This window comes from Hibiscus syriacus, unplaced genomic scaffold, assembly GCF_006381635.1.
Source record: "Hibiscus syriacus cultivar Baekdansim isolate YM2019G1 unplaced genomic scaffold, ASM638163v2 tig00013960_pilon, whole genome shotgun sequence".
NCBI lineage: Eukaryota > Viridiplantae > Streptophyta > Magnoliopsida > Malvales > Malvaceae > Hibiscus > Hibiscus syriacus.
In genome coordinates, this window is record NW_024062312.1 from 1848290 (window position 1) to 1972967 (window position 124678).

General features: G+C 34.1%; 9 protein-coding genes and 3 pseudogenes across 15 annotated transcripts; 5 read left to right on the top strand and 7 right to left on the bottom strand.

Moving 5' to 3' along the window:
* Positions 1-14578: 14578 nt before the first annotated feature.
* LOC120206746 (MACPF domain-containing protein At1g14780-like) lies at positions 14579-19798 on the top strand. 2 transcript variants are annotated; one of them, XM_039206331.1, is made up of 8 exons: positions 14579-14696; positions 14798-15144; positions 16252-16490; positions 16785-16986; positions 17070-17147; positions 17247-17430; positions 18076-18242; positions 19045-19798. In XM_039206331.1, the coding sequence occupies exons 2-8, from the start codon at positions 14896-14898 to the stop codon at positions 19735-19737; spliced, it is 1812 nt and encodes a 603-aa protein (XP_039062262.1). In that variant the 5' UTR covers positions 14579-14696; positions 14798-14895; the 3' UTR covers positions 19738-19798. The 2 variants fall into 2 exon arrangements, with proteins under 2 accessions (XP_039062262.1, XP_039062261.1); XM_039206330.1 differs by lacking the exon at positions 14579-14696 and having other exon boundaries at positions 14784-15144.
* A 2229-nt stretch (positions 19799-22027) lies between these two features.
* On the top strand, positions 22028-23877 carry LOC120206747 (protein TRIGALACTOSYLDIACYLGLYCEROL 1, chloroplastic-like). Of its 3 annotated transcripts, none has more exons than XM_039206333.1 (3): positions 22028-22059; positions 22666-22733; positions 22821-23877. In XM_039206333.1, exons 2-3 carry the CDS (start codon positions 22687-22689, stop codon positions 23824-23826), a joined length of 1053 nt encoding a protein of 350 aa, XP_039062264.1. In that variant the 5' UTR covers positions 22028-22059; positions 22666-22686; the 3' UTR covers positions 23827-23877. The 3 variants fall into 3 exon arrangements, with proteins under 3 accessions (XP_039062264.1, XP_039062265.1, XP_039062263.1); XM_039206334.1 differs by having other exon boundaries at positions 22037-22059; positions 22671-22733; XM_039206332.1 differs by having other exon boundaries at positions 22044-22059; positions 22543-22733.
* A 2987-nt stretch (positions 23878-26864) lies between these two features.
* LOC120206610 (probable xyloglucan galactosyltransferase GT14) lies at positions 26865-28541 on the top strand. The gene has a single exon (XM_039206209.1). The coding sequence runs from the start codon at positions 26865-26867 to the stop codon at positions 28536-28538; it is 1674 nt and encodes a 557-aa protein (XP_039062140.1). The 3' UTR covers positions 28539-28541.
* A 297-nt stretch (positions 28542-28838) lies between these two features.
* LOC120206611 lies at positions 28839-29848 on the bottom strand (annotated as a pseudogene).
* Positions 29849-30010: 162 nt separating this feature from the next.
* Positions 30011-37057, bottom strand: LOC120206748 (probable aldo-keto reductase 2). The gene is made up of 5 exons (XM_039206335.1): positions 36580-37057; positions 36316-36488; positions 36124-36226; positions 35503-35836; positions 30011-30105 (listed from the first exon to the last, which is right to left on the bottom strand). Coding segments are annotated over exons 1-5 (1032 nt in total). The 5' UTR covers positions 37000-37057; the 3' UTR covers positions 30011-30103.
* A 10689-nt stretch (positions 37058-47746) lies between these two features.
* LOC120206612 lies at positions 47747-49653 on the bottom strand. The gene is made up of 4 exons (XM_039206210.1): positions 49624-49653; positions 48809-48963; positions 48289-48418; positions 47747-47925 (listed from the first exon to the last, which is right to left on the bottom strand). The coding sequence occupies exons 1-4, from the start codon at positions 49651-49653 to the stop codon at positions 47881-47883; spliced, it is 360 nt and encodes a 119-aa protein (XP_039062141.1). The 3' UTR covers positions 47747-47880.
* Positions 49654-51363: 1710 nt separating this feature from the next.
* On the top strand, positions 51364-54698 carry LOC120206749 (probably inactive leucine-rich repeat receptor-like protein kinase At3g28040). Its single transcript, XM_039206336.1, has 2 exons — positions 51364-53084; positions 53175-54698. The coding sequence occupies exons 1-2, from the start codon at positions 51607-51609 to the stop codon at positions 54640-54642; spliced, it is 2946 nt and encodes a 981-aa protein (XP_039062267.1). The 5' UTR covers positions 51364-51606; the 3' UTR covers positions 54643-54698.
* Positions 54699-56912: 2214 nt separating this feature from the next.
* LOC120206542 lies at positions 56913-59973 on the bottom strand (annotated as a pseudogene).
* A 10043-nt stretch (positions 59974-70016) lies between these two features.
* On the bottom strand, positions 70017-91960 carry LOC120206750 (probable E3 ubiquitin-protein ligase ARI7). 2 transcript variants are annotated; one of them, XM_039206338.1, is made up of 17 exons: positions 91927-91960; positions 81233-81247; positions 78314-78539; positions 76503-76627; positions 76175-76280; positions 75973-76063; positions 75516-75688; positions 75133-75237; positions 74934-75022; positions 73634-73741; positions 72856-72943; positions 72668-72757; positions 71825-71872; positions 70959-71030; positions 70756-70855; positions 70564-70690; positions 70017-70435 (listed from the first exon to the last, which is right to left on the bottom strand). In XM_039206338.1, exons 3-17 carry the CDS (start codon positions 78482-78484, stop codon positions 70255-70257), a joined length of 1674 nt encoding a protein of 557 aa, XP_039062269.1. In that variant the 5' UTR covers positions 78485-78539; positions 81233-81247; positions 91927-91960; the 3' UTR covers positions 70017-70254. The 2 variants fall into 2 exon arrangements, with proteins under 2 accessions (XP_039062269.1, XP_039062268.1); XM_039206337.1 differs by lacking the exons at positions 81233-81247; positions 91927-91960 and having other exon boundaries at positions 78314-78688.
* Positions 83479-86996, bottom strand: LOC120206752 (PTI1-like tyrosine-protein kinase 3). Of its 2 annotated transcripts, none has more exons than XM_039206340.1 (8): positions 86899-86996; positions 86073-86241; positions 85334-85587; positions 85070-85196; positions 84683-84956; positions 84233-84365; positions 83995-84081; positions 83479-83888 (listed from the first exon to the last, which is right to left on the bottom strand). In XM_039206340.1, the coding sequence occupies exons 2-8, from the start codon at positions 86164-86166 to the stop codon at positions 83763-83765; spliced, it is 1095 nt and encodes a 364-aa protein (XP_039062271.1). In that variant the 5' UTR covers positions 86167-86241; positions 86899-86996; the 3' UTR covers positions 83479-83762. The 2 variants fall into 2 exon arrangements, with proteins under 2 accessions (XP_039062271.1, XP_039062270.1); XM_039206339.1 differs by lacking the exon at positions 86899-86996 and adding an exon at positions 86548-86715.
* Positions 91961-105428: 13468 nt separating the features above from the next.
* On the top strand, positions 105429-109490 carry LOC120206753 (2,3-dimethylmalate lyase-like). Of its 2 annotated transcripts, none has more exons than XM_039206343.1 (9): positions 105429-105981; positions 106558-106769; positions 106970-107251; positions 107452-107574; positions 107737-107887; positions 108152-108369; positions 108623-108659; positions 108747-108907; positions 109241-109490. In XM_039206343.1, the coding sequence occupies exons 1-8, from the start codon at positions 105633-105635 to the stop codon at positions 108863-108865; spliced, it is 1491 nt and encodes a 496-aa protein (XP_039062274.1). In that variant the 5' UTR covers positions 105429-105632; the 3' UTR covers positions 108866-108907; positions 109241-109490. The 2 variants fall into 2 exon arrangements, with proteins under 2 accessions (XP_039062274.1, XP_039062273.1); XM_039206342.1 differs by having other exon boundaries at positions 109245-109489.
* A 152-nt stretch (positions 109491-109642) lies between these two features.
* On the bottom strand, positions 109643-112212 carry LOC120206754 (annotated as a pseudogene).
* Positions 112213-124678: the final 12466 nt, after the last annotated feature.

Sequence of the window (124678 nt, forward strand, 5' to 3'; positions counted from 1 at the left end):
CAGATGACCCGAAGGATTTGAAAACATCAAAAAGCTCCCGAAGGCTTTTTGGAAACATCATGCACTGAAGGACTTACAGATGACCCGAAGGCTTTGAAAACATCAAAAAGCTCCCGAAGGCTTTTTGGAAACATCATGCACTGAAGGACTTACAGATGACCCGAAGGCTTTGAAAACATCAAAAAGCTCCCGAAGGCTTTTTGGAAACATCATGCACTGAAGGACTTACAGATGACCCGAAGGATTTGAAAACATCAAAAAGCTCCCGAAGGCTTTTTGGAAACATCATGCACTGAAGGACTTACAGATGACCCGAAGGATTTGAAAACATCAAAAAGCTCCCGAAGGCTTTTTGGAAACATCATGCACTGAAGGACTTACAGATGTGAGAAATAGTTTACTAAGTAAGAAACTATGGAAATTGTTTTCTTACTATTCAACAATTTCATTTTCAGAAAAGATTGAATGAGAAACTATGGAAATCGTTTTCTCATTATTTTTCAAAATAACATGTTGATTGGGTAACATGCCCCAATCTCAAGATAATACTCATTCTTGTGGATTGCGTCCATCTCTTCTTCAGATGTTTGCGTGATTCCTGTATTTTTGGTTTTGAATACCTTCTTCTTGTAAGGTATTTTTTTCTTTCTTCGTTCTTCCGAAGATCTGTAAAACTTCATGTTTGAATGCACTCAGATGTATCAATGTAATGCATTGTCTATTGTGTAAATGATATTTTTATGAATGCATGAATGTTGATGCAATCTTCATTTGACTTCAAAGTGGTGAACTTGGTCTTCCTCTAGTTCATCATTTATTGCCAGGGTTACCTCTGGATATCAATGTAGCAACTTATGCTATCAAGCTTGCATTTCTGCAGAATCATCTGATCAACTTGTATCTTTACTGTCTTCTTTGCTTCATGAAGGTCTCAGAAGAAATGTTTCATTTGTGGAACTCTTGCTGTAGTCAGAACTATGAACTTGATGTCCCATTTTGTCTTGGATAAAACCAATTTTCTTTGCTTGGACTTGTGTAGAAATTCCATAAAGCTTTCATTTTTGAAAAGAGAATCTATCATCTTTAAAAAGAAAATTTGTCATCTCTGAAGTGAGAATCTATTATCTTTAAAAAGTGCAGATGTAGATATGCCTGACTCAGCAGGGATTAATCAGGAGAATAGAGTCTGTTCTGATTTGACTCTTGAAACATATCACAAGGAGGATTTATTCCAATTCCTTTCATGTCTCCACATCTAATTGGATCTCGAACAAAACAACTCAAACCATATCATGTAAAGATGTTTAACAACAACCTACTATTTGATCTTAGTTGGCTCAACTAGTTTCTTGTTGTCAAAATTTTCAGCTTTCCTTGGAAAGGAATCTTCATTATATCTCACTTTTAATCTTGGGGTTGAAGAAGACAAACTTCATCTTGGATCAATAAATGGAAACCATATGATCGTAACATTGGTTCAGCATCAGAATAGCAGGTTCGTAAAACATTTGATAGTGCATTCATCCTTTCCTGTGGCTTCTGTTCAGATGTTCGTAAAACATTTGACAACACATTCATCCTTTCCTGTGGTTTCTGTTTAGATGTTCGTAAAACATTTGACAACACATTCATCCTTTCCTGTGGTTTCTGTTTAGATGTTCGTAATTATTGAAGTTCTTTGCCTAGTGTTCAAAGCTTTTGAATGATGTCACAAGACCATTTGAGAACAAAAACTCAGTGGGGATTCAAGTGTAATGTTGGTATGACCAAAAAGTTGGTCAAATTCACAAGATATGCTGGTGTCGAATTGAATAGGAGACACTAAATGATCTTGATATCATCTCGGGCAAAGACAAATGTGATACTGATCACATTTTCTTCTATAATGATCTTTGTAGGAAGTAGCAACACATCAACTGTAGGATCAATGTACAGAAAGATATCCGTGGAATTTTTGCAGCTGGGGATGAAATATAAATGATAAAACCAAAATAGATGAAAACTCAGTTCATCTTGGCTAGCAATGATGATCCCAAATAACAACGGGAATAACAGTAATATAAGTGAGAGTCGAGTCTCCCTTTTCAATGTCATCAAGGACGCAAAAACTGATGTGAAAAATAGCTTCATAATCTCAATAGTATGGTTGAAACTATTTGCTAGGAATCTCAAAGAAATATTTTCAGTTATTACCGACACACAGAAGGCCAAATTCAATGCTGAGATCTTAAGGAACTGAACCCTGGATCAAGTAGTATACCTGGGGATCATCTTTATTCATGCAACCGTAATGTAGTTTATCAAAGAACACACTGTCATGTGACATACGGTTAAGAAGATTAGGTATTTGAAAACATACTTGCTGAGTAGATTTTGTTCAACAACATGATCATAATATAACTGCCTGATGAACGAAGCAATTATGTATAGTCAGTTCGACTGTCACTGTTTCACCATTTTCATTCTTCATATCTTTCTGTCTCATTGGAAATATTTTTTCAAGTCAATGATCTTGACACAGGATGATATGGGCCTTCAGCATGCCCCAACATGGGCTAATACAAGCGTGCATAATGCATCGACATTCTTGATTCTGATTGAAATGGGCTTTCAGCATGCCCCAACATTTGCTTCTTGTTAATCTGAGCCTTCAAAATGCCCCACATGGATCTGTCTGAAGGAACCTTTAAAATGCCCCAACATTTGCTGATACAGATGCCAAAAGTATGTTCAACATTACTTCTTGTTGAGATGAGCCTCCAAGAATGCCCAAATATTCATATTGTTGTGAGCCTTCAAAATGCTCCAATATTCTATTTCTGGTGGAAATGAGCCCTCAAGATGTCCCACATGAAACATTTCTATCTGAAATGGGCTTTCGAGATGCCCCAATATTCTGCTTCTGATTTACTCTTAATGTTTGTTTGACTGGAATATCATGATCCTCATGAGGTCTAATTTTGACAATGCACTGTTGTAGGTACTTGTGGATTTATTCGTGCCCCAAATCTGTTTATCTTGAATGCTCTCATTATGGTGTCAATAAACAGTAGTGTTGTCAAGTAACTGGAGGAATTCTCTTCATGTTGTCACAAACTTAAGAAGTACTCAATCATTCTGACGGAAATGTCTGAGATATGTGTCTTCTGAATGAGGTGACTATTTTCTGAATCTAGAGGGATTTAATCAGACAGAGTAGTAAAAATAGCTTGGTAATCCGTTCCAGGCTGACACAGTGGCTTATCATCTTTCAGTGAAGGCCATCTCTGAAATATACTTTTCTGTGGGAGAAAAACCAATTTATGCAAACAGTAGTCTGATGCAATACAAGACTACATATACAGTGATACAGGCTCTTCAAAAATCCACACCCATGCAACATGTTGATTCTGATAATAACTCATCTGATTATGAAGCGATCTTTTAGGATGATTTCACAGATATTGATAGTTCTTCTGATATCGAGGAAATCCTGAATTCTGATTCTGATGAGGAGAATAAACTGTTATACTTGACAAAAATGGGATTCTCAGAGGCTGAGGCTTCAATAGCCATGGAGATATGTGCTCCAGATTCATCAATTGCAAAGTTGACAGATTTTATATGTGCTGATCAAATGGCTAAGGTTACTGACACACTTCTTATGGTAGAAGATAGGAAGTCATTATGCAATGATCCCAATTACAAGCAAAGGCGAAACTTGGGCTATGATTTGTGGAAAAGGAAGAAGCAGAGGAAGCTTGAAAAGAAGCTTCTTAATGAAGATGATCATGCAGTTCATCTTTCAATTCCAATGATCGGTTCTGAGGTTCCTACCGAATCAGATCAGATAACTCAAAGAACACTTCCAGAAGATGCTATTGGGTCTCCTTATTTCTACTATGAGCAAAATTCATCTTTCAAATCCAATGATTGATTTTAGAGTTCATACCAAATCATATCAGATAATTCAAAGAACACTTCCAGAAGATGCTATGAGCACATTGTCTTCCAAATTCAATGATTGGTTCTGTGGTTCATACCAAAACAGATCAGATAACTCAAAGAACACTTCCAGAAGATGCTATGAGCACATTCCTCTTCCAAATTCAATAACTAGTTCTATGGTTCATACCAAACCAGATCAGATAACTCAAAGAACACTTCCAGAAGATGCTATGAGCACATTCCTCTTCCAAATTCAATAACTGGTTCTGTGGTTCATACCAAACCAGATCAGATAACTCAAAGAACACTTCCAGAAGATGCTATGGGCACATTATTTCTACTATGAGAATGTGGCACTTGCTCCAGTTAATGTTTGGACTGGAATATCACAGTATTTATTCGATGTATAGCCAAAATTTGTAGATTCGAAGCATTTTCATGCTGTTACACTGAAAATAGGCTATATTCATAATCTGCCAATTGAGAACAGATTTTCTCTTATTCTGCTTCCTCCATGTGCTGATGCTTTTCCATTGACAAAGAAATGATGGCCTTCCTGGGATCCAAGAACAAAGTTGAACTGTTTATAAACATGTACAGGAAGTGCCAAATTGACAGAAAGGATCTGTAAGGCTCTTGAAGCTTATGACAATGAGCCACCTTCGAGTGTCCAGAATTATGTTCTTGATGAGTGTTGAAAATGGAATCTGGTATGGGTTGAAAAGAATAAAATTGTTCCACTTGAATCTGATGAGGTGGAAATGCTTCTAGGTTTCCCTAAAAACCATACACAAGGATCTGTATAGAGACATGTTCCATGGTGGTATCAATGTCCTGTCACTTTTCTCTGGGATCAATGATGCAGAAGTTGCCTTTTACTGTCTTGGCATACTTTTGAAAACAGATGTGCAAGAACTGAATGATGATCGGTTGGAGCAATTGATGAGTAGTTTTATCGAATTCGACCTTGTTGTAAGTGGCATCCAGCGTAACAACCTTACTGGAAGAAATAAACATCATTGTGATGGGCTTGAAGATTTTTGTTGGTGCATTTACTTGCAATGATTGCTACAACAAACTGTCTCTTCTGCTGCTTCAATATGTCCTACTCTTTTCGAATTATGGAACGGTTTAGTTGACAGTAAAATTTATCATCTTCAACTTTTGGAATCCTGTAACCAATGTTACCCTATATAAAAGGCCTATAAGGGTAGATTCTGTTCCAATGTCTTATTCTGTGCCATAAGTCCTCAAATTCAACAATCTTCTGAAGGACATAATGAATATCATCTTGACAAAGAAAATGATCAGCATAGAAGAAGTAGCAATAATGTATCAAGACTTGAGCCAGCATCACGGTATAACCAGAGTGCAGGTAGTGACTTGTTCATGGCTTTATGATGTAATCTTCTAGAGAACATGAATTGATGGTTGGGGAAAATAATCTTTCTGGTGATGCTTATCGCCCTCAGCATGAGATAATCTTTCTTGATGAGTTGCTAATGTCATAGGAGAGTGTCACAAGTTCAATTCTCCATACTTTCTAGCTTCTTGGACCACTTGCCTTCAAAAATGTTAAGCGCTTCATTCTTCTGGCTTCGTTCATTCTTTTTCTACAACAGAGGTAGAATAAGCAACAATTGCTTTAAGGACTTTCCTCATTTGAGACTGTCCTGTTTGAAAATGTTTTTCCTCCTTTGTTTATTGAAGAATGAAAGACTTTTACAAAGTATTGCCCTTCTTAGGTTCACAATAGAATCAGATCATAAACAATGAGTTTAGTGACTATCAAATAAATCAACTACACTTTTAAATCATTCAAAAATCATAATCCTATGGCAAGTGTCAAAATTATTGACTGATTTGAGGTGTAGGTTGATTTTGGTAAAGTAGGTTCTTTCAAGTTGGTTCAGTATGTCGTTTCGGGCTTCCACTAACTTGAAGAAATGGTTGTTATGCTCATCTTGTAGAGATGCTTCTCGTTTCCAGAATCTTAGGAACGTTTTTGAGATGTGTGGTGCTTCATTAAGAGCTTAAGATCGTCTCTTATGTCGTTGTTGCACCATTCAATATTCGAGCCACCTTTTCAGGTTTTCAACTCGAATCCTCCTTTGGTTTCAAGATGTTATTTAAAAATTTATATCTTGAACCCACCTTTATTATTTTTCATATCATGCATTAAAGATTTTAAAAACTAATTTTTGTAAATAAAAATCAATCTTGGAAGGCGGAATGAATTCTAAAGATATCATCTTTTACTTAGAAATCCATGTATGATTAAAATGGACTTTTCAGGTATGTAACGTAGGCCATGGCTTATGGTTATGAAAGAAATGGATAAAAAGGCCCAAATAAGTGTTTAAGGGTAATCAAACCAAGGATCAATTCATTCTGATGCCATCAATCTTGTTTTGTTTGACTTGGATCTGTCTTGCTGGGGAATTTTCCATCAACTGGATCCCTCTAGACTGCCAAATTTTGGATTCATTTCCATTTTATCATATCTCCAGCATTTCTTGCTCTTCTTGTTTGTACTTGATCAACCTTGTAACTTGAGGCTCAATAAATCACTCATCTTGATTCAATTTTCTTTTTTCTTCTTCTCTTTTTTTTCTTCTTTCTTTGTTGGATAAGTATAATACTTCAATTGCTTTGAGCACCTCCTTTTCCTTTTGCATTTTGGAGGTTTTCCATTATTCTTGATTGGATTGATCTTTAAGCACTCTGTATTTGACATACTTTGTAGTTAAAAACTTTCATGACTTCATGGAAACTTGTCTTCGTAATAAAACTGTATTGACAATCTTTATTCTTGTGAGCCAATATCCTTTACCCTGCCCTCCAATGTAGAGGGTGATCCTTGGTTAGGGTTGAATTAGAAGAAAAATTATTCAGGCTCAAATGGGGACAACAAAGGATATATATATATATATATATATATATATATATATATATATATATATATATATATATATATATATATATATATATATATATATATAAAGGATAAATGAAACAATGCCATTCATCATCTCATACACAGAAACCTTTGTAAAAAGAGGTATCTCCAGGGGGATGAATATTCAAGATTAATTTTACTTACATGAAAAAAATGTAATTAATGCATGATATATTTATTTCAATCAATCACTTTCCCCTTCTTCTTTGAGTATGCCCTAATCACTCGAAATTATCATCAATGAGTTGGTCCATGATGCCTTATCTCATCTCTTCTTGCAGTAAGATTCACGGATAATTGAAAGTTGGGTTCTTTTGAGGTCTTTTGGTTTATGATGGTTTTGTGTTTGGAAGGATAAATGTGTGACTTTTGAAGTCGTATATATGGTGGAATGTAGTATCATCAATCAACTATACCCAAAAAGGTAAACATCTGGAGTAGGTGTAAAAACAGGTAGAGACATTACTTCAGATACTCAGATAAATGTAGTGTCAGGATTTGGTTTTGGTAAAGGTCGAGTAATCGATGTTGGATGGGATATGGAAGATATAATTTTATCACTTGCCAATAGATCTATAACTCTTGAAAAATTAAAAGAACATTTAATCTACTTGATACTCAATAATCTCAAGATTAAAATTTGATTCTTTGCTCTTAGCCTTAATAAGCAACACACATTTATTTATTGCACAAAAAACGGAGAAAGGAACAAAAACAAGTTCAAACAAGATGCTGAAAATAGAAAGTACTACAGTGGCAGATAACACTTCCACTTGTTTATACATCATGCCTCCTCTAATGTTGGGTGTATACTTGGACCAGGGTCATTGTCTTTATTTGCCCCCCATTTTTTTGATCATTTCCTGTGTCAGGACTCTTTTGTCAACAAGCATCTCTATTTCTTTCAACAGTGGCCTACAATTGCCTGTAGAATGCCCTTTTACCCCCAAGTGGAAATTACAAACACTATCTTGATCATAGCTATGAGCAGAAGGGTTTGATGTCACTTTAGTTGGTCTTGGTGTGATGTATTGACCTTTAACCAAATGAGGATACAAGTCTGAAATGGAAGTTTGGAATACTTCCAAAGTTTGTCTTGATCGCATGACTTTCTTTGGTCGATCCGAACAGTTACTTGCTCTTTTTCTTTTGCAATTGCGAGGACTCTGGATGCAACATTCATTCACATGATCAGCTTTTGCTTTTTGATCCGTCGGGCTCCTGGATGTGACTTTTGAATTTTCTTCATTGATTACATTCTCAATTAAATCTCCACTTGTCACAAGATTCTCGAATTCAGTTGTCGGATTTGCCTGCATTAACTCGAAGAAAGGCGCTGGAAGGGAATCACGAAATATACGTGATATCTCTTCTTCTAACATGGGAGGTTGAACTTGTGCTACCACTCCTCTCCATCTTAAGGCATATTCTTGAAATCTTTCATTGGTTTTCCTTTTTACTCTTCGAAGATCCATACGTGTTGGAGCTAAGCCTTTAACATACCGATATTGTCCCAAAAATGCATCAGCTAAATCTACCCATTTCTTGATCTGTTCTTGGGTCAACTGATTGTACCATACTATTGTTGGGCCAACAAGACTATCATGGAAAGAGTGTATTAATAAATCATTAGAACTCAAATATCCTTCCATTTTTCTGCAAAACATTCTCAAATGGATTAAGGGACAACTGGTGCCATCATATTTCTCAAAATCAGGCATTTTGAATTCATGGGGAATAATCAAATCTGGAATCAAGCTGAGCTCTCTTGCTTCTAATTCTTTGTGGTAGGCACTAACATCTTTCATGTTTCTGATTGCTTTCTCTGTTCTCATGACTTTCTCCTCATATTGTGAATAATTAATGAGGCTATTCTTTGGGTTTGAGTGGGATACCCCAGGGTATGTTATCTTTCTCGACTCTTCAGCACGATTTTTCTATAGCAGTTGTATCTTCTTTATCAAATTCCATTCCCTGGATAATTTGATCTGATCCATCTGGTACTGAATCTGAAACTTCTTTCCTTGTATCCCGAGGTAACCCTGTCAATGGTTCTGGCCAATGGTCTTGTAGTCCCTCATAAGATTGTTCCATTGTTTTCATGAAGATGGTACAATAAAATAAATGAATGATCTTGGTTTTTACTGTTACATAAACCTTTCATGAATTATTTATATGTTTTTATAATTAAAGTACATGACAATACTTAAATAAAAATGTGAAAAATGCATAAATGGAAAAATAAGAATGCAAAAAGATATAAAAAGTAAAAATACAAAATGAAAATGCACAGATACAAAATGTAAATGCATGTATGAAAAGGTGTTACTTAAGAGTGATCATCTTAGAACAGATTTCATTGAACACAAAAGCTTCAGTATATCAAACAAAATTTTTACATGTAGGGGACAACTTTCAGTCCTAATTTCAACAAAACTTTACATATAGGGAATAACTTTCCCATTTTCTTCTCTAAAACCAAGTTAGATTATCAGCTTATGGGCCATATTGCTTGTCTGGACTGCAGCTTCTTCCATGACATTCTGGGGTTCTTTCATCTCCTATGTTTAATTCTTGGAGTTGATCATTTTCCTTTTCGAGAGAACATTTGTGTTCAAAAAGTTTTTGGACAAAATCTTCATGTATGTTGCAACTCTTTTTCAGTTTGGTGACCCCTGCTATCCACTCTTCTGGGATGTTTCTTATACCAGCATTTTGAAAAGCTTGACTGACCTTCTGGAAGTCTTCATGTATGGCTTCCATTTTGGTGCTCAATTTATTGTTTTCAATCTTCAAATGACGTATTTGAGCTTCAAATCTTAGCAAATCTTCTTCTCTCTGGGCGCCCCTACTGATATTCTTACCTTTGAAAACTTTTGGTATTAATCTATCAAGACCCTTGGTTACCAAACTAGGTCGATCATTTATCATAAATTGTAAGATTCCATGATCCAAAAGACTTTGGACTCGGCATTTGAATGCAAGACAATTCTCGATGGTATGTCCTTGAGCTCCGGTATAATATTCACAATGAACGTTGATGTCATACCAATTCGGATACGGAGGTTGGAACGGTTTTATATAATATGGATCCACTTCTCGTGCTTCAAGTAGCTTCTCATACAACTCTTTATATGATATGGGGATAGTATCAAGATGAGAACCACCTTTTGTCTTGGATTGAACCTGAGTTTTAGTCATTGGGAGCAGACCAAATTTTGATGATTTCTGATCACATGATTTCTTCTCATCTCTGAGAGCTTTTACAGTGGTCACCATTTCTTTGGTATTTCCAGACGATTTGTGAATACGAATGATGACTGTCTGTAATTTCTCAAGTTGGTTAGGATCAGAATTCCCTTGCATATATGAAATTGCAGGATTATCTTTATTAAGCTTTCTCTCTTTCTGTGCAGGAATCTCTTCTCTTTTGGCCAAAACAGATATTCTTTCCATCATCTTGGACATCTGCTCTCTTATCTCACGTATCTCCTTTTGATCTTTAATGGGCATATAATCTTTGGGTGCATAGCTCTCATCTATCCTTGGAGTTCCTTGAGGATGTCTTTTCTTGGCCGCATCATATTTTGTTTGATCATAGAACTTTTTGTCCATTTATGATTTCTTTCTAATTTGATGAACAGTCTTTTCAGTTAACACCTTTTGTTCATGATCATGCAATGCAAACAAAAGAAAACAATATAAACAAATTAGAGCAAAAATAACATACATGGGAAAATAAGAAAAAATAAAATGGTTAATACCAACTAATTGAAAGAAAAATTTATTTATCATGGTATATAATAAATCCTAACCTCATGCTTTTTAGTTCCATGCTTTGTTTGGAAAAATTAACCTAACCGCATGATTTCTAGTTCGCATGCATTTATTCAGGGAGAAAAAATAATAATAAATTAAATAAATTAAAAGCTAGAGCTTATTTCTCCTTGGTGTACACCTATGAATAGAGGTTCAGTACTGTCTTAGATTAGGTGAATTTCTAGGGTTTATTATATGCAGAGTTTCAGTTCTAAGAGTAAAGGTACTCGAATTGTCCTTGTTGATGCCCCCTTGGGCTGTCAACCCTCAATCCTAGTCCATTACAGACTTAAACGGATCGAGTTCAATTCGAGGGGACACATTTCTCTATACCTGACACGGAGAATAAATTCTCACGAAGACATAGAGCATATGAACCCCAAAAGTTACTTGCTAGGTCTGACACGGAGAATAAATTCTCACGAAAACGTCGCTTTCACTCCCACTTAAAAGGGACAAACTCAATTATAGAGCTTTATGTTATGCAATGCAAGTGTTGTGTGTGAGGAGAAATATTCAAACCTCTAACAGATAAATAAAATAATTAATACCTGAATAAAAAAACAATATTAATATAAAAATAATAAAAATTTGAAAGAAAAGAATTAAAAATTAAATAAATGAATTTTTAATTTCTAATTAATAGAGACAATTTATAATTGATTTTAAAGTTTGATCATCCCCAGCGGAGTCGCCAAGCTGTCGTAACCGGTTTTCGTCCGGGCACGAAATATTAAATTTGACGGGGAAAATGATGTGAATAAATATTTTTTTTAAAAATAATTTGGAGTCGCCATCGGCCTTTTGGGTCAGGTAGGTCGAATACCTAAAAATCATCTTTTAAAAGAGTTTTTAAGAAAACATCAGTTAAAAGATAAACTGATCTGCGTTTAACCAAAAATTCATTCTTTTTTATTAATAAAAAGGGATTCGTGGTCGGTTACGTTTAGGGAAGGATTAGCACCCCTACAACGCCCAAAATTGGTACTTTTTAATTATAAATTGTCTCTATTATTGGAAATTTAAAAATTCAAAGATATATTTAATTCATAATTCTATTGTTTCAAATAATTTTAAGAAAATATATTAATATACATAAATAATATATTTACTTATTTAGAAATATCAGAAAAGGGCTTCTAGGTGCTTTAAGACAGCTCTTTTCTTTAATATTTAAAAATAAATATCAAAAACCTTTTATTTTAATATAGTAAGATATTTATTTATTCAAAAATATCAGAAAAGAGCTTCTAGGTACCTTAAGACAACTTTTTTCTTTGATATTAAAAATAAATAAATATCAAAATATGATTATTTTTCTTAAAAGTAATTTATAAAATTAAATTTATAAATAGGAAAATAGAATAAATAAATAAATATTATATATATTTATAAGACTATATATATTGACATAATTAATAAAGAACAATAATAATAATAGTAATGATAATTAAATATATATGAACATAAATATATAAAGGTAACATATGATTAAATAATGTTTAAAATACAATTAAAACATGGTATAAAAAAATAAAAAATAATAAAGCTTGTAAATGAAAATATTAAACTTAGGGACTAAATTATAATCTAATAAAATTAAATACCTAATTCATAATTAATTATTTAAAATTATAGGGATTAAACATGCTATTTTCCTTATTTATTAATTTAGTGACTAAAATAAACTTATCTAAAATTCGAATATAAGATTAAAATAAATTAAAAATATAAACTAGGGATTAAAATATTATTTATTAGAGTTAAGGGACTAAATATATTATTTATCCTAAATATTTAAACATACAGGCTAGGACTAAAATGAAATAAAATAAAATTACGAGACGAAATTAAAACGTATAAGAATTGATTTTAGTGACAAAAATAGAAATTTACAAATCTAGGATGACTACGCGAGAGGTTTGACCCGTGCGCGAAATTACAGATATACCCCTGCCCAAAAACGGCGTCGTTTGGGAGGGGTATATAAGACCAAATGGCTGGCCCGTAGGGCCAGCATCCCTCATTTCCTCTCCGCTTCGTCTCTCTCTAACCGAGAGAGTTTATAAAACTCTCTCGCCTCTCTCTAACCGAGAGAGTTTCCGGCAGTCGCCGGACACCGTACTCCGGTGTCGGTCTCCACCGCCGGCCACCACACGCGGTGGCCGGGTTTTTCCTAAATACCCCAAATAACCTCCTAAACCCTATTAGGCCGAATCCGGCATTAGTTTCCCCTAAAAAAACTCCCGATCGGAGTAGATCTGAAGAAATACCTTCGGGTATTTCAAATAGTTTAGTCGGCCTGTAGCGTCTTCGATCACCGGTGGCTTCCTTGGTAAGCTTTCCTTTCTTTCTTGGTTTCTGTTTTTGTCTGGTTGTTGGTTGCTGTTCGTATCTCTCTCTTTTTTGTTCTCTCTTCGTCTGTTTTTCTGTTGTTCTTCGTTGCTCTATGTGGCTGTCTTTTTTTTCTTGCAGGTGGGGTGGCTTTTATAGCCACCACCGAGGCTCTCGTTGGACCGGTTCCAGAGATGAAAGGCCCGGTGAGTCACCATAGCTATGGTGGTGACTCACCATAGGGCTCAACGTGGGTAGCTTCGTGACGTTCTGGAGTGTCGGCAGCAGCTGTTGGACCACCTGGACTCATCGGAGGCGGCTGGAAACATCTAGAAACGGCTGGCTGCTAGGGTTAAAAACCCTAGGGTTTTCCATCTGGAACCCTTTTGGGCCGTTGGATCTTGCCAGATCCAACGGCTGATGATGTTGACGGCGGCTGGGGGCTAGGGTTTGAAAACCCTAGCTGAAACCCTAAATCAATTTAGGGTTTCCATTTGGGTATGGGTCGGTTCTGGTTGGGCCTGGTATTTGGGCTTGTAAATGGGCTTCCAGTTTTGTAATTATTTATTAAATAATAATAATATATAATATTAATAATAATAATAATAAATAATAATAATAATAATAATAATTATTATAATAATAATACTAATACTAATAATAATACTAATAATAATAATTTTAATAATAATAATTTTAAATGAAAAAAATTGATGTCTACAAGAACTTTGTTGCTTACTGCTGAATGATTTAGAAGTGCTAACTTAGGCAATGGGGAAGGTTTGTACTTGGTTGTTCTGTTCTATTTTCTGAACTGATCAGTTTGGTTCGAAACCAGGGCCTACATGTGGGGAGGCAAAAGCTGTGTAGAGGGGATCTCGTATACTTGCTATTTAACCTTAAAAAATACAGTGTGGTTTGCAGTAAATGGCTTTCATCATTGTTGGTGCTTTCTTAGCTGGTCATCGTATTTGTGAAGTATATAATTGTGTTTTAGTTGTTCGTTCAAATAATGGAGCATTCTTTCTATGAGTTGATGCTACAAGCTCTAGTATGGTCTGAAACAACATTGTTTCTTTTTGTTTTACTCAATGAGACAATGACTGCTTTTTGTCTACTTGTGTTCTTTATTTGCAAGGTGTTTATGCAAGTTTGATCTGTATGCTGGTTCTTTTGATCATCTTTAACAGATTGGAGTGTCCAAGCAACTCCCCTAAAAGAGGAAACCAAGCTTCTTCTCTTTCATGGGTTGTATCAGTAAGGAAGAAGAAGAAGAGTTAACATGAAGAAGAAGATGGGGTTAACGGGAAGTTAACTGCCATGTCAGCGAAAAACTAACTGAGGCAACGGTGGGACCTTACCCGAAAAGAACTATGATAACTGTATTGCAAGTTTTAAAAGTTGGATTACCAAAATATAATATACCTAAGAGTTAAGGGACTATTTTTATATTTTATCCTTTAATAAATGTACCCAAAATAATATCTTTCCTTTCTTCCTCCCTGTAAATGGCCACTCTTTTCACGCATTAATTTTCAAATTCCTAGTCCAATTCCATTCAAACTCAATACCCCATGAAAAAGGGTAAAAATAAAACCTGCTTTTCAACTCTCCCAAAACGTGTCTTCTTCATTTTTATTCAACCCTATCTGCCCAGGTAATATATTTTCTCCTCTCTTTATATATACACACACTACAGTCCTGAAAGCTGGCGTCTCTAATCTTGTAATACTATTTCTTTCTAAAAAAAATTAATAGATCAACCCAAAGCTCCATTTCTGTAGCTTTTGCTGTTGCTGGTGTGGATTTGAGGCTCTGAGCTAGAGATTTAGAGAATTAGGGGAGAAAAGAGAAGTATGGGTACGGAGGAAAGTGAGAAACCAATTGAGGTACGAGCAATTCAAGCTCTGGGGAAAGGGCTTGATATAAGTGGAGATTTCAGGCTGAAATATGCTAAAGGACCGAGGTTGGTTGAGCTCGATGAAACCAACAAAAGAGACATTGTGTTTCCAGGTGCTTTTACTGTTAGAGATGTTCCTCAGGGTATTCGTCTCGATAAAGGCGATCGCATTCGTTTCAAATCCGATGTTCTTGAATTCAATCAGGTCTGGAATTTTTCTCTCTTTTGTTTAATTGAAGAACTCTATTGGGGGTTTCTTGTGTTTATAAAGTATAATTCAAAAAAATTATGGAATTTTGATTTGTATTTGTTCCCTGATTGATCCATGGATTAAGTTTTTTTTCCAATATGTTCTGTTGTGTTAGGGGCGAACCTGGGTAGTAAAATGGTTAAATTGTACATAAGCCCCTATGAAAAGCATTCAATTGTAAGGTAATATATGGTAAAATTGCAACCCCCCCAATGATAAAAATCATGATTTAATCCTAAAATTTGTATGTTAACACTGGTAAAATTCTATTTTGAGCCCCCCAAAAAAGATGAGATAAATGTAGCCAGAAATGGCTAACTTGTACTACAAACTATTTTAAGGTTGCTGAACTTGTGGGATTGAAGAAAGTTAAAAAAGAAAATTTGACCAAGGATGCTAATAATTAATTCTAGTTAGCAGAGGTGCTATCCATGGAAATTTTTTTCCATTGCATTTAAATTACATTTATTTTTAGCCATTTGGGCTCAGCATGAAGTTGACAGCAATTAATTGAATACAATGTCTTTTTCTATGTGAATAGAGGTTGAAACTTGGAAGTTGAATATGAAAAGGAAATATATTAAAAATAGCGTCATGCTTTCTGTTTCATTTCATAGGCATTGCTTTGTGGTGGGTGAGCCTTCAAAATTGAGGGATGAAAGGTTAGACTTATGTCACATCTGGATAAAACTTGATTTTTCAACTCTTTTAACTAAGGACATCTCTACTTCTGCAACTTCATAGTTTAGAGTTGGAAAAGAAAGTAAAGCTAGAATACTTGCATAATCGGATTTGTATTTAACGATATTTGTTTTAAGTTGGAAGGGGAACTTGGTTTGTATTTGCATAAATTGGATGTCTCTTTAAATATATTGAAGGGTTTCTACAGGACCCTTATGATGAAGGAAGCAAAAAGAACAAAAGGGCAAGGTTTATTGTGAAAACGATCTAGGATTATGCACTCTGTTAAACGCTGTACTGATTAAGATGGATATATTGGTTTGGATAAATTTATTTGATGTTGTACCTTATATCTGCTTCCAAAGCTTACTTCTCATGCAGATGTCGGAGTTACTTAATCAGAAGTCTTCGATACAAGGAAAAGTTCCTTCTGGCTATCTTAACTCTATCTTTGGTTTGAGAGGAGATTGGCTTCATGATGCTGAAGATACCAAAAACCTTGCTTTCGATGGTTACTTTATTTCGTTATATCATTTACACCTTACAGCGTCGCCACTTGTGCTACATGACAGAGTTAAGAAGTCTGTTCCACCCCACTGGGATCCAGCAGCATTGGCTAGGTAGGTTTTCGATATAATGTTTTCTGCAATTTTGTGGAAATAAGATCATTATATCAATGAAAGGTAATATGGATTATTTTGGTTAGAATATCCTTTTCCAATGAATAAAAAGGGGGTTGGCCGAGTGGGGAATTCTAATACATACACAGACATGCAGAATTGCCTACTAACTTGTATCGGTGATGTATCTAAATTTGCAAATTTGGATGCTGGGGAAAATAAGATCATTATATCAATGAAAGGTAATATTGTATTCTTGTCAAAAAAAAATATCTAATATATTGTATTGGTCAGGTTCATACAGACATATGGGACACACATAATAGTCGGCATGGCTATCGGTGGTCAAGATTTAATATGTGTCAGACAGAACTATTCCTCTTCAATTCCTGCTTCTGAGCTCAGAGGGTATTTGGAGGATCTCGGAGATGTTATGTTTTCTGATGGGAATAGCCCTTCATTATTACAGAGAAAAACAGGGGACTACAAACAAAAAGTACTAGCAATTCATCAAGATTTAAAGGCTCTTGATTTCGGTAAACAACAATATTGTTTCTCAATTCCATTTTGTTTATGTAGGTGCCTGAGGTCTTTAACCGCATCTTACAGTCAAACACCTTGCAGTTGGCCAGCATTGCAGAAACATCGAGCAAAGATGTAAGCCTAGACCTTGAGTGTTTTGTGATCCTTCTTTTTTTCTTAATAATCATTTGAATCTATGAATTAACCTTTTTCCTTTGTTTTCAACTTGAGTAGGGACTCACTATCATTTGTTCGAAAAGAGGAGGAAATGTATTCTTGCAGGGTCATTCCAACTGGCTCCAGACAGTACCTGCTAAACCGGAGGGAATTTCCTTCAAGTTTGTACCAATTACTTCTCTTCTGACTGGGATTCCGGGAAGTGGGTATCTCAGTCATGCAATCAACTTGTATCTTCGTTGTAAGTATTATACTGCCGAACTAATGAAATAACTTATGTGATTACTTTAAATATGATTTTGAAGATGATTGGAGTCCTTCTCTGTTAAAAAATATAGCCAAATATCTTCACTAGTGTAACAGTTTTGGTGGGAAGACTAGGAGATCTTTATAGGCTTTTTGGTCAGAAAGAATAAAAAACGAGAAAAAAAAGGAACAGATTTATAATTATGTGTTCAAATATGAAGAACTTGCTTGACTCCTTTCTCTTGCTCTGGTGTATATTTTCTGATTTTGAGGTTCGGGGTATGTTTGGTCTGTGAGAAAGTGCATCAAGATCCCGTAATCTATTTGATTACCGAGGCAAATTCTCTTTCCAACTCGATTTTAATCTGTTTCCTTTTATCAAGTCTATCAAAACCACATGAAAACTAGAGGGATCGATTTACCCTCTCCTTTGTTCCTACATTTTACTTGATTTAAAAAAGTTAAAAACATAGGGGATTTTTTCTTTAAAGAATCCAAGTAGAGAGAGCTCAAGAACATTTGTACTGGTTATTAGAGGACTTTAGCCTTACAAATCATTTAGATCTTGTTTCTATATATATATATATATATATATATATATTGTGATAGCAAAGTACTTTAACTTGCTGAATATGTGTAGACAAGCCTGCTTCGGAGGATTTACGATATTTCTTGGAGTTTCAAGTTCCGCGACAGTGGGCACCTATGTTCTGTGAGCTGCCTCTGAGGCATCATAGGAAAAAAGCTTCTTGCCCTTCCCTGCAGTTCGCTTTCATGGGTCCTAAGATACAAGTCAGCTCTACTCAGGTACTCAAACAGCATGCAAAGCCTTGTTTTATTGCAGTCGGCTTATTAGTATGGCAAGAATGACTTTTACATGTATAGTACTAACTTATGTTACTCGGTCTCAAGTGTGAATGTTGGATGCAAAAACGTGCCCAAAACGGATATTCTAATTCTTTTTCCAAGTTTTTTCATATATTTGGAGGATCCTTGGAGAGACACATCCCTATACCATTTCTAGAAGTGAGTCGGATACAGGTGACGAACATGGATATTTTAAAATATACGAAAACCTGGGGTAGCATAGGTCCTACCGTAGTGGGTGGGGTCGTAGAAGGTTTGATGTTGTCACCTTGTTATAATGAAATGCAACTTTTTATGGTCCAGTGGAAAATGGAGTTGATTTACCATATCGGCAAGTGGACGATAACATTGGATCTAATCTCATTTTCTTTGAAGTATCCATGATCGACACTCTCCGACACACATTCGGATATGAGTATGGGGATATGACCTTCAATGTCCGTCCAAATATAATAAAAAACTAGAAAAATTGAACATATCCATGTTGGACCAACGTCTGAATCTGAGTAACATATCCATACTAGATGGCAGAATATGGAGAATCTTTTAAATATGAACATCTGATGAAGTTTGTAAGAGTTGGTGTATGTTTTTGTCTATAGTTTTACCTTTCTAGTCCGGGTATATATGTATACATAGACATGTATGTATAGATATGAAGATCTATTAAATGTGCAAGTATAAGGTTGCATATGCAGCCATATTTTTGCCATATTCCGTTACATATTCAGTGAAATTTCAGGTTTCGAGTGAACTAAAACCTGTGGTTGGCCTCCGGCTATACTTGGAAGGAAAGAAATGCAACCGTTTGGCATTACACGTGCAGCATCTCTCTAGTCTTCCGAATATAATGACGGTCCCATCAGGCCTACCATGCCAATGGCGAGGTTCTGATGACTATAAATCGAGCGATCAATATTTAGAGGCAGTCCAGTGGAAGAGATTCTCAAATATATGCACATCTGTTGTTAAACATGACCCTAACTGGTTTCAAGACGTTCCCAATGGTGTTTTTATCGTAACTGGTGCACAGCTCCTTAGCAAAGGGAAGTGGCCAAAGACAGTTTTGCATCTTCGTCTGCTTTACACTCGTATACCAGACTGCACGATCCGAAAGACCGAGTGGGGTGCTGCACCGGAAACTTCTCGTAAGGCCGGTTTCCTCGCAAATCTTAGCACAACATTCACGTTCACACAACGGACGCTCACCGGACAACAGAAACCGGCTCCAACCACACTTAATTCGGGTGTGTTTCCCGATGGTCCTCCGGCACCAATTCGTGCCAAAAAATTGCTAAAATATGTAGATGTATCGGAGGTCGTCCGTGGTCCGCACGATGCTCCTGGACATTGGCTGGTAACAGCAGCCAGGCTAGTGAATGAAGGTGGTAAGATTAGTTTACAAGTGAAGTTTGCGTTGTTGGATTATCCATGACTTTCAGTTTCTTTTGTACATATAAGGTGAGATCTATATACAACTTTACCATAGGTGCCATTAGTGTTGTTCCTGCTAGCCTAAGTTCAGGAGCTAAATTGGGACCCAAAAAAGTTCTGAGATTAAGTTGAAAAAGTTATCAAATTCCGGGACTAAATGTGAGTTTATCCCTTAGATTAGTAATTATGAACCTGGATTGAACCAGTCGTCAACCGGGTGAGTAAAATTTAATTCAATTCGGAAAAAAAATATTTTTTAAAATTTTGAATTATTGAAGTTAAATTTTAATTTCAATATATATCAGAATATTATAAAAATTTATAATTAAATAAAAAAAAAACTTAAACAAATTGAATCGACTAAAAAACCCATCAAATTACTGAGTCAAAAGATATAATTCGTCAAATTTAATAAATATTTGCATCCGACTCTGATCTGAATCCGAAGTAATGCTTCAAGTAAATTAGGAACATCAAAATTCCTGTGTTCATTATTCAAATCCAGAACTGCTATTCAAACTCGAACAATAAGCAAAAGTAGGGACATTGATGCTATTCAGCAAACTGCAATAGCAAAAACTATGGTGTTACCTTTTGTTCTCAAAGCTGAAGACATCCACAACATCGGGATTTCGCCGGCAACCCTCGGATTTACATAAACCGACTGCCGAAACTATCGACCGGAACCACAAGGACAACCTTTCTACTGCCTTCACATGGTAAAACATGTACTTAGCATTTTTGCAGTATGGCAAGATCAATAACTCGTCTTTCGGCATCCATGTATAAGTTTTATACCGAAAAATACGAACATATGTAGCTAAAAACTGTACATACTTGGTACGTAGAGCTTCGTACGCTTGGATATGAAGATAATCCATGAACTGCCATGGAAAGGAAATGCTTATTTTCGACGTGGATGGCAATCTTATTGGATACATGATAAGCTAGAAGCTGTTACAGGGGTTGAGGGCGTGCCTGAACCACGTAAATATCTTCACCGAGGACGCATCCTTCGACGTCCTGGGGGCAGCCAAACTTCTGCTCCAGGAAATGACCGATGGCACCGAGACGCTGAGTAAGGTGCTGACGGTATTTCGGATCAACTGTAAACGGCTTTTTGTATTTTAAATTTTATTTTTGTCAAAATCATACCTAATTTTTAGTTTGTAATTCATTTTAATACCCGTCATTAAAAACTTAATGGATGGACTAATGTGGCATAATTCCGGAGGATGAACAATCAATCCAAACGGTAGACCACGAGAGAATGACGTGTTGATTAATGTAGTCTAGTTTCTGCCCATTGAATGGTGGACCATGGAGATCGAAGGATGAAGAAATCAAATTCTCAGCTGATTTGGAGAGATTAAAGTGTTTCCTGATAAAATGGAGGCCAATATCACGTTCATGGGTCAAGATGCGGGCTGGAAAGTTAGAGCTTCATCAACTGACGGATGCAATGATCGACGGTTGTAGATGTGGCGGCCTACGAGTCCGTTAAGTTTTTAACTACGGAGTATTAAAATTAAACAAAAACTAAATGCTAGGTATAATTTTAAAAAATGTAAAAGTTTAGGTACTAAAATAAATTAAAATTAATAATTAAGATACTAAACTCATAGTTTACGTAAATATATAATTATAAATAAAATTATTATAAAACAATAAAAGTCGAATGTGTTCATTGATCCGCGTATCCGTTAAATTTGGAAAATAGTTTTATATTTAAGCTTTGCTCAAAAATGAATTTAGAAAAAGATTAATTTGTTTAAAAAGTAAATTATAATTTATTTAAAATCTTTACTATATATGAAATAAATTACTAAAATTTATTTAAAGTCGATATACTTCTGATTGATAATAAGTATAGGGGTAAACAACAAGTAGTATCCCAATTATCACATTTTTTCTGTTTTAATCATTCAACTATTTTTTTTTTCAAAATCATGTATAACGTTACGTTTTGATTTTATTTTGGTCACCTACCGTTAGAATAATAATAAAACTGTTGAGATGATATTTTTTACTTTTTTCAATAATGATGTAGAATTGCTTTATGGTGACACGTCAACATTATCATTATTATTTTTAACTATGAGTGACCAAAATGAAATCAAAACTAAACGTCAGGTGTGATTTTGATTTTGAAAAAATTGTTAGGTGATCAAAATAAAACAAAAGTGATGGTTAAGACACTAAACGTGTAGTTTACCCATAATTGTAATATATTTATTTTTGTAGTTTTCTTATATTATATCCGTGCAGTGCAACAGCCGCCAAACTCCATAGCGATCGTTACCATTCTTCTCTCCAGTCAGAGGTATTTTGCATCTCTTCTTTCCTACTATTTGTTCATTTTATTTTCTTGATTTTTAGGGTTTAATCTGCTGCCATCAATTTTCCGCTTATAGATTGTTTTATTTAGCAAAAATGAGCTTGGATCTTTGTTCTGAAGGTGAATTTACCTATTTGGAGTAATTGGGCAGTGGAATTTTGAACTGTTCTTGAGATAATCCTTTGTTTTCTGCTTTCGGGTATTCCGCTAGCTTGCGCTTTTGTTTGCAATTGTACTAAAATTGAAGGATTTCTTTGAGCTGTTAAGATTAACTTTTTAGGGTTTCTTTCCGATTCAATCTCAAGCTAGGCCAACTTAAATTCAAATTTTGGAAAAAAAGGCCTAAAAACCTCTTGGATTTAGCCTACTCATTTATTAAATTCAACAACTGTGTACAATGTTGATTTTTCATGTGTTTAGACGAAAAACAACTATTGTTGATGATTTTTGGTTAAATTTCATTTTCAGGAAAGCAAAAATCGAGAAAAAGAAGAAGAATATATTGTTTTGTGTATTCTTTTGTCTGATTGGGATTCGATTCATGCAATATTCTAACTTTAAGGTCTTACTTGAACTCTCTTATGGTTGAAGTTCAGGGACGACGTGGCAAATATGCGAACAACTTATCGACTTCATCCGGTATATTACTTTCAGAGCAGGTCTTTCTCTTTCTCTCTTCTAATTCACTGAGAATCTACTATCGATTCATAAATGGAATTACGGCTGATGCTTTAAACCTATTGTAGAAGGAGCACTAGTAAATATCATGGATCGGTTAAACTAGGAGGCTGGTATTCAAGGCAAATTGGCTTGACCAGAAGAGAACAGAGTCTACGGTTTCTTACACCGATCCGTAAAACTAGGTTGTTTATGATTTCCAGCACCGATGACGGCTATGAGTATGCCCCTTTGCTAGAATTAGAGCACAATATGAACAATGCACCCTCTTCTGAACCAGAGACATTCTTAAGCGGATGGTCTCCTCCGATGTTTTTGTGGAGAGGATTATCTGTTCTTGTCCTCGCAGGGCAGGTTATGATTCGGACCTTAAAAGGTAAAGTCCACTGGAGGAATACTCTCCAACAACTGGAGAGAGTTGGACCAAAATCAGTCGGGGTTTGTCTTCTAACCTCTGCATTTGTCGGCATGGCCTTCACCATTCAGTTTGTTAGAGAATTTACCCGATTGGGTTTGAACCGATCAATTGGCGGGGTATTGGCCTTAGCTTTCTCAAGGGAGCTAAGTCCCGTGGTTACATCGATTGTGCTTGCTGGACGAATCGGGAGTGCATTCGCTGCGGAATTAGGAACAATGCAGGTTTCAGAGCAGACCGACACACTGAGAGTTCTTGGATCAAGCCCAGTGGATTACTTGGTCACACCCCGTGTTATCGCTACGTCCTTAGCTTTACCGTTTCTTACTCTGATGTGTTTCACAATTGGGATGGCATCAAGTGCCCTTCTGGCCGATAGTGTTTACGGGATCAGCATTAATATTATCTTAGATTCAGCGCAAAGGGCTTTATGTTCGTGGGATTTAGTTAGTGCAATGATCAAGTCTCAGGTTTTCGGTATGGTTATATCGATAGTGAGCTGTGCTTGGGGAGTCACCACCACGGGAGGAGCCAAAGGTGTCGGCGAGTCAACGACTTCTGCCGTGGTTACCTCTCTAGTTGGTATTTTCATGGCGGATTTCGCTCTCTCGTATTGCTTCTTCCAAGGGGCCGGAGATTCTTTGAAGAATTGTGTATAATGAGGCTGACCATTTTATTTATTTTTTGTAATATCATTAAAATTTTATTTAGTTATTATTTTTGTACAATAATATTGGGGTAAGATACACCAATCGTCACTAAACTTCGAGTAAGTTTTTGTTTTCCCCATCAAACTTTCAAAAGTTACAAATTGGTCATTAACATTATCAATCTGTAACCAAATGATCTCTCGATGTTAACATCTATTAACTTTTTTGACGGAAAACTGAGCTGAACCGTTAAACACTTACCTGGATATAACCAACACTATTGTCTTAATCTTAACACTTATAGTTGTTCACCAACACTGAACATTGCTCAAGGCTCATGTTAGGGCTCTTATCTCATCTGCTAGTTAATGTTGTGGGACCAACATTATGGTCATATATTTATTCTCATATTTTCTCCATATTTGAATTTAAGGTTTTAGAGGATTACATGTCATGGTGCTATATAAAATATCTTATATACTATATGTCGATTAACGAGTCGAATCTATTCAGTCCTGTGAAAGCGTCCACCGACACAATATCATCATCTCCAAACTAACAGGAAATGATCAAAATTGAGATGCATCGTAATGTGGAACTAATTCATGCAGATATCACTGATATTACAATTTTTCTCATTTTTATTGTATATGACAATAATATTAATGTATTTTTATAATGTTTAATACATCATTATTATTTTAAGTTTGATTCAAATATGATTATTCATGTAAATTGAGAAGAATATAATGTAGGAAATAATTTAAAATTATAAAAAAATATAAAATCAAGAAAAGAAATTTTTTTTAAAAAAAATTATATGTGAAACACACTTTTTTTCAATCAAATAAAATATTTGTTGTTGTCGATTCAATATGTAATAAGTAATAAAGATATAATTAATAGGGGAATTTCTTTTTTTTAATATAAATTTTTCTCTTAATATTTTTATGTCATCTTCCGCTTTCTTTTTATTTTTATTTAGTCGACGATGATATAAATTTTTTATTAATTATTGACCGTCGGTGATTATTAGTTTTCTTACTTTTTTATTCTGACTTTTATTTTCTATTTTTCTTGAGTTTTTTTTTCAATTTTGAATAAGAATCTATATCTTTGTGACACGTTTTTCTCTACTCTTGTTCCACGCATTTTCTATACTCTAATGACACGATTCTGACAACTTTTGGTATATTTTTTGCATAATTTTGTGGTCATTTTGGTGCTCGTACAAATAGCCTCATAATGTTCTTATTTTCTGATTGATTTGTTAGTGGTCAAATATTGTCAGATCTTCTCTTTAGTAAAATGTTATTTACCTATATAATCAATCTGTCAGATAATTTGGTTCGCCCACCACTCCTTTATTACTCTGTAAAACATCTCGTTCGACAAAGATAAAAAGTTTTTATGTAGGTTATTGAATTCTTTTGATGTTTATCATCATTCTCAAGAAAATTTTCATTTTTATTCATATTTTCATATTTCATATTTTTATTTTTGTACGAGTTTTTGTTGATTACTGTCTCCGTTTTACTTTCTATGCTTGAATGCATTGTAGATTCATTTCTTTATTTTTATTAATAAAATCCAATTTTCATTGATAAAAAATATAATTAACAAAATGTCTTTTGTCTTACGTGACACACCCAATTAATAAATTAACTGACACTTATTCCCATATATAATGAGGTAAGGGGAATGTAGGATAGTAAGTTGCCCCCAACGCCAGGTTGAGAGCAGCTTCCGTAGGAGACATTCGAATTATGAAATGTCTTCCGTGGGACTCGATCCCATGACCCTAATCAATAATGAGTATTATTTCAATAATAAATAACTTTAAATATCAATTTAATAAAATGTAATTAATAATGAGTAATATTTCGATCATTAATGAGTTCAGATATCAATTTAATAAAATATCCTTTAAATGATATTATTTAAGTAAAAAATCCAACTTTATGCGTTGGAGGAGTTAATATAAAGCAACAAATTTAAGAAAATTATTAAAAGAACAATTTACTCATTTACTTTTTTATTTATTTATAAATTAAAAAATCAGAGGTCTCAAGTGATTTAGATCTAGGGATGGGCATGACCCGAACCCGAAACGACACGTTCGGGTCGTGTTTTTATTTTAAAAAAAATCGGGTTTGGGTCAGGTCGAGTTTAGGGTGAAAAATATCCGACCCGATCCGAAAAAATATATAATTTTTACTTTATATATTTATGAATAATTATAATAATACCCTTATATATAATTTTTTTTCAATTAAATTACTGTTTTTATTAAATAAAAATGAATAAAAATGATATTTTTTATTATTTTTGGTCGGAACGGGTTTCTAAGTTATATATCGAGTCGAGTTCGGGTCGGATGAAATCTTGTTTTGTCGGGTCGGGTGGACCAAAAACCCGACTCATGACCATTCCTATTTAGATCCATAAAATATGGTGGTCAGCAATGTAACTTATCTTTAACGATGAGTAAATTTATAATACAATTTAAATATTTTATGTAAAATGTTTTATTGAGTTATATAAGTTAGAATGGTCAAATTATTCGAATTTAAATTAATGAGATCAAATTTTTTTTAAAAAAATAATTTGATTCAGATCGGATCAGGTTGTATTCAGGTTTACTAAAAGAAATTTTTTAGTCAATATAGTATCTTATAATTTTATCTGTTTATGGATATGTTCATTGATAGATCCAGAAATATTTTTGAGTAAGAGTAAAAAAATAATCAAATTTAAAACGAGTAAAATTTCTTTAAATTTGAGTCGGATCAGATATTATGATGATATGAAATTCAAAAAATCGAGTCAAATTAAATTATTATTTTTTAAAATTAATTAAATACTAGTTAAGTTTTAATTAAACCGATCTTAGTACGTATCCTTCTCAAAGACAAAAAGGGAAACATAATAAAGCTTAATAACTTTGGAACATGTAATAAAAGGAAACGTGGGATTTGCATGTTTGGAATAGAACTTTCCATTAAGATTATTATTCTGCATTTTAATGGCTTCACTGTACTTAATAAATGGCTTTGTCGGTTTCTTCTTTCCTTGTTTTCAACTCAAATCCCACATATGATTCCTCAGCCGCCATTGATTTCTTCCGTTTCATAACTTTCTCAAACATGGAGATGAAACTGATCATCAATGGCGGCCACTGCCATAACCAGTTCTGGTGCACTGTTCTTGTCTCCTTTGTCTTTTGTCTGTTATTGTTTTGCTTGGATTATTCAGTTCTCTACAGCTCCGACAATGACGTCTCCTTTGATTCCGAGAAAACCCAGAAAGCTATCCAGCTTGCCGCCATTGATGAACCTTCTGAAATCCCGGTCTCAAATCCAATTTCCGAAGATTCCCAGAGTTTTCCTTTCCCGGAAAATAATGTTTCATTAGCTGTAGTTGATAATATAACTGATCCATGTTCGGGAAAATACATATATGTTCATCGTCTTCCTCGGAGATTCAACGTCGAGGTTCTCGAGGATTGTCGGAACCTTGTGAAGTGGTTTAATATGTGTCCTTCGTTGCTGAATTCTGGGTTTGGTCCCAAAGTCGACACACCCCAAGGTGTTTTATCGGGAGAAAACTGGTTCGAAACGAATCAGTTCATGTTGGAGCTCATCTTCCATCAAAGGATTCAGCAATACGAGTGCTTGACCAATGATTCATCCATGGCTTCTGCTGTTTACATACCCTTTTATGCCGGCCTCGACGTGGGGCGCTACCTATGGGGCTATAACGAATCGGTCCGAGACTCTTCGGCGTTCGGTATCGTCGATTGGCTTCGGAAACAACTCGAATGGAAACGGATGTTCGGTCGAGATCATTTCTTTGTTGCCGGGAGGATCGCTTGGGATTTCCGGCGACGATCCGATAACGAATCCAGTTGGGGTAGTAGGCTTATGAACTTGCCTGAATTTATGAACGTTACAATGTTGTCTATAGAATCAAGTTCATGGAGCAATGAATTCGCCGTACCCTATCCGACTTACTTCCATCCGTTGAGCGACATCGATGTGATCCGTTGGCAAAAACGAGTCCGAGGTCGAAAAAGACGGCACCTGTTCTGTTTCGCCGGTGCACCGCGCCCGACCATGAAGGAGTCAATCCGGGGTGAGATCATCGATCAATGTTTATCGGCAACGAATCGAACATGCAGGTTTCTTGATTGTAAGGCTGAGGGAAACAAATGTGACACACCAGTTGAAGTGATCAAAGTGTTTAGGGACTGCAAATTTTGCCTACAGCCCCCGGGGGATTCGTACACTCGGCGCTCGACTTTCGATTCGATCATCTCGGGGTGTATACCGGTTTTCTTCCATCCGTATTCGGCCTACGCACAATACATATGGTACTTCCCTAAGAATTACACCAAATATTCAGCTTACATCCCTGAAAACGACATCAAAACCTACAACGTGAGCATCGATAGAGCACTTTCGAGGTATTCGGAGCATCGAATAAAAGCAATGAGAAAAGAAGTTGTGAAGTTGATCCCCAAGGTCATATATGCAAATCCGAAATCAAGATTCGAGGATGCCGTCGACATTGCAGTGAAAAGAGTTATCAAAAGAGTGAACAAAGTTAGGGAAATTACCAGAGAAGGAAAGGATCCCAGTGCCGAGTTTGCTGTTGGGAATCAATGGAAGTCGAAATTATCTGGAACTGTAGGAGATCAACCATTGGAGCCGCTCTACTAAAGCACAAAGCATAATGTGCAAAACCAAACACAAGATTAGAAGAAAAACCAATAGTATATTTTCCTTTTCTTAGATTGAAACTGTGTTTGTATAAAATAGATTTGGTTAAGTCAATATGTGGTTTTCTATATTGCTTCGACTCTTCATTTTTCTTGAATCATTCGTACTCGATATCGGTGCTCGACACATATTCGGACATGAGTATTATAGAACATGACCCTTGTATTCTCATGTTTAAGTTTTTCAAACCTGGGGCTCCTGGTATTGGGCAGGCATCTTCCCCTTGGTGATGAACCTAGTCTAAGGCAAGCTGTGATGGGCTGCACCTGCACCCTTTTCTTGTAGCCATCTCATCGATTTGCTCAAACAGGTGTTTGTTGTGGTCGAATTTTTTGGGTTGGGACCTCGGAAGTAACCGCGGAAATCGATAGATATCTGTGAGTTATCATTGAAAGAAAGCAATTTAGAAACATGTAGCAGAAAATCAAGCTATCCCCTAGTTAGAACTTTGGATCAGACACAAGTGCAAGTGTTCGACATGAGTAAGAGCCCCGACACAAATATGTTCACTTTGATATGTCTAAGCATTTAACACAAACATTTTGTTTCGGGAACATTCGTCGAAAATGTTACGGGATCGAACGAACCTTCTTGAAGTCAGCATCCAAAAAAGTTCCCATCAGTTTAGACCCCGAGGAAAGGAACCCTCTCCTCAAAGGACTATAAGCAACAATACCAAGTTGAGAAAATGAAAAGGCAATGAGAGACACAAAATTTAGGAATGTCTAACTATCCAAAAACATTGTTGGATATAGCTGACATGGATATGTTCAACACTTACTGTGATTTCAATAGGGACTCTGGTGTCAACCCGGTGCTGATAATAAAGATCGATACAGTCCAAACCAAGACGTTTCAAGTAGCTTCACAAGCTTCCCTTACATAAGCAGGGTCACCACCCCTGATTTCCCTTTTACGATCAACAAAACAAGCATTGGATTTAGTAGCCAATTGGACTCGTTCCCTTATATCCAATCTCAAGGCCTTTCTCAGAAGGATTTCACTACTGTGTGGACCATAAGCATCAGAAGCTTCAAGGAAAGTGACTCCACTGTTGATGGCATGGTGGATAAGGTTGATCATATCTGGTTCGGGCTTGGGTGGACCATCGAAGGCTGACATGCTCATGCAACCTAGACCTTGAGCCGACACTTCTAGGCCTGGGTTCCTAGCTTTATTCTCCTCGCCTTTGTTTCCATTTCTTCTTCTTTCTTCTAACTGTAGCTTCAACAGGTTCAGCAATGGAGTCTTATTTCTTGTTTCAGAAACTATTGTTTCATTATCCTTGGAATACACAGTCTCAACATGACAAACTTAGCAAGTTATCATCATAAAAACAGACTTATTGTTACTTTTGGCATACAAATATTCTCTAGAAACAACCAATAGACTTGATCATGGTGGTTTCGAAACAAATATCCAGGGCAATACATTAAGTTTAAGAGTTAAGACCATACCTCATGATGAAGATTTCATCAAATATGGAAGTTGCATTAAGTACTCATTCGGGTTTCCATGAAAACAAAGGAGGAGTTTCGGATTCATCGTAAGTAACAATCATGCCACCATATGTGTCTCCTTTGACAGAATCTGCTGAAGCAATGGATTTGAGCTCGGACATCTCTTCGGGTGTTTTCTGGTCAAAGTTTTCGATTTTGGTGGTTCCAGGAATGGGGCAGACATCATTCCCTTGGTGATGAACCCAAGCCATTGCAAGCTGTACTTGCAGCCTTGCAAAACTCTAGACAAGAGTCATTCACATTGATTAAAAACCAAACCGAACATGTCGGATCATCAATACAACTATATAAGTCGAACTGAAAAATAAGAAAATCAGTAAAAAGAATAGAAATCTGGAACTACTTAAAGGATTCACGAAAAATCATATACCTATACTCATGTTCATATATATATATACAATTTCGGATTTCGGTCACGAGTGCCAGCCCCGATGAGAAATTATTCAGGAAATTCTGAAAGATAAACTACAAACCTTGCTGCTGTCATCATCGGACAAAGTTTCCACAATTTTAGGCCCTGTTGGAAGCCTCTCCCAAGGGGACTCTAAGCAACAATCCCAAAGTTCTCTGCAAAGAAACCACATTAAAACAAACAATACCTACACTCTTCTACTTAAAATTTGTTTGATTCTTATGAATAAATAAACCTGCATGTTGGAATTGTTGAAAAAATTGTGATAATTGAAAACTTTGAGATATATTTTCTAAGAGTAAAAATGTATATTCAATAATGAATATACTGATTCACTTTCTACTCCATGATATCTTTACACTACAACAAAATAGTTCTATAGCGGCATATTTTTTCCTATAGCGACGTTTTAAAGCGTCGCTAAAAACACTCTTGGCACAAAAAAAAACCTACAAAAAGCGCATGCCAAATGAGCGCTGAAATTGTTAGCGGCGTTTTACGTTAACAAATACCACAAAAGATCAGGTTCTTTAGCGGCATTGTGCATACAAACGCGACAAAAGTCAAGTTCTTTAGCGTCATTTTGCAAACAAACGTCGTGAAATGTCATGTTCTTTAGCGGTGTTTTGTACACAAACGCCGCAAAATGTTAGTTTCTTTAGCGGTGTTTTAGATTCAAACGCCACTAATAATTATGTATTTAGTGGCATTTTTCCACAAAAACACCGCTATTATGTAATCCTTTAGTGGCGTTTTTCATCCTAAAACGCCGCTAATCACAACTAATTTTCAATATGTTTATTCCTACTTTGTATTACCTAAATTTAACTTGTAACAATATCCAATAACAACTTTAAAATGAAATTACGTTTCCAATTAAGTAAAAATACATAAAAATATGAATAATTCAAAGTTTACAAACATCTAACTAAAATGTATAGTTCAACATTGTTCACTAGAATAAACAAAACATTAACCTAAGAAATCAACTAGGATGAATAATTTTTCGCTTGATTCTGTTGCTTCATAGCTTCAAGTTGATTTTGAAGTTCTTCATATTTTTTCTAATATGTTGCTTCTCTCTCTGTTTCTCTCACTCCAACTTCAACTTTTATTTGATAGTAGTCGCTTACCCTTGAATATTAAATTGAACATCAACATATTCATAAATTTAATTATTAGATAAATTGAATATTGCGATATTTCTGTAAAAAACGCCACTAAAGTAATAGTCAGTAGAGGCATTTTTTAAAAAATGTCACTATATATAAATCTTATTGCGTCGTTTGTGACAAAACGCCACTAAAGTAGTAGTCAATAGCGGCATTTTTTAAAAACGCCACTATATATAAATCTTATTGTGGCGTTTGTCAAACACGCCACTAAAGTAATAGTCAGTAAAACACCGCTATATATAAACCTTATTGTGGCTTTTCTGTAAAAAACGCCACTAAAGTAATAGTATGTAGTGGCGATTTTTAAAAAAACACCACTGATGTTACCATTTGTGGTTTTTTTATATAAACGTCGCTATATGTTTGGAATTAGTGGCGTTTGCTCTCAAAATGCCGCTAAAACATTGCTAAAAACATGTTTTGCTATAGTGTTACAACGATATCTCATATGCTCAAAACGGTTGAGTGTTGAATGAGAAATTGATGCGAACACATACCGTTTGAATATTCTTAATTAAAAAGGATATTATGTGATTTCCCAAAACTGTCTTTCAAAAAAAATAATTGAGTGATATGATGTCTTTTACATGTACGGAAATTGAAGGATATTATATCGTCTAATCGTCTTCTCGAAAAACGCTACATTACCCGATATTTTTTTCGATCAATGCAAATTTCTTCCTAATTAAGAAAATAAAAAAATGTATCACGATACACGTGAAATATTTATTTTCAATGGCATTTCTGCCTAGATCTTTTTTTTCAAAACAATGCTTGAAAATCGAATGCCCCTAAACTATAAGCGTTTTATCATGTTGTTCTTAATTTTTTTTGGCCCATTTTAAAAGTGGTGGGGAAAAACCTAATTTTCTTTCATTGGTGTGTCGTTCATCTTTTTTCTTTTTCGTCTTTGTTGATCGGTGGCGTCACCAACTTTAATGATGGTTGCCAACTGTCGATATTCTTTATTGTCTTTTTCTTTTCTATATCGTATCTTTATTATCATTTGTTTTTTATTTTCAACAAGCATGTTTATGTTGCATGTTTTCATATGCCTTTATGGCACATTTTCTAATGCTTTTTGACATATTTTTTTCGATTCTTTGGTCATTTTTCGTTTATCTTTTTCTAATGGTTGATTTGACATTGCCACGACTGATCAGGATGACACTTATATGATATCTTGTTGATCTTCCTTGCTTTGGACTCTCATATTGGATTTGGATACCCGATTTGAGTTCGTGGATATCTTTTCACGTTGCTCGAGTCTGATTTGTGGTTTTTCGATGGTCTTTCAATAGCTTGATCCCCTTTTGTGGTTTGTTTACTGATGAGACGAGATCTGTTTGTATCTATCTTTGTTTGAGCTTCTTGGTTAGATTTAATCTTTCCTTGCATGGTCCTTACGTGATCTTAAGCTGCTAGTTTTGTTTCAATGGTTATACGAAATTTTCCTAATTATGTGCTTAATTTACAATTGTGATTATAAATATTTATTGTAATTTGAGATATTTACTATTTTAAATACAATTAGTTGATTCTATAAAAAAAAAATTGTGTTACTCACTTCACCTAATTTTTTTAATATCCTTAATAAATTTTGACCAATAAAAAGTTATAGAGTAAAGTACACATATGATCACTCGACTATAGGGCATTTTTTATTCAATTTCCTAACTATTAAAAGTTAAGAAATGATCCATTGACTATAGTATATTGCTTTGTTGAATTCCACGACTCTTAAAAGTTACGAAATGTTCTAAACTTGTCATTTTCTGTTAAAATATTGACGACAATCTAAGTTGTAAATTAACATGTTGATTATAATATGATAAAATATTATCATAAAATCTCAAACAATTGTCATATCTTAGTTAAGAAATTAACCTCCAACTCAGAGAGTCATAAATTTTTAACAAACAAAAAAATTACGAGTTTTAGAACATATTAATAGTCGAGTGATGATTTTGTTACTTTTAATAGGAGATGGATTCAATAATGTATCACCCTATAGTCGAGGGACTATTTTATAATTTTAATAGTTGAAGAACTCAACAAAATAACGCCTTGTAGTCAAGGGACCATTTATGTACTTTACCCAAAGTTATATCGCGTGACATTTTTTAATCAAAGAAATATGATTGATTTTAATGATAAAAAGAATAATATGACTTGGGGCTCACATAATAGGAATATATATAAAATAGGTCATGTATTCATTGAGTTGTTGAAATAATCATGGAATGATTAAAAAAATTATCTTTAAATTTGAGTGATATAAATTTAAAAAATTTAATTTAATGACCAAAATAAATGTGAGATTAAGTTGAATTATGAAATTTGTAATTTACCAAAAAAAAACTTTCGAGTACCAAGTTGGGAAAAACATTGGTGGGAACTAACAATAGGGCGTGATAGTCTGATAGATAAACTTTAGGGTACATACCACTAAATTTTAAGCATTGTATTGTTTATACCTTTGGACTTTTAATTTTATCAATTATAGCACTGAATTTTGATTTTTGTTTCAATTATATCATTGGGCTGTTAAATCGTTAACAGATGGATCAAAATGATGTCGTTTTGGTGAGGTGTCTATGTCCCCAATCGTCAGCCACGTAGACAGTCGTCAATCACGTCATCATGCCATTAATGATTTAACGGCTCAATTGTATAATTAAAACGAAAATCAAAGATCAGTATTATAATTGATAAAATTGAAAGTTCAATGATATAAATGATACACACCTAAAGTTTAGTGGTATCTGATGTAGTATACCCTAAACTTTATAAACAATAGGGGGTTAAAAAGCGTAAAAAAAAGACGTGAAAAATATTTGATAGGATATGGTTATATAATATGAATTTTTTAAAATTATTAAAACATAATATAATATAAAAAACAAAATAATAGTTCAGAAAATGTCATAATTTTATATAAAATAAATTATAGACCAATCGAAATTCATATAAAATATAAAACCACCACATGTATAATTATAACCTATGATAACAAAATATCATATTTATATAACTAAAATAAGTAGTTAATTAAAAGTTACATAAATATAGAGGTCAAATCTATGGCTACTACTTGTACTATATATAGGTTATGGTTTTAATATTTGTATTTTAATTTAATCAATTTTAGTTTTTATATTAAAATTTAAAAGATTTAATATAAAAATAAGTGTCTAAACTATACCGTTATTCTCATTTAGGTGCATAAATTATTTTTTTGTCAATTCAGGTGACTAACCTTACAAGCATTACCATTGTAAGTGCACGACCATAAGGGTCGTTAAAAACTCCTATTATGTGACACGTTTTGAATTTTGATAATTTTAAAAAATTTATTTAAAAAAAATTAGAAATAAATCTTTATATTAAAAAAATATTATTTTAAATAAAATCTTCAAAATTATCAAATACGCCACTTGCCACTTAACGATATTTTTTAATTACCTTTACGATCGAGACACATAAAACGATAAAGTTTGTAATATTTAACTCGACAATGGTCAATTTTTTAATAAAAAATTACGAGTTATTATTCCACATCTCTATTTGATTATATCGACGTTACCATTCACAATGTATTCACTCAAATTGCTTGTTTCAGAAACAGTAGTTTTATTATCCTTGGAATACACAATCTCAACATGACAAACACACACAAACTGCTACTTTTGGTATACACTTTATTCTTTGGGAACAACATATAGACTCGGGTTGAGGGCGTTACATTAACTATAAGACCCTATCTTATAACGAAGATTTCATCGAATATGGTATTCAGGGTTTCCATGAAGACAATGGAGGAGTTTCGGAATCTTCGTGAGTAACAAGGACGCCGCCATATCTATCTCCTTTCACGGAATCTGCCACAGCCATGGATTCGAGCTCGGACATCTCTTCGGGTGTTAGCTTTACGGACAGAGCTCCGACGTTCTGGTTGAAGTTTTCGATCTTGGTGGTTCCAGGAATGGGGCAGACATCATTCCCTTGGTGATGAACCCAAGCCAATGCAAGTTGCGATGGGGTGCACCCTTTCTTTGCTGCTATCTCATTAACTCGTTCGTAAAGGCGTTGGTTATGCTCCATGTTTTCAGGCTGGAACCTTGGTAGAACCTGTGAAAATAAAAATGACAGATTTTCAGTCAAATCATTGTCTTAGGCATTCGTTAGCGGAGAAATAATCAAAACGAAATCAACATAAAATAAGACATACATAAGAGACGAGATTTAACCTGACTCAACTTTATCTATCTCTATGGATGAGACTACTCTTTATAATAAGAATTCTTAATTACATAAACTTAATTATCATGCAATCTTAAAAACAAAATATATATATATAATAAAACAATTTAATTTCTATCCAACGTATCACCAAAGAATAAAGACAAACTACAAACCTTCCTGTAATCATTATCGGACAAGGTTTCAACAATTTTAGACCCTAATGAAAAGAAGCCTCTCCCAAGGGGACTGTAAGCAACAATCCCAATACCAAGTTCTCTGGAAAATCATAAAAGAAATCACATTAGAACATAGAATATCAACACCCTTTTACTTGAAATTTGTTCAAGTCTTATGAATAAATAAACCTGCAAGTTGGAATAATGTCAGCCTCGACATCTCTGGACCACAAAGACCACTCTAGCTGAACAGCACTTATAGGATGCACCGCATGCGCCCTCCTAATCGTCGAAGCCGACGCCTCAGACAAACCTATGTACTTAACTTTACCTTCTTCAACTAGTTTCTTAAGTTCTCCAATCTGGATCAAAATCCATTCATTTCAGTGTGACATTAATACAAACACTTTATCAACTACGTGAGCATCAAGTAAAAGGATGGTAAAAACAAACCGTGATTTCAATGGGAATCTTGGTATCAATCCGATGCTGATAATACAGATCAACGCAACTAACACCAAGACGTTTCAGGCTACCTTCGCAAGCAACTCTAACATATGCAGGATCACCACGGATATTCCTTTTGCCATCGGCATACTCTATACCAAACTTGGTAGCCAACTCGACCCTTTCTCGAACACCGTCTTTCAACGCTTTCCCGAGGAGGATTTCGTTCGTGTGAGGGCCGTAAACATCGGAGGTGTCGAGAAGGGTAATCCCAGAATCGACGGCGTGATGGATGAGCGAGATCATGTCGGATTCGGGCTTCGGGGGACCGTAGAAAGCTGACATGCCCATGCAACCCAGGCCTTGAGCTGATACTTCCAGTCCCTGAGAACCCAGTTTGATCCTCCCCACTTTTGCGATCGCCATGTTTTGATGTTTCACTGAATCTGCTACAAATTTCAAGGAGTTGTGGGGATGGGGCGAGTGTTATATAGTGATTGGAAAGGGAAGATGGTATGCGAAAGCCATTACGTAACAGCCTATGCTATAAAGCACTACGAAATTTTTTTATGTTGAATGAAACAAAAGTAGGTTTGAGGGGTCAATTCTACAATCATTCCTTGTAATGTCATATTCTTATTCTTATTATTCTCAAACTAATAATAATAAGGGTAAAGTATATAAATAGTCCCCGAACTTTTAGCCACTTGCATTTTGGTCACCCAACATTTGAATCTTGCAATACAATCATCGAACTTTTGGATCGTTTTCATTTCCGTTCCTGCCATTACCTCCATTAGTTTTTCGCTGACATGGCAGTTAACCTCCTATCAACTATCTCCTCCTCCTCCTCCTTCTCAAAACCCTAACATCCAAAAAACCAGAAACCCAAAAATTTCAGATATCATGCTGAGCCTTCACATTTTAATCCCTATTAACCATTTTTCAATCATGGTCACATTTTTTATCCCTACCAGAAGGTAACGGAATGGACGTAAATGAAAACGAACTAAAAGTTCGATGAATGTATTGTAAGTTTCAAAAGTTTGGTGACCAAAATGCAAGCGCCCTAAAAGTTAGGGGACTATTTATATACTTTACCCTAATAATAATCAAATTAAAATATACACTAATACGAATTCTACTCATAAAATTTAACGAATATTAAATACCTTAAACACAATAATTAGAGTTTATAATTGTAATTAGCCGCCGGACTATGAATCGGAAAACTGGGAAAAAGGATTGAATTTTCAAAGCCGCCCTCGACAAAAAATAGGATTACAGGTTAATTTTGTTCCTCTATTTTTAATTCTATTATTTTCTTTTTAAAATCCTCTTAATTGCATTAATATTATTATTTAACTGATAAAAATTCTCTTAATTACAGTTCACTACGTTTAACATAATAATTTATTATGCTAACATCACCGCCTACATGTGAATGACAACAAGATAAAAGGACTTAATTGATTTATTGATCAAATTTGAGACTTAATTGATTTTTATAGAAAGTTTAATACTTTATTTAATTTAATAAATTATTAAAATTTCGAAATATTTAAAACACTAAAACTTATTAAAAATAAAAGTAATATTAAAAAATTCAAAAATTAAGGGCTAATTATACTGTGATCTCCTATGTTTTCTGTCCATTAGATTTTAGTCACCGGTTCAAAGAAGGATTGATTCTAGTCCCTTACGTTATTGATTTAATTTATAAGGTAAGGAATTAGAACCAGTTTTTTTTAAACGATAACCAGAATCGAACGGGTCGAAAATATAAGAGACCATCAACGTAATTTACAAACAAACAAGTAAAACTTAAAAAATATAAGAAGTTATAAATTAATAAATTCTAAATTATTATAAAGTCATATTTTAATGTATATAATATTAAAAAATTGAACATATGGGTTTGTCGTAATGGCTTTTGGGTAGCATTCGACGAGGTTTTAGAAAAGGTTTTTAAAAATATTAGAGCCATTATGGATCATTTTTAAGGAGAGATTAAAATGCTTAAAATCCGATAAATTTAATAAAACATTTTATTTTACTTGTGATAATTTGATTTTGTCCGGATTAACAAGAACCGGCCCAAACCAAAACTAAATCCTAACCTAATCTAATCCTAACATCAAGCTAACCAGAACTAAATACAAGTTTGTTTTTCTTGCATGTTTTACAAATGTAATTATGATTAAATAATATAGGTGTATTTATTACATGTAGAATCTAATGAATGTTTAATATGTTTTTATGGAATATGTTAATGTACATTTGTATATAAGGTGTTCACGTGAATTCCCTTTTTTAGGTACATTTGTATATGGAATATGTTTTTAAGGTCTTTTTTAGGTACTTTCTATCTGTATTAAATATTTCTCATACCTTTGTATTTTAATTTTTGTTTGATTTTCTATGCATATTAAATCTAGTTCTTGTATTATGCCTAAATTTCATGATATACATTTATATACATGTGTGTATCTCACGATTAAAAAGTAAACTCATAACACACAACTAACTCCTTCATCCCCGAAGTTCTCGATGTGTAAGATATATATATATATATATATATATATATATATATATATATATATATATATATATATATATATATATATATATATATATATATATATATATACACGAATGTATATATATTTAGCCATCTTACCTCAGGATTCTAGTAAGTGTGCTAGGAAAATGGTCCAACGTTTGTCATAGAAGGTAACTAATTCTTCTCACTTACGTAGGTTATTTTATCAGGTTCATCTCAACATAAACCACTCGAAATCGGACTATGAAATAATTAAAAGCTTTTACAACAGCTCAACCTCACAATAGGTATGATGAATTTCTTCAAGTTCATTTTAAATGAACAACCGAAACTCTGGGATAAGAACCCATTAAGAATAAATATTCATCCTCATTAATCAGTGAATTCAATATGTCCTTCTCACTAAGAACACCCAAAGTCTTGTGTTTGAATTCATTAAGAGTTTTAAGAAAACTCATCCTTTCTAGGGGTAAGTTCAACTAGTTCTCCGCGATTAGGACTACCCACTCAACACTTAGTTATGAACTTATTAAGAATATATATTCAACCAAAATCGGTAAATTCATCAAATATTTCTCACTAAGACCACCCAAAGCTTGGGTTATGAATTTATAAAGAGCAATTAAGCTCATCATTTGAATGTGCATTATTTGTCATAGGGATAGGTAGATTGTTAGGATTTGAAAAGGCTCAATTGAACAACCGAAAAAGTGCAAAGGGGGTTAAATGACAATAATTTGATTTGGGAGTAAGGAGAACAAAAGATAGAAAATTTGGCACAAGGATTTGAAGTGGTTCAACTTACCAACCAAGTCTACATCCACTACCTTAGCTCCTCACTAAGGATTTTCTAACAAATTCACTAATTTGTTCTTTCTTTTTCAAGGCAAAGAGATAACCTTTACAACTCCCTATCTTTTGAATTGGCTAAGATAGAACCAAAAACCCTTTACAAAAAGGATAAAAGAAGTAAACAAATAAACCTCTACAAGGTAGGATGTTTACAAAATTTAGCTCACAAGAACAAAATATTTACAAGAGAATTGAAATAAAGAGTGAAAAGCTCTTGGAATAAAGAGTGAAAAGCTCTTCTCTTGTGTTTGAATGCTTGGATAGGTGTTTTAACCCTTCTTCAAGTGTCCTCAACTTGTTTTTATATGTTGGAATGTTGTTGTGACCGTTTCTAGCCGTTGGGAGTGTTTTGGAGCCGTTGGGGATCAATTTTCGTGCAAAATAAAGCTGCCCAGAACAGAGGGTATCGGTACTCCTAAAGGGAGTATCGGTACTACCTTTTTTTATTTTTAAATCAACTAGTCGTTGGGGCCTGATGGTATCGATACTATGTCTATGGTATCGATACTACTATATATAGTAGTATAGGTACCCCTTTGGGTATTGGTACCATTTTTACATTCTGGAATTTGAGCAATACTGGTGGTATCAGTACTACCTAGTGAGTATCGATACTTCCCTTACCTTGGTATCGGTACCATATGAACAGTATCGGTACTGTTCATTAGGTATCGGTATTGTTTGTCTAGAAAAAAAATTTTGTGCTCAATTCCAAACTTTAAGGACTATGAATTATTTTTGAAAACTTTAAAAAACTTTAAATAAATTCAATTCAAGTCCAAAAACATTTTGCCTTAAATTGTTATATCAAAATATAGTTCAACAATCTCTCCCTTTTTGATTTAACAAAACATTTGAAAAATTGTTTTTTGGCAAAACTCCCCTTTAATAAAATGTTTAATGAAAAAGATATCAATTCATGGCAAATATGTGTAAATGTTCAGCTTCCTCTTTGTCATTAAGAAATTGAATTTTTCAAACCATACGTCTCCCCTTTTTTGTTAGATCAAAAAGAATTCGACTTTAAAGTTCAAAAATAACATTGGAGAGTAAGTGGTAAATTTGACATTAAAAGCATTTGAAAAATCAAATCCCCCCTCAAAAATTGCATTCCAAACAAAATTAGCTTTACAATATTGACACTTAAATAAAATTGAATTTCAACAAAGATTAACAAACATGTTAGTATCATATGAAATTCAATATATCCAAGTCTAAAATACTTTATGCAATACCAATAATTGAAATTAAGTACACATGCATAAAGCTTTCAAAAATGTTATGCATTTGAAGAGTTTGATATCAATTGTTAGAGAGATATATTTAACATTTAAAACACATGCATAAACAATTAAATTTAGGTCAAAAATTTTAAAATTTGTAAAATCAAAGCATTTGAAAAGTTGATATCAATTGTTAGAGAGATATCATTTGCATTGAAAATCAATTTTGACCAAAATTCATTATGATGAACTAAAAATTATGAAAAATCATTAAAAAAAATTAAAATTTTCATCATAAAACTTTTTCAGCATACATGAGATGAAAAACAAAACATAGCCATTTAAGATCAAAACTCATGCATGGTTAAAACTAAATGAGCAACCAAATAATCAAAATCAAAAACATTAAGCTTAGAGGTTACTCATTCATTTTCAAGTGTGGCTAGAGCATCTCAATTTCTTCATTTTCATCACCATTGCTCCCACACACCTAAAAGAGACATTTATTTGGATTTTGGTATCCAAATTGCTTTGGATCATTGGATGTTAGTTTCAATGCCCCTTGTTCCCTTGAGAACCCATACTTGTCTAATTTTAAAAGATTTTCTTTTCTTTATGGGACAAATATGTTCCAAATGACCATAAAAATGACAATATGAGCATTTTTCCATTTTTAAACATAATGAATTGTTTTGAGAAATTAATTCTTTTTCTTTTGTTAAGCTCTCAAGCTTAACTTTCAAATCAAAATTTTCTTTTTCTAAATCATTAATTTTGACTTTTGAAAACTCTAAATCATTTTTCAAAATTTCATTTTGATTTTCAAAATCAACTTTGGCTTTCAAAATCAAATCATTTTAAACTTTAAATTTTGAAATCAATTTCTTATATTTAGAATTCATTGTCTCAAATTTCAAATACAACTCATTATAAGCACCTTGTAACTCATCAAAATAATGTTAACTTAAATCATTAGAGTTATAAGATACCATTGAATCTCCTTTGATGGCCATGAGGCATAGGTTGGCTACTTCATCTTCATCATTGGTGTAATATCCTAAAATCGGGGTTAGTGACTAAATTGAAATATTCTAAAATTTAGTACCAATCTCAAAAAAGATTAAAAGGTTAGAGACTTAAATGAAAAGTGTTGATGTTGGATTTAATAACAAAGTTTGAAAGTAATAAGGGTAAAATGGTCTTTTCTATGGAATGATTTTATTTCTCCCTTTATATAGGAGAGAAACACGTGGTATAGGGAGAAAGGAAAGAAAATTCCGGAGCTTGTTTTCTCTTCTTCCTCTTCTCTTCTCGTAAGCTCCATGGCAAAGATATCGAGCACGAACAAGTTTCGGAACGATTATCAAGTTAAGATTTGATCGAAAGAAAGGAAATTATAATAGTGGATTGGAACTTAGTGAGGCCAAGGTGAGTGCTATTAGATAGCATATGATGTTTAATGGAAATAAGACTTGCGATAAGTCTATTTCCTATAGTGTTATGCATGAATTCATGAACCTGAGCATGTATTTGCTATGAGTGTCTGAGCTATATGTTATTGTATGTGTGTGACATAATTTGAATGAATGATATGAGTATGTGATATACGCGTAAAAGAGATTAAGTGAATGAACCTAGATGATAAACATGATAATATATATATGTTTTTATAGTCCATGCAAAGTAATATGAGCTATGGATATATGAATATGAAATCATATGAGAAGTGAACTATGTGATATGAGATATATGAAAGAGAAAGTACATATGATAGGTGAATCATATGAAAATGTTCTACGTGTAAGTGAACCATGTATCTATATGTATATGTGGTATGTGATTTATATGACAGTGAGCTATGTGAAAGAACTACGAGACTACGTGTATATGTGAATATGTGATAACATAATTATTAATGCCCATGTTATGAGATATGAGAGCTACAGGTATAGTTGACATGCCAAGAGTCGAGGGTCTATGTGGTCCTTCGGGACATATATGTATTCTTTGGAACATGTGTGAGGTCTTTTGAGACACATACTTTATCCTTGGCATATGTATATGGTTCTTAAGGAATTTTCTACGTGGTCCTTAGGGACAATCTTATATGGCACTTTAGTGCATTTCTACGCGGCACTACAGTACAATTCTATGTGGCACTTAGGTGCATTTATACGAGCTGTGGTGACAGCATAGTGCACAACCTCACAATACTCATATACTTTAAGTTCTCAGTAATGTACATGGGCTAATAAAGAGATAATAGAAATAAATTTGATATGATTGTTATGTAATTGTGTGCTTGAATATGAGTATAATGGTTGTATGTATTGCATATGTTATTATCTATGTTAAAAATTATGTTCGTTTGATATGTTGGAATATAAGAGATTATAATGAACTTATATGATATGTTTCAAGTAATTACATGAGAAATGTTATGAATTCCATAAGTATAGTTATGATTGTATAGTGAGAATATACTTTGTAGATGAACTAGTATAATAGAATTATACTTGGAAATGAGAATTTATATAAATTAATGGAGATAAATAAATAGTACATCAAATAGGAAATATATATAGAAATAGGTTGTATAGAAAATTTCCATATGTTCCAATGAAATGATGATTTAAAACTGGTTCAATTCTTAAGTGATATAAAACATAGTACAAAGATCTAGGAAATGAAATCATATGAGAACATTATAGAAATTAAAATTGTAACAGATTATGATAATATGTTTATGTAACAAATTGTGTGAAAAATGAACTAATAGAATATAAAGAATTAGTACACAAAGATATGGTATAGAATATGTAGCAAGAGTTTATGAATTATATGATAAATAGAAGTAATTGGAAATAAGAAATAAGATAGATGACTATAGTATATATATTATATGACTAAGAATTATGAAAAAGGGAATGAGTTAAAAGATAACAAGTGAATGTGTTATAAGCTGAGTAAGGTAAAATAAATGATTTTATGAACATGAAATAATACACAATACTATATGATACGATGATATAATTGTATGTACATATTTGTTAAATGAATGTGTATATGGGGTTTTGTGATTTGATTATATGGAGTATGCATTAATTGTTAAGAGTTATAGTTACATTGTACGTTTTATATGCCTCACTAAGTCATCGACTTAGCGTGTGAGTGTTTCACACGTAGGTTTCTGGAAGCGAAGCAGCGATAGTCAAGGCAAGGCAGGTTAGCCTCTCATTTCCTATGATCAGATCAGAAAAAAGTTTAGAATTATTTGTATTTGGTTATTGAAAATAGTTGGCATGTAATTAATGTTTTGAATTATATACGCTCTGATCAGTTTTGAAGATACTTTTATTTTAATGATATGAATTATGAGCTTATATTGAATAAAAGTGGATTTTTTCATATTGGTATACATATATAAGTTTTGAAAAGTCAATGTGACACCTCAGACTCGAATTCGAGTTGGATTCGAGTCGGATACGAGTTGGGGGTGTTACAATTGGATTCATCTTCATCACTCCAAGCTGCCACAAATGTCTTTTTCTTGCTTTATCCATTCTTCTTTAGGAGAGGGCATTCATACTTGACATGCCCCTTTCTTTGACAATTGAAGCACATCTGGGGACCCTTCTTCTTGGTTGATTCATGTTTCACTTCCTGGGAAGACATGAATCTCTTGAAATTTTTGAAGAGCTTGGCCATCTCTTCTTCTTCATCGTCTTCATCTACCTCTTCACTTGAATCTTGATAAATCTCATTGGTGGACTTGAAGGCAATGCCTACCTCATTCTTCTTATTATTTTGCTTCTCTTCATCTTCTTCCTCTTCCTTCACCATCAACTCATGAGTAAGAATAGAACTAATCAACTCGTCAAGAGTGAGAGACTTTAGGTCTCTAGCTTCGATAATCACAGTCTTCTTCGATTGCCAAGACTTTGGAAGAGAGTAGATCATCTTCCTCGCAAGCTTCTCATTGGAGATTACTTCTCCAAATCCATTAAGACCATTGATAATCACGGAAAATCTATCCTTCATAGCTTTGATGTCTTCATCGGGTTTTATCTTGAAATTCTCGTAGCTATGGTTGAGAAGACTTATCTTGGTTTCCCTCACTTAATCAGTTCCTTCATTAGTGACTTGGAGTTTATCCATATCTCCTTGGCATTGTAACAAGATGAGACTCTTCCATGTTCATCCAGGCCTAATGCACAAAAGAGAATGTGCATAGCCTTAGCATTGAGTTGGAACTTTTTCTTCTCTCCATCACTCCAATCGTCCATCTCGCCGGTTGGAATGGTGTAGCCTTTCATGATAGAGTTTCAAGCTCCTAGATCGTTGTCTTGAATGAAGAGAATCATCATATTCTTCCAATATGCATAATTTACTCCATTGAAGTAGGGTGGTTTGTTGACCGGTTGTAAATCTTCAATATAGTAGGCACCGGAGGTTGAAGCCATTTCTTTGTCAGTTGTGTCGGGAATCAGTAGAGCTTCTTCGAGGATCGTCTAAAGGTGGTTAAACCTTCTAATGAGTCAAGCTCCGATACCAATTATTAAGATTTGAAGAGGCTCAATTGAACAACCGAAATAGTACAAAGGGGGTTAAATGACAACAATTTAATTTGGGAGTAAGGAGAATAAAATATAGAAAAAATTGGCACAAGGATTTAAAGTGGTTCGACTTATCAATCAAGTCTACATCCACTACCTTAGCTCCTCACTAAGGATTTTCTAACAAATTCGCTATTTTGTTCTTTCTTTTTCAAGGACAAATAAATAACCTTTATAACTCTCTATCTTTTGAATTCGCTAAGATATAACCAAAAACCCTTTACAAAAAGGATAAAATAAGTAAACAAATAAACCTCTACAAGGTAGGGTGTTTACAAAATTTAGCTCACAAGAACAAAATATTTACAAGAGAATTGGAATAAAGAGTGAAAAGTTCTTCTCTTGTGTTTGAATGCTTTGATAGGTGTTCTAACCCTTATTCAAGTGTCCTTAACTTGTTTTTATATGTTGGAATGTTGTTGTGACCGTTTCTAGCCATTGTGAGTGTTTTAGAGCTGTTGGAGATCAAGTTTTGTACAAAATAAAGCTGCCCAGAACAAAGGGTATCAGTACTCCTAAAGGAAGTATCTGTACTACCTTTGTTATTTTTAAATCAACTAGTTGTTACTAGCCGTTGGGGTCTGATGGTATCGATGCTATGCATATGGTATCGATACTACTATACATAGTAGTATCGGTACCCCTTTGGGTATCGGTGTCATTTTTGCATTATGAAATTTGAGCAATGCTGGTGGTATCGGTACTACCTAGTGAGTATCGATACTTCCCTTACCTTGGTATCGATACCATATGAATAATATCGATATTTTTCATGATGTATCGATACTGTAAGAACAGTATCGGTACTGCTTGTCTAGAAAAACGTTTTGTGCTCAATTCCAAACTTTAAGGACTTTGAATTATTTTTCAAAACTTTGAATAAATTCAATTCAACTCCAAAAACATTTTACCTTAAATTGTTATATCAAAATATAGTTCAACATAGATATAAATATACACTATGAGTCTTTCCATGGCTTTGTTTAACCACATTGAACTTAGATAAATAAGTTGGGTATCCACTACAAATTCATCAACTAATGGGCTTTAAACCCATCCCCATCGATGAATCTATGACCAATTTCCTTCTTAACCCTTTGGTAAGAGGATCTGATAGGTTCCTTTCTGACTTCACATACTCTAAAGAGAGTATTTCATTCCTTATTAAGTGTCTAACAGATTCATGTCATATGTGAATGATTTTTTCTTTCCATTGTAAGTTTGGTTCTTAACCACACATATCATAGCTTGTAAATCACACAATAAGGAGACGGAAGGAGTCAGTCTTCCCCTCAAAGGAATTTCTGCTAGTAATTTCTAAGCCACTTGGCTTCTTGCCCAGCTAAATCAAGAGTTATAAACTTTGATTTCATGGTAGAACGAGCAATACAAGTCTGCTTTGCAGACTTTTGCAAGATTAGAACGCCTAAAATCTGGTAAATTTAATAAAACATTTTATTTTACTTGTAATAACCTGATTTTGTCTGGATTAACCAGAACCGACCTAAAATCTAAACTAAACCCTAACCTAATCTAACCTTAACCCTCTTATTTCCAATATATATAGCAACGTTTTTAAGTAAAACGCTGCAAAAGGTAGGCAATTTAGTGGCATTTTTAAACTAAAAATGCCACAATTGCGTATTCCATTAGTGGCGTTTTTTTTAAAACGCCACAAAATTAACCTATTTTACAAATGTTATTTTCTGTTATTTATTACCCAAATTTAATATCATTTATCAATATCCAATAACCCTAAACCCTTAAAATTTAATTACGACTCGAATTAAGTAAAAATAGTTGACATAAATAAATATCAGTTTATTCAAGTGAAATGTAAATCAAAGTTTACAAACATTCAAGCAAAACAACATGCGAGAGATAGAGAGATTTTACATGCACAATATGTGTGTCTTCATTGCTCCTTCATAGGGAAAGAAAGTAAAAAACAATTTTGTTTGTTTGATGAAGCATCGTTAAGTTTTTCCTCTATGTAAATTGTAAATGGAGAACCTCTTCATCCATTTCCCCAAATAAATCCCCTAGCTTCGAGTCACATGCTTGAATGCTTCACTTGAAACAGATAATGACCTTCCACCTTCAATATGAAACAAAAAAGAGAGTTACCGCAACCATTTTCCAATGGAATCGCTTTACCTATGTAGCAAGTAAGTTTTTCCTTTAAAACAAAAAAAGAGCTTGGTTCAACAATTGCAAAAAAGTTTTAGTTATTAAACAAAAAAAATTAAAGTAAGCGTTGTCTTCATCGAGAATAGATAATGCTTTTGCAATTGAAGATTCTTTTAATGTCATGGATTTCCCCAATTCGGTTCCAAACATAGGGTATTTATCTACTCCTCCATCATTTTTCTCAATAAGCTTCGAACATCCTATGTAGGATCTATGAAATTTGAGATCACAAAACAAAAATATAGAGGTGAAAAGATTCAAAGATTATTACCTTGAAGCAGGGGACCGCCCATGGAAGGGAGTGGAGCAACCGGAGCTCCATTAGGGTCAACATCGGGTTTCGAAGGCAGGAACAAACCGGAAGCCTCCCAGGGATAATTTCATCGAACGTGAGAGCAAATCTGTCACATTGACATTCTGACGATTTTGCTTAGAGGTTGTGGTTTAATTTTTTTTAATTAATCCACAATCAATTTATTTTTACTATGTCCATGCATATAGAAGTGGGTTTTAACACTAATATTAGTTAATTCTAAAGTTCACACTATTAACCTAACCATGGATTCAGCTCAATATTAAAGTTTACTTATTAACCATATAGAACCTAATTCCAATGGACAACCACCTCCTTGCTGCTCCGTTTGGGAAGAATTGGCGGTGGATTTCAAGTTACGAGGAAAACAATGGACAAGTCGATTCAAACAATGGCTCTGCAAATTTTGTAAAAACAAAAGGGAAAAAACAAAGCAGCCGGTTTTTAATTTTTGAAAACGCAATATGTAAATGTTTACCTCGACGGCGTCGAACGGTGAGACGTTGGAGGCGAGGATGGGTTCAAACAGCAACGGGCAGCAACAGTTTCGTGGAGTAAACGGCAGGGATGACTGAAAGTAGGTAAAGAAACAGATGGAAAGGGGGAAAGATTTCGCACGATTAAAGATATAACCTTCGCGGCGTTTGTAAATTCAAACGCCACAAAATGACAGCAATAATAGTTTTTTTTTATTAAAAAAAACCACAAATTGATGAGACTAATGATGTTTTTATTAAAAAATCGCTACGAATTACATACCTATTGCGGCGTTTGTAACTCCAAACGCCACTACATATTTAGTCTATTGAGACGTTTTTTTTATAAATCTCACAAAAGGGTATGGGACGACAACACTTGCGGCGTTTGTAATTACAAACGCCACTATATGTTTAATTTATTGTGGTTTTTTTTAGAAAATGCCGCTAACGTTACTATTTATTAGCGTTTTGGCTATAAGTGCCGCTATATCAAAACGCCACTAATAATGCCGCTACAGACATATTCTGTTGTAGTGTCAATAATTTGATATTTAACACTTATACTCCTGATATTCTAAACGTTCTAATTTAAAACTTCAAAAAATAAAAATAATTTTTATCATCGAAATCGCTGAATCAGTGTGGATTAAATATATACGAGAAAAGTATATAAATACAAAACAGGGATACGGCCAAATCGTTAAAGGTTGTGAACCCTAAAATTTGGCACACATATTGTGGCCAGAAATATAAAAAAAAATGACCACAAAGTATTGCATGCAACCCGTGACTATGGTGTGGATCTCGTGAATACTGGCCACGCTGCTTTGTTCCCCGGGACCATCAATTTATGCATTTTATTTATTAAAATAAGTTTTATTTTAAAATAAAAATAAAAGTAGTAAAAATATAAAAATCAAAATAAAAAGTGTATGTTTAGTACATCAATAATATATAAATTTATTTTAAATAAATATACTGTGATTAGATAATAATTACCACATCAAAATTTTATATAATGTCACTGCATTAAATATATAAACCTATAATGAATATGACATAAAATGAATATAAACAATATCTTAACATATGGGCGAAACAAGCGACCTCGGTGGTAAAGGAATTGTTGTTTTTTTTCTTGAGGCTTTGAATTCAAGCAACGAGAATGTAAAAAGTATGAGCGTTCAATGTATATCAAAAACTTCGATTTTATAACAATTTTTACTTAAATAAATTTAATTATATAATCATCTTTATCCACTAGAATTATAATAAAACCTAACTTAATTACCGATTAAAACTTAAATCAACATATGCCGACCAAATCTATATATATTAGAGTCAGTGGCGGATGTAAAGAATATCTAGGGTGGGCACATGTCTATCTTGGAATCCGATTTTTTTTATATTAGTTGTCCATTTTACTATCAGTGTCCACTCTGAAATTTTATTTGTGTCCACTCAATACGAATATTTTCAATAATTAATACGTGTGTGCCCACCCTCAAAAATATTTCTGGATCTGTCACCGATTAGAGTTAGTAACCAAAGCAAGTAAGTATGCAAGAAATTATCATGTAATTATAATTATCTTACTCTATTTCTCTTAGAGACGAATGCAAAATTTTATGTTAAGAGATATAACTTTTTAGAAAGTTATATTATAAATTTAGAGATTGTGAAATTAAATTATAGATAAAAGTTATGAAAGATACTTAAATTATATAAAAATTTGACATTTTTAAAAAGTACGACTGCCCCCACACTCCCTCGAATCGTTCTCAATTTTCTCTTATTATTGATGAAGATGAAATTATATTTAAAAAACACCCAGACTTCAATAATTTCGTTAATAATTAAAAATTAATGTCTAATAATTATGAAAATGTATTGATAATAAGTAAAATAAAATAATTGAGAATTCAAAAATGGAAAGGGAAGAGTGCATGAAAGAGGCCTATAAAAGAAGCGACAGATGAGAATTTTAACTTCAACCTTCCAAACAAAAACGATGATAATGCCATTTTTGGACCATTTCTTTGCTTTTGCATTGCCCTATCGGTTCATGCACCTTCTCTCTCTTTTCATCCACACCTTTGTCATTCAAATTTTTAATTTATAAAATAATATTATATTTTTAACGTAAATATTACTCCCTCCGTCCCATAATTTGTATCTTACGTTGATTATGCGTATAGTTTTAGGAGATATATTTGACCAAAGAAAATAATAAAATTATCCTTAAAAATGATTGTCAGCTTTTTCGAATTTGTTTTGAATAAGATTGAACTTTGAATTTTTCGTTAGTCCTTGGATTTTGACGATGTTTAAGATTTAGTCTCTAAACTCAAAATATTTATAAATTTTATTTTTTTAAAAAATTAAAAAAAATTATAGTTCAATTATTAACCTAGTTTGTATAAGGATTAAATCACAAAGTTTGTCAAAAGTACAGTACATATAGCATATTTGACCAATAAAAGAACAGTAAAAGTAAGAGCTAGGTTCATACTCCAGTTGTTTGCATGAAAGAGCTAAATTAAAATCCTTGAATTTATTTTCACTTTGATTCACTGTTTTTCTCGATTTCCCAAGTTTTTTTTTTTTTACTTCTTAAAACCAAGAACTAAAGGACGAAAGTGAAAGAATCTTCATCGCAAAACTGAAAAGGAACACTCTCGTGAGTACTGCAATTAATCACTGACAGTGAAAGAACTGCATCTTCTTCAGCAAAAAGCCATGCATGGGTGAAAGCTTGAATTCAGGGGGAGATTCCAAGCAAAAAAATTGAAAAACAATGGTGGTACTAACAAAGGGTTCTCTTCATTTTCTGATTTGTTTGCTTCTTTCCATGAATTTCTGCGTAGGAGACGATGAAGCTTCTTCCATTCAACTCAACGACGATGTTCTTGGTTTGATAGTGTTCAAATCAGATATCAAAGACCCTTCCTCTTATCTTCAATCTTGGAACGAAGAAGATAACTCGCCTTGTTCGTGGAGATTCATAAAATGCAACCCAAACAACGGTCGAGTTTCGGAGATTTCTCTTGATGGCTTGGGATTATCAGGGAAGATCGGCAAAGGGCTTCAAAAGTTGGAGTATTTAAAGGTATTATCATTGTCTCGTAACAATTTCAGTGGTACAATTGGTCGAGCATTTGGTGTGCTTCAAACACTTGAAAGGCTTAATCTTAGCTATAATAATCTCTCAGGATCGGTTCCGAGCTCTTTTGTCAACATGAATTCCATTAGATTTCTGGATCTATCTGGGAATTCTTTTTCAGGTTCACTCCCTGATGATCTGTTTCAATCATGTTCATCACTGAGATTTCTGTCTTTAGCTGTGAATTCATTTGAAGGCCAAATTCCAAGCACGCTATATAGATGTTCATATTTGAACAACCTTAATCTTTCCAAAAACCATTTCTCCGGTAACATAGATTTTATTTCTGGGATTTGGTCGATGAATCGGCTTCGAGCTTTGGATCTTTCTTATAATTCATTTTCAGGGTCAGTTCCTGGAGGTGTTTCAACATTGCCTTACTTGAAAAAGCTCCATTTACAGTCTAATGGCTTCTCAGGACCAATCCCTGCAGATATTGGACTTTGTCTACATCTAAATTCGTTGGATTTCAACAATAATCTTTTCGATGGACCGATCTCGGATTCTCTACAGAGGCTAAATTCATTGGTTTTCTTCAGTTTATCGAACAACATGTTTACGAGTGAGTTTCCTCCATGGATTGGTAGCTTGAGCAGCTTGGAGTATCTCGATTTCGCGAGCAACGGTTTAACTGGAAGCTTGCCATCATCAATTGGTAATCTCAGAGCTTTAAAATCTTTGAGATTGTCAAATAATAAGCTCGTTGGTAGCATACCAGCTGGTTTATTCGATCTGGGATTGGAAGTTATGGATCTTTCCAATAATCGGTTCAATGGTTCGATTCCAAGAGGATCAAGTAGTCTCTTCGAGGCTCTTCGAAACTTGGATCTGTCTAGAAATGATCTCGAAGGAACAATTCCTGCAGAAATGGGGCTTTTTGCCAACATGAAGTACTTGAACTTATCATCAAACAAGCTTCAGTCAAGGATACCACCAGAGCTCGGGTTATTTCCGAACCTGACCGTGCTTGATCTTCGAGACAATGCTTTATCCGGGGATGTTCCGGGGGATATATGTGAATTTGGGAGTTTGGTTATTCTTCAATTGGATGGAAATTCATTGAGTGGACCAATTCCGGATGAGATTGGAAACTGTTCATCATTGTTCTCGTTGTAAGTTTCATCATTCTGTTTTTGTTTACCATATGCTAAGTTTTGATGTCTTGGACTAATGTTATTCGAAATTATATCTTGTTTCCGTAGGACGTTGTCTCACAACAATCTAACCGGTTTGATTCCGAAGACGATTTCGAAATTGTCCAAGCTTAAGATTCTCAAACTCGAGTTCAACGAACTAAGTGGAGAAATACCGAAAGAGCTCGGATTGTTGGAAAATCTTCTTGCTGTCAATGTATCATATAATCAACTTATAGGCAGGCTTCCCGTAGGAGGCATATTTCCAAGCTTGGATCAAAGTGCTTTGCAGGGAAATCTGGGAATTTGTTCACCATTGTTAAAAGGACCATGCAAGTTGAATGTGCCGAAACCTTTAGTTCTCGATCCGGATGCTTACAACGATCAAATGGGTGGCCACAGGCGAACAAACGAGTCCGCTACTCCGATAAGATTCCATCATCGTATCTCCCTTAGTATTTCTGCAATGGTTGCGATTTCAGCAGCTGTTCTGATTGTAACTGGGGTGATAGTTATAAGCCTCTTAAATGTTTCAGTCCGAAGGAGACTCGAATTCGTGGAGACTGCACTGGAAAGCATGTGTTCGAGTTCGACGAGATCCGGAAGTCCTCCCACAGGCAAACTCATTCTGTTCAATTCGAAGCTATCGACTAATGGGATTGGCAACCCCGAAACCCTCCTTAACAAGGCTGCAGAGATCGGTGAAGGAGTATTCGGAACCGTTTACATGATCCCATCGAGTCCTCAAGGGAGATTTGTGGCAATCAAAAAGCTTGCGACATCGAACTTGATCCAATATCAAGACGATTTCGATCGAGAAGTTCGAGTTCTCGGAAAAGCAAGGCACCCAAATTTGATATCGCTGGAAGGATACTATTGGACGCCGCAAACTCAGCTTCTAATAACAGAGTATGCAACTAATGGGAACTTGCAAACAAAGCTCCATGAAAGATCTGGTTCAGCCCCACCATTTTCTTGGTCCAACAGGTTCAAGATAATCCTCGGAACAGCCAAGGGACTGGCTCACTTGCACCATTCCTTCAGGCCACCAATAATTCATTACAACATAAAACTGAGTAACATCCTTCTCGACAAGGACTACAATCCGAAGGTCTCGGATTTCGGATTAGCAAGGCTATTAACGAAGCTCGAAAAGCATGTGATCAGCAACAGGTTCCAGAGTGCAGTAGGATATGTAGCACCAGAGCTAGCATGTCAAAGCTTGAGGGTGAACGAGAAATGCGATGTGTTCGGTTTCGGGGTGCTAATATTGGAGCTCGTGACGGGACGAAGGCCGGTCGAGTACGGGGAGGATAATGTCGTGATACTGAGCGATCACGTTCGGGTCTCGGTGGAGCAAGGGAATGTGTTGGACTGCGTGGATCTAAGTATAGGTGATTATCCTGAAGATGAAGTGTTTCCGGTGCTGAAATTGGCATTGGTTTGCACCTCTCAGATACCTTCAAGTAGGCCTTCAATGGCGGAAGTGGTGCAAATACTTCAAGTTATCAAAACCCCAGTTCCACAAACATTGTGAAAAACTTGCCAACATTTCTGTTATCAGTTTTTGGAATTCTTCTTTTACTTCATACATTTCATCCTTTAATGTTTTTTTTTTCTTTCAATTATAAATTTATTAAAATCCAAATGCGTAAAACTAACTTAAATATTTCTATCCGAATTAATCAATCAATAGTAATAATATTTATTTTATGTAATATCAAATACCCGAATTAAAAATTTCTATTCAACCCAGATGATCCGACCTGTTGACACGGACAAAAATTATCAGGTATTTATAGTGAAAATACCCGAATTTTCGGGCGAGATACTCGACCCACTATTTTTGGCGGGTTTTCGGTTGATCTCAACTCATAAAATAATGCTTAACCGGGTACCCATCGACATGATTCTCTGTTTCTTATATATTTTTTAATTTTATATTATATTTTTATTCTTAATTCTCAAATTATATTTTTTATTTTTTATTCTTAACTTCTTATATCATTTCACTATAACCTTATAAATTATTAATTTCTTAAATTATTTTACCCTAACAATCTAAATTATTTCTCAAATTCAAAATATTTTAAATTTTATTTTATTTTATTTCATTACTTTTATGTTTAATAAGTTTTAGTTTTTTCTATGTATTTTAAAAAATATATATAATTTAAAGAAAATGTAAAATTAAAAATGTAAACCAAGGATACTCGTAACCCAAAAATACATGTACCTAAATTTGAATATTCATACTAAATATTCTCAACCGTCTGACAGTGTGTACTCAGTCGCCCTTGTGATCTCTGAAAACAACAATAATTCCTTTAACCACTGAGATAATTTGATTCATGTTGCATCATATTAATTAGGTATAATATCAAAATATACCCTTAATATTTAAATAAACAATCAACTTTTTCTTCATTACTTCATTAATTTTTAACGAAAAATTGTTATAGCCGTTAACTCACAAACGGTTCTCTCCGTCTGTTGACATGAACATCCATTACTATATTTCTCTCTACGGAAAATTCTACGATACATGTCATGTATCGAGATATACCACTAATTTTGAATGTAAATTTTTTAAATGGTTATTAAATTATATTAAAATATTTATTTTTAACATTAAACTTTTAAAAGTTATATAATATCTCATTCAATCAGACCCTCAACTGTACTACAAAATGAATATCACATTTTTAATTATCATTAAAAGGATAACTTAACATGTTAAATTAATTTAAAAATATATATCATTCAACCCTCAATTATAAACTAAATTTCATTTTGATATTTTTCAATATTTTGAGATAATAATTCTAAAAAATAATTATATATATATATTTACTATTCATTTTTAAAATCATAAAACTATTTTTTTAAAATTATAACTTTATAATTAATCTTTTAATTCATAAGATTTAGAATTATTTTTTTAAAAAAAATTATGATTATATTTGAGAATTTATAAATTTTGAAATCCAATAACTTTAGTTATAAAAATGAAACTATTTTTTATTAAACAATGTGATTCAATTCTTTAACTTTTTTTAATAGTTTTAAATATAACTTTAAAAATATATTTATAATTTCAAAAATTAATTTTAAAAATCCATATATTTATAAAAATTCTAATTTTTTGGAATTATTACTTAAAATTGTTAAAAAAATATATCAAAAACAAAATTTTAGTCACTATTGATGGAATAAATGAGATTTTTTTATTAATTTAATATGTCACATTAACCCTTCAAAAGAGTCAAGTGTCAATACTTCTTTTTAATGGAATCTAAAATTTAATATTCATTTTATAATTTTTTAAAAGTTGAATTACAAAAAATCATTTTATCATAATTTAATGACTATTTATAAATTTATACCGGTATATATATATATATGTGTGTGTGTGTGTGTGTTGTTGCGTGTGATGTAGACTCGTCTCTACCAGGTTTTCCACGTGAAATTAACAAAGGAAGACATGTATTAAAAAGGACTACATCAATGAACATTACACATTAATAAAATAGATTAACTTTTAATTTAGCCCCTAAAAATAAAATATTAATTTGATCCTTAAATTTCAGATAAAATATCAATTTGACATTTAAATTTTTAATAAAATATTAATTTAATCTTTAAATCGAATCAAAATCTTTCATTGGCAATCATTTTTAACCGATAAATCTCAAAATTTCTAATTCACTCCTATTTTGACCTCAAAACGCAACGACGCTGAAAAAAAAAATCAATCTCATTCATCTCCAAATAAACATTGCAAAAACTTTTAGCTAATCTAGACGGTGAATATTTCGTACCTAACATTGCAGCAGACGGTGTTGCGAGGTTTCCGGATCAATTATCATGCAACGACTTCATTAAATACAGTCTGTTGAAGCTCTGGCCAGCAACCCTGCAAAATGATTTAAACAATGGTAAGTTACTGAAGAAACTAAGATCGCTGCGCATTTCTCGAGATTTTTAACTACTTTCTGACATTTGTGAATGCGTACACTAGGTAGTGATTCATGTCTAAAAGGAAGGAATTATAAGTGAAAACAAAAACCAGAGATACAAGTTGAAAATATACATTAAAACCCTCAGAGATTTCAAAATGGCAAACTGAGGGAGATTTTGTTATATGAGGCTATCCAGGAAAAAAATGGTAAGATCAAGAACAGACAACATACCCGTTGATTTGGTTGCAGTAATTAGCAATTTGGTTTGTTATGAGAAAGCTCTCCAATCGTGAAGGCTCGGGGATTGGCTTGAAGATGGGATTTGTGGGGTCCTCCTCAGGCAATGGTTCCTCCCCAGCCGCCTTTCGTGCCATGTTCTCAGACCTACAGTTACAAAAGAGAGAAAATACATGAACTTTGGTGAACTAAGAAAACAAAATCACAAAATAAAGACATTTCACACAACAAAATCAACTTCATCCAAAAGGTAAAATGGAGACAGCTTCAAACTTTTTAATTATTACCCTTAAAATCCTTAAGAAATATTGAGGAATTCAACCAATTAAAATTTCAAGCTGTGACTCATAATTTCTAGATCATCAGAACTGGAAACCAATTTTGTTAACTCTTTTTTGTTCTTCCTCCTAGGAGGATATTTTCTAAGTTTTCCATGTACTTGGAAGGTCCTCAACGGTCTTTCAAGGAAAATAAAGAGTCAAGTAGCACAGAGATCAAATACACTACCTTCTTTTCTGAAGCCATGCTTGTTGCTGAGCCTGTTGATGTGACAAGTTCCTGTAGTAAAATTGGAACTGCAAAAGGGAAAAAAAGAGAGAGAACAGCAGTTTATGTCAAACATAAAATAGCAGAGCAATGATAGCAGTACAATATCGGAGAAACAGGAATACATACCTTCTGTTGTTCCATTGACAAATCATCCATGCATTCAATAAAAAATTCCATATTCCTCTCCATGTAAGGATTACTTGATAATTGCAGACGGTCATAATCACACTAAAATGGAAAATTAAAATTAGAAGGAAAATTTCACAGATACAGAGTCTTTTACCATGGCACTACTAAAAACCACTTGATAAACAATTTATAATTCACCTGTGTGACTGGTGTATCAGATTCCAGCTCAGTCATAGAGGCACTGATAAGAGCAGAATTTGAGACTTTGATCTGCAATACAAAAACACCACAAACATCAACACGAAAGTGGGAACCATGGTTGTTTACATTGAAAATACACTAGCTTATAGTGATAATTCATGTATTATATTTATACAAGAAAACTGTGGAAATCCTCAATATTCCATAATGAACTTTGTAAGCTCCTTTCTATATCAGATTCTAACAGTGCTGAAATAATTGATTATTCATCATATGTAGAGTTTCTACAGGACTAATGTTTATTTAATTATTTCATACGAGATAATAACAAAGGAAAATGTCATTGCAATGCTTTATTATATTAATTCTTCAAAATAATAAACAGCCAAGGCAGTAGGAACTTACAGGAATTTCCTCAAAAATATCCACCCATGACAAGTTTTTCTCCCTCAACCTATAACAGTGAAAGAGACAATCAATATGAGAGCACATAAAATTCAAATTCCTAAAATTTTGACAGCAAGGAGAAACCATACTTCTCTCCGGTAAAGTTATTAGCCGATAAAGTTCCATAAAAGAATCAGATAGCTTCAAAGCCTTGAGAGCCAAGACACCTTGATTAGACCTTGAAGGATCGTAGATAATGCACACACACCTCCTTATATTCTCCAGCACAGTTTAACAATTAAGCAGGTAAATAACTGAAGAACTAAACTTTGAAAAGTGGATTTAAATGGTAAGGCACAGCAAGCTATCCCTTCAAAGTTAAAACAAACAAACATAGAGCTTTTCTATACGGTGTTATTTTTCTTTACTATCAATAGAATGGTGAGATGTCTCATGTTCATCACATTAATTGCAGTCAAATAATGTTAAAAATGTTTCCTTTACCTGATAATTCATAAAGGTCTCGATGAGCTCAACTGTCTGATATGAACCCAAAATCGTTGATTGGTACCTAAAAAAACGCAAGGCAAAGATCACCACATGAAACAGAAGTTCAGAGTACATAACAATTAACCAAAGTACAAATCACTTGAATAAATATACCAATTAAGATAATATGCATACCGCAAGATTGGTTTAACCATTGGTTATTAACAGTACCAGAATTATCAAGAACTCAAAATCATAACAAGCATCATGATTCCTAATTCCTCAAGTATCTAGGACAACATCCGTCAACTACTACAAAATGTTAGTCTCGGCTCCAAAAGCAGTGTATCTAGCAGTTAAACAACAAAAATAGTCGAGACATTACCATCCAACAGTGTTGTTATCAACATTAACCTCCCTCAGGCATCGCATCATCTCGAGCTGATAATTAGCTCCATCAGCTTCAATCTCCTCTTCCTCCTCGCAGATCTATCCCAATAAACAAAACATTCCAAATTAAAACAGAAACATATCAACGAGATTCAAAAGGAGAAAAAAAAGCTAAAAAGGAGATCAGCGAAATTACCGGGAAAGGGAAACAGTTAGTAACTTCAAGGATACTGCCAACATCTAAACCGAGAAGCTGGTCGGTAACCAGAGCCGGTGAAAACTCCTTGCAGTGCTTGATTATTTTTAATATGACCTAAAAATTAAAAAATCCACCGATAAGAAAACATATAATTCAAAAGAGAGAAGAGAAGGAAATTGAGGGAAAGGATGAATACCAGGCCTTCGATCTGGACAACTCGGAGAGGCGAAACGACCACATCCGTGGCTGCAACTTGAAGAAAAGATCTCGCCGTCGAACTCGCTGCCATTGTTGAATGTTAGCAAAATAAGCCGAGGGAAAACGACGACGACGGCAATAGCAGAGAAGGGAAAGCCTATTTTCTGCCTTTGTTTTCTTCTACGCTTTGAAATATTGGACTTATAAGTGGTATTGGGCTATTGGAGTTTGGGTTGAGTTATGGGTTTTTCCCCCATTAGGTCATCCATGGGCACTCGGTTTTTATTGGGATCTACGGTATTTTTTACATTGTTCATGAAAATCTTCACATTGATGTGATGAGTTCTAATAAAAAAATATTTTATTCAAAATCATCACCTCGATAGGTTTTTTTATTTAGTCCAATAGGGCACTCGGATTTTTAATTTGGGATCTACGGTATTTTTTACATTGTTCATGAAAATCATCACATCGATGTGATGAGTTCTAATAAAAATATTTTTTATTCAAACTCATCACCTAGATGATGAGTTCCAATAAAATATAATTTTTTATTAAAATTATCATATCAAGGTAAAAATTTATGCTCATCAAAATCCGTTATTTCCTAATATTTTTTGTGGTCACTCGAGATACTAATGAACACGTTTTATTATTCTCTATCATTTTGTCATATTAGATTATTCTCGAAGTCTATTTAAAACACATAAAATTAAAAACTGAAAAATCTATTACTTATGGGGTTTGACGCTTTCTCGGATTTGAGAAATATGTGGTGTTTGTTTGAAATTTTAAGTGATTGAAAGCATTTTCTTAATAGGACAAACAACATATCTCGAAATTAGTCTCATTGAACAATCCATAGAAGATTAGAGTATTGGAATGTCGAACCATTAAATGAAATTTTATCGATTTTGAGTTGATGTCATCAAATACCAATTTGAAGAGGAAAATGAATAGTGAAATACAAACTACCGATCTTATCACAAATGATGATTAGTGATGAACAATGATTGAGTGACAACAATGACTACAGGAGTGACGACTGTTTATAAGGACTAATATGATATGTAAACTAAAGTTTAATGCTTAAGAATGGAACGTGTTAACGTATAGTGACAAAATCGATATGCAAACTAAAGCTCACGAGAAAGAAAACAACTACGTCACCGTAACAATTTAATGATACAATGATTAAAAAGAGGTCAAAATCAAAATTCGGTGTTAAAACATTTTAAATATCTGTAATAAAATCAACACAAAGCTTAAATTGATCTATGGTATTCAAAGGATCAGCAGTCTGCAGATGGACTTCCTCGAGCTCTTCAGTCGCAGGCCAAACATCCGCGAACACCTCATCCTCCCGATCACTTTCGAATCTCAGTTGATCATACGAGAGGAGATTTTCGTTCCCAGTCTGACACGAAAAAGACCAGCAAAAGTTGCTAACAAACTATGCCCTTTAAAGCGTCGATGACAGGGTGAGGAGCCCAAAACAAACAACACCGTTGTTTCAGCCACTAGACACGGTCAACCAACTTGACCAACAACCTCGACGCAGCTGAGCTCCCCGCTTCATGGGGTTTCAGACATGCATTCCCCTCGCTCGACGACTCAAAGCCGGCCCCCTAGCTGGTCACGAGCTATCCTCTTTAAGCAACATCGGGATTCTTTGGAAACATGAGAACTCGGTGGGAAGTTTGAGATAAGAAAATAGATGGAGCTACAAGTTGAGAACATTTGACTAAACTTGCCCGACATGGATTTGCCTTGCTGCAACCTTCCTCCGAGGATCTGCTTCGTTTTTTGCATTGAATCGAACATGAGCCTTCATGGCCTTGGGAAGCCAATACTTGGTTTTCTCGGGATGCGTCATTACAACCTTCTATGATCGAGTCTATCTTTAATTCCAAATCATCTTCACCACCTATACAAAGAAAACATGTCACCAAATCAGCTCTGTTAATACAACTACTGACACTACAAATTAAACTACTAATGTAACTGCATTAACACACCGCTGTAAGACTTATTAAGTTTTAAAAAGTACCGTTCAGAATTGTTTGCATCGTTTTACCGCATTGAGCAATCTCATCTCCGATATTGCGAAGCTGAAGAGCCTGTGGATTCAAATGGAAATGTGAAGCGGGAACTGTATGATCAAGGAATTCATCAACAAAAAATATGACAGAAAGGAGTATGGATCACTTCAAAACTGGACTTCAAAGGGTAGATCGTAGGCTATGTATATGTATTGAGGCGGTCGCCTTTACACGACACGAGCTTATCTTTCTTGATGTTACCAATGTTAGACGAATAAAAGTGGCCAGCTGCACACTAATACTAGCCAAACCGTGTTCGTGCATCAAATATTTGAAGGAGGCATGCATCATTTGAATAAAAAAAAACGAAAAACCATACCATTTTATCCCTTTTACGAAGTAGAACTCTCAAAGCAGTTTCGGACAAGATGTTTTCCTTCGAGGCAATTGCTTTTTGTAGTTTACCTGTAATCGGAGTATGAGTGCCCGCAGATACCCCATCTTGAACAGGTCTATTATCTGATGCTGCTTTTCCATTGGTATCAATTTGATCCTTAAGCTGATTAAGGTCGTTGCGAACTGCAGAGTTTACCGCATCAAAAAATTTAGTTTTTACTTCATTTTAGTATCTCGTCATCAAAAACTTCAGTTTTTGTTTTATTTTAATATCCCAAACAAAATTTAACGTTGAGTTTTGAAAAAGTTGAAAGTTTAGGTATTAAAGTGGATCAAAACTGATAGTTTAGTTACTAAACGCGTTAAGTTTTCAACGACGGGTATTAAAATGAAATGAAAACTATATGTCAGGTATGGTTTTAAAAAAATTGACAGTTTAAATACTAAAACGAGCTAAAACTAATAGTTTAGGTGCTAAATGAGTAGTTTACCCTATATTTTCTGCTGATGTGGCGTCTATTGGGTCTTTTCGTTTTACCGAAATCCAAAAAAGGCCGAGTTATGGACCGGCTTGATAGGGCCGGTTCATGGTCTGAATCTCTTACAAAATGCTTGTTGAAGTTAACGTCGCTCAATAAATCCGATAAAATTTTGAGTAAATTACATATTTAATTGTCTAATTATCATTATGATTTTATTTTATAATTTATTTATTATTTTAAAATTATTCGTTATTTCTAAGTTTATTTTAATCATTCACTATTAAAAAACTAATATATTGTTGATATCATACTTTTAATTTTTTAGTGATAACTTGATATTATGATAACACGTTAATATCATCGTTATTTTTTAACAATAGGAGATCAAAATATAATATTAGTGATAAATTCAAAAAAATAATTAAGTGACTAAAATAAAATTAAAATAGTAAATAACCGATTAAATATGTAGTTTATCTTAATTTTTTTTAGTGTTAATATCAATAATGTCTTTATATTCTGTCAGATCTTTTAATGTGATATTTTAAAATTTTATCTGATTTTATATTTTATTGTATTAACGTAACTTTTGATGTGATGAATATATATTATTTTCTTGTAATTAATAATGAGGAAAATATCATAATATTGATGAGATGTGAATTTAATGATTGTGTGTATTTTATGATTCGTATTTTTGAAAAAAAAAATATTTAAGCAAGAAAAAAATAATTTTTTAAATATATTAAAAAATTATATAAATAGAAATATTAACTGTTTCTATTTTTTTAATTAAAATTATTCTCATGCCTATATTTTTCTATTGCCATAAATAGTTATTTTAGAATCTTTTAATTTTATTTGTATGAAAGAAATCATATGATAATATTAGAGAATATCACGTGTCTTAATTGGAAACACAATAGAAGACTACGGTGCGACACCTTAATATGCGGCTAAAATAAAGTGTTACCGGTTTTGTTATTATTTTAAATAACAAAACGGGTAAAAAAATGACCGAAAATATTATTATTTTTACCGGTTCTAATTACCTATATAGGTAAACACTGTAGAAAAAACCCAGTAAAACAATGTTTTAGGTAGCGATATACGGGTTTTTTCTACCGTGTTTACCTATATATGTAATTATAACCGATAAAAATAATAATGTTTTCGGTCATTTTTTACCCATTTTATTATTTAAAATTATAACAAAACTGCTAGAGCCTTTTTTTTAGATGTATACTAACACTGTGCACGTGAGCATTTCCCAAAGGACGCATTAAATAATTGGAAACATTGGATAATTGAAAAATATAGGCATCACATTAGAATATTTGATAAAATCCAGGGGCATTGATGTTATAGCCCTTTTTGAAAATAAAATGTTATAATCAGAGGTTTTAAAATAACACATCTTAATATTAAAAATAATACGTCATATATCTTTCGATACTGCAACAGGCCCCGAAAAAGAAGTGATAATACATCAATAGTTCAGAGCATGATTTTATGTTAGTAGAGCGAATTTATAAAATTTGAAGTAGGAGAAAACTTATAAAATTTAGATGACGAAAATATATTTTCAATAATATATATATATATATATATATATATATATATATATATATATATATTATAAATGTTTATTTATGTGGACGTCTGTCTCTATCTATAAGGTTGAATTTTGATATACTTTATTATTAGGACTTCAATATCTATTTGGGTTATAATTTTATATGATATTTACTCCTTAGGCTTATAAATATGGAGTTCATAGAAAGTATTATACATAACTTATGCTGAGATAAAAATACAATTCTCTCCCTTTATTATTATATCTCTTCTTCTTCACGTTCTTCTTATTGCATAGTTTATATCATTTCATAACAATCTAAAATATATAGAATTTGAACATTTTAAGGGGACAACCGCCCCACCGACCCCCTTTTAGGTTCATCCTTGAATCGGAGTGAATCAGGTGTAGAAGTAATTTTTGACCTAAAAGTTATGTTGGATTTTGAGCCAAATAAACTCTCTTAAATTTGAATCAAATTAAGTCTTTTTAAATCAAAATTGAATAAATAAAAAGGTAAATTAAATATTTAGTATGTAAACTATCAGTTTGTGTTCATTTTAGTACCTAAACTTTCAATTTTTTTAAAAATCATACCTAAATTTTTGTTTCATTTTAGTACTACTGTTCAAAATGTAATGTTAATTTTTTTAAAAAAAAATTAAAATTTTATGTACTAAAACATACCAAAATTGATAATATAGGTACTGAACGCGTAATTTACTCTAAATAAGAATCCTAGAACATAGATAATTTTACCATACGACAGTCTTAATATACATCTAATAAAAGATCCCACTGAAAATATTAATATTTTTAGCTCGTAAAATAAATAAAAATAAAAATTATTTATAAAAACATTAATAGGTTCATACAACATATACTAAATGGGTCCCCCAAATTGTTGGTGTTATTAGTGAAAGAAGAAAGGCAGCATCCACATGCTATAGGGACCCAACATGGATGTTTCCTTAATAGATTCAATGTACAAACACATGCATTATACCCAACATACCTTAAGTTTAGTTTTTATTTCATTTTAGTACTACCGTTTAAAATTTAATATTAATTTTTTTAAAAAAATTAAAAGTTTAGGTACTAAAGCGGACCAAAATTAATAGTTTATGTACTAAACGCGTTAAATTTTTAATGGTCAGGTATTAAAATAAAACAAAAACCAAACATTATGTATAGTTTTAAAAGAATTAAAAGTGTAAATACAAAAACAAACTAAAATTAATAATTTAAATACCAAACGCGTAATTTACTCTAAATAAGAACTCAACTGTATACAGACTCGCTAATAAAGACTAATAAAAAAATATGATATATTGCTTTATAATATTAAAACAAAAAGAAACAGCAAAAACTACCAATCTTTGTAATGTATTATTTTATTTATAAATAATGTAAATTAAAAATAAATAAAAATATTTTCAATTCCTAAATCATAAAATAAATAAAAATATTTATAAATCTCGTAAGTCGATCAAAAAATATTTATTTTATTTTGTGTGGGGTTGAAGTTGTCATTTTCAATTCCTAGAACATAGAATCATAAAATAAATAAAAAATCAGAATTATTTTTAAAAACATTAATAGGTCATACAACATATGCTAAATGGGTCCCCCAAATTGTTGGTGTTATTAGTGAAAACATGGATGTTTCCTTAATAGATTCAATGCACAAACACATGCATTGTACCCCCCACCCACCCCTAAAAGTTTATACCTAATTAATAAATATAAGGGTAAAGATCGTAAATAGTCCATCGATTATAGGATATTACTTTATTAAGTTTATCGATTATTAGAAGTTATAAAATGGTCCTTCGACTATGGAGTGTTGCTTTGTTGAGTCCCTCAACTATTAAAAGTTACAAAATGGTGACCCGACTTTTCATGATGTTCCAGACTCGTCCTTTTACGTTAAAAGATTGGCGGTTGTTTAATCTAGATGTTAACATGATTGGGATGTAATAGTTTGTTTGAGATTTTAGGATCAAATCTATCATATCACAGTTAACAAGTTAACGTTTAACTAAGAATATCGTCCATTTTTAACAGAAAATGACGAGTTTGGAACATAATAAATAGTCAGATGATAATTTTGTAACTTTTAATAGTCGAGGGACTCAACAAAGCAACACTCCGTAGTTGAAGGATCATTTTGTAACTTTTAATAGTCGAGGAAGTTGAAAAATAATATCTTATAGTTGGAAGACCATTTACGCTCTTTACCTTAATTTTATACATTAACAATAAAATTTATGAACGAGGAGAGATTCAAATAGTACCTATAGGTACGAGTATGGGTAGAGTTGAGTTAGATTTTTGGTTGATCTAGACCTAACTTAAGCATTCTATCCATCCATCTTTGATCCGACCTAACTCGAAAAAATGTATATATATTTTTATTACGTAAAACAAAAATTTAATTAAAAATACAGATAAAAATATTATTGTAATTATCTCCGAATATATAAGAGAAATTTGTCTTATTTTCTTAAATTGACGATTTTTCATTATAAAAGTGACTCAATATTATATTTTTAAAAAATCAAATCGATTTTATCCGAACTTGATTTTTTTAAAAATAATTCGATAATATAAAATTGGATCGAATCAAAATTCATTGAATCCAAATATCATGCTCATCTTTATGTATATACATTGTATCAAATGATTAATAAAATTATAATTAAGATTTATTTTATTAATTAAAATCCATTATTCTGTTACGTTCTCCCTAGACGCTAAACCAACCTATCAATCGTTCATTGAATTCGATATTCAAAATCTTTTCCCATTTAAAAACCTTTCTTCTTTCTTTATCTTCCCCACTTTGATCGCCATTCATCGTGAAAATCTCTGAAATCTCGACCAAAACCCACCAGAAAGAAGAAAGAATGAGTGTTTCATCAACGATTTCATCTTGTTTTCTCACGCAAGGGATGTTTCTATCGCTGGCGGTCCCGTTCCTCGCTCTGATCTACATCTTCCTCGTCATCTTGGAGTCTCAATGGAGCAGCAGCGGAGCCCATTATCCTTCGTTGCTTCATCAAGATTGCTGCTTCCCGATGTCGAACAAGATGGGTGATTTTGTTGTTGTGAGTGATTCCAAGTCCTCAAACGTCATGGAAAATCAAGCATGCTTTCCCTAGCAATTTCGAGAACGATTGTCTGGGCGTATGTTTTCTTTCCTGGGGTTTAATCTGTAGGTTTAACCAAAGTTTCGAATTAGGGTTTCGATGTGAACTACTAAATTTTGTTTAGTTTTAAATACAGTTTCTGTTCAAATTAATTACTGATTTGGTGAATGTTGATTTGAGTTTCATCAATTAAATCTCAAACCATGTTCAAGTAATTTAGGGTTAAACAATAATTAGTATCATTAGTCAAATTCTCCAATTCTTAAACTAAATTCTTTATAAAATTTGAACCAAGGTTTTAAATAGCGGTCCGCGATAGCGCCCAAGCCTTTCGATATATCAGTTATATCCGCAATAGTACTCACTATGATCGCAATAACGCCTGTTATAGCCGTAATCGCGATAAACGAGACAGACCGAAAACGCGACCGAGATTTGAATAACTATAAATGGAGAAGGTTAATTAATTCTCTAAATCATAAGTTTTTGCTTGTTAGAAATTTTTCTAAACTTTTGTGTAAAGCACTAAAAAAGTAAACCTTGGTAAATAATTTTTTATTTATTTTGATTTAATAACCGTTTATATTGATTCTTAATTTTTAATCAAAAAATAAATTTTTTATTTATTTTTAATTATAGCAGTTTAAAATATTAATTTGTTTTACAAATTGAAATGACCGTATATTAATATAAAAGAAGCTTACAGAAAATGCAGATATTAATAATCTTGTATATTTGGTTCATGAAAAAAAATTTGGTGAGCTTAAATTAATTTTAAGTTAATAAAAAGTAAGTTATTTTTTACTATAAAATTATTTTTATGTGATATCCAATATTTAACAGTAAATATATGGATTAAAATACATAAAAAATTAGTAATAAATGTTTTATAATATAAAAATATGAATATTTTAATACTATAAAATATTATTACATATGCTTACAATATTTTATGTTTCTATTCACACGAACAAAACTAAAATCAAATAGGATCAAATGTTGTTGGGAAAAATAATCTATTAAAAATGGGGGAAATAAAGACATTATTTAATTACTACTTTAATTAATAAGAATTTAAAATATTATTTTATAAAAAGACAGCAGACCTCAAGCAACAAATGACTATCTATACATAGATCATGTATATTTAGGATATTTAGGAGTGGTTATCAAGCGAGTCGATCACAAGTTAGATAATGCTTGACATATGCTCGTTAAAAAAATTATTTCTCGAATCGATTCGTTGTTCGTCGAAGTCACCAAAACTTTCCATAAACTGCTCATGCACCATTCCTGAGGGTGGTAATGGACCGAACAAGGGGATGAGAGCTAGAGCCTGCATTGGGATCATTCAAAAGATGAACAGCACAATCAGAGTGAATCTTAACCAATTCATAACCATGAGCACGAGCCAATTGAAGTCCAATGAGAATCGCCCATAGCTCGGCATGGAAAACGGGCAATATCCCGATCGCCTTCTGAAAGAAAACCAAGAAGCCAATTTCCAGCTTGATCTCGGAATAAGCCGCCAACAGATTCGAAACTGTTCATCGCCGAGACAGCAGCGTCGACATTGAGACAAATCCACCCTGGTTCCGGCCCCGACCAGTGAATAGGATGATGAACCATGTTAACCTGAAAAGAATTAGAAGTACAGCAAGCATAATAACAGCCCCAAGTAATTCCTCTATTTATAATATCGACATGAGAGATAGTCTCATTGTTATAAACAAGATCGTTTCTGGTCTTCCAAAGCGGCCAAAGCACTGAAACAAAGAGGACGGACCAAAGAAAATTCCAATCCGTTACCGTATCGTTGCATGAGATGTTATTTTGAAGCCAATCCTGCAAATTCAATTGATAAAACGTGTGGCTAAGATTCGAAGGCAGTAAGGTGTGCCAAACAGCCCGAGCTTCCCTGCGACCTCGCAAAATATGTTGGATTGATTCATCAGAGAAACAACCATAAGAGCAAGAGGGGGAGTGACCCATAGATCGTCGACATCTCTCCATATTAGTCATAAGACTGTTAAGGAAAACAACCCATAAAAAAATCGAAGCCGTTGTGGAACATGGGGTTTCCAGCAAGAATTCCAGAAAATATTTTTTTGGGTCCCAGGAAGAATTTGCTAAACGGGTGTAGGCTGATTTTATGTCAAATCGGTGCTTGGAATTCCATCTCCAAATAATACGATCCCGGTCTGCAAGGGGATCGGGGCATTGAATACCAAGAATGTGCATAACCACCTCGCGAGTAAAGATATCCGAAAGCTTGCTATAATCCCATCCACCATTGTTATTCGTGAAATCCGATAAATAACAAGGGGGGAGGGGGCCACTAAAATATTATAAAAGTTTAACAAAATGTTTGAAAATTTATCCAATCGAGTTGAACATTGTTCAACTCAATTTATTAAGGTCTCAAATCGAACTCAAATTTGAGTCGATTCAAATCGAGTATAAGTTTTGATTGAATTGAATTTGAACACCTCACGAATTGCTCAACTCATTAAACACTCATATGCATATCGATTCATTTGGTCGTATTCGGCACATTCGCATTCAAGGGCCAAGGCCATTAAACATGTAATAATTTACATAATTTGCAAAAGGGCAACTTGTACAAGTACATATACGTATAAATGTAAGTATAGATTAAAAGGATGCCCTACCGATACAATGTAGGTTATCCGGGAAAAAAGGTCGAAGGCTATAATTTTATGAACCCAGAAACCAGAAGGCACAGCAGAGTTACAAGGACTACTTACTTGTGTCATCTACATTTTTGTCCGAACCACTGGCTCTAGGGCTCCACGGCACCTCTCCCCTTGCTGCTCTCGGGTTCCCGGACTTGCCGCCACCGGTTGTGCCCTGCGAATCCACATCCTCCAGACCATTCTCTAGTGCTCTAACCAAGTTCTCAAAGTACGTTTTTGTCACACTGTAATAGAGAAAAGTACCAAAACCGAAACCGGTAAGCTCAATTCTAGACATCGAAGATCCGGCCTTTATCGCGAAACATTTCCGGCTAAGTATTATTGGAAGAACAAGAAGTCATTGAAAACAAACCTGGTTAGTCCGGTTAACTTCGTACGGAAGTCATTGAAGTCGCTTGATGGGTCATCAGCGGTAACAAACTTATGTAACTCTATCTCGGCACACCGATGAAGCCTCTCTAAACCGGCCTCGGCCTCCCCTAAACAAAACAGAACGATCATTTTGATCCTCCTAGTACTTTTTATTTAGAGAGTATGTGTATACCTTGCAAGTATTCGAAAAACTGTATCTTAGTATGCTCATGCTGGGGAAGATAATACCCGTATGCGTAAGTCCATTTGAGAACTCGCCTACATTCAACTATCTTCAATATTTAACGGATCAGGAAAAAGAAAACAAATGAATCAACTCTTTCTTTTCCGAAAGAAAAACGATGAACAAATGATGGTCGTATGATTATGATTTACCTGGAGCCATGCATCTGTTATGAACTTAAGCTGACCTTTAGTTGTGCATTGCACATTACAAAGCTTCTCCATCTGTGGGGGGGAGGGGGGTGGGAAGAAAATTTCTTAATAATTTAAAAAAGTAAGAGATTGAAGTAGAAAGCAAGGTAGACATCCGATTTAGACATAATGTACCTATGAGGATGGTACCTCCAGACTCGTGTCCAATTATGCATTGAATACAGATAGGACTGTAAATGAGACGAGACAGATTGCAAATTACTCGAGTTCAACTCGGTCAACATTCGAATCAAATAGATTCAATTCGAGTTCTTAACGATCCGAAGCGAACCACTTGATACCCGACTCAAAAAATATATATATATTATTTTTTTAGATTAAATTATTAATAATATTAACATTTATATGTTGGTTTTTCAAAATACAATATAAGACTTTCATGTACTTAAAGTTCAAGTCCAAACTCAACAAATTTAAGCTTCAATTGAGCTAAGTTCTAGATGTTTTGAGTTTTCAAGCTCGAGTGGAGCTTTCATTTTTTATTTCGAGTTGAGCTTAAAAATTTTAAGCTCGCAAACTTTCGAGTCCAGTCAAACTTCAATTTATGATTTAGAATTTGAGTCGAGCTTCACAATTTTATACTCGCAAGCTTTCGAGTCGAGTCGAACTCAACTTTAAACTTCTTGACTCAAGTTTAGTTCAGCAATACTCGAACTTGACTCGGTTCGTTTGCATCCCTAAATACGGATGCTGAACATACATATTTTAGGCAAATGAAAAGTCGAACTAACTTAGAATAATGCTACTGATAGAAAAGAATACGTAGATACACATCTCAAATTTTAAAAAAGGAGGTAAGAACTTACGAGCTCACTTTCCATCCTATGTAAATCTTCAAGAGCCCTTTCTCTTGACTGCAAATAAGAGCTTCCAGGTTATCCAAACTTTTTATTGAAAGAAGTCAACATTTTGTCAATGTAACCAATAAAAGGAAACAAAAGACAATAGCAAAGACAGAACCAATCACGGAAACATAAAAACTCTGAAATAACATTCATGAAACAGTGCCAACTCGCTGTGTTCTACCAGGCAAAATTGATAATATAATGTGGCGGAAAAAGAAATTGGTTCGTATAGCAAGTTGGGGAAATTATTTCTGAGATAGGGTGTTTGCTACAATACTGATGGGAAGACGCATGAATTACTTGGTGTCTTTGGGAAGATGCTTGAAGACACCGCATCTTTTCCAGACTACATGTAGTTGAAATGCCAAGTCTAGCAGAGTAGCAAAGCAGAAGATGACGTGTCTTCTAGGCGTCTTTCCAAAGATGCCAGGTAATACGTGCGTCTTCCCACCAATATTGTAACAAACACCCTATCTCAGAAAATAATTACCCCAACACCCTATACAAGCCAATCTTTTCTTCCAACACCCCATCTAAGCATTTTTACCGTTCTATTATAACTTCATCCTCAAAGTAGATGATAGGACCCTCAGAAAGATTAAGCAGTTGGTGGCACATCAACGTGTAAAAGTCTCAAGCTAAGTTGTGGTAAAAAAAAACTCGGGAATGGGAAGGTTCAAGTTTGAGAGGAAAAGTCAAAATCTTGAGTCGAAAGCACTAATCATGAAGCCACTACATGGAAGTCAATTTAAGAAAATTCTATTAATGACCTATGCCATGATAAATCAGGGAGAATTTGCATACAGATTGATTGCTTGCCCATCGTTCGTAATAATGAGTGTATCTCTCCAAGGAGTTCTTTGCCATATCTCGCCTAAATTTTGTATCCACAGACTGCCAGCAAGAATATGAATCATGAATCACAAGTAAAATCACCATCAAAAGCAGATGTTAAAGAGACAATGACTGGAAAAGACATTCAGTATACATACTCCCTTCTTCTTAGCAGCTTCATATCCGTTACAAGAATTGAAACCACCAGTGTTCGAACCATGTTGTGACCATGGACCAAGGCATAACCTGCATTTACATAACATATAATTAACATCACATAAAGGGTACAACTTTTATATAATGAGAAGCTGAAGACTTCAATTCTATCTCAATTTTTTATTAGGAATCTCAGCTCATCTATCATGAATTTTGATTAACTTTCAAACTTCAACAAATAATGCATCCTAGGAATATGATGGTTGATTGGATTATGTTACTTGGAGGATTTCAAACTATTTGAGGAGTTTAGTCTCATTTTCTCCAAGATTTTTTCCAGTTATTTCGTTAACTAGTTAGTTTCCTATTACAATCATAGTCCTAGCAAATTTAGACAAGTTACTCAAACTTTGGTGCATGTCGAATACAAGTATGTATACTAGGTAAGCACGTCCTAAAATCCTTTTGTATTCTTCGCTCTCTCTTTCTCACTTCTTACTTTTCCTTTATAGTAGCAATATTCTTGCTTTAACATTCATTCACACCACACTACCTAGAATTTCCAGAAATCTTTCCCCTAAATCTCAACTTTTTTCGAGATTTATGTCTGAATCAAAAGCGGGTTGATTCCTGGTCATTATTCCTACTATAACCATAAGCCTTAAACTCCATCAGCTCAAATCCTATCCCACTATAAACTCAGAGTAGACAGACTTACCCTTATGTAGTCTCATTTCAAGTAGTGTATATTATCACGACCAACAAAAGATTGAAGCTTACCAGCAGAACTCATAACTACAAGGCGGCGTGCATGTCATGTGCATACACCCTAGGTTCTTTTCAATTGGCCGCTTGCACTTGGGGCAAATCTTGGAATTATTTAGTATCCTGAACATAGCATACAACAACAGTGGTAAATGAGTGAAGCTAATAATATATGGAACAGAACACAAAATGTAGCACAGGTTTCGCAATAGAAATAAATATATTAGGTCAAATCAGTCAGCACTCAATTATACAGCGTTAATAATGTATAAGCATTCCTTGTTAACAATAAAGTAAAAGCGAACTTAGTTTCACTTTAAAAACATTTCATGCATCATAACCTAGTTCAAATACCTCCTCTGCTTGCCCTTGCAAACAAGATAACCATGTTAAATTGCCAACAAGGCGGAATTATGCATAGCTATGTTACTGGGACTCGGATGTGACTGTTGGATGGGGGTTGAGAAAATAGTCGGTTAACCGAATAAACAAGATTTCTAGTTTATTCAGTTTTGGCAGCTAATTAGGTTCGGTTATCAGTCCTAACTGAATAAACCGATTGATTGAACGTATATATTTAACTAATTTAATATTAATATTAAATAAAATACTCAAATATGAAAAATCAATCTAATTATTTAATCAATATGTTTAATTTAACAATGATCAATTTTATTTTATATATAAAAAATATTAAGGAGCAAAAAAAGAAGTAAAATTTGGTTATTTCGGTTGTGGGTTTAAAGTTGGTTTGATTTATTCGATTTTTATGATTAAGTCGGTTTATTTGGTGATTGATAAATAAAAACCGAACCGACCGACGGCACACCCCTAATGGTTGACACAGGCATGCTCAATTTCTTTTTCAAGTGTTTTCATATATTCAAGGACGGATGCAGGAATTTGTGTCAGGGGGTGCGAACATAATAAATTATATTAAAACTTTAGGGGGGTGCGAGATTATAAAATCTCGGGGGTGTGAAATTAAATAATTCATATAAAATACAAAGAAAATATCTAAAATATAAGGGAATTTAGAATTTCTAGGGGGTGCAAACCCCTCGGTCCATCCCTGCATATATTTGAAATCCTGGAAGATCTATCCAGACCCATGTCCTAAAATGCATCCGACAAGGGTACTTTAAGAAAAATGAAGAGCCGAAGCAAAAAAGATACAAAAAGCAAAACTGGAAAGAGGTTTCATGAGATCTGGCGAAAAACAGATCTAGCATTTCTTTGTAATTCAAATCATATAATAGAAATACAGGAATTAAATTTATAGCATGTTTCTTCTAGAATGTGCAATGTATCATACCAGTTCATGTTTTCCCCATCCACACTGTTCTTCAGCATCCATTTTGTCACAGTATCACAATCAACAGGACGATGAGCTTCTACAGTACACTGCAACCAAGATTTGCTTGAACATAAAGACATCCGGAAGAGAGTGATGCCCATGAAATATAATATAATAAAATACAAAAAGGAAAAAAGAGAGAAGAGAATAAACTTACATTCCAACAAAATCTATATGAGCACAAACAGGTGACATCAAAATCACCACAGCCGACGGCAAAATACACAGCATTTTCACACCCTGGAGCAGGGCACCACTTGGTCTAGCAGTGACAAGGTCGAAAAATATAAGAACTTTAAGAAAAAGGAGAGAACCTATTAAACCAAGATTGCCGGCAACTCATGCTCACTAATGCATTGCACGCACAGCAGCACAAGTGCCACACAGAAGGGGATACATGCAAGTAAACATGCACTGTGAAGAGTCTAACCCGACTTTCAAAAGTCGGGTCATCAGCAAGGCAAAAAGTTCAAATAATTTGATGATTAATAATCCTTTATAACCTATTGGTATATCTCAAGGTTCTAATACAAGACATACCTCTCTGTTATCTTCAATATAAGATCTAAGTAGAAACAGAGAATACTTCTCCTTTTCTTCACAAGTTGCCAATTTATCAATCATATCTGGGCCAATAGAAGCTTTACACGATGGCTCGGGACATATCAGCAATAAACATCCAGGACCATCATTAATTCTTGTGCAAAGGTAGCCTACCATATTAACAAAATATAGCATAAAAAGTAAGCAAAGGTTTTGTGTCAAAAAGCATTAGAGCTTACAATAGTGAAGTACTTACAACAAAAAAGAACACTGAATTTAGTATATATTAGCAACCTAATATAAGAAAATTGAAACCTTAATAACCAAAAGCTAATGGTAGTATGGTGATAAATTCATTGGAAACTTCAATTTAAAGAAAGGGAAAACACTTGTATACAATCACACTTAGACTAGATATAAAATTAGTCTATCAAACAAAGCATATGAGAGATACCTTGCCAGCAATCCCTGCAAAAAGGATGACCACAAGAAGCTGAAGCAAAATTGTCACACGGAAGCGATTCAAAACAAATCCCACAAGTAAACTGGTTGGGAAGCAATAATATGTGTCAGAGGCACATAATTTGCCAGGATGAACAATAAGAAAGAACATGTTTCCAAAAGCATAAGCAAACTCGCAAATCTATAGAACTTACTTTGCTAGCATCTGATACATCTACGACTGGTCTCTCCAACAATCCAACAGATTTCCGCACTCTTTCTTCATCGGCAAACCATTCTTCATTCACTTGATTAACATTCCTACATAACCAACCGTATTTTGTAAACAAATTAAAAAAACTATATGAACAGCCTAATGCATGAAAATTGCAGCATGGTAAAGCAGCCACAGCTACCTTTCCAACAAAGCCAAATAGCTTCTTGCTATGTTAAATACAAAAAGGGATGCCTTATAATGGTGTATGTAAACTAAGGCTTAAATCAAAGAAATGCACACTATTGATATTGGAAACTCAATACTACCAATTATAGCGACGGAGCAAAACAGTTGCCTGAACTTTCGGTATTGAAAGAACGGTTGAAACGTTAGAAATATCATCTTCTTGTCGTTGTTTTATATATGCTTCTTTCAAAACAGTGTAACCTTGCTGAAATAGGAAACAAAAGCATGTTAATAATGGTAATAATGGAGGAAGTATAAAATTCAATGCCTAATGTTTTTTATCTTCCGAGCTTCGAATATTAGAAGCTAGCAATTCCACTATTACCATAAGAATACGGAGTGCAAGAAACAAAAACCCACTTTCCAGTTCTATTCATCATTAACATAAACCCAAAAGTTTTAGACCCGACCCTATGACATGGAGTAACAATTTCATCCAATCGTTTCTTGGAACCTATTTCTTCATCATGACGGAATTAAAATGTAATAAAGAACTGACTGAATAAACTATTTAAATTCAAATTCAATGAAATTAAATAAAAATCAAGAACACCAGTAATGGCAAGTGGAAACCCTTAAGACAATCACTGCCTCATTAATAACCAAATCATTCAAAAATGTAACACTAGTATTCACAAGCTATTTGAGTTCGACTCGAAAGAAACTAGAATTTGATTCGATAACTATCAAGTCGAGATTTAGCAGCTTGAGCTATCGATCAAGCTGAGTCCAAACATCATAATACTCGGCTCGAGCAGCTCACGAGCCTAATCAAGCTTTCTAATTAATATATATTATAAGTATTTTCCTATTTTTAGGGAACACAATTACCCTTACCATGTATACTATTTATCCAGACCTAATTTTCAACCCCCTTTCCCCAGCTGCTAACCGTTCCAGCCAACATAACCATTCATTCAGGTAACCAATTTTTTCCCTATACTTTGATTGCTTTCCCAAACCCACCACTCGTGAAGCTCCAATCACAAGAACTTTGACGATTCCATTTTAGGTGACCAATTTCTTTCGAGTCTTATATTTCAAGCTACGATGCATCTTTATCTCTGAGTTTTATATTTTGATTACGATGGCGATGAGGATCATGTTTTTCTTGAAGATGACGTCACCCATGTTCAGTGTAAGGATTAAGTTGCATGCTAGAAAAGAAGCTTAATATATTTAAATATCATCCAAGCATTGTTTTTTTCTTTTTTAAAAAAAGACTAGCTATCAATAAAGATGCTGCAGGTTTGATAACTTCATTTTCGTATAAATATATATAATTATTTAAGTGTCTCACACGTTGATTTGATTTCTTCTAAAGTAATTGATGGTTTTATATGCACAAGATATGTAATTTTAGCTCGAACTCGAGCTAGAATACAGACAGACTTAATTGAGACTAATCAAACTCAAGCTCAAATAGTTCGTTCATATCTCGAGTGGAGCGCAAGCGTAGAATTTGATATTTGGTGGAGCTCGAGCAGAGTATTGAGCTCCGAATATTGAGTCAAGCTCGAATTGGTCACTATTCAGACTCAGCTCTGCTCATTACACCCGTAATCAGGTACATAAAATCCATTTTTATCATTTCATCACTGCTGACAGCAAATTATATAAATTTCCAAACAATTCCTTGGATTATCTTCATTCTTTTTAATTTTAGTATCATTTTCTGGTATTGCCGCCTCTACTCGTTGTAACTAAATTCGTTAAAATTTCAATTTTTTTCTTCACTCTTTCTTTGTCTAAAACTTCCGTGTATGAAATTAAGCAATCCTTAGCTTCATGATTAAAAATCAACAGACCTAAAAAATTCAATTTATTTCCTGAGATAATTATCAAAATGAAAGATTTTTATTCTATCGCGGAACTGAAAGACAGGGATTACCTTGGGACGCCGAGAAGAAACGGCGTCTTCATCTTCAAGCAAACCTTGACCCTCGTCGTCATCGCCATAGCCGCCGTAATCATCGTAGTCGTCGTCGTAACCATCGCTGTAATCACCGCCTTCAAAATCGTCTTCCATGGAAACCGAGTTCAAGTTATCCCCCGACACCATCCCGAAAACCTAAGACGGCAAGGCCTTGTGTGGATGGTGCGAGAGAAAAATCGAATCGAAAGAGAAACAAAATCAAAAAAATAAAAAAAAGATTTTGAGGTAAGAAATGAAAAGAGAGAAGGCGTGGTTTTTGCGGTACGAAAATCCGAAGCATGCGGCTCTCGCTTTCTCTCCCGATCGTCCGAATCAATGAAGCGCGTTCTCTCGCCTTTGAACGCCACCAAACACGGAAATTTGGCCTATGAATAAATACATATCATTTTGATTCAATTATAAAAAGGGTAAATTATGAGTTTAGTACTTAAACTATTAGTTTTCATACATTTAGTACATAAACTTTCTATATTTCCAAAATCATACCTAAAATTTAATATTTATTTTATTTTAGTACCATGTTAAAACATTAAGTTTTGAATTTTTTGGGTAAAGTATAGTAATGGTCACTTAACTTTTCTAAAGCTTTCATTTAGGTCCTCTAACTTTTAAAACTTACAATACAATCCTCCAACATTTGGTCTATTTACAATATGGTCCCCGACGTAACCAACCGTTTGACGTCGTAACACTGTCGTTAGTACTTTTGCAATATGGTCACTGAACTTTTCAGGCGTTTGCATTTAGGCCCCACAACTTTTAAAACTTGCAACATATTTCTCAATTTCATTCTAAACCCCAAATTCATTTTCAATCTCGAATTTCCTTTTTTCGCTTCTCTCTTCTCATTTTTATCGTAACTTTTCAATCGGTGATGCATGAAAAATTCTAATATAACTTTGAATTATGTGGAGGTGTTGACTTGAATAAGGGTCTATTGAGAGAAGAGCCGACTAAGGGACTATAGGGACCATCAACGATTCAAGGTGTAATGTTAGATACAGGTCATCTCAGGTGAAGCATAGATGTTCGATGAAATGCTTGTTAGAAAAAAATGGGGTTAGAAATACAAAGTTGGCAAATACTACTAAGATGAACTAAATATCATTGTTGAAAGTTACCAACAAAGCTGGAATTATTTTGTATAAATGACATATAATAATTTCTTCGTTTAATCCTTGTGGTTAAAGATTTTCCAACATATGATCAAATATAATGAAATCTCAAACAACGCATTCACCTATCAGTCTCTTTCGCTCACATGCACTCTCGTTTGGTTTTTGTTCTTCAATTTTCTGCCATGTAAAATTGTAAATTCAACCAGCTCTGTCTTTCAGCTTTTTATTTACAAAGAAAAAATGGAGGAAGAATTACTGGAACGCAACACTGATTGCGTTTATTTCTTAGCCTCTCCCCTCACTTGCAAGAAGGTATTGATTTTCTCTTTTTGGCTATCCAGAAGTAAGCTTTTGCTCTTTCGCACTTTCCTATTTTCAGCTCGCTTTATATGTTTTTTTGTTGAAATTTTTATGTTTCTGGAACTGCATGTTAATGATCTGGATATTCAGTGTTAGTTTTGAACAAAAACCATCTAATTTTCTTTTTTTCTTCTTAATCAAAACTTTTAGTACTCCTTATAAAAGATATTCAGTCTATCAGAATAGAAGTGAAAGAGGGTCCTAGGCTAAATTTTTTATCTTCTTGTTTGGTTTTTCTTTAAATCAGAAAATTGGTTGCGAGTATCGACATAGTAAAATCGCCAGGCTCAATTCGAGAGACTACTGGTACTAGTTTATTAGGAATTGTATTGATCCGACTTGTGGTTTTCGGCGTCCTGTGAGCTCGTATTCTTTTTAATAAGTTCATGTTAATTATGGAAATGATATATCGTGAACGAATTGGATTTTTTTACATGTTTTGGAAATTGAGGATTGTGTTGCAAGTTTTAAAAGTTGGGGGACCTAGATACAAGTGCCTGAAAAGTTCACTGACCATATTGCAAACGTACTAACGACAGTGTAACGGCGTCAAATGGCCGGTTACGTCGGGGACCATATTGCAAACGAACTAAATGTTGGAGGACTGTATTACAAGTTTTAAAAGTTGAGGGACCTAAATGAAAGCTTTAAAAAAGTTCAATGACTATTACTATACTTTACCTTTTTAAAAAAAAAATTAAGTTACTTGTAAGCATCGTTTTTGCCTTGCCATCTAACTAGCACAGCAGCCCTATGTTGTTGTCCACCAAATCCCAGCAGCCCCATGCTCAAGCCTTCCTACCGCCACTACCAACGCCACAGCAGCACAACCAAGGACCCCATCAACAAATTACACGCAACAAACAACAACAAATAGAAATGTAATTTAGAACGGATTATAAAAACCCAAAAAAACAGAGAATGGAGGAGGCTCTCTCTCCCCCATTTTCTTTCTTTTCTCTAGATAAACATTGTAACATGCCTCCCCCATTTTGAATCAATACAACCAGAAACAACCAAGTATTTGAGAAGGTTTTTTTTCATTCTTTCTTTTTGCTTTCTTTACCTAGTTCGAAAGAAAGTAAAAAAAGATAGGTTGTTTTCCTTAGTTTTTAGGGTGTAGTCCGAGTTCTTTATCGGAGCGTAGGTCGCCAAAAATTGAAAAGTCGAAAAGTTGTTCCTCTAGCCATTTGTTGGCTTGTTTCGGTTTTGGGGTTGGTTTTTGGGTTTCGGGTTAAATGTTTGGAGAGGATGAGTTTTCTAGGCTTTTTAGGGGGTCGTGTGATCCCCCTTAGTCGGGTAGAAGGTCGATCGGGGCAGAGAGAGACTTCGTTAGGTCAGTGGCCGACGATCGAGAGACTTTGAACCTCCATGGTGAGCGTCGTTCGTGGGGCATGGAGAGAGAGAGAGAGTTGAGATGATAAAGAGAGGAGGTGGAAGAATTTTTTTTTTGTTTTTTTTTGTTTTCACTTGATTCTGGATGATAAAGAGAGGGGGTTAGTTTCAAAAGTTTTGGGTAAATCACGAGTCAAGTCCCCAAAATTTGTTGGTCTTTACTTTCGTCCCTTTTCTTCACGAACTTTTAATCTGACCTCTTAACTTTATTTCTATTTATTTTTGTCATTATTTATGGTTATATGCGTTTATTTCTTTTTTTATTTTTTTGTGCCCTTTTGTTTTAATTATATTTCAGTCTCTATTTTGTAAGTAATTTATATATTAGTACCTTTATTTTATGCAACTTTAATTTAAGCATTAATTTTATGCATTTACATTTCTTCCCTTTACTTTTATGTATTTATATTTCTATCCTTTTATTTTTGTTATTCATTTTCAGTACTTTAATTTTAGTCCTTTAACTATTTTGCTTTATTTTATGTTTATTTTATTTTAGTCCCATGAGTATATATGCATGTTTCATATATTTATCACATTGAATGTCTTATTTTGCTATCTGGCATTTTAGTCCTTATGTATATTTATGATTTATTTAAACACTTATATTTATGTGATACTTATTTTTTGGGTCTTTGCTTTTTATCGTGTTTATATTTTTGTCATTCTAGTTTAAACTTTCGTCATCTAGCATGAATAATTAAATTTGTTCAAATTGGCTTATTTTTTTTATTTTAGTCGAATCAACTTATTTTAATATCGAGTTCTTAGTAGAAATTATTATATTCTTTTTATTTCAGATGGGAAAAAAATATTCGTCCTAAAGTATTTTTAGGGATTATTTTCTCTTCGATTGGAAATATTGGAATATTTTATATTTCTCCTTAGAAGTTTTCTTTAAATAAAAATTGTATGGTTGAATTTGGAATAATAGAATCGTAACTTAAATTTATATTTGAATTCTTAGATTTTTACTATTAGGGACAATTTATAATCGAAGGGGTACCAATTTTGGGCGTTGTGGGTTTGTTGTTCTTTCCCCACACGTAATTGACCACCGAACTTTTTTTTATTCAAAAAATAAATTTATGGTTACACGTAGACTTGTTTATCTTTTAAAATGATGTTTTCTTAAAAACTCTTTTAAAATATAATTTTTAGGTATTCGACCTACCTAACCCAAAAGGTCGATGGCGACTCCAAAATATTTCTTTTACAAAATTGATTTTTTTAAAACTAAATCGAGACACATCGTATCATCGAAGATTGGTTACGACAGTACTAAAATGAAACAAAAACTAAACGTTAGATATAGTTTTAAAAAAAATATATGAAAGTTTAGGTACTTAAACGGATCGAAACTGATAGTTTATGTAGTAAATACATAGTTTACCCTTGTAAAAATATCCATATATTAAAATAAAGGCATAATGCAAAAATGGTCATTTTGCCTCTTATTCTATTTTTTTGGAGTATTTTGGCTCCATCGTTTCATTTTAGGGTAAAAACCTCCTAACATTCGACAGGATAATTACTTTGTCCCTATTTTTTTGGGCATTTTAACCCTCAACGTTTCATTGTAGGTTAAAAAATGTTCCTATTTTAGAGCATTAATCGAGTGTTAACTAATGTTTTTCATCTATAAAGGGAGCTTTTTATTCCAAAGTTAAACGTTGGGGCCAAAATGCTTTAAAAAAAGAATAAAGGTCAAAATGACCATTTCAATAAACGTTAGGGGCCTCTTTTGGCATTATGCCTTAAAATAAGGGTAAACTACACTAATATGTCCCCATACGTTTAGAACACTTTTATTACTATCATTAAACGTTTAAAATATTTTTATTATAATTATTAAAATTTTAAAACTTACATTAAAACCACAGCCTTTTTTTAGTAAAGTTTAATATTATTTCCATGTCATCCATTGTTGTTAACTATCTAATTAAATTGCACGAATCAAACGATCACAGTGGTGAAAGAATCATTATTATTTTTTAAAATCTCAGACGTCTACAGGAATATATAAACATTTATTATCAACCTACTGAGAGTAATATTCATTAAAATTTTTAAATATTACTTAAAAATGTTATAATAATTATAGGAACTCACAAAACCATTTTTCCCTTTTTCACATAAAGATTTACATATAAAAGTATAACTTTAAACATGACAACCCAAAGCATACCTTAGAGAAATAAGAAACTCATCATTTTAGCACAAAATATAAGTAAAAATCACAAGCAAGCATATAACTCATTTAACATTTATATTCACCACACAACCCAAACCCCTCTTTCGATGACTAAAACTCGAAAAGAGAGTTCGGAACTCGAGGTTTGAAAACCGGTGACGGGCAGATCGTATTGGCGATGGTAAACGGTTGGACTCGATCCTACACGTTCATGCTATACTTGAAAAGTTTGGAAAGAAAGAAATATGGTTAATATTTTAGCGATCCCATGAGACTTTAAACTGTGCATAGGCTAGGAAATTTCGATGAAAGGTGAGGGAGCGAGGCTCATCTGATTTTAAGACTCGAGTTCTGGTGCTGAAGCAGGGGCTTTCAACAGTGGTTGGAGAGCCTTGACGACGATGCTCATGTTTGGACGGAACTCAGCTTCGTATTGCACGCACAATGCTGCCACAGCTGCTAACTGCATCGACAAAATGTAACGAAAACCGTCAACTGCTAGTTTGGTGTGGCGGTTACATGTGTTCGGTGTTCGAACAAGTTAAGAAGACACGGAACGATAGAAGTACCTTAGCAATTCCTTTAGGTGGATACTCTCCCTTCAGTTTTGGATCTACGCATTGTTTAACTTTATCTTCACTGAGTCTTGGAGTAGCCTAATTCGAGTAAAAAGAAATGTCGAAGAGTTAGTCGATTAAAAGTACATGCGAAAGATCGAGCACTATATAAACGAAACAAAAACGCACCATCACACTAGATAAAGAAAAGGGAACAGATTGACAGAAAGAAGAGAAAGCATTAACTCACCCAGGTAACAAGGCTTTGCTGTCCGCGCGGCATTGTGTGGTCGACAGGTTTCCTTCCGGTCAAAAGCTCTAGAAGGACAACCCCGAAACTATACACATCACTCTTCTGCGTCAACTGTCCAGTCATTGCATACCTGGAAAAAAAACGGAATCGTAATTTGTTACATCATGGATTATATCCGCAGCACCTCTGGGATAGAGGTGTATTCATGAAAAAGAAAACTACACACAATTCATAAATTCATTCCTGTATTTCTAGCAACACAGATAGTGGACTCCGCATATCGCCCGTTGGATCTATCGTGAAAGAGGCGGAAAAGAATATAGGGAGTCTAAATAGTGGCATCATTGGGGGGGGGGAAGTTGTATCGATACGTAATTATGCATAATTTTCTAGATGTTATCCGAGAACGTAATTAAACATAACGTAAAAGGAGCTTAGAAAGCATACTCTGGAGCATGATAGCCAAAGGTCCCCAAAACTCGAGTGGAATGTAGCCGAGCAGCCATATCGGGAGACTGGTTTGAGAGGTTAAAATCTGCAATCTTTGCTCGGAAATCATCGAACAGAAGGATATTGCTAGATCTGATATCTCGGTGTATAATAGAGGGCCGAACCGTCTCGTGCAAGTATTCCAAGCCCCTTGCTGCATCGACTGCAATTCTTACCCTTTGCATCCAGTCAAGCACAGGACCTGGTTGTGCACCTTGAACCCCCTTTCTTCCTAGAATCACCAGAAAGAAAGAAATCAAACTAATAGTGTCTATTTTGTATAACAAGATCTCGTCCGACAAATCCGTATCAGGAACTAATGCATAAAACAATGACTTCACAAACCATGCAATACGTCATGTAGTGATCCCATTGTTGCAAACTCGTATGCAAGCACGCGGTTGTTTCCTTCAACACAGTAAGCTTGCAACTCGACAAAATTGTCATGCTTCAATTTTGAAACCCTTGAAACCTTACAAAGAAAATTCGTAAAGTTGAAGTGCTAAGAAAAAGGGGAAACGCAAGATGCTTAAACAACATAAAGTTGCATTATCAATAAGAACAAGAACAATAATCAGAAAAGACCATTCTGTCGAATTGCCAACACACCTGGGTCAGAAACTCAACATCCGACTCAGCCTCAGAGGAAACATCAAGCTTTTTCACAGCCACAGCTTTTCCATAGTCCAAGTTTGCATAATAAACTCTTCCGTATGAACCTTCTCCAATCAAAGCCTTTGATCCGAAATTCTCAGTCTTTTCTTTCAATTCTTCAAGTGATAATGCAGGCACTTCAATAGGTGGTACTGATTTTTGCATTTCGTGCTTGGCAGGAGCTGCCGCCTTTGAGTTCTTTTGATTCCCTGAAAGCACAAAACATCAGCAACAACAAATCATTAAAAGAACATATGCATGCAAACATATATATATATATATATATATATATATATTGTACAGCATATTCCCTTTTTCTTAAAATTTATGCCAAAATCTTTTCCTTTTGAGTACACTAAAACTTTAACCAAAATGGAACGACAACTCAAAATAATTTTCTTATCTTATTCTTAGCAAGTAAAACACATATCCCTCACTCTCTGAACAGACATAAAGATTACTGTTTTCCAAATTTGAAAAATAAAGGAAGTGTCTCAGAAGTTGTTATTTTTCTCTCATGCCTTGTCCAGGTCGTATTTCTATTTATTGGTTTCAGGTAATTTCGTATAAGGTGTTCGACAAAGTACAATTTAATAAGGCTACAATCGCACAAACATAACCTATCATTTCCCACCGCGAAGAGATCCATAACGGCAAGTAAGAACTACCAAATCAAGTTATCATCAAACCATACCATCTGTATAATGATCGGGGCTCTTCAACTGCTCACTTTCATGCCGTTGATAACTCTCCTCGACCAGACACGAACAGCAAAGCCATCGACGCATCCTCGATCGTCTCCTCAAATATAAATCATCCGAATTTTCTAGTCGAACAAAGTAGCCAGGAGGAGGTGTCTGTGCCTGCATAAAGTTTTACGAACACATCAATAATCCAATGAACATACAGTAAAATCAAATTAAACTACAATAATCAGAACAAACATATATGAAGAACAAGGCTGAAAATCAATAATTCCATGTAACTGGTCAAAAGGCAATGCTCATACAATTTACCACGAAAGTAAAAGCTAAAAAAAAGAAAACTGAACTAATTATAACCGATTAATCAAATGTTATGCGAAGGATTTTCGATGAAGTTAACATCTTCAAAATTCGAATTCATAAAAAAAAAAACTGAAGGAAATTAATAGAACCATTAAGCCTTACCACCAAGCCTTGTCGTCGATAACCATCTTCCATCAGAGAAATTAAAGATGGAAACAAAAACGAATCAAAAATTAAACGAAAACCCAGAAAAATTAAGGCCGAAGTCTAAAAAGGGTCGGTGAGAATTCACAAAACAAATAAAAAAACTCAAAAGATAACGAAAATCTTCGACTTTAAATTTGAAAAAAGAATGAGGAAAGCAAGGGGATAATAATAATAGTTGAAGAAAACAATGGAGACAGATAAGCACACGTAAACAACACAGCTTTACAGATTCGAAACCGAAACAAAAAGGATTAAAATAGATAAAATTTGAAAAAACAAATCCAATTATATTAATGATAATAATACCTGGCTTCTTCTCTCTCTTTCTTTATTGTTGGAAAATCTGCTCTGTTTCTCTTCTAGAAATTGTTTGTTTGTTTGTTCGTTAGTTTGTTCTTTACGGGAATTTGATGATTTTTTAAGGGTTTTTCCTTTCGAATTTTAAAGGAAAATGAAAAAAAAAAACGTACATTTGCCAAAGAGACAACTAGGGGACAAAAATGATAAAATGATTTTTTATGGGACTATATTTGGGTGAAAAGGCCTAAAGTCTCGTAGCAGAAACTAATATGGTTTCCCTATATATCTCTAAACATAGTTTGATAATTTAGATGACTTTTCTGGATAAACTCACAACTAAGAAAAGGCTTCATCGAATGGATCTTATTAATGATTGTTTATGTGTTTTTTGCAATACTGAATTGGAAACTAGAGAGCATCTCTTTTTAAAATGCCCTACTGCTGCCCTTCTGTGGGAAACTGCTTTTACTCTCTGTGGTCTGCAGTTTACTATCTATTCTTGGGATGCCTTTGTGGAGAGGGTACGCTCAACATGGAGGGGTAAATCAATGCTAACAACGATCATGAAGCTGCTACTTAATGCACTGATTTACTTACTTTGGGATGAACGAAACAAACGTATATTCCAATGTCGCTCAAGGTCTGCTAGTGAATTATTAAAGACTGTCAAAGATGTAATTAGTTTACAACTTAGGGGTAGGATTTTTAAAAGAGTTGATGTGAATATTTCTTTTTGCAACCATTGGGGAATAGTTGATTACTGATTAATTTGTATGTATTATTCTGTTTTGGACTCTGTATGTATTCTGTAGCATATTTGCTATTCTGGATAATAATATAATGACTTATCAAAAAAAAAAGGAAAAACGAAATTTGCCTTTTTTTGTTGTTAAAAAATATGATTTCATTAACGTAAAAACCATACATGAGAAAAGATTAACACATGTCTCGTTAAAAACCTTCCTAACCTAAATAGAGGAAAGTAGTATATATGTTAACCCAAGACAACAAAACAATAAGAAGACAAAAGTCGAAAGACATGCTAACAACTTAGCTTAATACCATCATATAATCCTGTAGCAGTCACCTGATCGACGTCGGGGGAGGGGGACAAAAACAATGTGGTCTAAGTTGTTAAAGGATGAGCTCTTAGCCAAAGCATATGCAACTTTATTTCCATTGTGAAGCACATTGTTAATACGAACACTCAAATTTATATTTCTTAACTCATTAAGATGTCATCCAAGAGAGCTAGCGCCTTTGTAATCCGAACGAAGAATATTTAAAGCTTCCATACTATCAAGTTCAAGAATAACTTGCAAAAATCCAACCTCCCAAGCAAGATTAAGACCGACATAGGCACCCAAAGCTTCGCATCAATCACCGAGCAGACACCAATGAATTTCGAGAACCTGAATATCCAATTTCCAGTACTATCCAGAGCAACTCCCCCACAATGAGCATAATTATCCGTTGCTCTGCATGCAACATCAGTATTAAGTTTAATCCAGAAATCCGGAGGAGCCATCCAAATATCAGGGCCACGACATACTGCACCATTATTAATCACAGACGAATAACCCCCACGTGAGCTTGAAAAACTATTTAAACAAGTCGATTACAAAAAATTATAAAATGGTCTCTGAACTATAGGAAGGAGATGATATGATAATTGAACGAAAATTCGCCTCTTTAAATATATGATAAAATACATTTTAATTTACTTAATTATGTATTTGGTAATAAGGTAAATTACACAAATGGTCTCCGACTATATAGTATTATTTTATTGAGTCTCTCGATTATTAAAAAATTTAAAATGGTCTCTGAACTATAAGGGGTTGCTACTATTTCAAGTTACAATATGATCATTCAACTATTCATATGTTCCAAACTTATCATTTTTCATTAAAAAAAATTAAAGGCAATCTGAGTTGGAAGTAACTTGTTGACTAAGATATGATAGTCGTTTAAGATTTTGGATGATATTGTATCAAATCACAGTCAATAGGTTAACGTCCGACTCAAAATTTCTTCAATTCTTTAACAGAAGAAAACGAGTTTGGCATATATGAATAGTCAAATGATCATTTTGTAACTTTTAATAATCGATGACTCAACAAAGCAATGCCCTATAGTTAAAAGACCATTTCATAATTTTTAATAGTTAAGAACTCAATAAAATAAAACTCCGTACTCCATAGATCATTTATATAGTTTACTCTTGACAATAATTAAGTTATTTTTTTTTTAAAAAATATTAAAAAATCCTTCTATTTGTATTATTGTAAATACACCACCCTATGTTTTTTTTTTATTTTAAAAATAACCTCATTAAAAACCCTTTCTAAAACCTACAAGGAAAAGAGTGCCCAAAAAGACATATTACCCAAAAACAATATCGTTTGATATCGTTTGATACAATATAAACAATAATCTCAAGATAAACCAACAAAAAACAAAGCATGACTAGAATGAAGGACCCAAGAAGCTAACTTATGGGCAACCGTATTACAATGACGTTGGGCAAATAAAACACTAAAGAAAACATTAGAAGATAAATTGTACGAGCTTCAGAGAGATGAAATCTAAGAGTGGATAGATCCAACGAATCATTATTTAACTTGTTGACCACCAACGCTGAATCAGTCTCAAAAAGAACTCTGGACCATTGACTCTATTGAGCAAACTTGAGACCAACGACAATAGCATGGATTTCCGTGAGGCCCGCTTCAATACGGGAAAGCATCGACAAAGCCATTCCAGCAAGCGGTAAGCCAGTTGAATCACGTGTAGCAATACCAATCGCAGCTAACCTACATTGAGGATCAAAAGCTCCATCGACATTAACCTTAACATTACCAGGAGCATGGGTACCATCTATCATCCATTTCTCCAATCGTTTGTGCAGGTTGGTGGGTGCCTCGATGCGATCTCCCTTTAGATTGGTTCCTGGCCAATGTGTATTCGTGGTGGAGAGACCTGACATTATGAACAATTAGCCATGGAGGTTGGGTACTAGCCCTATGAACCTTCGAATTACGTCTGTTCTAAATATTCCATAACAAAATGATGAAACCTGTAAGACCTTTACTATCAAGTGCATAGATCATAACTTCTAACCATTTTAATAGACTATTGAATAGAGTATAGAGCGACGAACCCTGAAAACTAGCCAATACTAATGATCCATGGGCATAAGGATAATCTCGCAGCATATGTAGAATCGTATCTTCTTCCGATCGGCACATAGGACATAAATTGTAACGTCCTAGATCACTACGACATACAGTCAACCGATTTAAGGTGCTACACGGAACCACCGAAGTGACTGACCAACTTTTTCTTACTTTCTTTAATTATAAAACAACTGTAAAATAAATTGAAGAATAAATAAAATCTTTACACTAAGGAACTACAAATGAAAATATTTACTCTTTACAAAAATATTACAGACCAACATGAATAAATCTACGACTCAACTGGACAATAATGTTTACAAATATACATTCCCTTTCAAAAATGTTAAGACGTACATCTGATCTGCATTGGACTGGTCCGGACATTGGTCTATCTACTTCCCAACTGCTAGATCTACTAACCTACCTACGAAAACAATCCGAAGGCTGAGCTAACTAGCTCAGTGACACACTAATAGCTAAAACATACTAACTTCATATCACTGAAAGACTAACTATCAAGTCTACTGATCTGATCTACTTAGAAAATATCCTTACGATACTCACTCTCAACACTACTGTTGATATCATGGTACGACTGAAGGATTACAGCATCTCGGAGCTCACACACCCCTCTAGTCTACTGAGATATGACCCCCAGAATTCTTCATCGGACACTAAACCCCAGACTAACCCAACCCTTGCGAGTGTCAGGCCTCAGCCTTAGTTAGTCGGTTTTAAGGGCCTTGCGCCCTACCTAAGGATATATCCAGATTACATCTATACTTTCGACTCCACCAGTTTTTCTAAAGGAACTTGGGTGTCCGAATTGTTTCCCAAGCATCAAACAATGTTAGTCTTATTTGTCCCTAATTATTTGGTTTCTACGTTTGATTAAACATTAATATTGTTCCACTTATAGTCTTATTTGATGATATAACAAAGTGTTGGGGTACCTCGTGTCTAAATCCCTCAAAAACTGATATTTTTGCCCAAAATAGATTGAAAGTGTCGATACTAACCCAAGAGTATCGATACTCCTGCAAAAGTCCAATACTTTATATAAGTATCGATACTTTAAAACATTCTTTTCTTCTTAGTTTTGATACTTTCTGGGAGTTTCAAAATTATGACCCAAAGTTTCGATACTCTTGCCCAAAAAACACGATTTTACCTAGAAACGAAGTACAATTATCGATATTATCCCTATAGTATCGATACTTTACATGCATAAGCCATAAAGCAAGCACGAAAACATCTATTTTTCAAACCCAAAGACCCTAGTGAGGTCCCCAAACATTCTTAAAGTCTTATTTGATATTAAAGGAGCATAAATAAGGCTTTAACACATACTAAAAACATAAACCATAAAATCTACCATGAGAATCTACTAAACATGCTTAAACTAAACTTTCAAGCTAAACCTCTTTCAAATGATTCTACAACTGGAATGAAAAAGCTAATAGTGTGTTACCTGGATTCTTTGGATGCTAGAAAACTTCTTGAATCAACTAGGGATCCACTATTCATTTTCCCTTGGCTTGAACTCTCTCTTCAACCTCGTTAACTAATCAAGATATAAAAATGGATTACTTACTTAACTAGGTGTTGGATAAAGCTTAGATACACTCCCTACAACTCAAACACTGTCTTAAAATAACTTAAAACAGTTGATTTCTAAAAACACATAAAAACTCATTTCTAAAAACTTAACCAAAACTATAAAATTAATGGCTCTAATTGATGCTAAGGGAATGAATAATAAGAAAATTACCTTGGTTTCTTCAATCTAGCTTGAAATTCCTTAAAACTTGATCTTGACTAAGTAAAAAATATGAAGAAGAAGAGTCTGGAGAATAAGAAAATGGGAAGATACTTTTGGGGAATGAGTCACGTGAAAAATAAGAGAGATAAGGGGCTTTTTAACCTTTAAAACAAGCTACGGGTAAACTACACTTATAGTCATTTTCCTTTAACTCACCTTTACCCCTAATTCTATTACAACATGGGCTCAAATGACTCGTATTTTTCTTGACAGGTTTTTCCCAGAAGCGAAAGTAAGTGAGCTACGAAGGAGAATACTTGGAATCAAGTAGCTTGAAGGAGAGTCACTTTACGACTATTGTGAGCAGTTTAAAAAGTTATGTGCTAGTTGCCCACAATATGGGTTAATGGAACAAACACTCTTTCAATACTTTTATGAAGGATTAACTCCCCTGGAAATGAAGTATCGATGTTGTCAGCGAAGGAGCCTTGGTGAACATGACTCTTACTGAAGCTAGGGATTTAATTTCCAAAATGGCCGCAAATTCCCAATAGTTTTGCGCAAATAATGAACCTTATCAAAGGGTTAATGAGATAAGTTCATCATCTTTAGAAAATAAGATAGATAAATTAACTGAAGTCGTCAACTCTCTTGTTACAGGAAAAACATAATCAAATAGATTATGTGGAATATGTGCATTACCTGATCATCCGAAAAACGGTTGTCCACTGATTCAAGATGACACAACAACTCAAGTCAATGCAGTCGAGAACTTTCCAGGACCTCCCCAAAGAGCTTACAATCCCTACGGCAATATATACAACCCAAGATGGAATGATCATCCAAACTTCAGTTATGATAAGAACTCAAGATCGCATCAAGGTTATCAAGAGAGACCACCTCTACCACCACAACAGTCGCAAAAGACATCATTAGAGTCGATTGTCGAGAGGTTAGCATTTTCCAGGAAAAATTCCAGAATCGTACTGAAGCCCACTTACAAGAGATAGACAAGTAGATGAGCCAACTGGCTCAAATCGTAGGTCGCTGGGAATCATAAGGTAAGCTTCCGTCTCAAACCGAGGTAAACCCAAGGGAGAATGTCAGCGCCATCACTCTTCAGAGTGGTACAGAAGTGGCGTCACCTATTCCATCAGACGAAGTAATACAAAAAGAGAAGAAGATTGATGATTCAGGATCCTAAAAGAAGAATGACGAAGAACAAATTGACGATCCAACGCCATCTCCCTATGACGTGACACCACCTTTTATATCGAGGTTAGTTAAAATGGATAAACAAGTTGAGGAAAAGGAAATACTAGACGTAATTCGGAAGGTGGAAGTTAACATACCTCTCATTGAGGTTATCCAAAAGGTTCCAAGGTATGCCCGGTTCTTGAAGGATTTGTATACAACAAAGAGGAAGCTTACCGGGAATGAGAATGTGAATTTGGGAGAACATGTCTCAGCCGTATTCCAACAAAAGTTACCACCAAAATTGAAAGACCAATGTATGTTTGCAATACCCTGTAAAATTGGTAAAGTTAGGATAAAACGAGTCATATGTAATCTTGGCGCTTCTATTAATGTAATGTCTCTCTCTGTTTACAAAAAGATTACTAATGCGCCCTTGAAGGATACAAAAATATCAATTCGGCTTGCCGACAGATCTATTATTTACCAGGAAAGACTCTTGGAAAATGTGCTAGTTGAGGTAAACAACTTAATATTTCTTGCTGATTTATGTAATTGACATGGAGAATGATTGTACAAGCACATCTTCTGATATCCTATTGGGGCGTCCTTTACTAAGTACTACACACACGAAGATTAACGTAAGAAGCGGGATTTTAACTATGGAATTTGACGGTGAAGTCGTTAAGTTTGATGTGTATAAGAAAATGAAACACCCAGATAAAGCGACGAGCATAAATTATGTTGGTATTATTGATCCTTTGGAAAATGAGTTTGTAGAAACTAATTTTTCTTTTGATCTATGCAGAGAATTATAAGATCATGATGAAGAAGTCAAGAAGTTGAAAAAAATATTTTCATATTGTGCCAATCTAGAATTGATTCTTGTTAAGTCTAATGTTCTGCCTTCTGTTTTGCAGGCACCTGAGATAGAACTGAAACAAATGCCAAAAAATTTAAAGAGTGCTTTTTTTTTAGAGAAAATACTACTTCACCGATTATTTCAGATAAGCTTTCAAAGCTAAAAAAGATCCAAAGAAAAATCTATGAGAATCCCAAATTCTACAATGAGAAAATAAAAGAATTATATGGTCGTAGACCTTCTCATAAGGAAATTCTTAGTTGGAAAAAATGTATGAAGTGGAAGAAGTATTTATCTAAGAACCTGTAGTTTGAATCAGGTCGTCGAGCTAACGACGTTAAAAAAAAGCGCTTCATGGGAGGCAACCCATCCCCTGTTCAACCGATACAAGGTCGTGGCCAAGCTTCAATGTCGCTGTATCATTCAGCGTTTGTGTCGACTGCCTCGTTTCGCCCCGGGCCGAGCACCTCTCGCCGTCCATCACCACTGCGCTCCCCATCTCCATTGTTCAACTTAATGCCGACAACAACAACATCATCATCTCACCCGCAACAGACGGGTTTCTCGTCATATTTGATACATTTGATAGCGTTGGATGACGCTCTAAAGTTAAACTCTAGTCATGTTTCGGTTCAACCTTTGCTAATGTACCATCATATTTATGGTTTTACAGATGACTTTACTGTTGGTTTTTCACCCTCGAATCCCTCACATACGACATCAAGCTCTTGACAGTAACCCGAGCGTCATGTTTCGCCGAACCATTCCCCTAGCCTAGGTGATGCCCCTGGCCCTGACAGCCCACTTCCTGCCCACAAAAATCCAGAGCACAACTGAAGGGGTCGGTCATACGTTGTCCCTGCTGAAGATACGTTGCACGGATATTTGTAATTTTCCGACGACGAATTGGTACGTTTTAAGTCGGTAAGACATCATATTTTTCGTGTAGGTAAATATATTCCGACCCAAACTTTAGAAACCTTGTATTTACATGAGTCTGTCCATACGTATTTTGCTGCCATTGGTTGGACGTTGTATCCGATGATTAATTGTGGCACGTTTTATGAACTTGTTTTTGAATTTTATGCCACCTTTAATTTTTTGCCGCATCATATTCTCAATGTTAATTCACCCGATGTCGTTACATTCCGACTATGCGAAAGTTATTTTACAATGTCTATATCGGAATTTAATCTTGTTATGGGGTTCGTGACAGATGTCACGAATTATGCGTATTTAACTGATTTACTTAAGATTCCGTAGGATTTCGATACCGATATGGCCTATGAGACTCTTACTGGCTTGGATAGTCATACGTACAACACTCGCTCAACTCGAGCTTATCTTATCCACGACCCAACTTTACGCTACATCCACCGCTTCCTCGCCTACAATAATTCCGGGCAAAATGACTCATCTTCCTCCTTGAGCCAAGTTAAACTATTCTTTTTATGGTGCATGTCAGCCAGCCAGCGGGGTGAACTTGGGATTTTGGTTTGCTCAAGCCTTTGAGATCGTTATTCAATCCAATCGCCCACTTATCCTTGGCTCTTACATTACTCATTTAGCTTCTCGCATTGCTAATTTTGACGTTATGCGATTTACTTATGCTTTTTCTACAGATGCTTTGGATGAGCGATGCTTGGATTCGATGGGCCTACTAGCTGGAACACCGAGCGCACCATACTTTGTTCCACCAGATGTCCTCACTCCTCGCCATGAGAAAATCTTCATTCACCGTAATGCGCCACAACCGCCACCTGCAGCACCTCGCTCGGATATGCAGTCTCAAATGGATAAAGTCCACAACTGCCTCCATTCCATTGAGATGAACATCACTGAGATTATTTCTTATCTACGTCCCAACGCCTCATACCGCGGCCGACATTAAATCCGGGGAGTACTAATTCCTTCTCTTGCACTTTAATATTACGTTTTGAGGCAAAACGCTTTAAGTGAGGGGGAGTAGAGTATAGGTTAAATTTCCTATTTGCTTATCTTTATGTTTTGATGCTAGTATATGTTGGTTGGATTTGCGGAAATTTCATTGAATTTATTTGTCTTGTTGAAAATTTTTGGAATGCTATGATTGTTTGGGAACACATGATTGTTTAGGTTAGGATGTTCTTGATAGCGAATAGCATGAATTGTGATCAAGTTGGTATTTTTGTGATGTTCTATGATTTTGTTGGTTGAAATGTGCTTAGCTCAATGCATGAAACAATTTGGTGAGATTTGAGCCTTTACGAGCATATCATTTTCGCTCTCATTTTGTTGGATTGAGTTTGTCGAATTTGACATTGGTATTCTATAACCTGTATTTTAAATATTGTCGAGATTACACATGAATATGATGCTTAAAAATGATTTGGGCACTTTAGGATTAACCATTCCTTTTTCCCTACTAAATTGTCTACCCATGCAGTTTCCCTAGTTAACCACTTTTGAGTCTATTCCCGCTTGTTTGTTTTCGCCACATTTATAAACCCGAGCCTTTTTATTTTGTTCATCTTTTCTACCCTTTTCAGGGCAAGTGAATAGTTTAGTCGATGCATGCTCCATAGAAGAAGAAGAAAAAAACTGCAATTCGAAAAAGAAAAAAATAGCAGTTCGAAAAAAAGAGTTGTTTGAAAAAGAAAAGAAAAGAAAAAATACATGAGAAACAATAGAAAACAAAACAACAAAGAGAAAAAAAATCAAATGCATTTCGAAAAGAAATTTGTTGTTTGATTGTTTGTCTTTTTATCTTATTGTACTTAATGTTTTGATGGAGTTGAACTTGTTATTAGCTAGTTCCTTGCCTTGAATTTCTAGCCATATATTTAGCCTTTTCCCCACCTTTACCTAAGCCCCGTTACAACCAATAAAAGACCCTTTGATTTATGCATCTTGTTCTTATTAGTAGTGGAGATTTGATTTACTTGCAGGCCTATGGTAATATCGTGTCGGTTCTGACATTAAGTGTTTCTTTACCCCAAACACAATGAGTGATTTGAGTGAATCCCGGTAAGGTGTTGAGTTATGGGCATTAAGATTAATGAATGAATGGATGTTACAATTATATTTAACTTGTTCCAATTAGTGATATTCAATTGATTGATTTCTTGACTTGAATAATTCTTGTGGTCTTTACCTTGCTTCATTGAATGTGAAACTTGACAAAGAACGACAAATGAAATTTTTGACAAATTTGATTATATCATACTTGAGGACAAGCATGAGATAAGTGAGGGGGAATTTGATGAGTGTTCAGAATCGTTAATATTTTCTCGTTATTTCTTCAATCTTGTGGATTTATTGTTGCTGATTTGGTTGTGTTATGCTTATTTTCGTGCAGGGTCTTATTTTCCAGAATTAGTGATCAAACGGGTGCATTCTGCATTTTTTTATTATTTGGTCACGACTGGAGACATGGGCACGACACGGTCTGACGTGACAGTTTTTAGAAGGTCTAGTCAACGACGGTTTCTAGAAGATCTACTCAGCGCGCCTTCTAGAAGATGGACGAGCAGAGTTTCATTAGAAGACTTGTTTAGTATTTGAATTTAGAAAAAAACAATTATCTTTAGGATTATTTTATTTTATTTTCTTTGTTTATCCTTAGGCTTTGAGAGGCTATAAATACCCTCTTGGGGTAAGCCTAAACACACAACTCAGATTACAATTCTCTTATTCTTTCTAGTTTTATTAAAGTTTTCTCTTTTATTTTACTTTTCAAGTTTTTCGATTTTTCTTTTTATTTTAAAGCTTTGTTTTTAAATATGCTAAGTATGACTTTTGTCATGCTTATCTAAATTTTTCATAAGCCGAGAGCTGAAGCGATGACTCAATTCCAACAGGAGAATTGAAACATGCCCTTAATATCTTCAAAATATCTCTCTCAATCTCTGCGCTTATTTTTCAAAATCAAAACAGTTTTCAAAATCAAAGATAGACTTTGGTCTAGTTATTGTTGCGATTAAACGTGTGGGAGGAAGGATCGGCTTATTGAAAGCACATTCGACTTCCTGGTAACACACTTGGCGAGATAGCTTCGCCAAGAGGGAATTGAGATCGGAATTGACGGTTATAGAAGCAACAATCCGAGTCGGTCACCATGAACTTAAACGATAATTGATCTACGACAATTGATGTTGATTAGATCAATTTCCGAAGCCGGAATCAAAGATTGCCTTGGGTATTCGATATACAAAATAGAGTCACAGAGATTGCCCTTGTAGACAAAGTAACCGACGTGAATCTTGAAGGGAAAATCTAATTATTATTTAAATATCCTTTTACCAAAATCCCCTATTTTACTGTTTCACGTATGGTTTAAACAATTCAGACAAAAATTTTGGAATTTTCTAAGTTCCTATGAATTCGACCCTTATTTCTCTTTACAACATATTTCCTTATTTATTAATTGAGAAAAAAGAATTTATTTTGACATCAAAACGAAAGTTGTCAATAATACTTGACTAAGGATCTTTTAATAATAATAATGTTATTATATGGACTTTATTATATTTAAGTTTATTTTAAACACAGTCATATAACTAAAAATAATATTGGCAATGTCTTCATTCAATAAAATCGGTAAACAAATGTATTATTACAATCATCGTATGATTGGTCTTTGGAGCATACTCTAACACTTGAATCGTGATTACTCCACACAAGCACCTCCTCCTGGCTAGGTGCAATAGAGTTATCAAGAATCGTATATGCATATTGAAATAAAGATGTTGTGAAACGTTGTATGGGTAAAGATGAATAGTCACCTGTTAATTTTGTGAGCTTAGATCCACCTCATTTGTTCTGAAGTAAATTGAGATTGTTGTTAACACCGATCCGCCAATAGAACGCACACCAACAAAAGCTTGAATTGTCTTTTAAATGCATTTCCATGCAAACGAGCTCTTATATCTAGTGGGAGCATTAAAGAGATCTCCATTAGGATAATTTTTCGCTCTTAACACCCTTGACAACAAGCAATCAGGAAACATAATGAGCTGCCAAACCTGTTTTTCGAGCATAGCCAAGTTGAAAGAGTGGAGGTCAAGCAACCCTAACCCTCATTGTCGCTTTGCGTTACAAATAGTCGATCAAGCTATAAGAGGCCATCCTCGTTCTGAGGTTTTACCAGTCCACCAAAATCTCTGCATAACTGGTTTCATCTCATTAAGTAACTGATTAAGGAGAAAATAGCAAGACATTGCATACTAGGGTAAAGCCGGAGCAACCGACTTTAAGAACACCTCTCTCCCTCCATAAGAGAGGAGTCATTTGGTCCATCCTGTGACTCTTGTGACAAACATGTCTCGCAAATAACCAAAAGCTTGGGTTTTATTCTTGTCTATATAAAGAGGAAGACCCAAATAATATCCCAATGAATTAACTGCCTGGATCCCAAACACACTGGTCAATTGTTGACGATGAGCATCAATCATTTTTTGACTAAAATAGATGACAAATTTGTCCATATTCACATGTTGTCCTGAAGAAGAAGCATAGACATTCAGGATCCGTTTAATTTCGATAGCCTCAGATAACGAATTCTTCACGAATACTAAGATGTCATCTATAAATAAAAGGAATGAAACACGAGGGTCAGACTGGCTCACTCGAATTCTTTTTATCTTGCCCTCCCTTTGCGTTTTATGGAACAAAAAAGTTAGTCTTTGTGTGATGAAAAGAAATAGGAACGACGACAACGGATCCCCTTGCCTGAGCCCTCGAGAGGGGGTGAATTCTCTAGTAAGAGATCCATTTACACGAGCTGAAAAAGTGACTGAGGTTACACATCGCATGATAGTATTAACAAACTCATTCTTAAAACCCAATTTCAACATAATAGCCCGTAAAAAACTGTATTCAACACGGCTATAAGCTTTCTCTATAGCGGCGTTTTTTGAGGATAATATAGTACCCCGAAGAAGTTGTAGGCATACCTTAATTACATCCTGTCCCATAACATCCCATTGTAAACAATAAAAACAACCAGGTATTCTATCACGTTCGAGGGATTTCGAGTGATGAATATCATGAAAATTACCTGAAACTTCCTCTATTGTATACGACTGACACAACTCGGTATTCATGTTATTGGTAATTACCTTATTAATGGTCTCAAGTATACTACTATTAGGAGCGAGATTGGAAGTAGTAAATAACTCTTGAAAAGAGTTTACTGCAATTTCCTGTAGATCCACACCTTTAGTTATCCATTGACTTGATGTGTTGAAAAGACCCTTAATCTCGTTCTTTTTTCGACGTTGACTGACACGAGCATGAAAGAAGCTATATTTTGTTTCCCATGAGACAACCAATTAAAATGAGAGCATTGTGCCCAATATTTATCCTCCTTATTAAGCAGAATTTGTAGTTCATACTTCGCATCAAGGAAATATTTCATATCATTTCCATGAAGGCACCACGATAAGCCATCATTAACCTTTTTTCGAAGACAAGCAATACGGGCTTTGGTAGTCTAAAACCTATCAAACTGCCACTCTCTAAGCGTGATACTAACTCTATTTATTTTATCAAGTGCATTGTCGTGTGTGTATTTCCAGTCGTATGGACGCGATCCTTACAAGCTTGTTCATGCGAAAGACGTCTAAAATATATAAATACATATTTTTAAGTTGCAGTGAAACCCTAAGGAACTCGTGAGGGTTTATGTTTTGCGTGGATAAAAAAGTGTAATATTACTCTGAGATCATTTTCGAGATCACATATTGATGTAATAATTCTTGATAAAGAGGATGGTATTGAGATGCACATGTTTTTTTTGGAGCCCCGGAGGAAAACATGCATTCAGAGTCGTGGGATCTTTTGAATAGATTAAACGATACCCCTGATATTACATGGCTTGTGATAGGTGATTTTAACAAGATTATGTTTTCTTTTGAAAAAGGAGGATTAGTTCATCAAGAGAGATAGATGAATTCGATTCATTTTGTGATTGACTTTTGTGGCCTTTCTGACATTGGTTACTCCGGACCATGGTTCACGTGGGAGAGAGGAAATCGGGCAGAAAATAACATTAGGGAGAGACTTGATCGGGGTTTCGCTTGTAACACGTGGAGGTAACTGTTTCCAAATCACACTCTGCGACATCTTTCACATGCATTTTCAAACCAATGCCCCGACTCTTAACTACAGAGGTATGCGATACACCTATTCAGAGATGGCATGTTAAATTTGAAGCGTCTTGGTTGCTCAAAGTATCATGTGAGGACAGTGTTATTCAACTCTGAAATGAGGCTGAAGGTTTAGTTCCCGAAAAACTCAGTCATGTTTGCCAAGGATTAGATAGTTAGTTCAAGAACGTATGCTGAGTGAAATGAATCACAACAGACGATCTAAAAAAATTTGCATAACTTGTTAAGTTAGCTCCAACTTATGAGGTCTTAGGATAAACCATTGATACGAAATTGTAACTTAAGATTGAAGCTCATAAACATGAGCTTTATTGGGAGCAAAGGGCACGTGCTAATTAGCCAAAAGGGGATACCAATACGACCTATTTTCACATATTCACAACTCAAAGGAATAAAAAAACTAGATTAATAGGTTTGTCACAGAAGAGAGGACCACTGTCGAGAGCGAGACTGGTTTAAATGAGGTAGCCAGAAACTACTTCCCAAATTATTTACGTCCATGGTATCTACGGTGGATGATACGATTATGGAAGGAATAGATCGATGTGTAATTGAAGACACAAATCTGCTTAGAGGTTTTTCGTTTGAGGATGTTACACAAGCAGTAAAGTAGATGAGCCCATTAAAAGCTTCGTGGGAGGATGACCTTGGTGTCATTTTTAATCAACGTTTCTAGCACGTTTTTGAGTCGAAAATTGTTGAGTTTTGCATTGGACTCCTTCAGGGTAGGTATGACATAGAACTTTCAACCACATGCATATAGTTCTCCTTCTAAAAGTAGATAATTCGAGCAGTTTCGCCCAATTATCTTGTGTAATATTTTATTCAAGATCACTTCGAAGATGATCGCCAACAGAATGTAAAGTTTTCTGAATGTTTGTATCGATGAAGCTCAAAGTGCGTTCGTTCTAGGAAGGTTAATATCATCGTTGTCTGAGTTACTCCACTCATTTCATAACAAAAGAAAAGGTCAGAAAGGCTATTTTACTCATAAACATGGTATGAGCAAAGCTTATAATGGGGTAGAGAGGCACTTTATTTGGACTAGGATAAAGATTATTCGAAGGTGTGTGAGTACCGTTTCATACTCGATCATTATTAAATAATGTGGCGGGCGATAGTTTTGTTCCAAAATGAGGCCCGAGACAGGGTGACCTTATCCCATATCTTTTCCTCATTTGTAGTGAAGGTTTATCTTTGTTATTTCGTTGGGCGATATCAAGGGGAGATTTTCAAGGAGTCCGAATCAATAGATATGCACCCACAGTTTCCCATCTACTATTACCGATGACTGTCTCATATTTGGGGAGGCTACTTGTAATACCCAAAAATTTTATTTGTGATTGAAGTGTAAATTTTGAAAGTTTGGGGACTAAAGTATAAAGTTATAAAAGTATAAAGACTAACAATGTAAATTTTCAAAAATTATATTTTGGATTTGTAAATTAGTAGTTCAACCCAATACAATTATTTTAGTGGTTTCAGATTTTTTATCTGGAGTTTGTATAAAAGTCTATTAAAGGATAAAATTCAGTATATTATTCGAATAACTGACTCGAATTGGAAGTTTATAAAAATTTACAGAAAAATTATATGGATATTTTAGATAGAGAAATTTAAGCTGGATCGGTGGAATTTGGTGAGAATTACACTATAAAGTGATATAGTGCAATTTAGTGACTAAAATAAAATTTTGAAAAATTAGAGGGTCAAAAAGAAAATTTGAGATATAAGATTTTTACATATATTTAATAATATTAAAATAGAGATAATGGAGTGGTATGGTTTTAATTTTGGGAATTCATTAATAGCAATTTGGGTTTTTGGTCCAAAATGAATAAATTTTTTATTGGTTTTAAAAGTCAAAATCGGGGAGAATTTTTTTCAGAAATTTCGGGAGTCTCTTCTTCTCCGGCAGATTGCTGAAAACTCATAATCAAGGTGAGCAATTTCTTTTCTTTTCCATTTTTGATTAATTTTAGTAAGATTTTAGGCTAAAGTGTGAAATAAGAAAATAATCCCCATTAAATTCTCTACAATTTGGTGTAATTATTTCTTGGTTTCATGCTATATGGTGAAAGTTGTGATTTTGGTGGATGAATGGGAGTTGAGAATTTGATGAAATTAAGTTAGATTTTGATATTAGGAGTGTCGTATGGTTATAATTAAGCGTGAAAGTTGAATAAAAATTGTTGGAGGGATTGGTCTGGTGATTTGGCCATTGATGGATATATTAGGAACTTGGTTGAATTTGATTTTTTTTTTGCCTTGAATTTGATTGATAATGATTAGAATTGATTGGAAATGAGTTTTACTTGATGAAACAAGTTTGAAACAAGTTGGAGACTATTAGGAGCCTATTTTGCATGACTTGAGAAATTAAACCATAATTATGTAATTGTTGGAAATTACTGTATTGTGTTGAAGGTGACTGTGTCGATGATGTTAGGATATTCAATTGATTCATTTGAGTTCAGTTGATAAGCTAATAAAAGTGAGTGAACAAGTTAAGAATGCAAATTAGTGAAATCAGTTTAAATTGATAATATGGCCAGTAACTTTAGAAAATCACTATAAATTCTACAAGAATAAATAAAAGACGTTTTTTATATCGTTGATTCGTAAATCAGTCTAGTTTTGTTTAAAACAAACGGATAGTGATTTAGAGGTGTATACAAAATTTAATCGGTGATAGGTCATAAACTTGGGCAGCAGATTCTGGTCCAAACAGATTCTGTAAGCTAGATTGAAAATTTTTCCATAAAATGTACAAGTTGTATTAAAAGAAGTGTCTTATATGATTAGATTTGTATTCGAGTCTAGTTTTTAATGGGACAAACAGAATAATCTTAAGCGCATATATTAATACAGAAAAAATACTTCTTTGAGGTTAATACAAACTACCAGTATATGAAATGGTGGTAAATTATGCATTTTGTGATTTTTTATGTTATAAACTATTTTAATTGGTTGAAATGAGCCAATTCTATTATCTTATCATGAAAATTATGATAATTTCATGGAAATGTTGCTTAGAGGATGAATTTATGTTTGAATCAAAATAGAAACTATGTTAGGAAAACTTAAAATTATTGCACCAAAGGAAAGAAATAAGGAAAAATTGTGGTAAAAGTTTACAAGGTTTAGAAATTATGAATGGGTGATTCTATATGATTAGAATATGAATTGGGCCAATTTGGAAAATGTTAAAAGTATAAGGATCTAATAGCATAAATTGATAAATATGAGGATTAACGTGTAATTGTTTAATAATTGATGTATTAGGATGAGACTAAAAGTTCGAGTGCTAAATTTGATGTCTAGATGGTGAATTGGAATATTTGTGAATTTTGGATTAAATGACAAGAAGGACTATATTAAACAAAATTGAAAAGTTGAATTGAAAATTTAAAAGAATTTAACTTATGGTTGAAATTATGATATTATGAATTTAGAATCAAATTTGGAAGAATATATAAGCTAAAGAACTAAATTATAAATATGGAGAAATTAGGGATTAAAGTAGAAATTGAGTATGAGATGACGTGTAAAGTCTAAATAATTATTAGATGGACTTGAATATTTAAATTGGGATTTGGTTTAATGTGAAAAGTTGTATAAGGTAGAGATCAAATTTATAAGTTTTAAGAAAGTTGGTGGTGAAACAACAATTGGGTAAAGTTAATGTATTACATTTAATATAATGTGAAAATAGTTGATATGAATTTAAATTGAATATTAAGGAACTAATTTACATATATACTAAATATTGGATTTATAATTGAAAGAAAAATTTATTAGTGGTTAAATGTGAAATGCTGAAAAATCAAGTGAATGATTATAAAAATTAACGTTAATATTGATTTGGTAAAAGAAATTAGTATAGAATATTTATTAATAATATTTTTAAAACATTTATATAAACATGAATTATTAAGTTAATTAAAATATTAATAAATGTTAAAAAAATGTATGAAATTAATAATTATTCTTTAAATGTTTTATATTAATAAAGGTATAAGACATAAATAAAAGTTTAATGTATAAGGCATGAGAGTTAATGATGCAAAAGATAGAATCAACAAGTACAGATCACTCATATAATTTATGTATATATGTCGTGCATGAAGTAAAATGATAATTGAATAAATACAAATAACTCATATATATATATATATATAGAGAGAGAGAGAGAGAGAGAGAGAGAGAGAGAGAGAGAGAGAGAGAGAGAGAGAGAGAGAGAGAGAGGAGAGAGAGAGAGAGAGAGAGAGAGAGAGAGAGAGAGAGAGAGAGAGAGAGAGAGAGAGAGAGAGAGAGAGAGAGAGAGAGAGAGAGAGAGAGAGAGAGAGAGAGAGAGAGAGAGAGAGAGAGAGAGAGAGAGAGGGGGGAGAGAGAGAGAAAAAAGTAATATTCGATTGCGAATTATATACGATATTTTAGTCATCAAATCGCCATTGGCAAATTTAGTATTTAGTTATTTTCGCTGAAGAAAATTCCTTGACTATAAACTGCCTTTTCAATGTGTCATCACCAGAACGAAAAAGCGAAGAGAGCTCAGTGAAAATTCCAGGGTTTTTTTTCAGTATTCAAGTATGAACCCATCATCATCATTATCATCAGTGATTACCAGAGATCAAACCCTCTCTCTTTTCAGCCACCCTTTCCCACAATCTCAATCTTCCCCTCTTTCAAATTCCAGAAATGGTTCCTTTGTGTGTCCCATCATCAACACCCACAGAAGAAAGCCAAAGACCCACACTTTGTTCACATCTCCTAAGCGATTCCGAGCCATCTCTTGTTGTTTAGGCGACAGTAGATCGCCTGCAAAGTCACTTCGACAGATTCTGGAATCGCCTGGGGTTCATCAAGGCCCTGCTTGTTTTGATGGTCTCAGTGCTAAGCTTGTTGAAAGAGCTGGGTTTCGGTATTGTTTCACCAGTGGTAATCTTTTCTTTCACTTTCCCTTTGTTTCTTTTCATTGATTTATGAATTCCGAGATTTGGGTTTCCTTCAGCTGGAGTTGTTGGATCTGAAAACTTCAATCTTTTCTGTTTATTGATTGGTAAACTGCTGGTGTTTTGATTTGGGTTTCTTTTGTTTTGATGATTCATGCAGTTTTGCCTTGGAGTTTATAATTAGGGGCGAAAATGAGCCGAGCTTAGACGAATTTGTTTGTTGATTTTTAAGGCAATCATGTTCTGTTTTGTTTCCCTTAAATTAATTGGACTTAATTTGAGAACAATATATTAATTCAGTGGGTTTTTTTATCATAAAAACTTAGTAATTACTGTAATTTTGGTCCTTTTGTTCTTACCACCTGTTGGTTTCATTGTAGAACACTACTATTTTTGTTTCTTTGAATTTATCCCTTTCAGCTTGATCCATTTCCATTTTCCAGAATCAAAATCCGAAATGTGTATTATTACACGTATGTATTTGTTTAACGATTTTCGCTATCTTGTTGCTCAACTGTCTCGAGATGCTTTCTGCATTAACATCCTTTGCTGCCATCGTTAGGATTTTCCATTTCTGCTGCTCGTCTGGGATTACCGGACACGGGATTTATTTCCTATGGAGAAATGGTTGATCAGGGCCAACAAATCACCCAGGCCGTGTCGATTCCTGTTATTGGAGATGGCGATAATGGATATGGAAATGCGATGAATGTGAAGAGAACTGTTAAAGGATACATAAGAGCCGGCTTTGCCGGGATCATTCTCGAAGATCAGGTTCATGTTCTGAGCCAAAAAGAAAAAATGAAAAGAAAATCATCTTTTCAAATACTTTTGTTTCTGTATTGACATTACATGAACACTGCATTTCCGTAAACAATGTTTATGGTCCTCTAAGCAGTTTTCTATATAATCTTTGAATTGCTTATTTGGTTGTTCATATTTGAGGCTCGGGTTTTATAAAAATTCACTGTTAGGTGTCTCCGAAAGCATGTGGTCACACACAAGGCAGGAAGGTGGTATCCAGAGAGGAAGCCATTATGAGAATTAAAGCAGCAGTTGACGCTCGCAAAGAGAGTGGCTCGGACATTGTTATCGTGGCACGGACGGATTCTCGTCAAGCGCTGTCTTTAGAGGAGTCACTCTGGAGATCAAGGGCTTTTTCCGATGCCGGAGCAGATGTCCTTTTTATTGATGCACTAGCTTCTAAAGAAGAAATGAAAACCTTTTGTGAAGTTTCTCCGTTAGTTCCAAAAATGGTATAGTATGTTCTTTTCAAACTATTCAAAGATAGAACACTGAAGAAACATAACTTTATCTAGTGGTAGGCCAGTAGTTTCCTTTTGTTGCTTAAACATTTAACATCTCGGTAGGCTTTCCGATATGAATTTGGAAAGTAATTGTTCTAGCATAGGACCTTCCGAATGAGAATTGATGCAGGTTTTGCACTCCTATGTAGGGTAATATGCTTGAAGGTGGGGGGAAAACACCAATACTCACTCCGCTTGAACTCGAAGAAATCGGATATAAACTTGTGGCATATCCGCTCTCCTTGATTGGAGTATCTATCCAAGCAATGCAGGTTTTGTATCTTCACTTCGTTCATGTGTTCAAAAGCGCACTTTTTTCTTTTTTGAAGATTCAAAAGCTCACTTAATCTTATTATGGGGGGCACTTCGTTCTCTTATGATTCAATTGTTAATACGATATTGCTTCTCAAAAGCCAACCTCCACAAATTTGCAGGATTCGCTGAATGCCCTCAAAGGTGGTCGTATTCCGCCTCCGGGGAGCATGCCATCTTTCGAAGAAATCAAGGAAATCTTAGGTTTCAATAAATACTATGAGGAAGAAAAAATATATGCTGCCAGCAATTATCGGCTATATGGAGACAGAGGTGGGTGAGATTTAGGACTCAAGGGTCCAAATTGAACTTAAAACCTATGCTACTCAGATTCAGTGCGAGTGTCGGTTATGGAGTATGTGCTCGGCATGGGAGTTTTCAATTTTTTTCCATATTTTTGGATATCTGAAAATTTGTATTTGTCCTGCCTTCTTTGTTACTATAAGTTGCTGACATTGCCGACTCCCAAATTAAACCCTTAAGTCTTTAATATTGTTGCCTTGTCTTCCTAATCCTATAACCATGGTTTATGTTCAGTGAGCAGTAATGCATACAGTATAGAACGGGTTCGAGATGAGTCGGAACAAAGAGGTCAAAGTCCTCAAGATCCAGTTGTCGAGGTGATAACTCCTGATGTATACAGTAACTATCGTGCAGATGGTTCAAGGGATCCTTTTGCTAGGATCTGGTCTCGGTCATTGAGAATCAAGATTACCGGAAGAGACGGAATCGAGAGACTGGACGTTAGAGTTCCTGTAAGTCTTCTGCTTCAAGCGAAGGTGCCTTATTAAATAGATTGCTTATCATTTCATTAACTGAACATGCCCGTATGCCAATCATAATTTCCAGTAAGTGCTTCTTCTATTGTTGAAATTCATTCGGGTGTTTAATATGTGATACGGATTAGATAGTTTGGTCCAGCCATTTAGTTTTCTTTAACTCTTTAGCGAAAATCCATTGCGAAGATATTCTTCTGCCGTTTAAGTTATTCATTCGGTTTTTCCTCAGGCCGGGTTTTTGGAAGGAATAACAAATATCGTTCCGGGTATGGTATTGTTTTACGATCTTAATCTACCATGACCATGTTTCTTGAATATTTAACCGCGAAGATTTTGATTTCCTTTCTTGACAGCTTTGGGGGGCATAAACATCAAGGAATTGTTGGACGATGCCGCCGAAGAAGTTGGTGGGAAGCTGTTGTTGGATTTTAACGATACAATGGGTGACAGAATTCAAGTCTTTCTCGAATGAAACCCCATTGTAGTCGAGCTTTTCAAGACTCGAAAGTGGAAGGTAAGTTTTTAACGTTATTCGATATTTGCTTCAACGATGTTAGGCCTGAAATGGAGAGGTTAGTTCTTTATCGAACCTTTCTCCGATCTTTAATGGCTTGTTTATGCCTGAAATCGAGGAGTTTTAGTTCTAACTCGGAACTTCCTCCCATCTTTGGTTAATCTGCTGAGGCTGCATCAGCCGGTGAATGCAAATATAAAATGGTAGAAAAATGGCAAACTAGACATAACATCAGCTTTATATAATCACCTTTAAAGTCGACTTCCAACCGATTTGAAACTCGAATTCTAAATGTCAACACGTTTGCAGTTAATAATTCGATTTCTTTCACAGGTAGTTTTTGGTTATATCGGAAAATTGTGGGTGCGATCGCACACGTGGCTGGTGGAACGCCGGCAGATTCATACCCTGATTTCAAGCTTCCTTAGAATTCTTAAGTTTTGAAAAAGATTCATACCCTGATTTCAAGTTTCCTTAGAATTCTTAAGTTTTGAAAAACATGTTGGAACAGAAACAAACTGATAAAACCTCAGTATAACACCAAAATAAGGCATGGAATTTACAACATCTTGTATTCTTTATATACAGTTTCTTACATACTTTTTCAGTGCCTCAAGTTTCAACTAAACTACTACGTAACAGCTGCAACAAGTTGGTCACCGGCAATGACATATTGACGACATATTGCCGGAACGAAAGCTTAATTATTAGATGCAACCACTCAACTGTATAACATTGTGGACAAAATTTGAATGAATAGTTCGAACCCCAAGAATGGGGAGCAGGATAGGATGCTGTATATAGTTGTATTATTCGAGCCAAATTAGTTTACATATGGGCATCTGTATGTGAAACGAGTAAACCTGGACGGATTCTCAACTAGGGGGACTGCCTCGCCTTTGGCTCGATGGGAGGCTTCTAAGCACTCCTTAGCCCGATGAACCTTTGACTGAAGGTAGAAGCACCCGACCTTGGCGTTCTTCTCGAATAAATGGCCATACTTCTGCAATATAGTGGAAGAAGCTTTCAAGGTTATTTGAGACGAAAGCAACTGAAAGGGAAAACGAAAAGAGATGCTTAGTATACTAGCCTTCATTATCTCCTCCCAAGCTGCATCCTCGCTTACACCAAGAATCTGCCTAGCTTCTTGCACTGTCATGACTCTACCAGCTCAACGGGCGGCATTCTGTAGCGTTTCATGAGTAACACCAGATTTTGCAGCATCTGCGATAACTTACTGTTCAAAAGATTGATACATATGAAACAAACACAATAGCTGCCACTATAAAAACATTACTAATCGCCTCATTGTCGCTCACGGCGAGTTTGGCAATAGGAAGGCAACAATCTAGTTGCAGATACCGACTAAACAAAATTGCAGTGTATCGATCTCTCAAATAAAAGAACATCACTGCTGCTATTTTATTACAATAGGATGCTGGCTTTGGAACTAAACCAAATTTCTCAAGAAAGCATATATATCAGCATATGTCAAAAAGGAAAATAAGAATCGGTTTAGTTCATCATGTAAATTTCCCGACAACGGTGATTATATCGCACAATTGTATTACTATTTCTAAGATAAAATCTTCATAACAATCAATAAAAACAGGTTCCTATTTTCAAAGCAAAGTAAAAAAAAATGATAGCAAACTTGCAGTGGATTGGGTTAAGAATCCTGATAACTGTCCTGCAGTTTTTCTTGATTTAGCCAAAGAAATTGCTGCTATGATAAGAGTTTTTGAGGGTGCTATCAGATGGGTGGACAGAACAGCTAATATAGAAGCTGATACCTTAGCCAAGGCTGGTATTGGGTAGTGTTTGTTTGTTGGGTTTTGATGTTTTTTATTTAAGTGTTAGATGTGTTATTTGGAGTGTTTCGGGTTGTTTTTGTAGGGGGATCGGCTGTTTTAAACATTATGTAATCTCTCAATTATTAATGAAATTTGAGACACTCTTTTTCTCCTTCCGCTGATTAAAGAATACCAATTAGTGTTCCATTAATCATGAAGGGGGTTTTTTAACGAGGCCTCCACTTCCTATAAAAAAAAGCAAGTAAAAAACACGAAATAACAGTAGAGTAATACTGAACTAACTTGAAAGTGCTTGACAGTATGCTTGAACAACAGCTCGAGCCAGTATACCCGATCCCATTACAATTAAGTTGGCAAGAATCCTGGCAGCCTGCATAAAAGGGCATATGGATAAGTGAAAAATAATGATCATATCATCACAGCAAAGTATCATAATTACAATTTACACTCATCTATAGCTACCATATCTATCTTTGATCAATGTTCTTATCAGCAAGAAGACAGTATTTCAAAATCTGAGAATTCTTGATATTGTAATCAAAACAAAAGGGAAACGGAGGCAGCTCCAACAAAGCTTACTGCAAACTTCATAACTCTTGCAAACAGTTCAATGTTATATCGAATCACGATACCGATAAGAAACGTAAGTTAGTGATAATAATTTAAATTCATCACCTTCGAATATATCATGACCAAAAACATGCAAAAGAAGCCAACATTTGATAAATGAAAAACATAAAATCAATGAAGTTACAATCATTCTCATATACAATTTACATTCTTCTCATTAAAATCAATATGAAAAATAATAGTCGAAGATATGAACTTTGATTCATTTCCCTCCGATCCAATCACAACCAAAATTATGCCAACAAAGTCAAGATGCAACAACAGAAAAGCAGCTAAAAACAGAAACATTTAATCCCTCTAACAAAAAAATTGAGATAAAAAATGTAAAGAAATAGAGGTATTAACCCATTATGCGACTTAAACCAACTTTACCAGACGATTCAGATTTTGATTTCACAGAGAACAAGAATCCAAAATCCTTAAAAAATACATTAGCCGCTTGAAAAATCAAAAACCCAAATTTAAATTGACCTAAAAAGGAAGTAAAAAGTTGAACCAGATCAAGTTAACTTAAAATTTGGAAGATTATATCTGAACTCTAAAGGTTTGTAACAAAGTATTAAACAATATATCATTGCTGACTACCAAACCCTGAATCACCTAAAAATTCACTAAGCAACCTAAACAACCCAAATTAGCATTGAGAAACAATTAATTTTATCGAAATTTAATAACAATTCATCGTAATAAATAAAAAATTCATGCAACTGAATTGGGAAAATAAATTAGAGAAAGGTAAAGAAAGGACGTACCATGGCGGATCAGAGTTCGATTCAATCAATGCTTTAGATGACAGAAGACGTTCTTCTTTTTCACCCCCAGAGAATAAAAATTCGATTTTGATCGAAACATAATCGAAAATGAAAACGTAAAAATGATCGAGAAAACGAAGGAAAAAAGGTTGGATAAATTTAGTATTTAATATTTCAACTATTAGTTTTCATCAAATTTTATTAACTAAACTTTTATTTTTTTAAAATCATATATAATATTTAGTTTTTGTTTTATTTTAGTATTTCACTGATCATTATTAAAATCTTAACTCGTTTAATATTTAAACTATCAATTTTGGTCCGTTTAAGTGTCTAAAGTTTCAAAAAAATTAAATTTAACTTTAAATTTTTAACAAAAGTACTAAATGAAACGAAAACTAAATTTTAGATATAAGTTTAAAAAAAATAAAAGTTTAGGTACTGAAATAAACTAAACTTGATAGTTTAAATACTAAATACATAGTTTACCCAAAAAAGTTTTAAAAATGTTTATGTTTTTAGGATAAACTATATAAATGTCCATATAACTATAGATTGAGTCGCGAAATGACCATGATTTTCAAATTTATATAAATATAACCACTGAATTATTTTAAATTGTTTCAAAATAGCCATATATCATTAATATTTAACGAAAGTGTTATGTGACAGTTAGTAAAATTGGTATAATTAGGGCACAAGTCCTTGTAAAGTTACATATAAGTGGTGCTGGCATCCTGCTTTGTTTTCTTCCATTTTGGTCACTACTTGTATATGATTTATTTTCTTGGATTTTCATTTAATCCAATTTGATCCTGATTTTGTTTTTAATTTGTCTAATACTTTAATTTGAGTATTAACTTTAAAATCTTTTATTCTAGTCATGTCTTAAATTTGTAGGTTAAATCCCCTAGATTTTAGAATTAATCGATGAGCTGATTTGTTGTCAAGATAATATATATGTTATATAACTTGTTCAAGTTTAGGCGAAAAAATAAAACCAAAATAACTTAATTGCATTTGAACCCGAGATAAGTTAGTAACCAAGCAAAGCCTTAACCATTAGGCTAAATCTAATAAGAATCAATTTAAATATTTTTCATATACTATATATTATAGTTAATGATAGAAATAGACAAGTGAAGACAAAAATCTAATATGATAACACTTAAATTGTTACAAATCTAATATATTATTTATAATTAATTTAAGATTTTAATATTTTTTAAATTAAAATTATTTATTTTATATTTATTTATTAATTATTATAATTTGAATCTTAAATATTTTTCTTATGATTATAATTTGAATATTAAATTATTTTTAATGGTTTCATATATAATCATTAAAAAATAAATATGAAAAACAATAAATTTAGTATAAAATATTGAAATCTTAAATCAATTATAAATAAATGATTTAATTTATTTTAATAATTTAAGTGTTGTCATATTCTCAATTGGCCTAGATGTAAGCTTTCACTTATCCATTTTATTTTTTTATCATTAACTATAATATATATATATATATAATAATAATAATAATAATATAATTGATTCTTAAATATTAGATTTAACTTATTGGTTAAGGCTTGATGGATTACTAAATCATTTTGGGTTCAAATCTAATTAAGTTATTTTAATTTTTTTTCTGATTAAACTTGAACAATTTATATAACATATGTATTATTTAAATAACAAGTGTGAGAATTAGCTCAATGGTTAAGGCATGCACATGTTACCCTTGGGTGTTAAAACTCATATTTATTTATTTTCACTTCAATTCAAAAGGTGACACGTGTCACCTTTTGATTGGATTGAAAATTTATTAAATTAAATTAAAATTAAAAAATCTTCTAATCAGATTGTGCACATGTCACAATTTGATTGGAGAAATAAATTTATTAAATAAAATTGAAATTAGTACCTAATTAAAATTAAGAATTAAAGCTAATTTTGGTGATCAAATTGATTAATTCTAAAATTTAAGATATTTAATATATAAATTTAATACATGACTAGAATAAAAGATTTTAAAGTTAATGTTCAAATTAAGGCATTACACAAATTAAAAACAGAATCAGGATCAAATTGCATTAAATGAAAATCCAAGGAAACAAATCATACACAAGTAGTGACAAAAATAGAAGAAAAAAAGTAGGGTTCCAACGCCATGAATACGTAACATTACAAGGACTCATCCCCTAATTATACTAATTTTATTAACTGTCACGTAGACACTTCAGTTAAGTGTTAACGACAGGTGACTATATTGAAACCATTTAAATAGTTCAGTGGTCATATTGATTCGCATTTGAAAATGGTGGTCATTTCGTGACCCAGCCCATAGTTATGTGGTCATTTATGTGGTTTATCCTATATTTTTTTTTAGACAACCATTTTCTCCTTTACTTTATCAATATAATTATTTTAGCCGTCGGATATTTATTTTATCAAATTAACCCAAATATTATATAACAATACAAATATCTAAATTTTGAGACCTTCGATGTTTCTTAAAATCCTCTCGACATCATTTCTAATATGATCACATAATTTATTAAAGTTAAATGTGTTATTTGATGAGTAACTAAATCTATTTGATTTGTCAACCTACGAATATTTTTTTTCCCGGTTGCCCTTAAGTTTCAAGGTTTCGTTCTGACTAATTTGGACCGACCCGGGTCGCACATCTAGTTTTGGTGGGTGAGTCTCCTAGAGGAGATTTTCTACATACACAAGGACTCAAACCTGAAACCTACGAATATATATTATCACCTTCGGTTTGACATCAGAGGTAGACGGTGATGGATCTAGAAATATTTTTGAGGGTGTACACATATATATTAACAATATAAAATTTTTGAATGAGGTAAACATAAATAAAATGGGTCGTTAATCGGAAAAAAAATTCAGATTTCAAGGTGGGCACGATAAAATTTCAGAATATACACCAATATATGACTAATTGAAGAAAATTTAGATTTTAAAGTGGATACGGACAACCATGAGTGCATTCGCCACTGAAAGTAGAGGTATTATTTAAGTCACATTGTATGGCTAAAAGAATGGATTCTCTCTACTACTATTAATTGTCGTCTTCAACTTATTTTATCTTCCCGTCTCATTTATAGATTGATGGAATATGGTTCTATATCATTTAAATAAAAATTTTCAGGGTGAACATAAATAAAATTTAAAATGAATATTATTATTTTAATATAATATATATTTTAAATTTTACAAATGACGTTACATATCTTATTTATTTAAATAATAACTAAAAGCATAAAAGAACGTATTAAACCCCTTGTTGATCAAATGTTATATATATATTCACACACGAGACGTGAATTTTTTGCTTGAAAAAAGAAAACGAGAAAAAATCATAAACGGTGACGTTTTCGAGGTTTTGTCTTAATAATCGATTCTCTCAAAAGGAAAAATTTTATTATTTTAAATATGGTGGTGGAGGTGAGTGGATCGGTGGTGGTGGGGACTTGTAGTAGTGTGGTGGTGGTCAATGCCTTTGGTGGGGCATGGAGCTTGGCCTTGCATGCCTCAGCACCATATTTGACGTGGTCAAATCCTTTAAGTGTAGCACTGAATTTGCCATTGTTTTTAGTTGTTCCATAAGCTGTGATCTTCTTTTCTGCAACCTTGCAAGTTACTTCCACAAGAGCACCTGCTCAATGTGCAATAATCAAAGGCAACAACCCTATTTATAGCATCATATTGTTGCTAACAAGTAACCCAAAATATGTACGTATTTTATCTTTAGTTATCACATCCACTAATAATCAAAATTTGTATATGAAATTATAATTAATAGATCTGTTCGTGGATCGAAAGAAAAGACTTCGTAAAATATTAAAAGAAAACTAATAAACAACAAACGTAATATATATATATATATATGGGAATTAGCAAATAAATTGAAGTTTGATGCGAGAAAGTTGGAAATGTGCGAGTAGACTGTACTTTCGAGATGTTTCTTGTTGTGTGATTTTTTGGATAGCTCCAGTCATAGCATTTGTAGCAATAAACTTTACCAACAACCTTGACTATGAGTGGATGGGGGTGGGGGTGATACGGAGGAGGTGGTGGAGATTTGTAGTAGTACGGTGGAGAGACATAATGTGGAGGAGGTGGAGACTTGTAGTAGTAAGGGGATGGTGGAGATGGCGAGGGTGGTGGTGGAGACTTATAGTGATAAAGTGGTGGAGGCGACTTTACTAGAGGAGGTGGGGATTTGTAGTAGTAAGGTGGTGGTGGTGGAGACTTGTACAGGTATGGAAGAGGTGGAGAAGGAGATGGAGGTGCATGGTGGAGACTTGCAGTAGTAAGGTGGTGGTGGTGATGGGGATAGCGGTGGTGGAGACTTATAATAGTATGGAGGAGGAGGCTATGGAAGCGGAGGTGGTGGAGATCTATACTTATATGGGGTCCACTATGTTTTTAGGCGAAGATGGTGGTGATTTATACACATAATGTGGCGACGGAGAATAAGACGGAGGAGGTGGGGATTTATAAACATAAGGTGGTAGGGGAGATGGAGAAGGTGGTGGAGGTGGTCACGAGTACATATAACTATCAGCGGACATTACAACTGCATTACTCATAATAACAGCAACAACAACAACAACCAAAGCTACCGACGTTTGAGGCCAAAACCGACCTCTCATCGATTCACCCCTATGAACTCTCATGAATGGTCACTCAAAGGCTACTTTCTTCCCTGTTTGGAAGAGAAGGAAAAGTGAGGGAAAGAAGGAAGGGCTTGATTATAGCCTATGCATGAAATGGTGAGTGTGTGTATATATATATATATATATATATATATATATATATATGGAAATAGTTGTTGATAAATGCTGTCAAAATATGACTAATTCAATTTATTTTAAATTAAATTAATTTTGGGAAAATTACACGTGTACTCACTAAACTTTACTCTCTCTCCTATTTCACTTACCGTACTTTCAATTTGCTCACAGAACTTTAGACATTAAACTTTTTTGGTCACTCGACCGTTAAATTTCTAACTGTAGTAAATTTAAATTGAAAAATTAAAAGTACAGTAAGTGAAATAGGAGAGAGAGTAGAGTTTAGTGAGCAAACATGTGGCATGTTTTATTATTAAAATAAGCCACGTGAGCACCCTGTTACTGAGTAAACGGTCGAGTCACAAAAAAAGTTCAATGTCTAAAGTTCAGTGAGCAAATTAAAAAAATTAAAAGTACAGTGAGTGAAATATGAGAGAGAGTAAAGTTCAATGAATAAACGTGTAATTTATCCATTAATTTTTTTAAATTGGGGCATCCCCGATGGTTGGCAAAACTTTCGATATAATGTTCTGGAAAAAATTAATTCACGAGATAAAACACTCCCAAGATTAATTGCTCAAATAAGGTGAAATCCACAGTGTTGGCCGTAGGTCGCCATGCCTTCTGGGCGACCTACTAGGTCGCCATGTCTTCCCGGCGAGCTACAAGAGATTGCATGTGCCATGCACGTCCCAACACGCTGGGCATCCGAGGCCATCCGACCGAGGTCATCCGAGAGCATCCGAGGCCATCCGACCGAGGCCATCCGAACGAGCTATGCGAGGGCATCCAAGGGCAACCGAGCGAGCTATGCGAGGGAATCTGAGGGAAGCCGAGCGAGGGTAGGTCGCCCGGAGTGCATGGCAACCTACAAGGTCGCCCGGAGGGCATGTCGACCTATGTGTTGGGACGTGCATGTGCCATGCAACACGTTCATTCTCTCTGTTTGAGCAAGGGTAGGTCGCCCGGAGTGCATGGCGACCTACGGCCAACACTGTGGATTTCACCCTATTTGAGCAATTAATCTTGGGAGTGCATTAACTCGTGAATTAATTTCTTTCAGAACATTATCTCGAAAGTTTTGCCAATATGGTTCGTTCAATTAATTAATTGCCAACTTTTTCTTAAATCTTAACTGTTTAATTTTAGCTCTCATCATGATCCAACTATTCATTAAATCTAACGTGTTATATAATCTTTTTTTTCTTTTGTACAAGTTATATAATATTTAACATCTTTCAAATCAATAATTTTTTAACAATATTATTAATATTAAGTAGAAAAAATTAAATTAGATAATTAATTAAAATAAATTTTTATAATAATAATAATAAGTTTATAATAGTATTTTATAAAAAAAGTTGAAAATTATAATGGAGGTAAATTCGATAATATATAAATAATGCAGCCAAATGTTATTTTATTCTTTAGGATATATAGTTTTATATTTTTTTTCTATTTTCTTAAAAAAATGCACGTTTGTAGCAAACAAATGTTTGTCCATGGCCACCTTCTCTAGTAGGGGTCTTCAATCGGTCAGTTCGGTTAACCGATAGAACAAAACTATAAAAAAAAATTGTTAATTGAAATTTTTTCCCTCTTAACCATTAACTAAATCAAAAAATTTAAATGAACTGAATAAAGTTTAATATTTTTGATTAATTCGATCGGTTCATTCGGTTAAAACCAAAGTTTAAATACTCATAAGTCTAAATAATATATAAATAATATATATAATACATTAAGTATTTAAAATTTAGTAAATTAACCGATTTCGAATAGAATTAACCGATAACTGAAGTTAGAAAAAATATGAATCGTTAACCGACCTATTAACTGAAAAAATTTGATTCGATCAAATAATTAGATTAAAACCGAATTTTGGATACCTATTATGTAGCTCCCTTGCCATTTGCAACACTTTATTTATTTATTTATAAAATGTATTTTAATATTTGTTATCATATTCGATGTGATTTTTCTCAATTATGAGGCAGTTGCATGTGAAATGTCTTATACTAACTAAATACGGTAATGATTCGGGGAAGGTTCGAATAATAAAATATATATTTTCATTACATATTTTTTTTTATTATCAGTGATGATATCGATTTTAAATTGATCGTCGATTATTAATTTTTTTTCTTTTAGATTTTATTATAACTTTTAATGTGTTTTTATTTTATATCACTGAATTATTTTATTTTATTTATTTATTTTGAAAATATATCTTAAGTTTTTAATATTGAATTCGACGTTACTTCTTCGGGCAACGTTTATTTGATTATTTTGTTAATATATTCTATTTTGGACCATCGAATCAATTTTAAGCTCAAAATTATCCTAAATAAGTAGTGTTTGAATTGTGATAAAGTCAATTTGTTGACGTGATATAATTATCATATTTTATTTTCATATAAGTGTTGATGGTGTTTATTTTTAGTGTCGAAAATAATATTTATTTATATTTTATTTTTTTGTTCTTTGAAATGACCATCCAGCTCAGTTGGTAGAGCACAAGGTTCTTAACTTTGAGGTCGTGGGATCGAGTCCCACGGAGGGCATTTCATAATTCGGATGTCTCTTACGGAAGCTGCTCTCAACCTGGTGTTGGGGTAGCCTACTATCTTACCTTCCCCTTACCCCATATATATGGGAAAAAAGGACAGTCATTTTTATTTTTTTGTTCTTTAATAATTAAATTGTGGTATTTAATGCGTTTAGAAAAAATAACAAGTCGATATAATTGTTCTACTTTAATTAAAATAGATTCGCCTTTGAGCTTTAAGGGTTTTCCTCCGAATTTCTAGGATCTAGGGTTTGGTGCATGCACGAGTCAATCAGTTCACCGCTGGTGGCGATACCGGTTGTTTCTCCGGTTCCTCTTGAGCGAGCGGGTTCGCCGATTCCTTTGGAGAATCAACGAGTCTCAAAAAAGAGTAGGGGTGAGCAGATGGAGTGCGATCATGGTATGGAAGCGATTAGTGCTGGGAATAATAGTGGTGTTGTTTTATTGCCTGAAGGAAATATATCCACTCAGGGGGGTATTGGTGGAACAAGTGGGGAGATACAGCAGATGCCTCCATCACCATCGCCGCAAAGTACGATTCAACCACGAACCTAGGCAGCAACAGTGGTTAGGTAACAGGGAAGTGGTACGCAGCATCCTCTCTTTGAAGACGTGGACAAAACATTCAGGAAAGGGATGTAACTGTGGACCGTAGCGGAGCCTATCCCGTTATTCGGTTCTCAGAAAGGGTTCATGAATCCATTGATCATAATATGCGAAACTCAATCATTGTGCGACTACTGGGAAAGACGATTGGATATCGGGTGCTGTGGAATAAAATCCAATTGCTTTGGAAGCCACAAGGGAAGATTCAATTAATTGATCTAGACAACGGGTGTTTTTTGGTTCGGTTGGAATTGGAGAATGACTACACGAGGATTCTTCCGGAGGGGCCTTGGGTGATTTTCGGTAGCTATTTAACAGTCCAACCATGGAGTAGGAAGTTTAACACTGCTGAAGATCATCCTTCGAAGGTAATGGTATGGATACGGCTTACAGGACTCACTTACCAGTATTATACGAAGTCCCTCTTTCGTTGTCTAGCCTCTGAAATCGGTAAGGTGGTCAAAATAGATTATAATATTAATGAGGGTGGTCGGGGAAAGTTTGCAAGGCTTTCTATTGCTGTTGATCTGAGCAAATCGTTACTTCCGTGCATCGGAATAGATGGCTTTATTCAGAAATTGGAGTACAAAGGTCTCCCACTTATTTTCTTTAAATGTGGAATATATGGGCATTTGCAAGATCAATGCGGTGGTAAGGAAGAGAGCGTGAAAGCCACTGAAGCAATTCATGTAGCAAGCGAGACAGTAACGGAAGTCGATCCACATCCGGTGTCAGATATCTATGGCCCATGGATGATAGCACCTGGGAGGGAGAGGAGGCCCCGTAAGTAGGCAGAGGGCAAGGAAACGGATCAGGGAGACAAGGTGCAGGGGAATTCTCGTTTTGCCGTACTTACTGAAAATGACGTGGAGTGTGATCATGAAAACACAAATCTGAATATTTTTGGGGTGGATCCTAGTAGCACTGAGGGAGGAAAGCAAGATAAGGGTAAGAATGCTATTGTTAGTGGGAAATGTAACAGCTAAGGTGGATGCGTCTAAAGTTGCAGGTTCGTCAAATCATGCTCAGAGCAATCATAGTGCTCAACTGTTGAAACTGGTTACTCTAAACCAAAGTTCACATGGGAAAGATGGGCAGGGTTCTAATGTGGAAGCAATTGTTCGGGATCACGAGCCTTTGGTTTCTATCCAGGTTCCAAACATCAAAGGTGGCGAGCATTTAGCTGTCAGGATCGATGAGGGGGAAAGGAGCCAACGAGTTTCAATAAGAGAACGGAGCAGCAGCCATAAAACGTCGGGTTTTAAAAGCTCTCTTGATCCAGGGGAAGAGGATTAAAAGTCAAAAAGACGATAATGTGTAAAGCTCCTGCAAGACCTATGTTATCGGATTGGGTGCAATCAACAAGCAATATAGTTGATGATTTAGCTAAGAGAAGCAAGTTATGGAGGCAAGCATGGAAGTTGAGGAGCCCGTAAGCAGTTCCCCGCTTATTTTAGTGGCCATGTACTGTCATAGACCTTTATTTACAATTGAGTTGTAAACTCTGTATTTTATTTAATATCATATTTTGGAGACTTATGTCGGGAGCTCCCATTATTAACTTACTATTATTTTCTACATATGGTATTTGGATGATATATATTATTTTGATATAATGATTTTAAAAAAATGGTTGGTCACTTCGGTGACTCCGTGTGACATCATAGTCTATCGACTTTCAGGTCGGATCGGATTAGAGTGTTATATAAACTAAGGAAATTTATTCTAAGGCCCGATTGGATAAACCCGAAACTTTTAACTCAGAATTCGGGGCGTTACATATTGTTAGAGCGAAGGCTTTTCAACCCCTTGGATAGTTTCTATAAGTCGTAATCTTGAGGTGACAACATCTTCATTTGCCTTGGATAACATGCATCTTATCTCATCTTGTTGGTTAATGGAGAGACATCTTAATACATTCGGCCAGGGAGGAGACTTCCCCACTATGATAGCACAATGAAGACATCTCAACGCCATGACATCATAATGAATAACATTTTCAAGGAACTAATAATGAGAGGAGTGTAGGACATACTTTTTAGACTGTTTCAATTTGTAAACGGAGGAAGAAGAACTCTGATGTTGTTTGATTATATGTTATTACCACACCATAAGACACGATGTAAACAAAAGCCTTGTAGCGTACCTGTGTGGGGGCTTACCAGAGTGATTGTCGAAGGCATGCATTTGAAGAATTCTAGTACTCAAGTGGAGGAAATAGAACTCCGGTGTTTGTGCGCCTTAAAGGCGTTTCAATATTAATATGTACTAACAGAGATTCCCCCCCCCCCCAAAATACCTATTTTTCATATGGTATCAGATCATGCTTTCGATCCAATAATTTATCTTAATGAATTAATCCTTCTCATCAAAGGTTCATTTTGGATCTGACTGAAGTCATCATCATTGATATCTCAACTATACGTATCAACCATTACAAGATCGAGAGTGACTAGCAAATTTTTAGATAGGTTGACAAGCTATGAACTTATAGGGAATGTTTAAGTAGGAGAAGAGAAGTTTCATCTCAGCTGATTCTTTTCTATCAGGGGGTATTCCATGCTTATTGAACTAACTGTTGATAATAACATTTGGGATATGGTGACTAAAGACGGTTCACCTCTTCTGATTCAGATAGAGAGCCATAGTTAGTTATTCACGTTAAAATTGTAGGCAATTAAAGTCGTATGGTTCATGTAGTTTTAAGAAGGAAAATAGTTGATGTTGAAGAAGATAAAGATCAAGGAGAGGCGTTCTTTCTCCGTATCATAAAAGTTTATATATTGACCTTTAGTGTTTGCGTGAGGAGTGATGGAGCTGGGATTAAACTATGGAGGGGGCAAACTGGAATTTAAATATAGATCTGCTATGGGAACAATGACTATTATAAAGAGGTAAATATGTCATTTGAAAATCATTATCGCACAATTATGATACCCACAATGACATCCGTTATTACCATAATCATGATAAACACAACGCAATCGAAAATACCACAATAACTGTAATTTTAATCTCTAGGGCAAGTTGTTTAATTTTAAAATAAATGGGATCTTAAAAAGTAATTAAATTATAAAAAAGATTAAAAGACTGAGGGTATAATTCTACTAATTTTAAAATTTAAATGTCTTAAAAGATAATTAAATCATATAAACGTTGGGTCAAGACTTAATTGTATTAATTTTAAAACTGACACCATCCCAAAAGTTATTATACCAAGAAATTAGGGGCAAGGGCTTAATTGTAAAAGTTTCAAAATATTCAATGACAGAAAATGTAATTAACCCGTCCATGTTAGGGGGCAGCTGCCCCTCCCATCTATAATAACTATTTGTAGGATGAAAGGCTAAACCTATATACTAAATAGATTTGTTTTCAAATAATGAATTACAGATCAACACTGATAGGACTAAAAAAATGAAGAAGGTATAACAGTAACCAAGCTGTAGGCATCCGATACTTGGGAAGCAGCACCTGCCCTACTAGGTTCCTCATTTCATGGCGTCGGTGCTTTCCACTGTACTCCTTCAGAGGGAGGCAGAGATGGAACCAGCCTATCATACCAACAATGTTAGCACCTGCATTTATTGTTAACCACTTTCATACGTGCATGTGGGCGGTGTATTTTAGGGTGATGTCCTACGTATTAAGGGATACATTCCCATTACAATTCTCCTTCAGATCATTGAGTCCCACGTGCTCATTGGTAAACTGCCACATCATTGGTGGATCTATAAATATTTTTTTAGAGTAGGTTAATAATATAAAATTTTTAAATAAATTGGACAAAAATAAAATTCAAGGTGAGTACGGTCCGTAAAGTAAGTAATTAAAGAAAATTCAGATTTCAAGGTGAACGAAAAATTTTAAGATAAACACTATCAGTAAAATAAGTAAGTAATCGAAGAAAATTTGAATTTCGAAATGGACATGTGCCTACCCTCACCAAGTTATGGCTCTATAACTGGCCACGATTGAATATCCCCACACCGGCACATAATGCAAAACACATCTTCCCAGGATGTTCATAATACTTTCCTTCAAGCACAAATTAAATTATTTTAGTAATTAAAGGAATTATTAATTTTTTTACAAGTTATGGGTTCAAACATTAACAACTATAAAAATAATTAAACTTTATCATGAAATAATTAAAAATATTTAGAATATATATTATTTAAAATATTTTTTGATGGCACAAAGGTAAATATAGAGAGATATCATTGGATACAAAATATTATAGGATGTTTGGATCAAGGAATGTGAGATTTCATTCCCATGTTTGGTTGGTCGGGATCTCATTTCTGATAATGTTTTATTATTAATAGTAGATTTTTTGGGTATATTACTGAGAATGTCATTACTTCCCTTTCTTTAGGTATTGTTGGATTACCAACGTTTTGGACTAAAATGCAATTAATTTTTTTTAAAAAAAATATCATTCTTCTGTCATTGAATAATAAAAATTCTACGAATGTTAAATTATAAATTTATCCTTAAACTATTTTAGATTTATAAAAAAATCTATAATTAAAATTTTATATGAAGTTCAGAGGTTAAAATAAAATTTTACCC

Coding starts and splice junctions, on each gene's coding strand:
- LOC120206612 (XM_039206210.1), bottom strand. CDS start 49,653: ATGGTCCCGGGGAACAAAGCAGCGTGGCCA. Junction 48,964..49,623: donor GGAACAAAGCAGCGTGGCCA/GTATTCACGAGA, acceptor AACGCCGCGAAG/GTTATATCTTTAATCGTGCG. Junction 47,926..48,288: donor GGGCGGTCCCCTGCTTCAAG/GTAATAATCTTT, acceptor TTCATATTGAAG/GTGGAAGGTCATTATCTGTT.
- LOC120206750 (XM_039206338.1), bottom strand. CDS start 78,484: ATGGTGTCGGGGGATAACTTGAACTCGGTTTCCATGGAAGACGATTTT. Junction 76,064..76,174: donor ATGTATCAGATGCTAGCAAA/GTAAGTTCTATA, acceptor CTTCCCAACCAG/TTTACTTGTGGGATTTGTTT. Junction 70,691..70,755: donor GTTTTTCGAATACTTGCAAG/GTATACACATAC, acceptor TGTTTTGTTTAG/GGGAGGCCGAGGCCGGTTTA.
- LOC120206610 (XM_039206209.1), top strand. CDS start 26,865: ATGGCTTTGTCGGTTTCTTCTTTCCTTGTTTTCAACTCAAATCCCACA.
- LOC120206749 (XM_039206336.1), top strand. CDS start 51,607: ATGGTGGTACTAACAAAGGGTTCTCTTCATTTTCTGATTTGTTTGCTT. Junction 53,085..53,174: donor TGTTCATCATTGTTCTCGTT/GTAAGTTTCATC, acceptor TTGTTTCCGTAG/GACGTTGTCTCACAACAATC.
- LOC120206753 (XM_039206343.1), top strand. CDS start 105,633: ATGAACCCATCATCATCATTATCATCAGTGATTACCAGAGATCAAACC. Junction 105,982..106,557: donor TCGGTATTGTTTCACCAGTG/GTAATCTTTTCT, acceptor TGCCATCGTTAG/GATTTTCCATTTCTGCTGCT. Junction 106,770..106,969: donor GGATCATTCTCGAAGATCAG/GTTCATGTTCTG, acceptor ATTCACTGTTAG/GTGTCTCCGAAAGCATGTGG.
- LOC120206747 (XM_039206333.1), top strand. CDS start 22,687: ATGCGAACAACTTATCGACTTCATCCGGTATATTACTTTCAGAGCAG. Junction 22,734..22,820: donor GTATATTACTTTCAGAGCAG/GTCTTTCTCTTT, acceptor AACCTATTGTAG/AAGGAGCACTAGTAAATATC.
- LOC120206752 (XM_039206339.1), bottom strand. CDS start 86,580: ATGGAAGATGGTTATCGACGACAAGGCTTGGTG. Junction 84,957..85,069: donor ACTACATGACGTATTGCATG/GTTTGTGAAGTC, acceptor TGGTGATTCTAG/GAAGAAAGGGGGTTCAAGGT. Junction 84,082..84,232: donor AGCAAAGCCTTGTTACCTGG/GTGAGTTAATGC, acceptor TACTCGAATTAG/GCTACTCCAAGACTCAGTGA.
- LOC120206748 (XM_039206335.1), bottom strand. CDS start 36,999: ATGGCGATCGCAAAAGTGGGGAGGATCAAACTGGGTTCTCAGGGACTG. Junction 36,489..36,579: donor AGATTCCCATTGAAATCACG/GTTTGTTTTTAC, acceptor ATTTTGATCCAG/ATTGGAGAACTTAAGAAACT. Junction 35,837..36,123: donor CCGATAATGATTACAGGAAG/GTTTGTAGTTTG, acceptor TTATTTTCACAG/GTTCTACCAAGGTTCCAGCC.
- LOC120206746 (XM_039206331.1), top strand. CDS start 14,896: ATGGGTACGGAGGAAAGTGAGAAACCAATTGAGGTACGAGCAATTCAA. Junction 16,491..16,784: donor GATCCAGCAGCATTGGCTAG/GTAGGTTTTCGA, acceptor TGTATTGGTCAG/GTTCATACAGACATATGGGA. Junction 16,987..17,069: donor CAGGGGACTACAAACAAAAA/GTACTAGCAATT, acceptor TTGTTTATGTAG/GTGCCTGAGGTCTTTAACCG.